Below are 115,078 nucleotides of genomic sequence, written 5' to 3' on the forward strand. Positions count from 1 at the left end.
CCTACGCACACCCGCGAGGGAGAAGGGGACGGTGACGATGTCGTCGTCCTGGCCGAAGAAGTCGCTGCTCTCGGAAATCGGGTTCCTGATGAAGTCGGACACGGACAGGGGGATGGTGATGGAGTTGGGGGTGTAGCCCCTGGCGCGGTCGACCACGGGCCCGCTGCCAAGGGTGAGCAGCTGCTTGCCGGCGGCGGGGGTGGCCAGGTCGCCACCTCCGTACAAGGTGTACCTGCCCTTGATGGTGGCGGGGCTCTTGACCTCGGGCCCCCAGGCCGGGTCTGGGGGCTTCTGGAAGAAGCAAACGCCCAGGTCACAGGCCTCACAGCGCTCGCCAAAGCAGATCTCAGGGCACTGGTCTGAGTTGAGGGTCTCCCCATAGCACTTCTGCATGATGAACAGGACCAGCTTGTTGAGGAAGAGCCGGACGTTCAGCAGACTCACCTGGCACTCTCCCTGGGCATCCGGCGGGCACAGCCGGCACCGCTGGCCCCAGAGGCGCATCTTCACCAGCCCCAGGCGGCTGTCCTCATCCAGACACGTGTGGAAGAGGATGTGCACGTGGGCCGAGGACCAGCCCCACTGGCAGCGACCGCACTGGAGCCTGGGGGTGGGGAGGACAGAGGCGGCAGTGAGCGGAGGGGAGGGCACGGCCCTGGCCCCACACAAGCCCCGGAACCCCGAGACCCCTTCTGCAGGCGGACGCCCCTTGCCTGCAGCGCGTGATCTGAAAAGCCAAAAAGCAAATGCCTTCTCCTCGGTTTGGCACCAAAAGCCCGCTCGGGGCTGAAGCCCGGCCTGACACCTGCAGGAGGTCACTGCCCCTGCTGCCGCCTTCTGCTGCCCTTCCATCTTGTGACTCGGGCTTCGTTGTCCTGAGGACATGTCACCAAGAGCCAGACACCGCCCTGTGGATACCCACAAGAGGGGAAGCAGGTGTCTGTCCTCCTGTGCAGAGAAGCCTGGGGAGGCCCTGGAAGAAAGAGCCCCATCCCCACAGAGAGAACGAGAGATAAACTGAGTGGAAGAATCTTGGGACACAGAAGGCAGGGGAGAGCTGGGAGGGGCTTGGGGCTCCCAGGACAATGGCGAATGAGCCCCTTCGACTGGTCCACTCTGGCTCCAGACATGGGCGCAAGATTGCCATGCACCACTGGGGCTGAAGAAGGTGCTGGTCCGGGGCCTCTGCAGCCACGTGCCCCAGGCCAGGCAGGTGGGCCCTCTCTTGGTCACAGACGAGGGACCACATGCACACACACATGGGAAACCCACCCAGCGTCTCCCAGGCAGCACCATCCCATGGAACTTCCCGTGATGTTGAGGGTGGGCTCCATCTGCACGGCCCAGCCAGCAGCCCGCAGCCACAGGTGGCTGGACACGGCTAGTGCCCTGGGGAGCTGAATTTTCAACTTCATTTCAATGTAATCCAAGGCCACGTGTGACCAGTGGCTGCTGTGTTGCAGAACGTGGGACGGTGCCTTGAGACCCGCCCCCCCCAACTCCCTGGTGTCTCTATCTGTATGAAAGCTGAAAGGCACTGGGACAGTGTTTGTGACCCTCCTCTATGCCCTGAAGGCGGTTCTCCAGCTTGGCTGTGGGGACAGGGGCTTCTCAGACACACCGAGGGCTGATTCTCCTAACACCTGGGAAACCCAGCATCCCGCTGAACACCTGGCCCCAGGGGTTTCAGACACTGGGAGTTGTGGCGTCTGTGTCAAAGGGTGGCTACGCACAGAATCCCCGTGGTGACCCGTCCGTGAGGCCCCCTCCCCCACGGTCCCACCTCCCAGCAGGCCCCTGGAGGGCAGAGGATGCCTGGCTGGGTGGGGTCCCTGCAGGCCTGGCCCATCCCTGCTGCTGTCACCATGACAGTGAGGAACGGGGCTCACACGGTGACCCCCATGACACCGGGGCTGCGAGCCTGGCCCCTGCTTGGCCCGCAGCCCAGGCCAGACACAGCTCCCCCCTCTCTGGGCCTCCCTTCCTTCAGGGCCCTCTGCAAGGTGGGGCCTGAGCACAGGCACCTACCCACCCCCTGCTCTGGCCGTCAGTGCTGCCATGGAAACCAGGAGATGCTGCGGTGAGCAAACAAGCCTGTCACGCGCGGGTGGCCGCGTCACCCCCCAGCATCCACCCCCCCCGCTTCTGCAGGGCTCCGACTGGGATGGCCAGCACTGAGGGACTGAACAGAGGGGGCTCCCCCACACCTCCACCTCCCAGGAAGGAGAACGAACACCCGGCCCACCTACCTGTTGGGGGCCAAGAGCCGGCTGGATGCATGGCCCCCCTTCCGCCCCACAAGGGGCTGGACTGCACCCAGCCTGGGCTCCGGACTCAGGGCCGACCGAGCCGGTGGCTAAGCACCTTCAGCAACCCCCGCCCAGCACCCCAGAGGAGCGCCCATAGCACACCTGGAAAGCCCCCTCAGTCGGTACTGAAAACCGCCGCCCTCCATGTGCCCGGAGGCCAGGTTCTCCTCGGGGACCAGCTCCCAGGTGTCCTGGGGTTTCCTCTTGGCCATCAGCTGGGCCAGGGTGCTGGCCCACACGTCCACCCCGTCCATGCTGGCGCCGGGCTCTGCAGTGCAGTCTGACAGCTGCGTCAGCTCCGGCTCCAAGGAAGCCTGGGGTCCCACATCCTGCATCCTCACCAGCCAATCACCGTCTTGACAACCGTCCAGTCTCCATGGCAACCGGGTTCGTCTCCGAGAAATGAGAAACAGACCTTTTTTTTCTTATCCCCTTGAATATTTTTTATTACGCAAGTGATATATTTTCATTTTAGGAAAAACCAGAAACAGATAAACACAAAGGAAAACATACAATAGAAAATAAACTGTACAGAATCATCGTGGTGCTGGCATCCACACGCGTCTCCACGCACATGTGTGTATAAAGTTTTGTATCCATTTTTCACAAGCAGGAAATCACACTAAACATATTATGATACAGCCTGGCCTCTTCAGCACATGGCATGGCGCAGACGGCGTTGCACACCCATCCGCGTGTAAGCGTCTACCGTCTTGGCAGCCCGCAGCTCATCCGTGTGTGCCCTGCCTCTGTCCCTGACCGCTCGGGGCGCCTTCTTTGCCATTGGGAACGAGGCCGGGAGGAAGTGTAGTGAACATGCGTCACTGCAAATTCCCCCATGGGCTTTTTCCAAACTTCATGTTGGCTGGAAACGTAGAACGTTTACGTAAACAACGGCTGAAACACAACACAGGGCGTCACGGTTACTGCACCGGCTAGTTGGGCACCTGAGGGCAGCGCCCCACCACGCTCCGTGGGCTCCTCCCGTGCAGAGGCACCGCCAGCCTGGCCGGGACCCCTCCCAGCTCCACGACCGGAGATGCTTCCCTTTGCTGCTTTGGGCTTTAAGTAAATGGAATCGTGCAGGATACATCTTGTGCATGTGTGTCTGGGCCCCCCGCCCTCCCCCGGGCGGACGGAAACATCACTGCAACCAGCCGCCACCCACGCACGCGAACGGGCTGCTGTGCGCCCCAGGTGAGGGTCCTGGCGCCGGCTGGACAACCACCCTCTGGCTTCAGAACAACCGCTTCACCCCTCCCGGGAGCTGGGCTCCTGGGCCCTTCCCCTGCTCTGGTGGACCGTCCACCTGTCCCCGTGTCCCCGTTCCCCTGCCTCCGGGCGGGTTCACTGTTTCGTCTTTCTCTTCCCTCCTCGAGGGCTTCGGAGGCTGCGCTGTGGTCCTGTGGCTTTGGTGGTGGCCCCCAGAAGCTCCAGTGTGGGAAGCGAGGCCACACCTTCAGAGCCTAGAGCAAATGCTCTGCCCGCGCTGGCCTTACCCCCTGTGGTGCCCCAAACCCCCACTCACCCCCTGTGCCTCCACGACGGTCTCTCTGACCTGCACACGAATGATCCTTCTCCTTTCTCAACCACTGACCAAGTCTCTGCTCACCTTTGTCCAGTCTGCCGCTAACCCTGGCAAGTGAGTGGATGTCCTTTTCCTGTTGCATTTCTGAAACTTCTTGGCTCTCTCCACTATGTGCCATCTGTCAGCCTTGCAGCTAAGCATCCTCACAGCACAGGAGAGGAAGTTATTGGGAGGTGCTCCTGGGAAGGCTCCGTCCTGCGGGACCAGCTAGCTGGGGAAGACCCACGCCCCCGGAACTGTCCCCTGCATCTGTTCATTGATGCAGACGTGATGACTGGCACCCCTGCAGCCCCCTTGGACCATGAGGTGAACTTGCGGAGGGAAGCCATGTGCAGAGGAAGCAGAAAGGCCAGACTCTGGACCCTTGATGACAGTTGAAGTCACTGTACCACCTCAGGATTGCCTACTTCTGGGTTTATTGTTCAAGAGAGAAGTAAACATCCCGCTCCCGATTATCATAAGGCTTATCGTAAGACCCTGTGTTCTGGGTTTTCTGGCTCATCAGACAGCCAGTTCCAGCAATGCTAACTGATATGCTGGAGCTGTGCCTAAGGCCCTGGGTTTTGCTGGTTGGTCGAGGGCCACTGTATGTGGGCGGGCATGCGTGTGGTCCCGGTCACGTGGCCATGCAGGGGTCCGAGGGGAGGGCCTTAGCCTGGTCTGCGGAGGTCTGCAGAGCTCTCCCTCTCCACGTGGGCTCTCTGGGCCCAGCACCATGACTACTCCCACACCGTGCTGGGTGTGGGACCTGCACTCTGCCCAAGCAGTACCACAACTCCGTCTGCCCAGCCCACCCGCAGCCTCCTCTGCTCCAGAGGCCACCACCTGCCTCTGAGTTTAGGGAGGTCATGGTACCATGACTGACCACGACCACCCAAAAATAATCTCCTTGCTCAGGAACTTTCTTACACCTCTCCCAGAAGACCGCTCCAAAGACATGGGTGGCAGACCCCAGAGAAGTCAGCCTCCACATGCCTCTTTCCACACCCCCATTTATCCGTCCCCTCAAACCCACAAACCAAGCTCTCTGCAAAAGCTACGACGCGGTCAGCTAACGGTTGACTTCTTTACCAGAGGGGACGATGGATGAAGCAGAACACGCACATCGCTCGGCCGACGCCCGAGGGGCCTGGCGTGACCCTGAAACTGGTCGGCTGTGTGTGGTCCACCTGTGCGGACACGGGTCCCTCCGACATGGATTCTAGGAATGAGGCTTGCTAGCAACCCCTCCCCCCAACTCCGACCTCCACCCTCTGCCCACCACTCTGTGACCAGCCTCCCCGACGCATCGATGACTCCAGAACGGGCTGGGCTTGGGACGGAGAGTGGTGCCAGGGCACCAGCACTGCTTCAACGCTATTGCCCACCTGACGGAGACAGCGCTCTCCTGTCCCCCATGGACACTCTCCTTTTGGCTCACACCCACCTGCCTGGCACTCACCTTCTTGAGTTCAGCTTTTGGAGAAGGCAGCCGGAAGGCGGGGTCAGCCCTCATCCCTGGGTGGCCTCCAGGTGGAGCGTTTGAAAGCAGACGAAGCAGCCCCGATGAGCCATGAGGACTGTCTCCTGTAGCTGACGATGCTCAGAGCCTCTGTCCCCCTTTGGGCCTGGGCGTGGCCTGGGCTGGTTCCCCCAAAGCTGGTCCATGCCATACTGGACCAGAGAAGTACCAACTTTGGGACAGGACAGCACAGCAAAGGAGCCAAAGCTGGAAGCCAGGCTGGGAAAGGAGGGCATCCCAGGGTCCAGCTCAAGGCCAGCTAGCCGACTGGACCCCACTCTGTGTGTCTGGAAGGAGAGAAGTTGAGAGAGACAAACAGACAAGGAGAGAAAATCAGGTGGAAATAATGGCACTGGGCTCACCCAGCTCCCCCAAACCTCAGCTCCAGGGACTCAGGCCACTGGGCAGACCCCAGGCCCAGTCCCCAGCATGCAGGCAAGGTGTGTGTCTCTGGGCTGCGGGTGGGTGGGTGGGGGCCCTGGAGTCGGCGGCTGAGACGGCAGCGTCTGCACCTCGGCAGACCCTGGTCCAGCGTTCTGCTCCCACAGGCTCTTCCCACCCTCCCACCCCGCCATCCCCCCAAGTTCCTCGCTCTGGCGTCTCTGGCATCAGCCTGGCTGCTGCCCAGCTGAGGGCCAGGCATGTCAGCCAAGCGCTGGTGGGGTGGGGGCTCGCCCTGGAAGGAACAGTGAGAGCCGCAGAGACCGACCTTGGGCCCTGAGGGGAAGGACAGGGATCTCAGGGCTGGCGGTGCCCGGTGGCTGGCACTTGGCCGCACACATCTTTGCCTAAGTGTGTTCGCCACGTAACTAAGCGGCCACATGGCAATTTCACGAAGGATAAAGACATAGCTGTCTAATAACAGCTTGGTTTGACAGTTCAGTGTCCTCCCACTGGTGCAGTTTGTTTTCACGTCTCCACTGAAATAAGCAGGTGTGTGCAGAGCGGGGCAGGGGGACCCGCCCTCGCCCACGTCCACCGTATGGAGCGTGGCCGTCCCAGGGGGCAGGGGGCCGCCTGCGCGCACACCGGGGCAGCCTGGCGGCGTGGCCTCCCAAGCTGCACCTGCACCCCCTCGGTGACCAGCCGGCGAGGAGCCCGGGCAGCGTCCACGGTGCGAGGTGGACCGGACACACATCTCACACACAGAGTAGGCACGTGCACGGGAACACGTCCACGTGAACACCCGTGTACGCACAAACACGTGTGGAAATGTGAACCCCGAGTTCACGTTTAAACAGCGGCGTTCCAGGACGCTGACGACGGGAGGAGGGAAGCTGGGATTCTGCCGGACAAGCCGGCCGTCGCTACCCCTGTGCACAATAAACAGCGTCAGAGTCGGTCAGACCTCTACAACGGGGCGCTTAAATTGGGCAGATAACTGGGGTGCTCTGTTCTAACTTCTGGGAAATGCTTCAAAAACAGGCTAGAACAAAAAGTTTTTATTTGCAAACACTATTAACCATTTCCTGTTCCAACCTCAGAAATCGCAGTGAACCTGCCGCGGCCTCCAGGGCCACACCGGGTCGGGTCGGGCCGGGCCGGGTGACATCACCTCCCTGCCTCTCGGAGGCAGTTTCGGGATGATCCTTCTGCTTCCTGTGTTTTACCATAAATGGAAACTTCCCTGTGACTGGGCTGCTGCCTCGGGAAAGCGCAGGGGGATCCCCCTCTCCCCCACTTTCCATCGTGCTGGCTCATGTTCGGCTCCCCCGCCCGCCCGCGCACCCTTGCCTGGCGTCACCGCTGGGCTGGCACCTTGGAAACTAGACTCCTCTTCTCAGACGGGGAGGGTGGGAGGGCCCAGGCAGGAAGCTTCTCCAGCCCTGAGAACAGACCCTGCTGAGAGAGAGAAAGAGTGGCACCCACCTTGCGAACGACCCTCCACCCTCCAGGCCTCCGGAGCTTCCGGCGGGAAGCAGCTGGGTGGTGGGCTTCACCAGAGAGTGCACACGGCCACAGGAACACGGGCACACGGCACGGAGCACGCGGGACAGAGGCTGCGGCGCCAGACCCCCTGAGAGTCTCAGCCCCATCCCAGGCCTCAGCCCGCCACAAAGCGCGGTACGGGCACAAAAAGGGGTCTGCTGGAGACACGCACACAGGCCGTGCAAGAAAGGTGGACAGGGTCGTGCCACAGGAAACCCACCCCAACAGGCCACACGCCAGATCACCCCAAGGCGTGGCGGTGTGCGACATGGAGGCCTGCAGTGGCGGGGATGGGTGGACAGGAGGGAGGGCCGGTGACTCCCATGTGATGGAGGGTCGGCTCATCGCAGGGCTGACGCTGGCCACACGACACACACACGAGAACCACCCATGGGAACTCTGAATGTGCTCGGACACGGCACCGGTGTCGGCATCCTGGTTGTGATTTCAGGGCTGGTTGTGCAACATGTTACCGACAGCCTGAGCCACGTGTGAAGGGCTGGCTCTCTGCTATTTCCAAGACTGCAAGAAAACCTACAGTTACCTCAGTGACCACACACAACATCCTTCTTCATCAGAGATCCCATGAACTGGGGGTCCTGGGTGGTCCTTGATGCCTGGTTACAAGTGGGGACAGGGACGGGCAACCCCAGCTGGGACCCCCAAACCCAAAGGGGTGAAAACAGGACACGGCAGGGAGGAGAGGGCCAGACAGCAGGGGACACAGGATGGGGACCCACGGGACCATGACCTTGCCCTTCCCTCCAGCCAGGCAGCCTGTCCTGTCCCTAATGAAAGATGGTGAGGGAAGGGGACAGTGTTGTGTGACAGGGACAGTGTGTGGTTTGAACAGCAAGCTGTGGGGACCGTGTGTCTTGGGGGGACAGTGTGTGTGATGAGGACAGTATGTGGTTTGAATAGTAAGCAGTGGGGACAGTGAGTGTGACAGGGACACTGTGTGATGGGGACAGTGTGTTTGGGGGCACAGTGTGGTAAGAAGAGTATGTGTTTGGGGGAAAGTGTGCTGACAAGTGGTGGGGAGCCCCCGTTGGGAGTACAGTACCCCGACAGTCCCTGGGACTCCTGTCCCCTCTCCCACCTGTTCCAGCCTCCTCCCCAAGCTCTGATGCTATCACCTGCTGGTCCTGCCCACCCCAGGGTGGGGTGTGAGGCTCCTCCAGGCTGTGACCCCTTCCCTCTCCAGCCTGCACAGTCTCTGTGCCCTCCTGTGTCTCCATATCGGCCTGCTGACCCAATCCTCCCAGGGCACAAGTGCCCCTTCCAGCTTTTGAGTGGGCCCTGCACCCAGCCCACCACCCCAAGGGACGTCAGCGGGAGGGAGGGGTAAAAAGCTAGGAGGGAGGAGAAAGGAAGCCACAGAGGGTGGTGGGCAAGGAGGGGCACAGTGCATCCCCATGTTCTCTGGCGACCATCTCTGGACATGCACCCAAGCTCTTGCAGAGGAATCCCAGCTGGTGTGGCTGGGCTGGGGCGGGGGGTTGTCTGCTGTGGTCTCCCATCCTGGAGCACACCCCCCCCCAGACTGCCCCACTGGCCCCTCCAGCCCCAGGCCTCCGAGGGCAGCATGTGACCCCGCACAGAGCCTCAGGCTTCAAAGTGCAGGGCGCCAGGGGCAGGTGCCCACCGGTCCGAGCCTTGCTGGGCGCCCGGCAGCCCCGAGCCTGACGTGACCCACGTCCCCAGCCCCGGGCCCCGCACCAGGAGACACCTGTGCGGAGGGTGCCCGCACTGCGGAGCCCACGCGGCCGCGCCCCGCCCACCAGCCGCCCACGCGGCCGCACCGGCTCGGGGAGTGGCCCTGCGCTCACCGCCGAAGCTTCCTCTGCTCGCCCTCGCCTGCAGACACCATCTTTGATGCTCTTTTTCCACCGTTTCAGTTTTCTTTAATGTTTTCCCTTGGCAGCCGAGCCCCGAGTGTGAATGGGGCCGGGGCGGCGCCAGCTGTCGGGCCGCTCCGGGCTGAGACCCACGCACGGGGCTCGGGGTGCCGGCGTCAGCAGTTTCCTCTCCCACTTTCCATTCATCACCGCGAACCGCTTACAGCACACCCACCGCGGCCGGCGGGGCCCGACGTGTGGAGACCCCGGGCCAGGGCCGCCCCCGCCCCGGGGCTGACCAGCGCTGGGGGAGCGGCTGGCGGGGGGCCGGGGAGCAGCGCGGCAGGTTAAGCCCCCAGCGCTGGATGTCCTACGGGCCGCCAGGAGGCCCCCTGAAGCTGGGGGGAGGGGGGTGCCAGACCTCCTGCAGCAGCCCCTCCCCCCTCCCCCCAACCGCAGGGTCAGGTCCCTCCGAGGCCTGGGGCAGGACCGGAGGGGAGGAGTCTCATGGAGGCCTACGTGGAAATGCCCGGACCCAGCCCCACCCAGCCCCGGGGCTCAGGCAGACCCTCAGCTGCCCCAGTGGGGTGGCCTTGCAGCCCTGGGGGCACGGGCGCACCCTTGGCAGTGGCCATGCCCCCACCCTCCCCAGCAGTGGCAGAGTGTGGTGGGTTCAAGCCCTCAAGAGCGGACAAGGTGGGCATGGGGTTGAGCCCACCCCTCACTGCAGCCCCAGGAGCCTGAACCCAGACAACCAAAATCCCAAGGGCAGGAGGATGGCTGGGGGAGGGGAGGACTGCGGGCCCAGAATCCCTCACCAGCCCCAGCAGAAAGGGGAAGAAGCCACAGCAAATGAGGGCGGGACAAATTGTTCTGATGGAGAGACCCCACAGCGGAGGAGGGGCGGCCGGGCCTCCCCCTCCTCCATCTGCCTCTGCCTCTCTCCCTCCCTCTCTCTATCTCTACCCTCTGTATTTCTATCTCTTGCCCATCCCCCTTCCCCACCCCCTACTCTGTCTCCCCCCCATCTCTCTCCCCCTCTGTCCCCCAGTCTCTCTAGGACGCCCCTCCAATCTCCACCCGCGTGGAGGAAGAGGAGGAGGAAGAGGGGGCGGGGCTGGGGCGTGTCCCTCCGTCCTAACCCGGGACAGTTTCCCTTCCGCTCACACCTCTGTCGGAGCAGGGGAGGAGGAGACTGTCAGGCGAGGCCGGCTGGCGCTCTGGGCATGGGGGCCCCACGGGCGCCCTGGCCGCTGGTCTGGGCCGTGCTGCAGCTAGGCTGGTGGCCAGGATGGCTCCTAGGTACGTGGGTCAGGTCTGGGTGGCATGGGGTCAGGGCAGGGTGGCACGGGGTCAGGTCTCAGGGAAGACCTCTCGCTCTTGGTCCCTGGCAGGTAGAAAGGAAGGGGTCTGTGCTGGCGCCTGCCTGCCTCACTTGGTGCTGAGTCCAGCCCTCGCTGATGAGCAGGCAGGAATGTCCCAGCTGTTCCTCAGCGTCCTGTGGGACAGGCTTACCACTCTGTAGGATGATAGGGCTGGGCTGACCAGAGCCCCAGACCTCAACCCAGATGCCTCATATTTTCCTGGGGATGGGACCAGCCCCCCAGGGGACTCACTGTTTCTGCAAGGCCCCAGGCTGGATGGCCAAGAGACATTTCCCTGATTATATCAGAAGTGTGACCATTCAGGTGGACACTGTTCACCTATCCAACCCACATGCTGGGGGCCTGGGGTCTCTGGACGAGACTCCTGGGTGTATAGTGCCTGGGTATGGCTGTGAGCATCCATGGCGGGTTCCGACAAAGGGGCCCTGGCCCCTAGCCCCCTTGCACAGGTCGTCTACCACCAGGCAGGCCCTGCAGGCCCCTGGTCGAAATCTGATGGTCGGAGAGAGGGGCCTGGCTGCCCTTGTCCTTGGCTACTATGCCTGGCTGGCACTGTACAGATGGGAACACTGGGGAAGGTGTGTCCCTGGGGTGGGCCCAGGGTCTCTCCTGTGGACCTCACTGGGCTGGGAGGTGTCATGGCCCCTGGAAGGACCACGACGAGGTCCCCACTGGGGCTGCCCATCCTGGAGTCTTGGTGCCTCTCCCGGGCCTGCTGGGCAATGGTGTGTACAACCAGCTGCCCTGCATTTCCTCCCCAGCCTGGCCTGGCTCTCCAGGAAGGTCTGTAGGCCACTCTTAGGATCAGCAGAGGAAACTCAGAGCTGAGGTTGGCGGTCCAAGAGCATGTGGCCAAAAGGTGCCCCTGCGGGGGAGCCCAGGCACAGAGGCAGAGGCATGGGGTCACCCCGGGAGGGAGAACCGAGGCATAAAGGGGGGCCCTGACTCACCCCTGGTGGCCCACGACCCACCAGGACCCCTTCCCAAAGCAGGGGAAGATGAGAACGAGATTCTGCAGCTGCTCTCCAGAGTCCAAGGCACCTGCTTGTGACTCAGCATGCCTCAGTTTCCCCATCTCAGCCCTGAGCACTCCACGTTGCCAATACCGTATGTCGGGTCAGCCTCCTCCTCTTCCACCAGACTGGGGCGCTCCTGGCTGCGGGGACGTTAGATTCCGAGCCATCTCTTTCCCTTCCTAATTCATTATTCACTGTACTTATTTTGGTCATTCCCATGGATGTCTCCCCCCATACCTCCCTATGTACACGTTTTTCTTGCATTTTATGGACTATCCCCTATCCTGGTGAACGAGAGTAAGGAAGAGTATAGGCTTTGGAATGGGACAGCCTTGAGTTCAAATGAAAGCATGGTTGCTGCGACCTTTGGCAAGTCATCTCATCTCACTGAGCAGCCGTGGTCTCACCTGCGGCCGGGGACACTGAGGCCTGCCTTGTACTGAGCATTCAGTCTGATCAGTTCTAAAAACTGTGAGCACAGCCCATGATATGTCTTTTGAAGCCAGATTTGTTTTAGTTACTCTTTCAACTTATAATTTTGAAAAATGTCTGAAACATACAGAAAAGTCACAAGAACATAGCAGTGAACACCATTTACCCTCAGTTGCCAGTTGACGATATTGGCACATTTGCTTCTGTTTTAATTTGCTGGGGCTGCCGGAACAAATACCAGCCCTCCGGGGGGCCTAAGACCGGGTGGGAGGTGGGAAGTCTGAGACCAGGTGTGCACGGAGCTGGTTCCCTCTGAGGCCGTGGTTGAGGGTCCCTTCCAGGCTCTCCCAGCATCTGGTGTTTGCTGACAACCCTTGGGGCTTCTTAGTTTGTGGGTGCATCACCCCATCTCTGCTCCAGCGTCACACAGCGCTCTCCCCGTACGTTGGTGTCCAAACTTCCCCCTTGTAAGGACACCAGCCATGTTGCATTAGGGACCCATGGGCTCCGGCTTATCGCAAGTAATTACATCTGCGATGATCCTATTTCTTTTTTTTTTTTTTTAAGTAGTCTCCACGCCCAACGTGGTCCTTGAACTCACGACCCCGAGATAAGAGCCCCAAGCTCTAGCAACGGAGTCAGCCAGGCGCCCCTACCCTATTTCCAAATAAGGTCACATTCCATGCAGAGCTGAAGCTAAGGGCTCCAGCATATGCACTGGGGGGCACGGGTCAGCTCACAGAGGTCAGACCTCTCTGCGAACACTAGCTTTGACCCAGTCCCTTTATTCAGATGCTCGCGAACCCCAGTCCAGCCCTCTAGCTGGATTATCTTTCCCTGACGGGGGAGCTCAGTCAAGGGCCCCCTGCCTCATCGGATGTCACGGTCCTCGTCTCCTGACTCTGACCAGACCCCAGCTCTCTCTGTCGCCACCCCTGGCATTCAGGTCGTTTTTTTCTTTTTAAAATCAAATCCAATTTTATTTTAGATATGGAATACTTAGAATTAGGAATATTTTCATTAACGTATAATTACAGTATTATATCAGTTTTAGGTGTGCGATGAAATGATTCGCTTTCAATAGCCTGTCTTCTAGCTGCTTTCAAATATGTGGTAGAGGGTTATTACCTGCAGTCACCGTGCCGTCCATCGCATCCCCGTGACTTACTCACTTGATAACTGCAGGTTTGTGCCTCCTGACCCCTTCCTTTGTTCCGCCAACACCCCCTCCCCCGCTCGGGCGACTGCTAACCTGTTCCCTGTATCCACGAGCTCGGTTTCTGTTTAACTGGTTATTCTTAGGTTCCAGCACGTGTCCTTCTCTGACTGACTGACTTCACTTAGCCTAACGCCCTCCTTGTCCACTCATGTCGTCACAAATGGCAAGATTTCATTCTTTTTATGGCCGAGTGATGCCCCATCGTGTGTCTACAGCGGGACACCTGCGTTCCTTCCATATCTTGGCTGTTGTAGATAATGTCACAGTAAACATAGGAGTGCACATGGCTTTTTTCGCATTTGCGTTTTTGTTCTCTTTGGGTAAATGCCCGGTAGTGCGATTGCTGGATCCTAGGGCAGCTCTGTGTTTGACTGTGTGAGGACCCTCCACGCTGTTCTCCACGGCGGCTGCACCCGTTGCATTCCCACCGACAGCGCACGAGGGCTCCTCTTCCTGCACACCCTCGCCAGTTTGTCGTTTCTTCTCTGAGTCTCGCCGTCCTCCCAGGTGTGCGGCCGAGTCTCATCGTGGTTCTGATATGTGCTTCCCCGATGATCAGTGATGCTGAGCATCTTTCCACACGTCTGTTGGCCATCAGATGTCTTCTTTGGAAAAACGTCTGTTCATGTCCTCTGTGCATTCTTTAATCAGATTTGGGGTTTTTTGCTGTTGAGTTATATGAGTTCTTTACGTGTTTTGGATATTAACCCTTTATCAGATAAATGATTTACAAATACTTCCTCCCATTCTGTAGGTTGCCGTTCCATTGAGTTGATGGTTTTCCTTGCTGTGCAAAGCTTTTGAGTAGACCCATTTGTCTGTTTCCACTGTTGTGGGCGGCCCTGGCGTTCTTGAGGGGGTCCTAGCCAGGTGTGCAGGTGCGTGCCACCTGGGCGCGACATCTGTGGGAGATCACGGACGTGTGGGTCCTTTTTGCAGCACCCCTCAGGGACCCCACAGCAAGGAGGTGAAGGCATCCTGTCCTCCTCCTGATGAGTAAGAGACTTGCGGGGATTGTTGGAGCCCCAACTGTGCACCGGGTGACACTTCGAGCACCGCGGACGGGTCTTGGGTAAATCTGCTGTCAGCCGGTGGATGTCAAAGGTGTGACCTCTGGGACCGCAGCGGTCGCTGTGGGCGCTGGGCTCGCACCGCCCACCATGCAGCCTGTCCCACCATGCTGGGCTCTACCCTGAGATCTCCCCTCCCGACCCCGCCTGCGCACCGTGCTTCCTCCTCGACCCACTCCCCAAACAAAAGAGGACCCAACGACCTACAGGTGTTCCTGCTGTAAGGACAAAGCCAAGTCCCACCTACCATACTCAGAAGCGGGCTCTGCTACCAGCACTTCTCTGGGAAAGAGTTTGGGTTGACTTAAAGGTGTGTGTTTGCAGGGTCCTAGGTCCCGTCTGGCTGTCATACCTGCTCCCAGAAATCAGAGTTCCCAGTGCCCACCTAGCCCCTCTCTCACCCCAGTGAGGTCTCGGCCCCGTGCTCCCGCTGGCCTGCTTCCCGGAGTATTCCTGAGCTCCCGCTCCAGGGAGCCCATCTTTCTCCATCTGCACAGGCCACTGAGTGCCCAGCTGGGATCCCCCCCACCGTGGCCCTGCACCCCAGCCAAACCACCAGAGCCCTCCACAGCCACGCCCTTGTGACTTCAGGGAGGTGGGTGCTGCCTGGTCAGCTCTGGGGCAGCTGTGGGGGGGAGGGCCTGCCCCTTCCCACACTCCCCACAGGGAACACTACCCTTGACCTGTCTCGGGCCAAACCCACAGCTGCTGCTGCTTCCAGCCCCTGCCCCCGAGCATGCAATGAGGCCTTGGGTGGGTGCAACAGGCACAGAGATAGGGGTGCCCTGGGGAGGGGTCCAAGAGGAAGCAAGGAAGCTGTGATGCCCAGAGGGTGTGGGGTCTCGAGGGCCACCAGCAGGCACCTGGGAGTCAGTGGGGCCTGAGCAGGACCAGGAGGCTGCCATGTAGAGACCCAGGCAGAGAGGCTAGGCTGGGTGGACAGGGGTCCAGGCAACCCAACGTGCCCTGCACACTGAATTCAGCTTCCCTGAGAGGTGCCACAAAGAGCCACCGGACAGACAAGTGCCCCAAATGGTCACAAATCCAAGAGAGAGGTGGGGCAGATGAGGGCCTGAACTGAAGTCCACTCAGGAGCTCCGGGGAGGCCTGCTCAGGGGGCCTGTGCAGGAGGGGAGGGGACGCCACGCACCACATGGACCCCCAAGGGCCACTTCTCCGGGGCCCTGATCCTGGAGGCCTCGGTGAGGGTGTGGGCCTGGGGGTGCTGCCACGCAGACTGGCGGGGCCTGGTGGGCATTTGTGAGGGGCCAGGTGCAGGCACGCTTCGGGTGGGAGCCGGGGAGGCGTGGGTCTGGGTGGGAGACACACAGACCAAGGTGGGCCCCGCAGATGCAGCAGTTCGGGGCCAAGGCTGTCTTCTGCCAAATCTGTGCTCTGCTTGCTGTTACTCACGCGATGCCTTCTTTGTAAACGTGTGTACTTCTCGAATAAACGTCTAAAGAAGACGTGCGTTAGTACCGCCAGGGAAGTCCCACTGTGGTGGGCTGCTTGTGTGTGGGTTGACACGTAATTACAAATAGGAAAGGGGCTGACCGTGGGCCCCCTAGTGTGTGGGTCACCCCTGGGACAGCCGGGGTGGGGGCCATGAGCAGATGCCCGGCTCCACAGGGCAGTGGGCCTCTGGTCATCGCAGTGTTGGGGGAGCCGAGGGGTGTGGGACGTGTTGGGTGGGCCAGGAAATGACCTCATTGGGCGACATCTCGGGTCTGGGTGTTACGTCCCGGGTGAGGAAGCCAAGGCCTGGAGCAGTGTGGCAGAGGTCCGGGAGGAGCCCATGGGTTCCAGGCAAGGCCCCCTGGCAGACAGTCAGGGCAGCTGGCTACAGACCCGGAGCCGGGTCTGGATGGAGCAGCTCGAGGTCTGGCGCGTCCTCCCTCTGAGCCTCAGTTTCCCCATGTGCCGATGAGAGATCACGGCATGGCCTCCCCGGTGAGCCGACTGCAGAGACTGGAAAGCTTGGCACGTGTGGGCTTGACCGTGGCTCCCACCCTGGGATCTTGGGAGCCTCTGACCTGTTCCTGCGTCGCCTTGACTCCATGTGGGGTGCGGCTGACCTGTCACCGGGGCCCAGATGGGAGGGGCTCCTTCCCCTGCCAAGTGTGAGCAGGTGAGGGCACGCACACTCACAGAGGTGTGTGTGTGCACGTGTCAGGGAGTCAGGCCCTTGGTGGAAGGTGCCGGGAGCCCGTCCGACGATGTGGTGATGTCCCCGGGCCAGGGTCTGGCAGCTGGGTGCTCTTGCAGGCCTTGTTTTGTGGAGTGTGAGCCAGAGCCCAGGACCTCAGGGACGATGGCCCAGCTGGCCGAGCTTGAGTGCCCAGAGTCGTGGCAGAAGACAGAGGGCCCCACACTGACCTGGTCCCAGCTCTGAGCTTGTCCTGCGAGGGGCCAAAGGCTGGAGCCTGAGCCTGCCGGATGCTGAGCTCTCCATGGGAGGCCCACACCGGCCGCCCCAGCATCCCGGATGCCCACCCCCCACCCTCACGGTGCACACAGGACCAGGCCAGCCTCCTCTGAGCCAGGGACCCAGGATGGGGGAGCTAGGAGCGTGACGGGTAGGCCTGCGGGGACTAAGGACTTGGAGTCAGCAAGGCAGGGGTGAAGGCCCTAACCACCACTGTTTGGGGGAGAAACCGGGGACCTGGGGGTCAGAGCTGGAGCACAGCCCAGCCCTCAGGTCTTGGCACAGTCAAACCCCAGCATGGAGTTGCCTGGTGAGAAGTAAGCAGCCCGGAGAGTGGAGAGGAGGGGGTCTGGCGGGCGTCCCCACGCCCCTCCATCACGGCTGCTGGTTCTCTCCCCGCCCAGACTCCCCGGACAGGCCCTGGAGCCCCCTCACCTTCTCCCCGGCGCAGCTCGCGGTGCACGAAGGGGAGAATGCCACCTTCACCTGCAGCCTGTCCAGCATCCCTGAGAGCTTTGTGCTCAACTGGTACCGCATGAGCCCCCGTAACCAGACCGACAAACTGGCCGCCTTCCAGGAGGACCGCATCCAGCCCGGCCCCGACAGGCGCTTCCACGTCACGCGGCTGCCCAACGGGCGGGACTTCCACATGAGCATCGTGGCCACCCGGCTCAGCGACAGCGGCACCTACCTCTGCGGGGCCATCTACCTGCCCCCCAACACGCAGATCAACGAGAGTCCCCGTGCGGAGCTCACTGTGAGAGGTGCGGCCCTGGAGCCCGAGACCCGGAGTAGCAGGGTGGGGGTGGGGGCTCCGCGTCCGGCTCCGTCCACACCCGGGCCCACAGTGACCGATGGCCCCGGCTCTCAGGGATGGGAAGCACCCGCAGACCCCTGCTCCTTCAGGGAGGGCAGAGCCTGAGGGAGGGCGGCAGGCGGCCGGAGCTTCTCCGCTTCTCCGGAGAGGGTTAAGCTCAGAAGCTCAGCAGAGGTGCGGCTCCCACGAGACTGGTTAGTGCAGTCTGGACGCCAGGCCCCTCAGGACACGGAGGGGGACAGGAGGGCCCTGAGCCCCCCCCCCCGCATCCCTCCCTGCATTCCCTCCCTGCGTCCCCTCCCTGAGTCCCCCCCCCTGTGTCCCCCCATCCCTCCCTGCATTCCCTCCCTGTGTCCCCTCCCTGCGTCCCCTCCCTGTGTCCCCCCATCCCTCCCTGCATTCCCTCCCTGTGTCCCCTCCCGGCGTCCCCTCCCTGTGTCCCCCCATCCCTCCCTGCATTCCCTCCCTGTGTCCCCTCCCGGCGTCCCCTCCCTGTGTCCCCCCCATCCCTCCCTGCATTCCCTCCCTGTGTCCCCTCCCTGTATCTTCTCCCTGCGTCCCTCCCTGTGTCCCCATTACTAAGGCCCCTCCGTGAGTCTCTGTCCTTTCGCCCCCCCAGAGAGAATCCTGGAGCCCCCCACAGAGAGCCCCAGCCCCCCACCGAGAATCACTAACCAGTTACAGGGGTTGGTCATTGGCATCACGAGCGTGCTGGTGGGTGTCCCGCTGCTGCTGCTGGTGACCTGGGTCCTGGCCGCTGCCTTCCCGAGGGCCGCTCGAGGTAAGGCCCCGCCAAACCCCACTGCTGTCTCCTGCCTGTCAGAGCCCAAGGCACTACCCACAGCCTCACGCACCAGGGATCCCCCTCCTCCAACGTTCTCCCCGCAGCCACACTGCCCTCCCCGTCCAGTCTTGCCCCCAGTGCCCTCCACAGTGAGGACCCCTGGGGGGGCTGGGGCTGGAGTGGGCCTCCCGGGTGTGGGGTCCCCTCCCCCTGGCACCTGCTCTAAGGAGGGGTCTGAGGGACGTGGGGAGGGGGAAGGCAGTGGCCAAGGTCACACAGAAAGGCGAGAAGCACCCCCACAGGCTGAGCCTTCTCTGCTGCTGCACCAAGGCCACTCCCAGCCCTCGGGCCACACCACAGCCCACAAGACACCAAAAATACCTCTCCCAGCTGCTGGGCTCTGCCACGGACAACCACAGCCACCAGGGTGTGAGCCCTCCCAGACACCCCTGCTCACCCCCACTCCGCACACGCCCGACCTCCTGGCCGTCCCAGGCAGCTTGGACTCAGTCAGTCACTCTGGTGACCGAGTCTGGGGCTCAATGAGGAGCCCAGAGGGGACCCAGCCCGGGGTCAGCAACTCTGCAGGTCCGGTCAAGGTATTCTGGGCCAGGCACGTAGAGGGACACATGGCCAGACAACAGGAGGCTCCACAGGGTCCCAGACAAGCCCCCCGGCAGCTGCTGGCCTCCACGATCTCCCCGTGCACAGGGCAGGGAGAGCAGTCGGGGTCTGCAGCCCTGTGGCCGGTCCCCAGCGGGAGTTCACGTGTCCAGTGATTTTCCTCCTTCAGACGGGTTTGAGAATGTCCTGTGCGTCCTGGGTGCTGGCCGTGGTTAGAAGTACACGTGGCATTTCTGTGTGGGGCTTCTGTTGGAGAGATGCTCGCCACAGCTTCTCTGATGAGGCGCCCGCTGTGTGCCGTGGGTTTGCTGCCTGCCGTGGGCAGGTATCTCAGTCGGGGGTTTGCGACCAGAGACGGCAGGTGCCTGGGGCAGGAGCGCGGGGCTGGGAGCCAGCAGTCCTGTGTGGCCGCCCGCCTGGGCAACGCACGGTCCACGTCGGACCTCTGGGTGGTGAGCAGGGACTCAGGGTCCTTGCGTGGGGAGTGGGCTTAGCCAGACCGTCGGGCGGGTGAAAGGACACTCGGCCGCCCCGGGTGGGAGGTGTGGTGCCCTCCCCAAGCCCCTGAGGGGCAGAGACCCCCGCTACAAAGCCCCACTCCCACCACCTCCGTGGCCTGTGGGATGTGCTGGGCTTCTTCACTCCAGATGCGTTTCTTCGTAGGGACCTGTGCCTGTGGAAGCGAGGACGCGCCTCTGGTGAGTTTCCTTCCCTTTGCTGCCCCGGGGTGGCCCAGGAGCAGCCCTGTCCCTGAGTTTGAGCAGCGGGACACCGGGCCCCGGAAAGGCGCATGGAGCACAGGCCCTGTCCTGGCTTTGCTTTGGCCCCACGTACGCACGCGTGCAAGCGTGCCCCTGCCTGTCTGCCACCCGGAGACCACTGACGCCTCCCTCCTTCTCTCCCTGAAGAAGGAAGGACCCTCTGCGGCACCCGTGTTCACCGTGGACTACGGGGAGCTGGACTTCCAGTGGCGAGAGAAGACGCCAGAGCCCTCCGCTCCCTGTGCCCCTGAACAGACAGAGTATGCCACAATTGTCTTCCCGAGCAGACCAGGGTCCCCAGGCCGCAGAGCCTCAGCCCACAGCCCGCAGGGACCCCAGCCTCTGAGCCCTGAGGATGGACCCTGCCCCTGGCCCCTCTGACCGGCTTCCTCGGCCGGCCTGCGTCCTTCAGACCCTCCACCAGGAGCCTGGGCCGGCGCCTTCCCTGAAGGAGTGCATAGTAGGGAGGCAGGGGGGCGGCCCAGGTGCTGAGCCCCGTGACCCGCCCTGCCTGCGCCAGCCCTGCTCCGCTCTCCTCTTGACTCCCACGACCTGGGGGCAGGAGACGTCCCTGTCTGTGTGGCTGTGGTCGGGAAAGGAGATTCGCGCAGGACCCCAGGCCCAGCGCCCTGAGCTGGTCTCTCCCCTGATCTGCTGCTCTGTGCCTCCCACATGTGCCTCCGGGGTGGCGGGGGGGGCTCTAGTGTGGCCTCATGAGGGTCAGGCTGCGGGGTCTCTGTGGCCGCCCACTGCCTCCCAGGGAAGCTAGCTGTCTGGACACGGGGGCACAGGGACACTGGTGGAGACCCTACGTTGGAGTGGCCTGACAATGCGCCCCCAAAGCCAAGAGATTCCTCGCACACCTGGAGGGGCCCACACATGGTCTGGGGGCCTTGTGCTCCTCCAGGCCTGGGAAAGAGCTCCTGGCATGGCAGCGGCGGGGTGCCCATGGGCCGCCCTCATGCACGGCCCGGCCCACCCAGCAGCCCAGCGGGGGAGGGGAACAGGCAGAGCTGGAGTCGCTCCAGCAGAGGCCGTACTAGGGACCCCCGGGAGTTACCCTCCCCTTGATGCCCATGCACGGTGCTATTTAAAGGGGCCTTGGCCCAGTGCACGGCAGGTGTTCCGTGGGGCAGCCTGGCCAGGGGCTCCCCAGGTGTCAGGGACTCGGCAGCGGTATCCTGTCTCGGGTTCCACAAACACTTCAGAGCCCCTCACCTTGTTCTATTATATTATAATTAAATAATGATGAAAGCTCTAAGAGAAGCCGGAGTTCTCTCCTGCTCTTGTGGTTGTAGGGAGGGGGTAAGGTTGTGCCCAAAGATGGAGGACGCAGCCGGCCCTCCCCAGGCCTGGCCCTCACCCTCCAGGCCCTCACCTTCACCGTCCCAGAGACACACAGAGCCTCCGAGGCCTCTCATCTCCCTTCCCCCCACGTGCACACCCCATGGCCTCCGTGGGGTGAGATCCCTACAACTTCAAGGTGCCAGTGGTGTCACCCCCAGGAAGCCCATGCCCAGCCTGCCCCGCCAGAGTCCCTTCCAGTCAGTGCCCTGGGCCGGGCTGCACGGGCTGAGTGAGTGGGCGACAGTGGAGAGACACGGCCCTTCCCACACGCAAAGGGGACGTCTGCTCCATCCTGCAGAAGAAGACTCGGGACCGCCATGAGGGGTCCCCAACTGCAGTGACAGACAGCCCCTCGACCTTGCCCCTTCCCAGTGCGCCTTGTCCAAACCCTCAGGGGCCACACGCACAGCTGCCCCCCCACTCCCCCCCCGCCGCGCGCACACCGTGCCTGCCACACTGGGGTCCTGTCCGGGGCAGCACCGCAGGCAGAAGCCCCATGTCCAGGACGAGGGGAGGACGCCGCTTTGCTCCGGAGACAAGATCACACAGCGAGGGAACAGTGCTGGGCAAGGCTGCGGGCCAGGCTCGTGCGCCTGGAGAACCCAACGGCTTCAGCGCAGAAGCCAGGACGTAACGAGAGAACATTGTCAAGTCGCACATCTAATACTGACACCCAGAAGCGGACGGCTTTCACATATTCCAGCAGCAGCCGGTCAGAAGGAGCGGCAAAGGCTCCCCCACCCGCAACAGCAACAGAAAACATAAAACGCCCGGGCACGGGCTTAGTGAGAAACGCGCACGTCCACAGGCAGCTCGAGCACTGACACCATCGACACCACGCCGGCAGAGGCCAGTTCTCCCCGCATTAACCTGTAGATGCGACACATCTCTGCAGCCGAGAGGCTCGTACGGAGAAATCAACAAGCAGGTGAGAGCCAAGGAAACCGAGAAAAGAAAGTGAAAGACAGCCGCTCTGTCAGATCTGCGACTCGCGATGGACGCGGCTCGCGCGCACCAGAGGGCCACCGTTAGTGGGGAAAGACAGACGCGGTAATCGGTGCTGTGAAGAGCTCTCTGAAAAAGTATTAGGCAGACTCCCTCCTCATGCCGTGGACTTGCACAAATCCCAGATACAAGTACAAAACAGAAACCCCGCGAGACCCAGAAGGCAGGGGTGAGTTCCTTCACCGTGGAGCAGGAAAACCTGCCTAACGCTGGCTCGGAATCATAGCGCCATCAAAGAGAAGACGGAGACATTCAATTCTACAAATTGGGGAAAACACTTTAATGCAGCAAAAACGGTGTCAAAGCAAGCTAAGGGAAAGTATGTGTAGTGTTCCATAAAAGGTTAATACTCCAATGAGATAAAGATCTTCTACAATACAGAAAGGGCAAGGTCAGAGGCACCGTGGAAAAGTGAACAGAAGATATGATGAGGCACTTCCCCCCACACACACGTGCATGTGCACACGCACACAGGTACACGCACATATACACGTGTGCGTGCACATGCGTGTGCACGCGCACACACATGCACACGCACACACGTGCAGGGTACATATGCATGCCCGTGTGTGCGCCTACATGCGTGTGCACATGCACATATACGTGTGTGCCTGTGCAACACAAATGGGCATGCGTGTGCATAGATACATGTGCACATGTGTATGCATACACACGCCAGTGTGCACACGTGCATGCATGCAGATGCAGATGTGCGTGCACAGGCACCACGCAAACCACAAACTCCATACGTCCACACGCATACATATATTCCATGTATGTGTATACATAACACTTCAGCAACAAAAGGAGGTTCCATTTTACTCATAAGAAAAATGCAGGTTACAACTAACCTGTCCACCACGGGCAACACTCGGAACTCATGACTCTGCATTGCTGGAGAGGACGCAAGGACTGGGAGCGTGGCAGGTGGAAAGGCCAGACCGGAGAATTGAGCACTAGCTGGCAGTTAACCAAGCATTTGCCGTCGACCCACAAACCCCACCATGAAATACCTCCCAGGGGTGAGCCATGTGCCAGGGGAGGCCCCAGGGCAGGCGGCCAGAGCAGGAGGGCCTGACTCAGGCTCTGAGGGAAGAGGGTTCCTAGGATCTTGGCCCATGCTGGTCAGTGTGGGGCATGGGCAACTCACTGCCCCTGAAAGAAACCAAGATGAAGTCCTATCAAAAGACAAGGGGGCACTTTGAGCATAAAAAAATGCCAAAATTAAAAGTAAAAATCTGATTAACACATTTTGAGTATGTTTTTTAAAAACTGAGTTCATATTCTAAAAAAAAAAAGACAAAAAGACAAAAATGCACACAGCAGAGAGGGCAGGAAGTGGTGGCCTCACCAAGCCACCGGCCGGGCCACCCACTGGCAGCACCGCGGCTCAGATAAGAAGCCAGGGAGCCGGGCACAGTCAGCACTTTACTGCTCACCTTCCCGGAACACGGCCTCTGCAGCCCGCCTCCACTCATTTTTTCCGTCCCCTGCTCTGCCCCAGCCCCATGTGTCAACGGCCCTGGCTGGGGCATCTCACCCACCCCCACCCACACGCCCACCCCAGCCCCGTGCATCTCACAGAGGGTGGCAGCGGGAGGACCCGGGGTTGAGCCTGGGCTCTTCAAATGAGGCCTGAGACCCTGGCACAGGGAACCCAGAGCATAAGGCATGTGGCCACCCCAACGGCCCAGGGCCACCAGAGCCCCGCACTTGGAGCCCCTCTGCCCAGGAGGACGACCCCTCCCACTACCCGTGCTCACCCTTTCCTGATCTACAGAGCTGAAGGCCAGAGCTGGACACCTCCAGTGAGGAATCCAAGGTCATGCAGGACAGGAAGGACAAGAATCTGAGCCCTACCTGGAAATCCAAGGTGGGGGCCCTGGAGGACCAGGTGGGGGCGGTAACAAAGGTCTCCTCGCAGGAGAAAAGCACAGACCCCAGAGGGAACCTGCCTTGGGATCATGAAGGCAAAGCTGGTGGCCTGGGCCCTGGGGTCTCAGCCCCGGTAGGTTAGTCGTCTGGTGTGGACAGATACCTCTTTGAGTCTGGGTGAGGCTCCTGAGTTTTTGGAGAATTCGGGGGGAAGGGGGGCAATCAAGTGGCAGAGCCAGCAGATGTTGGCCCCAGTCACTGGAGGCCCTCTACTGTGGCTCAACTGCTCCCCTCTGTGGGGGGCGGGGGGGTGGGGGCGTCCTGTGCCCTCTGACTCCAGTCTGGCAGCTCCTCCCCCCACTTGTGCAGTCTGCGTCCGTGGCTCCTGAACTGACTGACTCGTGGTAAGGAAGGCTGTGACATTTTCTCGAGTCCACTGGCCGCTGGACTGTGCTCAGGATCCTACGACCGTCGCTGTGCACTTCCTTCTCTCTCTCCCTACTTTCAGAGATGACAGCTACACTATTGTGACAGTAGCAGGTCTATTTTAAAGCAGGTTCAGGTTTACGGAGCAATTGAGCAGTGATTCTCAGCTTATGTCTACACCCCCACGCCCCTCCACACTCTCCCCTGGGTTAACATCCCCCATGAGTGGGGGACAATTGTAACGGATGAGACAACGACAATACCGTATTATTAACCAAAGCCCACCGTCCACATCCGGGCTCACTCTCGGCGTCACGCACTCTGTGGGTTTGGACAAACGTACAGTGACGCGTCCCCACCATGACAGCATCACACAGGGTCGTCTCACTGCCCTAAGAGGCCTCTGCACCCCACTTGTTCATCCCTCCTCCCCATAACCTCTGGCAACCACTGATCTCTTGACCTTCTTCAAAGGCCTGCCCTTTCCAGAATGTCATGTGGATTCACACGGCTGGTAACCTTTCACGTCGTGATGCACGTTTCAGGGTCCTCCGTGGCTTCTCGGTCTGGATGGACCACAGCTCATCCATTCATCTACTAAAGGACGTCCTGATTTCTTGCAAGGTTTGGCAAGTTCGGCAAGTATGGATAAAGCCACTATAAACACCCATGTGCAGGTGCTCGTGTGGACGTGAGTTCTCAACTCATTTGGATAAATATCACGGAGCACAACTGCTGGGTCCTACGGTAAGAGGTTTTGTTGTAAAAAACCATCCAACTTGCTTCCCAACGTGGCTGCCCCTGACCTCCATCCGCGGCCGCGAGGGAGAGCCCCTGCCGCTCCCACCCTCGCCAGCAGGTGGTGCTGGCAGTGCTCGGGTTCTGGCCCTTCTCATCTGCACAGCAGCGGGATCTTCCCGTGGGCACGCGGCGGGAGCGTCTCTCCATATGCTGTTGCCAAAATACACAACTCCTAAAACTCACCAATGAGAAAACGAGAACCCAATTAAAAAGGCAAAAGCTCTACGCAGACACTCACCAAAAAGATACACAGATGGTGCAGCCACTTTGGAAGACAGGCTTGGCAAGTCCTTGCAAAGGAAACTGCCCGATACACCAGCACGTACCATCCTGCAACGTTGGACAGAATGCTCGGGGAAAGCCGTGTCGCCTGAAGTTTCCCTAGTGTGCAGATTTTAAATTATGGATTCAGAGTCTCTAATAAGATTTTTCAGCTTTTCTATTTCCTCTTCAACAAGTTGCATTTTTCCAGGAATTGTGCATTTCGTCTAAAGTTTTAAGTTTATTGCCATAAAATGCCTCCTAATATCTTCTTGACGTCTTGGAACATCTGTAGGAGCCTCGTGTGCTCTCCCTTATTCGTGTGTTCCCCTTTTTTTATCATCGGTCTCATCAGGGGTTATCCAAAAACCCGCCTGTCTCTATCCATTCCCTCTACCGTGATTTTCCCTCTAGTTTTGCTCTCGAGGGTTCTCTTCCTTCTCCTGTCCTTGGACTCCGTTCCTGTCCCTTTCTAAGGTGGGGCATCAGCGGTGGCAGGTGGTACTCAGTGTTCACATAATTTCAAACTCTTTTCTCACTTTCAATAGAGCTTCTTCTTTGAACCAGAAGTCATTCAGAATCGTGTTTCTCCATTTTCAGACACAAGGAAGATTTTTAAATTTCCTTTCGTTTTTATTTCCAGCTCCATTTCACTGCAATTGTCAATCCTTCGAAGTCTCACTCTGCCTGGATTTCACGATCCTGCGTGACGTCAGTTTCACATCGGGTGTCTCTGGAAAGACCGTAGATTCTGCGGCTGTTTTGTGCTGTGCTCTCCATGTGTCCGTTAAGTCAAGTTTGCCAGGCACGTTGGCCAGGCCTTCTGTGTCCTCTGATTTTGTCTGTTTGCTCAGTTACTGAGAGGTGTGTCTAAAACTTTCTACAACTATGGCTCTGTTTTCTTCTCTAGGTCTGCCCACTTTCGTGTCATATTTTGAAGCATAGTGTTAGGGACATACAAGTGGGTCTGGCCGGAGAGCCCATCAGGAAGGCCGGCAGCGCTCTCGAGGCTTCCCCCCGTGGCTGGGTGGCTCGGGGCCCGCCGGCACATTCTGCAGGACCTCACCGAGAGAGAACATGCAGAAGGAGATCTCCTCATAGGAGACCCTGGCCCCACTCTCATACAGACAAGCAAAGGTCAGGGCTCCCTTGAGGGTGGGCCCGATGGATGCCAGGTCAGAGTAGCCACTGGGGCCCTCGTAGATCACCCAGGGCTCCGTCCAGCTGTGGGGGTCCAGGGGGGACCGGCTTAGATGGATTCCCATGTGGAGCCGAGCCCTGCGCCCCACCGGATGGGAATACAGCAGCCAGGTGGGGCTCCGAGACAGGGTGGCAGGGGGCCCCGGGACCCTCGGGGCCCAGGCGTCCCTGGTCCCATCGAGACCAGGCCCCAGGCCAGGCTCCTCAGAGCTGTCCCTACATCCCTGCATCCCGCCGAGCCCCTGATCCCCTTGGGTGTCTGTAGCACCCTCCTCTGAGGGTTGCTGGACTCCAGGACAAACGCGTGGGGACCGGAGGGGGTTCCTGGCACCCGCTGACCATCTCTCATCCCTTGGCCTGCGGGAGAGTGGGGCAGGGAAGCCCAGGATGCTGCCCTGGCAGCCCCGGGCGGTCTCAGCCAGGGCAGGCACGAGCTCCCCAGGCAGGAAGGAAGCGCCCTCATCCACACTGAGCGCCTGCACGCGGCTGCCCAGGGGGCTCCGGGCATTGCAGTAGAGGACGCTGCCAGCCTGCCCGCTGTCCACCGCGGCCAGCTGGCACTCGCCCGAGCGGAGGTTGGGCACCAGGCCTCCCCGGTGCCAGGTGCGCCCGTCGTCGTCACTGTAGAAGGCAAAGGCATGGGGGCTGGTCCTGCAGATCTTGCCGAAGCACTCCCGCCGGTCCACGCGGTACGTGTACGCTGGCACCAGCAGGCGGCCTGAGCGCAGCTGGATGCCGTGGCCCGGGCCGACAGCGAACGTGGCCCAGTCTGCAGAGGAGAGGGGCTGCTGGTCATCCCAGCAGGGAGACAGCCACGGCCGCAGCTGGGCACCACCGCCCACCCTGGAGGCTGGGGAGGGTCAGCAGCCGGTGCCTCGGATTAGGGGGCAGCTCGTGAGGAAGCCACGACTGACTGTGCCCCCACCGTCCACTCCTGCTGGCCACGCTGGATCCTCCAGGGCCGGACAAGCCTCTCTCCAGCATCAACAGGAGCCGGGAGCCCAGGCAGGCTCCTTGGCCAGGTTCTCAGCTTGAGAGCAGGGAGCTAGTCCCTGAGTGTGGATGGACGGCCACCGACGGTGCTCACACTGGGCAGCCAAGAGCAGAGGGCATATGCGGACCTTCAGGGTGGGGTCAAGCCCTTGGGCCTGAGTCCCACGGAGTAGGGCCCACAGGAGCACATCATTCTTTAGCCCAGCTCTGTGTGTCCTGTCCACGCCCCAGAGCCTGCCACACCCCTCAGCTTAGATCCCACCTACAAGGGCCAGGGTGACCCCTGGGTCAGTGTCTCCACACCAGGGTTGGAGTGGCCTCAGAGGGCAGTGAGTGGTCAGGCCCTTAAGGAGCAAGCAGCAGGAGTGGAGGAAAAGCTTTAGGGTCAGGCCACCTGCCCAGCCCTGGACGTTAGGCTGGACACCCCAGGGTGGGTAAGAAGGCAGTGAGGTTGGGGTGCTGAGAAGGGGGGACCTCAGTGCTCAGACTGAGACAGCCTCAGATAAGCCTGCTTTTCAGGCCCAGTGGGGGTGACCAACACCCGTTTACAGGACTGATGGTTTGGGGGGGTGGCAGCCCCAGGAAACGGGGTGGGTGGCCCTTAGTTTTGGGGGGTGGAGTAGGCAGCCCTGTGACCTGTAGCGGGACCCTCCCCCACCCCCCACCATGCGGACCCCCGACCCAGTGCAGACCCCACCCCGCTGCGAGCCCCACCCCTCCCCTGTGAGTCCCGCCCTGCTCGCAGGCGAATGACCGGCACACCCCCCACCCACACCTCGCCTACCGTGCTCGGCGCCGCCCACCGCCTCCTCCGTGAGGTCTCTGGCCGCGCCCCAGCTGCGCCCAGCGTCCCGGCTGGTCACGCAGCAGAGGCGCGCGGCGTTCCTGCCCGTGGCGATCTGCGTGGCCTCGGGCGTGCGGCCCCGCACCGCGATGAAGAAGAGGAAGATGGTAGCCGTGCGGGCGTCAAGCACCGGGCAGGGGTTCATGGACCGGTGCTCCTCCAAGGCGGCTGTCCCCAGCACGCGCGCGGCGCCCCACTGCCCGGAGGGAGGGGGGAGGGCAGGCGGCCTCAGTTTACCTGTGCGTGCGGCGGTGCCCCGCCCAGGTCCTGCCCGCGGTGCGCGCCAGGCCACTCACCCGCACGGAGCCGCCGGCCAGCGTGCCGCTCCGCTGCACCAGGCGGTGGGCGTGGGCATCGTCGGGGCTGAGCCGCTGCTCCGCGAAGGCCAGCAGGGTGGGCGCAGGGGGCACGGGCAGCAGGGCGGGCACGCGGTACGTCAGGCCGCTCCTCTCGCGCTGGAAGAGCACGGTCCGCTCGGGGACACGCGGGGCCCCCATGGTCAGCGGGGCGGGCCCAGGGCTCCGGCGTCAGCAGACCACAGGGTCAGCGGGTGGGGCGTGCTCGCTCCCCTCCTGTCTGCCTACAATGGGGAGGGGGCTCTGCAGGTTAGGGTTAGGGTTAGCCCGTGCCTCCCTGTGACCACCTCCTCCGAGACCGGGCTATCCCAGGCTCCCCATCCCCAGACCAGGGCAGCCCCTCCCCCCGCCCTCCCTGCCACTGCACCCCGGAATGTCTGCAGTCTCCCCTTCCTCCTCTCAACCCTTCGGAGCAGGAGATGCCTGGCCAGACTCCCCTGACTCTGCCCACCCTATTTCCCAGACACCTGCCAGCAGGATGCTGGCCACATGGACCATGAGAGCCCAAAGTTTTGGATAGGCAGGGGTTCAGTTTCCCCAAATAGGGGCCCCAGGACCACAGGCCCCGCAGAAACACAAACAGACACAGCAGACGCACAACACAGAAAGTGACACAGGGAGAGACTTAGACATGAAACAGGTGCACACAGACGCACGCACACTCCCCACGCAGAAGCCTGGGAGACCAGACACTCGCATTCCGCACACTCAGACACACGCTTCTTGGAAAAGGTGCCCTGGCTGCCGCTGCCACCATCCTTCTCAGACCTGGGGGTTGTGGGATTCTTGGGAGTGGCCAGGAGGGATGGGGACAGGGGCAGGGAGAGTGGCCTGCTGAAACCAAGAGGGGGGTGCCAGTGGGTCTCCTGCAGAGAAGGGGCCTGAAGTCCAGGTCCTAGCAGGACATCTGCGGGCGCCGGGGACCAACCACCCTGCCCCTTGGGCTCCTGAGCAAAGCTGGGGGTCACGGGAGGTCTAGCAGAGCCACCCCACCCACAGGTGCCCCAAATGGCTCCCACATGTGCCTCGAGAGAGCTAAAGGCAGTGGAGGCCAGAGGAGCAGTGAGAGGGACCCCAAGGAGGCCAAAGAGGTCATCCACCCTGCTGTCCTACCCTACCCCCTCCTGGCAGAAAGGGGGGCCAAGCCAGCTCTAATTGGTGCACGGGGGCTGCCCTTGGAAAGCAGCTGCTCCCCACAGTGATGGGAAGAAGACACACACCCCCGTGTCTGAGCCGAGCCATCCCTTGAATGCGCCCCACAAGCTTCTGCACACAGAGGCCAGAAGCCAGGCTGGGGGAGGGTGTGCTGAGCCTGGGGGCTTCCTGGAGCCAAGGCTAAGAGGGGAGGGGGAAGGGCCGAGAGGAGGCGGCATTCCAGGCACCAGGGGAGCCCTGTCTGGAAGGACCCCGGGGGAGATTCAAGCCCTCTGCACTGCAGCCTCTCTTCCACAACCCAGGCCCCACCTTCTCCTGCCCCTGCATCCCGTGCCCCACACAGCCCCACTCCCTGAACCTGGTCGCCCGGCCCCCTTACCGCAAGTCAGGCCTCCTGTAGGGGTGACTGATGGGGAGGGACCTAAGGCGGCTTTTCTGGAGGTAGCCTCACTCCCTGCAGTATGCACAAAGGCAAATGTGGGCTGGGCCAGCCCCCCGAGGGACGTGCATGAGGGAGGCCGTGGTGGTCCAGGGGCCGCAGGCAGTGGAGGGCGAGGGTGCCACGTGCCGGACTTCGAGCGGCAGAGCCGGTGGCCAGGCACTGGACAGTGACTAGCGCACGGCACCGAGGGGAGGAGGAGGCAGGGAGGAGGGGGAGCGCAGGACGCCTCACATCATACTCCGGGGCATCGCTCTCAGGGGTCAACCCCTGCACACGGCACAGCCAGCGCGTGTCTGAGGAGACGGTCGGGATGGGCACCCCTAAACGACAGTGGCCTTGCTCAGACCCACGGGAGGGTGCGCTGGCTGGCTCTGCCTCCACCCCCGACGGCACCGAAACACACAGACACCTCCACCTCAGTCCACTCTGCCCACGGCCACCTGCCGCTGAAGGGCTCTCGTGGCAGCACACTGGCCCACGCCACTGCCGCTGAGTCCAGCAGACCCCCTGCCAACCTCAGGCCTGCCCCCCCCCCCGACAGCCTCTGGGGTTTTGAGAACAGCTTCCTGTGTCTGGAAGCCCTTGGGCCCCACCCGCATCTGCCTCCAAAGGGCAATTGTGCCCCAGAGGGAAGCAGGTGCAGCTGCCACTTGTCGCTCCAGGCTGAATGGACACAAGGGGACATTCTCTGCACTTGGCTTACTCCCCAGGGCTGGAGACCACCTGGATGGGTGTCGGTGAGAGCAGGGGTTCTGGGCCCACCCCAGCCCCAGCCCGCCAAGCTGCACAGACCAGCTGCTCACTCTGCCGGATGCCCCAAGCAGGGCGAGGGCACCCAGCACCATCCTTGCCCAGGCCCCAGGTCTCTGCAGAGCCCCGAAGTCCCGGGGAGACCCCCTCAATCTAAGAGGAAGAGCAGAGCCTCATGGGCAGCTGGCCCAGTTGGGCTAAATCAGCAGGGTCCAGGGGTTTCGCTTGACCAGGGATAGGATGGCTGTGTCCCAGCATCCTGTCCGGGCTCCACCCTGGAGTCCTCCGGACAGCCCAGGTCCCACCTCCAACAAGCACAGCTCCAGTCCTCTGGCCTCCGGACAGCCCAGGTCTCCCCCCCCCCCACTGCCCCCCACACCCTCCGCCGAGCACAGCTCCTGTCCTCTGGCCCGGGATCCCAGCCTGCTGCAGGGCACTTAAAGGCATGCATAGAAAGAGCAAAGGGCTTTGCATACAAGTTGGGCAGAGGGGATCTTGGCTCTTTCGCTTTGGGTAGGGTCTCCAGTCTGACCTGAGCGTCCCGTGCCGTGTCAGGGGCCAGGACTCAGTTACAAAGCTTGGGCCTAGTGGAGCAGTGCCCACATGCCCGTCAGCTCCCACAGGCCCAGCCCAGTGTATATCACCCACCCTCTCAATCTACCCCTGGGGCCCTTTGGCACCCCTGCCCCTTGGACCGGGCAATGATCCCACTGGGGGCATCCATGTGGAGCATCGGGCTGGACGGCCCTCAGTCCACGCATCCCGCCCTGGGCAGCCAGGGAGGACAGAGGAGCTCATTTCTGGCCCTCAGGGTCTGGGGTTCAGGTGAGCAGGGAGGGAACTCACCGGGCACCACAGGGAGGCTGCAGAGCTGGCTATGGGGCAGCGGCAGGAGCGCCTGCTTCTCTGGCCCAGTGAGCAGGGCAGACACAAGGGCCCGCTGTGTGGGCGGGAGCCAGAGCTGGCGGGATCCCAGGGCTGCGTCAGGACCCAGGCCCGGGACCCTCCTGCCAGCTGTGGGGCTGTAGTGTGGCACAGACAGAGGGCGGGGCGGCACGCTGGGGAGGGGCCCAGCACCATGACAGGGCCACACAGGGCTCCTCTCTCCACCCCAGGGTGCTTGGGGTCTGGGGGCTCGCCCTCCCACGAGGCTGTGCTGGGGGAGCCTGCTGCAAGGGGCCACAGCTGACCTCTGAGGGGCACACACATAGGCACTGCCCCAAGCCTCCTCCAGAGACACCCTCCCACGAAACCCAAGTGAGCACTCAGACTCCTGGTGAGGCTCCTTGGCCTTCTCACCACAGCCTTGACGTCCAGCTGCCCCACCCCTGACCCCCAGGATGCCGGCCCCTTTGGCTCTCCCTGGGCTCTAGCCCCATGTCCATGCTAGGCCGCCAGCTCAGACTTGGGGGGCCAGAACCCCACCCCCTTCCTAGCCCCAGCCGCCTTGTCAGTGCTCCTGCCAGCTGGCCCTTTCACCAGTGACCATGTCCCAGTGACCGCTGCCCAGGCCAGGGCCTCAGGGGAGCCCTCAGCATCCCAGCCCTATCAGTGAAAAGGGCTCTCTGAAGGTCCATCCCCCTCAGGGGCTCCCTGGGCCCCACCCGCACCAGCAGGACCCCACACGATAGACCCCAAAACCTGACCTTTACTGCCCACCTGCTTGTACCCACTGGCCTTCATCCCACATTCTTCCTGAAGCTCTTCTTTCCAGCTGATCTCTTAACTCAGGCAAAGACCCGGCAGGTAAAGCATCCCGTGATGGACACTGAAGCGGATCCCCCGGCGCCCCCCGCCCCCGGGCAATGACAACTGCCTGGATCACACGGACCAGTGGAAGCTCAACCCCCGACTCACGGACTCACGCCTGTGCGGATGGACCACGGAGCGGCCGACAGTCGCCCTGACCTCATTATAACACGGAGACCTCTGCCCAAGGAGGAGCACGAGCCTTTCCTTAAGGCACATGCGTGACTTTGTGCCCACCTCTACATACAACAATGAGGCTCCCCTTTCCGAGTATTCACCCTCACCCTAAATAAAAGGAATCCATCCACCCTTGCTTGGGGTCATGGCTTTGGAAGTTATTCCCCCGTGAGGAGGTTGTGGGATATCGGTGAGGTTCAGTGGGGTGGGGTCCAGAGCCGACGACCAAGAAAGAATTCTGGAGATGTCTTTGGTGGTTTACTAAAGCTCGGGGACAGGCCCCGTGGGCAGAAAGAGCTGCTGCCCCGGGTTGGGAGGGGGGCTGATTATACACTACGGGGTTGGGGGAGTATAAGGAAACAGGGAGGTTGAGAAAGTACTTTCATATGTTAAAGAAGACTCACAGGATACAGGAGGCCTGGCCATCTCAGGTTAAGGTTGTTGACCCCTCTAGCAGGGCATTACCCTGAAGGTAGTTGGGAACTTCCTGGAGCCTGCAGATTGTAAGGACATTTAACTGTACCTACATTCCCTTCCGGAAGCTGGGTTACTGATAGAGATACTTTGTTCTTGTACATCCGCTAAGACATTTGTAAACCGAGGGAGGCTCCAGACTTGCAGGACTGTGGTCTCTATGGGTTAACTGTTTCTTTGTCCTTTAGGGCAGCCAGGAGTGCCTGAGGAATGTCCCGTACATCCCATGGGGGGGGGTCAGTTTCTGCTCTGTCCTCAGCAGGCCCTCTGTTCCCTCGTCACTGGGATCTCCTTATTTGCTGCAAATCCAGTTTCCTTTGTGGGACAGCTCACCAGGTGCGGTTTCTGTGTGTGACTCACCGAGGAGGGAACTCAGGTCCGTTCCGTTCCAACAGGACGTAGATGGGAAACAGGGCTCTGGGGAAATGACGACTTCCTATGACGAAACCACCTGTGTCTTCAGGTCCTCGGGGGAGCCAGAGAGGGGATGGATGGGAGCCCGGGGCTCTGCCGCAGAAGGAACGGGGGCGACTGTGGGAAGGAGTCCGCACTGGTGTGGTAAACAAGGGCAAACGAAAAACTGAATGTCCTTACTGCCTACAGCCCATCCACACGTCCTTGAGTCAGGCAGACTGCCTTCCCCTGGGAGCTCAGCGGCCTCCCTGTGGACACTTCGCCGAGGGCAAAAGGCAGATTTAGCCCCCCAGGATCCTGTGAGTCTCCTTTAAAGATGTAGAAATTCCCTTGGAAACCTCCTTTCTCTCTACTCCCTAAGGTACGAGTCGGCAATCATCCCCCAAGCTGTGGGTCCCTGATACACACCTGGAGGGTCTCATGACTCGGGTCTTGTTAGACGGTGATAAATGACCTTTTCCCAACAAGGTCCTGGAAACCTTGCTTCCAAATTCCTTAGAGACGTATGCTCTCCCTAACCCCCTCCCGACGGGAAGTATAGGATGGGCCGCTCCCCGTGACCCCGGGCAGCTCTTTCTGCCCACAGGTCCTGTCCTCCTGCTTTAATCAAATCACCCTTTTGCACCGAAGATGTCTCAGGAATTCTTTCGTAGCTGTTCACTCCAGACCCCAACATTTCCACATCAAACACAATCCCCCCACTTCTCAGGGCCTCACCCAAACCATCTGCCCTCCCCTGTCCCCCACGTCCGGACCCAGTGCAGTCTGATGGGTCCCCTGCTGAGCCTCCAAGCCCCCAAATTACCAGTGCAAAGCCCCCGTGTCCAGGTAGGGCTGTCTAAGCAAGATGCCCACTGGGGCCATGGAAGGAGGCGGCCCACACACGGGCCTCATTCCCTCTGCTTAGGGATTTGGGGGTTGGGTTTGTTTGTTTTTTCATTTTTAACAACACCAAGAAATGCTTAATAAATAATTTATCATTTGAAAAACTTTCATTCATAGAAGCTTTCAACAATATGGTGAAAAAAATTTATAAGTAAGCTATTGATAACCTTTCATGCCTATTAATCTAGGAGCTAGCTGTTTGTCCTGTGTTACAATTACATTTCCTCTACAAACAGGATAAGAGATCTGTGGGTTTTGTTTTGTTTTTTGCTTTCTTGTTGAAGTGTAGCTGACATATGACATGATATTAGTTTCAGGGGAGAACATAGTGACTCAACAGTTAGGTGCATCACGAAATGCCCCCCGCAACGAGTGGTCACCATCTGTCTGCACACAGGACCGCTGCAAAGTGACGGACTACGTTCTCTCCCCTGCTTATCATCAGTATGGATTCATTCCTAGACCAGCAGTTTGTGTGTCTCACCCCCTCCACCTCTTCACCCATCCTCTGGGTCTCCTCTGGGTGGGGGACGACTGATCCTCGGGACGGTGTCCCCGCCACCCCTGGCTCTCCGCCATGCCTGTTCTGTGCTTTACTGTCTCTGTGCAGTGCTCTGGAAGTCATGTTTTCAGGTTCCAATATCCTCTTTTACTTTCAAAATCTCTGCAACCTGTCCTCTAATCTCACTGAAAATTCATTCTTCTTAAATTTCTCTCCATGAAACTGGTGTCCAAGGGGGCTGCTCGTCTTCTGATTGCTGGAAGTCTCCTTGAAAGGCGGATCCCCTGAGAAAGGCGGCCATGCCTGCACATGGAGCCCCTCCCCAGGTACGCCGGCCGGGCTCCCGCGGTCTCCTCTCGCGGAAGGAAGAAGACCTTGGGCTCCGGGCAGACGGGCCAGGCTTCGCCTCTAGGCTTTGCATGCAAGAGCGGCTCTGTTTCTTGGGCGCTCCAGGCCCCCTGCTCTTCTCAGGACACAGGGTCTATGGCACTGGTGTGCTCCCCACTCTAACATCTGGGCCCCCAGGCAGCCGGGATCCCGTCCTGCCAGGCAGGGGCCCTCAGTCCCTCCCCACAATTGACAAACAGGGGTGCCTGGAAGCCCCCTCCTCTGAGACTGCACCCGAGGTGGCTCCAGGACCCCGGGGGACACCGTAAGCTGCGGGAGCTCCTGTAACAGGCCAGACACCGCACGTTCCAGGGGCCGTCCCGACAGGGCGCTGTGGCACCAGTCTTCAGCTTGTGCTCTGGCCAAACCATTCGTCTCGTAAGCAGTGTTAACATTTCTCAACCTAAAGCCATTCCTCAGTTGCAAAGGAGCCTCATACAGCCATAGATGGGAAGCTGAACATTCCGGATCCTTGCTGCCTCATACCAGCTTCCAAGTGCTGCCTGGGGGAGCTGCACCAGCGTCTCTGTGACCAGCACCATGTCCCCCAGCCAGCAACTTCAGGGAGCCACCAGGGCTCCCCCCAGGACTCCCGGCCCTGCTGCCCAAGCCTCTGGACCCCCCCGGGTTCAAGTTCTTCCGATGGTCAATGTGCCAAACATGTGTTCTTTCACGAGACAGTTGGTCAACATGTAGTTTTTTAAAAAAGATTTTATTTATATCACAGAGAGAGAGAATGAGCACAAGCAGGGGGAGCGGCAGAGAGAGGGAAAGCAGACTCCCCACTGAGCAGGGAGCCTGATGCAGGACTCGATCACAGGACCCTGGGATCATGACCTGAGCCGAAGGCAGACGCTTCAGGGACTGAGCCACCCAGGCGTCCCTGTCAACATGTGATTTAATGTCACTCACTTCCCTGCTACGTGGTAAACAGGTCTGTACCCTCCAACCGGGTGTGCCTCCTACCCCAGAGCGGGAACCTCACCAAAATGGCGCCTCGGAGACGATGGAACACGGGCGGGCCCCTTCAGAGGGGTCTTCACCCTGCAGAGCAGCCGCCCCAGGAGCCCCCCCCTTGTGAACTGCTGCCATGGTCTCCCGGGGATGACAGGAGAGGGGCTGGGCGGGGCCCCGTCCGCTACTCCAGGAAGGGGATGCGCTTGGGGCTCTTGTCCGGGAACTGCAGGGCGTACAAGCGGGCCACGTACTGGAGCTCGGGCATGACCAGCCTCAGACACATCTGCTGCGTCTGGTTGTCCAGGCCCGGCCGGAGGTTGTAGCCTAGGATGTCGGCCTGGCCCGACTGGAAGGGGCGCAGCCGCGGGTCGGTGATCTGCGACTTGTTCTTGGCCGCGCCGTCCTGCAGGCACCGCACCGTGAGCTCGCCGCGCCGCGCCCGCAGCCGCGCCACCTCGGAGCGCAGGCGCCGCGGACCCAGCTCGGCGTGCGCCCGGGCCCAGAAGGTGCGGTTGAAGTGCTGGTAGAGCCGCCAGTCCAGGGCGCACCAGCGCTTGGCGCGCGCCCGGCCCTCAGGCGTCAGGCCGGTGACGCTGCGCGTGCTGCGCGAGTTGAGCCGGAAGGCCACCACGTCGTCCAGCTGCCAGCGCAGCAGGTGCCGCAGCAGCACCATAGACTCGTCGAAGTGCTCGGCGATGAGCACCAGCTGGAAGCGCTGCTCCACGTCGGCCAGGCGCGCGCGCACGTACGCCTCGTCGTCCGGCGGCGCATCGTTGTCGAAGCCCAGGTCGAACCACATGTTGTTCCTGGCGTAGGCGTTGTTCAAGCCCGCGCTCCGGTTGTAGTAGGTCCACGGGGAGGCCAGGAAGGCGTCCAGGCTCTTCACGTGCCTGAACGCAGGGACATAGGCCGCGTAGTAGGTGAACGAGGACTCCAGCTGGAAGACGGGGTTTCTGATGATGGTAAAGTAGAAAGTGTCGTTGGGCATGACTTTCTGCACCTGTGCGGAGACACGGCGGGCCGGGCCGGTGACTCTCGGGCCCCTTGGGGCAGCCCCGGAGGCAGACGCCCTCTTCTCCCCGCACAGCCGCCTCCCCGCGGCCAGGCCGCCTGACTCCCAGGTCTGCACCCTCCACCACTCCAGAAGGACCCTAAAACACTTGAAGGGGGCCCCGCCCTTCTCCAACCCCCCCATCCCATTCTCCCCCTGCTAAGCCTTTGGAAGGCAGATCAGGAAACCCCACCCCCAGAGGAAGTGACCTCTAAACTGAGATGTCAATGACCCAGAGGAGGAGCTGTGAAGAGTGTCCCCTCAAAAGGGGACCGTGTGCAAGGGTCCTGAGTAGGAAGACCTCGTGGGTTTGGGAAGCAAAAGCAGGAGTCCAGAGAAGCAGATGGAGAGAGTGGCGGGCCATGAGAGTGCCCTCATCCGATTCCAAGAGCAATGGCAAGCAACAGTCAGCGGGGGAGGGGAGCAGGGTGTGCGGCAGGTCTCCCCCTGCCCCCAGGTGAGGCTCTGACAAGGTCTGCACGTACACACACGCACAGCCTCAGTCTCTCCAGCGTCTAGGTCACGGCCACCCGCCAGGGTCACACCTCCGAAGCACTACCGCAGAGAGCCTGGGGTGTGTCCCACCCCCTGGGCGCTCCCCTCCTTTCTGCACCACCCCCCATGCTCCCCTCCTGTCTGCGTCCTCACCTCAGGCAGGTTGAACCGCAGGTGGTTACACATGATGTTGAACTGCTGCTGCAGGCCGGGGCGCCCCAAGCCCTCCACGTAGCGCGCCAGGAAGAGCCAGGGGTAGCCCAGGTGGAAACCCGAGCCCACAGGCAGCGCCACAGACAGGTTGTGTGTCTCGGCGAAGCGGAAGAGGACGTTGAGCACCGAGCTGCCGGCCGTCTTGTGCGTCTTGAGGAACATGACGTTGGTGACGGGCGGCCCCACGGCCTGGCCCCCGAGCAGGCTGGGCGGAGAGCATGGCCACTGTCAACCAGGGAGGGTCTGCGGACCCCCCCACCCAGAGACCCCAGAGCCTCTTCTGTCACCCACCCCTTCCCTACCACTGCCGCCCAGAGCCTGCACCCCAACCTCAGTCGATCACTGGGCTTCCACTCAGACCCCCAGTGCAGAGGACCCACCAGCATAGACCTGATTGCTCCCTAAGTGGCTGCGTCGTCTGTCACCCCCTGTCACCCCACAGGTTGGGCCCCGGGGCCCTGGCACCCCCTCTCTGGCCCCCAACCTCCTTTCTGGTCCCCAGGGCACCCGGCAAGGCTCTGGCCCTGAGGCCTGGGCCACATATCCAGCGTTTGCCGGGACCAGCCAACCTGACTGCTCAGAGGGGAAGCTGGTGCCTTCTTGTGATTCCGTGACGGCACCCACCCCGCTGTGACTCCGGCCTGGAGCACGGGCACCTTTCCTCCCCAGTGCAAGGCCAGTAAGAATAACCTTGGATAGTAGGGAACAGGTCCAGAGGCCTGTGCCAGCCCTGGGGACAATGGGGGGACCCATGGAGAGACCCAGGGAGCCTTGGTGCCCCCCGGGGAGATCCAACCAGGGAGGCGATGAAGCAGGGAGAGGAAGCCTGGAGCCACAAGCCCTCCCAGCGGCCAGGCCACAGCACTGGGCCTCACAGAGGTTGAACCAGCGGCAGGCAGGGGAGCAGGGGACCTGACCTTCCCTGACCTACCATGGACCCAAGCCCTGTCTCCTAGCACCTGGTCACCCTCTGCACCCAGCCGCTCTGCCCAAGACACGCCCAGCCCGGGGCCCCTCCCACCCTCCCGGAGCCGTGCCCAGAGGCGCCTTGCCCAGAGCCCTGGGCAGCTTGCTGTCCACAGGAGACACTGGAGGGCTCCAGGAGGCTCTTGGATCCCCAAAAGGAAGAGCCTCCCTCACCCCCTCAGAGAGGAGGAAGCTGAGGCCCGGTGGAGAGGCACGAACCACCACGATCACCAGCCGTGCCCGGTGCGACCCAGAGGTGGACAGGCTGGGGTCGCAGGCACTGCCCTGGGAGCGGGCACCCGATGCAGAACTCACGGTGTGAGCAGCCCCACGTCCATGTGCAGGATGCCGGCCAGCAGGAGCATGGTCAGGGCCAGGAGGAGAACGGCCTGGAAGCACCTGTGGGGCAGAGGGAGCCCTCCAGCCCCCAGTCAGGGGCATGGGAGGGACCGGCGCCACCCCCACCCCCAGCCATGACTGTGCGTCCGTTCCTATTGAGTATGTAGCCACACCCATCCCATGGGGGCCCTGGGGTGCGGGCGCTGAGACCCAGGAAGAGCCTGAATCATCCGACTCTAACCCCCCCCCAGCCCCCTGCTGCATCGTTCTCTGTGCAGAACCCAGGAGAAGCTTGGAGGGGGCTTGGAGAGGGCCGAGCTGACAGGCCCCGAGCAGGGTCCCCTGGGAGACTGTGGCCCGACAGAGACCCCTGAGCTCACACACCCCCAGGGGCACATCAGGGGAGGGGGTTCAGAGGTGGGACGTCCTGGAATTCTACCCCTGGGTGAGGGGAGAGGTGCCACGAGAGAGGCCCTTTGGAGGTCTGCCTGCATGCCAGGCGCGCAGCAGGTGGGGTGGAGGCATGGGTCCCTCCCAATCCCCATCACCCGGGGGAGACGCTGTGACCAGATCAGGGAAGCGACAGCACTGGGACAAGGGGAGCCCCACGGAGTCAGGTGGGGACCCCCCTTGTCCTGCCATCCACTGGACAAAGGCACTGCCACAGCAGCACCACCGTCCCACCACGCCCCACCCCTGCCTTCCACCAGCCACGGTGCTCCGTTAGGGCAGGGCACCGCGGAAGCACTGGACGGCAAGCGAACTGGCCATAAGGGGTCCCCCTGCCCTCCCCATCCCGAGGCACCTGGGAGCGCAGGGCTCAGGGCCTGGGAGGGAGAGGAAGCATCTGCTGGTCTCTGTGAGTATTACTGGTGTGCAGGCCACCACAAATTCGCATCCCCAGCCTGAGCTAGCCCCAAAACCCCACTGGGCATCAAAAGGCATCGGAGGCCCCAGGGGCCAGATTGCAGCCCTGATCTCCCCCCACGCCCCTGCTCCTTGGTGGACAGCGGCTCCTTCCACCTGCCCTGGCTTCGTGGCCCCACAAAGTGCCCATCTGTCCCACCTTTAGTCTTGAGCCACAGCTGCTCACCTCGTCCTCCAAGGCTCCCGGGACCGTGGCAGCCTGCCGCCCCAGGGATCCACATGTGTCCCTGCCCACCCACATGTGGCCCACGCTCCCTCAGCAGCCCAAATGACCTTGCATTCTAAAGCCCAGTGTGTGGGGCGCCTGGGTGGCTCGGCCGTTAAGCATTTGCCTTCGGCTCAGGTCATGATCCCAGGGTCCTGGGATGAAGCCCCCCATCGGGCTCCCTGCTCAGCGGGGGCCTGCTTCTCCCTCTCCCACTCCCCCTGCTTTTGTTCCCTCTCTCACTGTCTCTCTCTGTCAAATAAATAAATAAAATCTTAAACAAAACAAACAAAAAAAACCCCCAAAAGCCCAATGTGCTCAAACCCACATTAATTAAAAAGGCAACTCTTCAGTCCCCTCCTCTCTCCAGCCACCCCCTTCCTCTACTTCTCATACATCTGGCCTCAGGGCCTTTGTGCTTCCTGAGGATTCAGCTGATGGATGCCCCACCCCCAGCGCCTCTGGTCTCTGCTCCACCCCCACCTGCCCCAGTGACCTCCCTGACCCTCCCGCAGGAGCGCTCACCACCCTGACCTTCTTCTCCCCCCAGCCTCACTGCCACCTTGAGGGTCCCGTATGCATCTGTCCACTTACGGTCTGTACTGCGCACCAGCGTGTAAGCTGCTCGGTCCCTGGAAGGGCAGCTGGCACGAGCAAGATGCTCAGGTCACGTTTGCCGAGTGAATAAATGATGCCTCCCTCGCTTCAGACTTCCCAGTTTGAGGGGGCACAGGATGAGGAGAGAGAAAGCCATGTGGCAGGGATAGGTTTGGAAGGTGGGGGAGCAAATCTGTGGTACAAAAATGTCCTGAGACCCCCAAGTGGAGATACCAGCCAGTGGCTGGAAAAGGAGTCAGAGCTCAAGGAGTTGCCTGGGCTGTGACACACATTTGCACGTCAGCATAAAAATGCCACATCACCTAGCTCCTTAGTCCCAAGAATCAGAATACAATGGTGGATTTTCCTCGCTGATCTAGAAGTCTGGAGAGGGGAGGCTGCTGGTTCTGGCAGACTCAGTCCCGCCACATTGAGGACGTTGACATCTCTCCCTCTCCAGGCTTGTTGCCTCATGGTCACAAGATGGCTGCCAAGCTCCAGACATCACATCAACATCTGGATCAGCAAGAAGGGAGAAGGGACAGGGCCAGCCATGACAAAGAGTCAAAAAGCCTTCTAGAAGCCCCTAGCAAACTCCACTTCCAACTTGTTGGCCAAAATTCGGTCACATGATCGCCTCCAGCTGCAAGGGGATGCTGAGAAAGCATTATCCAAGTGTTCATAACCTCTGTGGTGGGGGAACAGAGAGAAGGTGGTGGGGGTCTATATAGCTCTATTTCTATACATCTGTCGGAATGGTGGGCTGCAGCCTGGGCCCAAGCTGGGCTTGCTCATGGAGGCAGACACATCTCTGAAAGAAATTCCAGCAGCTGCCTTAGACGTGGCCTGGCTGGTGACCCAGTACCCAAGGGGCCAGGCCAGCAGGAAGGGGCCCCTTGCAGCCCCGGGCTCCCCGACGGTCAGGCCTCTGTTCAGGCCAACACTGGGGTGGCAGGCACGTCCCAGATGCCAGGTTCTGCAGAAAGCACGGGACATGGAGCAGCAGCCCACCACCTACGGGAGAACAGCAGCGCGTTGGGAAAACCCCCGTCTTCGGGGCCTCGGGTGGTCTGCGTCTCCAGTTGTTTTCCTGACATCGGACCGATAAATGCTCATGACGTGGCTGCCTGTTCCTGACTCCAGCCCTCGAGCACTGAAAACATCCATCCGCATCGAGCTATCTTCAGCCGTGATTTCCAGCAAGCTGACCTGCCACGTGGCTGCCTGGCCGAGAACCATGTGGACCTCCTCGCTCGACAGTGGACAGCACCACCCTTGCCTGGCCCTCGAGCAGACGGGAGTTGAGCTGGGGAGAGGCAGGGCTCTCTTCTGCCTGAGTCAGAATGCAGCCAGGAGGGGCTGCAGCCTCTTTGGAGCCCACGGCCCCCATCACGCTCTGCATGTGGCCAGGCCGTCCGACAAGTCACCTACATGGTTTTGTGGACTGTTGACTCGATTCACCTGCAAGCTGACTTTCTGGAGAGAGGAAGCGCTGATACGGACCCAACCTTGCCGATAACGACAGAGCTTGGATTCTGAGCTCTGAGGGGGGGGCCCCGGAGGAGCTGCCCGCCCAGACCCCTGCCTCCAGGACGGGCAGACACGCCCAGGAAGATTCCACAACTGTCCTTCCCAGGTGCTTGCGGGTTTTCACAGCCTCCTCCAGAGCACCTTCCCTGGCCACCTGCTTCCCACGGACACGGATACCACGGAGCTGACTCCCAGGCCTCTCCTTGGACAAGATCTGAGGTCAGAGGGTGAGTTTCAGACTTCCCTGTGTTTGAAGACGTAAAGGACAGAGGGGTCTCTCCAGAAGTCTGACTCTGGGGCCTAAGTCTCCCCAACAGGCTGTGCCTGGCAGGGCAGACTATCTCAGGGGCTCCAGCAACATGGAGGAGCAACTGGTGCCAAAAAGGCCTCTGAGCAGGGGAAATGGGGCCGAGTGGACTCTGCCATGGGGCCCTTGGCCCCGAGAAGATCAGGTCGTAGGTCATGTAGGGCCTGGATGCCACACCTGGACTCTAGAGCTTAGCATCTGGAAAGGACACTGGAAGGAACTTCCTGCTTGGACAGGGGTTTTTACGTAGGGCTTTACAGGGTGCATAGGAGTGTGACAAGCAAATGGAGAAGGAATTCCAACCAAGGGAAAGTAGGACTGAGAAGCTGGCCTAGGAGAACCAGGCAAGAGGTGGGCCCCTCCATCAGGGCGACCCTGGAGCAGCAGGGAGACCAGACTTGGGCCTAACAGGACACCTCTCTTAACTTTCCCATGACGCAAAAATGGATTAGTATGGGCTGACTGCTCAGTGGCCAAATGTCTGTCCACGCACCACCCAGGGGAGTGGTGAGAGGGTCACAGCATGCCTGGTCACAGCCCTCTGGCCCTGAGCCTCAAACAAGGAGCAACAGGAGGCCCTCACCCCTGTAGGGCTGTGGTCAGCACGCCTCCATCCTGGGGGAAAGGAGATGACCAGATTTCTGCAGAAAACACTCTCAAAGTTTAGGGGCACCTGGGTGGCTCAGTCAGTTAAGCATCTGACTTCAGCTCAGGTCACGATATCAGGGTTGTGGGATCGACTCCCACATCGGGCTCCTTGCTGAGTGGGGAGTCTGCTTCTCCCTCCGCCCCTCACCCTGCTCTCATGCTCTCTCCCTCAAATAAATATATACAATCTTTTAGAAAAAAAATGCTCTCGAAATTCAATAAAAAAAAAAAAATGGGGCTCCTGACTGGCTCAGTTGGTAGAGCATGTGACTCTTGATCTTGGGGTTGTGAGTTCAAGCCCCATACTGGGTGTGGAGCCTACTTTAAAAAATAAACAAAATAAAATACAATACAAAACACTCTGGGAGTTTAACATAATGCCCAAAGGAGAATTTTTAACTAGTACGTCAATTTTAAAGTTCAAATGTTAGCAAATCATACAGTAATAGCCAGGGAATTCTAAGCAATTATGAGCAGGAGTGCCCGGTCTATACCACAAGGCCTAGAACAGCGCAGCATCTGAAGCTCCTCAGTGTCCGTGCCGGATGGAAGGAGCCCAGAGGAGGGTGGGTGGTAAGCGGCTCTCCGGGTGGGGGCAGAGGGCAGAGGGCAGAGGGAGGCCCAGCAGACGGCATGAGCTTGCTGGCCAGTTCTGGAAAAGGCTTGGGTTGGATTTCCACCTGACACCATTGATCAGCATATTTCAACGTGGCCGCTGTGGAGAGCCCAAGGCCTCGCTGCCACCGGGGTCCTGATGGGCACCCCCTCTTGGGACCTCTGAATTAAAATGCACAGAGCCTTTGCGCAGGGAGGTTGTGTCCCAGGATTCACCCTATAGTCACCACGGATACCCAGCCTCAGAACCCGACGTGCTCTACCCTGTGGAGTCCCCATGGGTGGCTGTTAGCCATGGGGCAGAGGGAAGTCACGTGCCTGGCCCGAGGCCCCACGCCAGGATGCAGCCAGAGCTGTGTTCCCCGGAGGCCCCCACTGTCCCCGCCTGTACAGCCTTCGCTGCGGCCCCGCTGGGGAACAGGAGAAGTGCATCAGCGTCCTTCCACACGCAGCAGGGCAGGGACTCCAGTGGGTGGCCGTGGTCGAGAGCCCCGACGTGTCCAGTAGAGAGAGCCAGGTCAGAGCAGCGCCGAGCTGGGGAGGGCAGAACCCGGGGGACCCCAGCAGCCCAGGAAGGGAGACGAGGGAGTGTGGGTACAGACGTGGAGGCAGGGACTTTGTTAAAATGTTGCCATCCCACGGGAAGCACTGTGTTCTCTTTCATCAGACTGTCACCCTGGAAGCCTTGTTTTCATGACATAGGTCCTGTGTCTCACATCACATGTACCCTGATTTGCTGGCTGTTGTAAATGGAGTGTTTACCCAGGTCCATTTCTGGGTGCTCACCACAAGAGAAAACCATTCACTACCCATCATGGCTGTCACTTCCACTCATGCCACCATGCTACCGTTAACCACGCATCGCTGTCTCGTTCCAGAATTCCGGCACCCCGACGTGTCACGCCTGCGGTCTGGGATGACAAGATGCTCCGGGCTTGTCTCCTACTCCAGCGGCGTCTCCCAGGAGCCCTGCGTCTACTGGTGGGAATGGTCTTGAGGGACCGTCGTCTGGGGGCCGGGGTGCTCACCGTTTGGGGAAGGTAATAGCTCCAGGGCCCCCAGGCGACAGAGCTAGAAACTGCACATATCCCTCACGAGCTCACCCTGGCATGTCCAGCCCCAATTTCAGCTAAAACCCAAGCCTGCAGCTCTTTGAAGGAACCTCTTCCTACTGCGTCCCATCCCCTTTCCTGCACACCGTGGTCTCGAAGTTATGGGAGATGGTAGAATGGAGTCTCCCGTGATTACTCCACCCACACAAAACCGAAGCGAAGCCACGTCTTGGCATGTCCTGTCCCTCGTCCACAAAGGCAGAAGGAGCCCACACGGCCTGCACAGGAGCGGGGCCTCGGCCGGGGGTCCACAATTCCCAGGGGGCCTGGACACCTGCAGCCAGGGACGCGGGACAGTTTTCCCGAACCCCAAAGGGACGTCCTCTAGAAGGCCACACAGCGTCGCAGGGTCACAGAGTCCCGGGTCCTTGCACTACTGAACCCTTCCCTCCCAGGGAAGGCGGTTTGTGGCCCCCTTGGACCTGGGTGCCGTGGAAGCCACAGAAGTTTTATAGCCCCTCATATAACAATCCCAACTGCGGCAGGATATCGTTTTATAGCCCCTTATATAACTATTCTAACCGCGGCTGGATAGGGCCCACACAGAACGCCAAGCAGGCGGGTGTGTACCCCCGCGACCTGACGCCAACGGCACGCCGTTCCGCCACACCGCACTGCCTGTGCCAACACCGCGTGTTTGCCGGCCCTTGCAGAGGGCTTTCATGGAACCCGGGCACACGCTGACCATCTGTTTGAGATCCCTGCTCGACATTTATAATCACCCCTTTGGCCTTGAGGCAACAGGAATTCGCTGAGCTCTTCACAGCTGTGCAAGCAGAACGAACAGTCCTCAGAGAAATCTGTTTGTTTCGAAAGAGAGGCTCCTCTTTTGCCAAAAGACCCTCCGGTGCAAACACCCCCCAGGTCCGCAGGGTCCTGGGTTTTGGAGCCGTCAGGGCGCCAGGTGGCCAAGCCTCGGGGCCGCGTCCGGGAGCCACTTCCGGGCCCGCAGGTGGGCGGTCTGTTCTGCCAAGCGGCGAGACGGGGCGCCCGGGCCCCTCTTTGGCCTGTACGCGCTTCTCACAGACGTGTGCTCTGTAGGACAGCCCAGCGGGTGTGCAACTTTGAATGGGCGAATTGTGGGCTATGTGAATTACACATCGATAAGACTGTCTAGAACGATAAAAAATAAATCTAAAAATATCCTTAAAGAGCTCAGCTGCCAAAAAAATTGAAAGCCACTAATTGTGGGAATAAATAAATAAATACAGCTGGAAATGATTACCCTGTGATGTTGCTTCCAAGGGGTCTTAGCTGAAAGGGGCTCCGTACAACCCCCGCGGCCTCGCCATTCAAGCACAAGGGGCTCTGCTGAGCTCCCTTTCCTTCGGGGGTCGGCCTGCGAGCTCAGTGCAGAGTCCAGAGACTCTGAAACTTCCTGCATCTGGAATCACCGGGGAGGGGGCTCCGGGCCCAGCGTCCGGGAATGTCTGCAAGGCTGGTTTCCAGCAGTGGCCGGGGGGCGGCAGGCTCTGGGTCAGGCCTTGATGAAAGGGGCCACAGAGTCCCAGCCCGTGACAGCAGAACCCCCACAGCAGAGGCCTGAGAGCCGATGCTGTCTGCCAGACGCTGCGCTGGTCCAGGCTCGGGGGGACCCCCGGAGAGCTCAAGGCCCCCAGGCCCCCGAGCCCCAGGTGGGTCTGCCCTCAGGGCACTCGGGGAGAGTCCCCAGCATCTGCGTAAGAACCACTCAAAGGTCTAAATTCACAGGTGATAGACAGTGTTCGGACATCCCCATCTCCAGCTCAGGGAGCCTCCTGTCCCAGCATCTGCGTAAGAACCACTCAAAGGTCTAAATTCACAGGTGACAGACAGTGTTCGGACACCCCCATCTCCAGCTCAGGGAGCCTCCTGTCCCAGCATCTGCGTAAGAACCACTCAAAGGTCTAAATTCACAGGTGATAGACAGTGTTCGGACACCCCCATCTCCAGCTCAGGGAGCCTCCTGTCTCCTGAGCTCGTTTACCACGAGGGAGACTCACAAGGGTTTTTATGGAAATGGGTTTTTTTTATATCCAGCATCTCTCTCTCACACACACACAGCTCACACAGCTCTGTCTGACCAGCTCCTGAGAGACAAACATGCACCTCAGTGAGACTGTGGACGGACACAGAACCGAATGTCTGACGGTCATTCAGTGGCCAACCAATGTTAGCCAAGACAGAAAAACAATACTAAGCCTCATCTCAGGAGCTGACAAGTCGGACCCACGAAATCCACCTGGCCACCTGCCCAGCCACCCTCCTTCTTCCCATGGCCCCACGGCCTGAGGGAAGCAGAATGCCCTGGAAAGAGCTAGCCCCCCCCCCATGCACATACATACAATGGTCAACTTAGAAAGCCCTCTGTCCATGGGGTGCCTGGGTGGCACAGCGGTTGAGCGTCTGCCTTCGGCTCAGGGCGTGATCCCGGCGTTATGGGATCGAGCCCCACATCAGGCTCCTCTGCTGTGAGCCTGCTTCTTCCTCTCCAACTCCCCCTGCTGTGTTCCCTCTCTCGCTGGCTGTCTCTATCTCTGTCAAATAAATAAATAAAATCTTAAAAAAAAAAAAAAAAGCCCTCTGTCCATCCTCTGGGCCTCTGGACCCAAGCATGGGCTTTCTTAGAACCAGGGCCCAGCCCAGAGCTCATGTGTAGGATCCAAAGCGGTCGTCCCCCCCCCACTGTTCATCCTTCGCCGGGTCCTCATCCACCCCAAGTGCACTGTCAAGCACAAGGACAAGCCAAGGGGGGCAGGCGCAGTGGGAGCCTTTGACTCGTGGGGGCCACGGACAGGACTGAACGTTACTCAGGGGCCCCTCCCCACAGCCCAACACTTGGCTGAAAGGCCGCATCCTCAGGAAACCAGGCCCAGCAGGCACCTCCCCAGCTCCACAGCCCAAGACACAGCAGCGAGGCGCTGGCTGGGGCCCCCGTAGATGGAGCGGTGTGGGGCCAGGGCAGGGCTGCCCAAGGTCTCCCCGAGGCTGGGGACAGTGCCCAGTGCAGAAGACACCGTCAATGCCAGGGGGTCTGGAGCACAGAGCCGTCCATATAAAGGCCAAACCAAAACCAAACAGGATGGGGTGTCAGACAGCCAAACTCAACATCTCCCAAATAGCAGAGGGGAATGTGGCCACCCTCCACCCAGGGGCTCCTTCTAGAAAAAGGAAAGCAGGCCACACTGTTACTGTGCGCTGGGTGTGTCAGAGGAGAGACAGGGCCACAGAGGCCTGTCCCTACACCCCCCGGCTGCCTCCCTCCCCTCCGGAGTGTTGGAGCCCACTGCCCCACACCTGAGTCAGGAACGATGGCCTGGCTTTCACCAGTAGAATGGGCCCAAAGTGATGCTGTGGGAATCTTGCAGCCTCTGCTTCTGCTCCCCACGAACACTCCCAGAAATGGTGCCCCAAGGAGGCCGCTGGACCCCCGAAGGGAAAGGCCACATGAAGCCCTGAGGTGGCCCAGCCAGGAGCCAGTGAGTGAGGCCATGCCGGGCCTTCCAGCCCCACAACCACCAGCTGAACACAGCCACCGGGACCCCGAGAAATGGCATGACGCTGCTTCCAGCAGCTGGGTCTGGGGTGGTTTGTTGCAGACGCTGAAATGAGTGGAGCCGGGACGGCGCATGTCCCCACTGCCTCTCCGCACTTCTCCCAAACAGCACTGCTCCGTGCTCCACAGCTCAGGGAGTGATGGCTCGGCTGTGAGCGGCACCCACTTGCTGTGAAGTCAGCTCAGTGGGTCCTCCTGTCGGGGCAGGGGCGGCACTGCTACAGACTAGAGCAGAGTAAACGCAGAACACAGCAGGACAGGACGGCGCCCAGCCTGGTCCCTGCCCCTGCGCGGCCGCCCTGGCTTCCCCCAGCCCCGCAGGCCCCCTCCCTGCCCGAGGAGGGAGGCTGGGCAGCCACCAGGCGGAGCCCCCGCCCCGCTCGGAGCCTGGCCCAGCCAGCTCTCACTTGCACAGGACAAACACGAGCGTTTTCAGAATAACTATAACCCTCCCTGGTGCAGAAGAAAAAGGGACGCCCTTCCTTTTCTCCGAGCATGGACTTTAACAACTTGTGAGTGAGAATTCTTCCTCTGCACCCTTGAGACGTGTGTAAACTTTCAGAGGGAGCTAGCTCCTTGCCAGCCTTGCGACCCGGGAACGCGTGTATTCTGCTGTGAGGCGGGGTCAGGGCGTCGGGTGAACCCTCATGTGATGGCACGACTCCCAGCTGATTCCACACCCTGTCCGTTTCCCGCTGAGAAGGACACTGCACCCCACGGCCCGGCGACCTGGACAAACAGAGCCTGGTCCCCGAGGCCCTGTCAGCCTGAGCCTCCCGCAGCGAGCCAACGAGCTCCTCGAACCCAGAGCCCAGCAGGCCACCCCAGCAGGCCACCCCCTGTGCCAGAGCCCCTCCCACCCTGGCCTACACCTTCCGTCCTCACTGGCAGCGAGGGAGTCCCCACCCATTCCACAGCACCCCTCTCACTGACCTCCGGGGACCCCAAAGTCTGCCTGATGCCTGCAGGCCCTGCCGCCAGGAGGCTGTGGGTGCGGGGACAACAGGTGCCAGCGTCCTGGGCTCAGGACCCGCACACCCAGGAGACCTGCTGCCTTGGTGGGCCAGGGACAGCGCCACCCATCCCCCACCAGCAGAGCTGAGAGGTTCTGCCAAATGGGCAAGTGGATCCGCTCAGAGTCTGATGGGAGCAGGCGGACGAGGGGGCAGGCAGGGGCTCCTGGTCCCCCCTCGCCCCCGAGCTCCCGGGGTGGCCTCCAGGGGACAGGCAGCATCAGGTCCCGTCAGCACACCCCGTGGACGGTGGCCTCCTGTGTGGGCCACCCCACCCTGCCTCCACTAGAGCCCCGTGAAGGCCGCCGGCTGCAGCCCAGCCCTCTGGACCCCTGCCGCGTGCACGGCCCCCAGGCATGAGTCCAGGAGGGCCAGTGGTCGTGGCCTTTGCTGCAGAGGCCACATGCGAGGCTGGTGCCTGGAGCCTCGTCTCTCCCGGGCTGGCTGCTCCAGCAGGCGCTGGTGGACCTCGATGCTGGGAAAATGGAAGACAATTTGCCAAGCACTTCCTAGTGTCCCTCCCAGAAGCTTCCATGGCTCTGAGAAGCCCCCGGGCAGGCCTGGCCCAGCCCTCAAGGGGTGCCAGGCCAGGAGGCTGAGAGCCAAGCCTCCTCCAGGGCCAGGAGCGGGGAGGACACCACCTCACAGTCTTCAGACCTCCACCCTCCTCCCACCCCACCCCTGCTCAGGACAGACGAGCCCTGCGGGTCCCTAGCCGAGGAGCTCAGGATGGCTGCATCTCAGAGCTGTAGTCAGACGCCAAACACAGCACCTTCTGGAAGGCGTGGGCCTTACTGCTCCTGAGCACGGCAGGAGCTCCCCGTGAGGGTGTCTTCCAGATGGTTCGTTCCTTGGTCCACTGTCCCCAGACCCACACGCCCCCACGGCACGCCCCTTCCTCGAGCAAGAGCCTCCGGGAGACCTGCACCAACCTTCCAGCCTCACCGGGGCGGGGGGACACGGCGTCCCAGCCAGCCAGCTCAGTGGACCCCCGTGCACTGCTCAGGCAGGGACGCCCACACACAGGCCAGCACACTTACTGAGGTGGGGAGGACGGGGGTTGGGCTCCGGAACAGGTTTCAGGCAGGAGCCAGGCTTTTCCCAGGAGCACTGGTGGCTCCTGACAGCACTAACCCCACCGGACCACAGACTGGGGGCAGCGTCCCGGCTCCCGCTCTCAGCACCCTCCCTCCAGGCTCCACTGACTCTCCGTCCAGCCCATTCGTGGCCCCCACAGTCAGGCACCAGCAGACTCTTCCCAGCTACCCCTGCACCGTCCCCCCACTACTCTTAGAACTGGCCCCAAGGCCTGGAGCCACAGCCCCTATGGGTCACATACCTCCCACAGGGTCACCCACAGGGTCACACCTGGGGTCACACAGGCCCCACGGGCAGGACTCCTCAGGGCTCAGCACTCCTAGGGCGGCTCGGTCCCCAGAAACAGAGCTGAGTCTCAAACCAGACACACAGGTTTTCAGGGGGCCCCCAGTGACATTCTCCGGGCCAGGACTTGGAACGTTGATACTTCCGTTCTGCCGTCCAGGGACCCCGCCACCTGGGGCCGGGGTCCCGGCAGCACCAGGAGGGTGCTGGGGATGGCGCCCACGTCCGGGGCTGCCCCCACGCTGGAGGCAGAGGACGGTTTGTGCCTTGATCCGTCCCCATCCAGGGACTCGCTGAGACCACACGCCCCCCTGCTGGCGAAGGTCTCCTCTCTGCTCCAGGCAGCTCCTCGGACCACCCAGGGCCACTGGATAGCCACACGGCCACATCTGCCCAGGGCTGTCCCCTCCCTGTGCCCAGGGCATCTGTGTACCCACCTGGCCAGGCCCGCCTGGAACTGTCTGTCCCCCCTTGTCCTCAGGGCCATGGCTCAGTCCGCCTGTCAACCAGCCAAGCACGCTGGCCTACACGGGAAGAGCCTCCAAACGTTTGCACAATTTGAGGAAAATAAACAAGAGGTTCTGGACAGATCGTGCCTCTTAGGTTGTGGGGATAGTAAGTGAATGGGGCCACAACGACCCAGGCAGCCCCTTTCTTCTGGGGCTTTGAGCCAAACTGGGGAGCCTGGGACCCGTGGAGCAGCTGCAGCCCCAAGCCTGTGTCAGAGCAGTCACCTCTGGTAGGGCTAACCAGGCGACCTGCTTCCTGGGGCTCCCCCTAGGTCCCCTCGCCTTCCATGTCACCAGAGGCCCAGGCAGCCCGTGGGACCCAGGCTTGGACTCCAGCTAACAAAGCGATTCCTCCCCAGCCTCCATGTCTCCTCACAGCGTGGTGAACCCATCCACATCCCCGGAAAGGGGACACTGGACCCTTCCCCTCTGGGCTGGCTCCTGGGTGACCCCGTCCTCGCCCGAGGAAGGCAGGCATGTCTTCAAAAAGGTTGGTCTTGCCCAAGCCCGGGGCCCACAGGGAGGGCACCCAGAGGCCCTGGCTTCTCCCCAAAGCATGTGGGATGAGACAGGGAAGGGAAATGCAAAGCATTGCCAGACACACCCACCTCCCCTCCACACCTGAACTGTGTCCAAAACTCCAATTTCTTGTGTGTATACAAGAGGAAACACAGCACGTATGACCCAGAGCCGGCAGGGCCAGGCACCTGGACCCCGTCAAGGGGCCTTGCTCCAGGTCCTTCGGACCCCCAACGAGCACCCTAACATCACACACACACTCGCAGGTAACCGGCCTGAAGGGTCAGGGGCTCAGGCTGGGGACTCCACCGAGGCCGAGAAGCCCCCGCTGCAAACACGGGGTTGGCCATGGGACGGGAACCACAGGAACACAGCCCGGAGATCCCGGGCCCCCAGCGGCCGCCCACCCAGGCCTTAAGCACAGACACCAAACTGTCGTCCCCTCGGCCCTGAGCCCGCATCCCAGGCTGGGCCTGGGAGGGCAGGGAGGGGTCACTGTCTGAAATGAAGCCCCAGCACGGCAAGTTTCCACCCCAGATCTGGAGACTTCCTTTTAAAGACACAGAACAGATTCTTCCCGCCAGATCCTGGGACTAGCCAGGAATTAAAGACGTGCTTTGTGTCTCTGTGCTGACCCAGCACCCCCCAGCTTACCTCTGTGTGCACTCTGGCAGGGGCGGCATGCTGGCCGGGGCCCACGGCGACGGCGACGGCGCTGGGCAGCTGGTGGTCCAGGCAGAGGGAGCTGGCTCTCGCCCCTGGGCACAAGTGCCTGGCAGAGCATGAACTTTACTCCCAGGGGAGCTGGCCTACGTCTTCAGGTGCCAGGACACACCCTCCCTCCACCCCAGTTGGACAGCTTAGGCTTCGGTTCTCAGGAAGAACCGGACTTTCCCTGGGGCCCGGCTGACACGGAGAGTCTCCCCTCTGGGCTCACCCCCCAGGCTCCCACCTGCTCCCGGGTTCGGCCAGCCCAGGGCGGGCTGCAGAGCCATGGGCAGCTTCAAGGGCCTCTGCTCAGGATGACGTGGGGATATCCGTACGTGAGGTGAGGGCTGAGGGTCAGGCGACCCCTCGGAGGACGGGGGAGGGAAGCGTGGGATCAAATTCAGGACCTGTTCTCCTCCTCTGCTTCCTCAAAGCTTGCTTTAAGCTAGGAGAAAGTTAACCTGTTTTTTACATCTTGGGATGGAAAAGAACTTTAGAAAAAGGACATTGCAATGCAAGAGAGAAATACGAGCAAATCTTACTGCACCAAGCTCATTTCTTTCTTCGGGAAATAAGTAAACACACTTCAAAGACAAAGGACAGACGGGGAAATGTCTGCAGCCCTCACCCAAGTGTTAAGTCCATCAGAAAAGGACAAAAACCCCTGAGAGCAAACGAGGCGGCACTCAGAGGAGGCCCCTCACCACAGCGGGCATCCTGGCCGGCGGCTGGCACGGTGGATGCATTAGAAATAAGCCGGGTGGGCCAGGGGCTTCAAGGAGGAGAGGGGTGTCGTGGGCGGAGGCCGGGCTCGGGACCCTCCATGCATCTGGTGCCGGGACGTCCATCCCCCAGGCCGGCCGGCAGGAGCATCTCGCCACCACACAGCATCACACAAGAGCTCCTGGGTCCAGCTCAGAGGGCAGGGAGTCTGCACCCCCAGGGACCACCCTCAACGACTTGGGGTGGGGGGAAGGATGAGGCCTGTTTCCACCCCCACCGGGTTCAGGAGGGGTCTTTGGGGAGCTGGAGCCAGCGCCTGTCCGCGTGCTCGTGGGTCTGAGGGACTGGGGCTTTGCTCTGGGCCTGAGCAGCCACCGAGACAGCTCTCTTCCACGAGGGCCACAGGGAGGCCAAGAGCACAGCTCATGCCCCCGCTGCAACCCAGACCCTAGATCTCACAAACCGCAAAACCACATGGCCAAGCCCAAGGTCAAGGGGAAGGGTGTGGGGCCACCATGAAGCCACAGCCCACGCAGGGGTGGGGAGCAGCTCCCCCACAGGGGGCCCCTCCTGGGCGGGGGGGTGATCCGTGAGACAACCTGTGCACCACCCCCAGCTCCAACCCCGGTGACAGATGTCACTGGAGACCAGGTGGCCCGTGACCCTCCTGTGGCCCCAGGAAAGGTGCTCATAGATGGAGGGGCCTGGGCCCAGGCCCTGGACAGACTGCGGGCCTTTCTCCCCTCTGTCCCTGAGGGTCCCCATCCAGTCCTGGCCACCCTGTCCGCGGCCCCCTCCCCACATCAGGGAGCCCAGTCCAGAGATGCCCAGTAATTCCTACGGCGCAGGGTCCCCTCTGCTTCCTTGGGGTCACCCCTCTGCGGGCGGGGATGCCTGGCCGCCCAGGAAGGGCCACGGTGGGGCCGATAAACCAGAGCAGACAGCCATCACTAGAGCTTCAAAGTGTCCATGCAGGTCAGCAGGGCCCCGGCCCCCGTCAGGGAAAGAACCCTCTGGCTGGCTGAGGGCAGCCGTCTGTCCACTTAGACATGGAAAGGAGCCCCCAGTGTGGGCACAGGGCCAGGACTCTCCAGCACGGAGACCCCACTTGCCCTACCTGCCAGGGCCTCAGATTGTGTTGTTGCTGTGAACGACTCCCTTCCTCCTAACATGCTGTTTCTGTGTCCCTGACGGTCACCCAGCACACCGGGTGGGCATCGGCTGCCCCTCACGAGGCCAGCTTCTCTGACACGCGGTGATGAGGCCACTGTGCCAAGCCCCATGAGAGACATCGGCTCCGTCCAAGCGACCAGAGAAACCACGAAGCCGCCAGTCCTGAAGGCCTGGCCCAGCCGTGGCCCGGGCACTGACAGGCTGGGCTCAGGGTCCAGCGGCGATGTGGCTGGAGGCACCTGGTGTCTGAAGCCACAAGCCCCGGGAGGGCCCTGCAGGGTGGAGGCCAGGCCTTGGCCACCAGGGACTGGGAGGCCAAAGAGGGGTGGGAAGAGAGTGAGGGATGGGGGGGTGCTGTCAGGTGCGGCTGAGCTTGGGGAGGACAGGGCAAGGACTGACCACAGGGTGGGGAAGGCGGGGGCGGGGGCTCCGGGACAGGAGACGCCCATAGGAGCCACCCTGGGGGCGCGGGCCGGGCAGGACACACTGCCAGGGTGCGACCCCACCCCACAGCAGGAGCACAAGACTCTGAACTTGGGAGACCTGGCTGGATGACCCTTTCTTCGACCCTCCAAGGCCTGGAGGTGGGATGGGGCAGACAAGGGATCTTGGTACCACCCTGGGACACCCTGATCAAGGTGGCAGGCTCAGTGAGAGGACAGTGGGCTTCTTGTCCAGTCCCCACAAAGGCCCCCACGTGGGGCGATATCTCCCTGTGCCCTGTGGCCGGGCAACCCCACAGGCAGGACTGGGGGCAACCCAGCGGCCAGGGCGGGGATGGCCAATCTGAGGGGGTCCTGCTGCCCCCCACCAGTGACACACACACAAGCCCCAGCATCCATTCGAGGAGGGCCCTGGATGGGGGACCGCCACGTTACCCACCACAGGCTGTTCAGGGGTGGCCCAGAGGGCAGCGTGGATGTGGGCCTCCAGAGACGCCCCACTGCCTCCCTTCCCTGCTTACCCATGCCTGTAGCCCAAAGTCATGATTCCGAGGGCAGGTGGCAGACAACTGTCCACCTGGACGCATCGTGCGGCCTCCACATCCCGCCCTCTGGGAAGTCATGGGGGGGGGCCTCCCTGCTCCACCTTTACGGGGGACACTGCCTTTCCACCCAGCCGCCAGCCAGGAGCCAGCCGGGAGTCACTCTCTGATCCCTGCACTTACAGACACTGGGACCCAGGGGCACGGCACGGCAGTGGGGGTCCCTCCCCCCTGAATCCCAGCGGGAAGAGTGGGCTGAGGCTCAGGGCCATTCGCTGCACCCCCCAGGTCAGACTGGGGCCGGGAGCAGAACAGGACAAAGCAACGTGACGTGGAGCCTCGGCGGCCCAGCCCCAGGACGGAGGGAAGGAACCATCGTGGTGAATGGGCCGTGGCCCGGAGTCCCCACGAAAGCAGGGTCCACGGGGCTCTAGCTTACTCACAGGAAGAGGATTCTAGGGGATGCTGGGAGCAGTTGCAGAGCCACACCTGTAGGGCCCAAAGGTCACTTCCATGCTGCCCAGGTACAGGGTCCCTGTCCAAGCTGCCCTGGTCTGCCTCACGGAAGGGGCCATCTAGCACGGGCAGGGTGCCCCCAGCAGCGTGGCCCTGCTCCGGCCCTGCTCCTGTGCTGGGCATGCGGCCCGGTCCTGCAGGGGATGGACGGACGTGGAGACGCACACTTCTTGCTGGCCCAGGGCTCAGGGGAGGCAGTGCCAGGACCTCTGCCAGCTGACTGCCTGCCAGTATCCACTGAGCAGGCCCCTAGGGCCCTGGCTTTGAACCACATACGTGAACTTCTCCCTGGGGCCTGAGTCAGGAGCACGACCAGACCCCGGAGAAGAGGCACTGCCCCCCACTTCTCTGCTTCTGGGGCCAAGGGCGAGCGAAAACTCACGCAGCCAGGTCAGACAGGTCCCAGCCCTCCTGCCTGCGCACCTCCTCGGACCCTCCCTTGCTGTCCAAGGGCCCACGGCCACAGCACCCGGAAGCAGCTCTGGGCCCTGCACGCTCCGCCCCGAAATGAAGGGACATGATCTGACTGGGCTACCGTCCCATGGAGCTCATACTTTGATGCCCATGGACCAGAGCCAGCAGGGAGGGAAGCCAGGAGCCAGACCTAACCTACCCAGGAAGCTCCCTCCTCACACACCCCTGCACGGGAGCTGTTCTAGAAACTTCAGTGACTCTGGTCCCCACAGGGCAGGGGGTAGGATACGCCAACACCCATGGGAGGGCTTGCCCAGAGGCCACTGTGTGTGCAAGGCAGCAGGGCGGTGGGGGGGGCGGTCCACCCAGCACACTCCTCCAGGGAGCAGGCCATGTCCCCACCACCCAGCTGGCGTTTGGAGCATGAACCTTTGGCAGGACAAGACCCAGCCTGCTCTCCCCAACCTCTGAGGTCCAAAGGGCCTCAAGCCTAGGCTGACAGGTGGTATACTAAGCAGGAGCAGGGTGGGGGATGTGTACTGGGGGTACACACTGCTGAGTGTACCCCCAGTCCCCGTGAGGGTCAGGCTTGAGACTATGTCCAGCATGAACATGGTCACTGGTCAGTGGGCACAGTGTCCTGCAGCCTGTCACCTCTTCCCCTCCATGGGCAGCACCCTGATGGACGCCTTCAGGGGCCCTGCGGGGCCACATGACCCCAAACCCTTCATCCGAGCCCTCAGGGTCCTCAATTGTCAGACTCCACAGCTCTGAGCTTCCAGGAAGCCAGCTCCCCCAAGGACTCTGCTCCCTGCAGGCCTGAGGAGGGCTGCCCAGCCCCCAGCCACGTCCCTGGGGTTGAGGGGCGGGCAGCCTCCTGGTTCCCCAGCGTTCCCCAACAATCAGCTCCCTGGGCTGAGACCACCAGGCCCGCTCCCTCCCTCCCTCACCCAGCAGCTCGGGCGCCTGGCTGGGGCTTCTTCCTCGCCATGCCCTGGGCCCCTCCAACCGGGGGCCTGGCGGGCACCGGCCAGGAGTGGTGGGGGCACGGGCCCCTCTATTGTATAACCTCATCTTGCGCTGCGACAGCTTGGAGGTTTTAAAGCGAAGCTCATAAGCTTTTCCTAATCCAGCCACAATAGCCTCCGTCAACTCCTCCAGGAGCTTTCGGAGATTATCCGCCACAGAAGCCCCACCTGGCGCAGAGCTGGTCCCAGGAGGAGCTGGGATCGGGTCTGGAGACAGGCTGTGCGTTGTTGACATTCCTGACAGCCTGGCTTCCTGTCTCTTTTCACATAATGTTTGGTGTGGCCACGTGGCCGTGAGGTGCAGGATGGCCTGGAATTCACTGCTCTTGGACGGACACCCCACCGGGACTCACGATGGCCCACGGCCGCCGGAGAGCCTGTTCTCCGCAGGCATGAAGGCACGGGGCCGGCACTCTGTGGGTCTGGGGCACTGTCTAGACAGAACAGGTCCTTGTCCCTTTGAGTCTGTGTCGACCCACAGACCTGGACACACATCATCCACCTGGACTCAACAGGGCTTCATTAGACTCTCCTGCTAGCTCCTTTCACGGGTTTCCTGGGTGTGTGAAAATTCCAGACCCCTGCCTGGTGGAGCACACGTTTATTGTCATAAATACGAGTGTGACCAGCAAGCCCCCGTCCCACGTTCCGCTTTGCCAGACTGTGCTGTGTTCTGCTGACTCTAAGACACGTGGCCCTTGAGACGGCACAGAGAAAATGTGCAGAGGGGCCCAAGAGACAGACTGTAGGACAGCAGACAGCACGTCTGTCCCTGCTGCTGGAGCCCCAGGAGCAAAGGCCTGGTAGCTGGTGGGGCAAGAGGCCCCACGTTGGTCATGCCCACCATCTTTGGGGTTACACCGGCAGGAAGTGCCTGGCACGTGTCTCTCCTGCAGCCCAGTCACTGTCACCTCCTCTTCCCAGGCTGCCAGGCAGGGCAGCCGCCTCCAACCCAGAAACCGGGAGAAAAACGCCAACTTCTAACCCATCTCAGAGGGTCAGAGGCTGAGCACCAGGGGCCACCTGCTGACCCTGGAAGGATGAGGACAGACAGAGCAGAGAGTTGCCCAGACCTCAGGCAGCTCTGTTGTGCTGTCGAGCACCCACAGGGTCTGTCTTGTGCTGTGGATGCCTTGGGCTGCCCATGGGCACCCAGCCAGGGGCAGTGGAACAGTGACCATGGTCACAGGGACAGAGCTGGCTCTTAGGGCCAGCAAGGCAGGAGGGGCAACCCCACAGCTGGAGTGGCCCAGGGCACCAGGCCTAGTCAGGCTCCAGAACCCACACAAGGCCACCGGTGGGGAAGGGAACCTTTTTAAATCCTGGCGGAGAACAGGAGGGGGCAGCTGGGAACAGAGAAGAGACTGGCCACTCTGTGTGTGCCCGTGTGTATGTGCGTACCAGACGTGTATGTGACATCGATGCACGGACTGCGTGTACTGAGTGTGCACGTGTGTGCACTATATCTATGTAAGAATTGTGTGTACTGTGTGTGTACACGTGTGCACCTTGTGTGCACTAAATCTATGCACGGACCGCGTGTACTGCGTGTGCACATGTGTGTACCATAAGTGTGTGCTACATCCATGCATGGACTGCATGTCCTGCGTGCATACATGTGTGTACCATATGTGTGTGCTACACCTATGCACGGACCGTGTGTACTGCATGTGCACATGTGTGTGTTTACCATATGTGTGTGGTACACGTATGCACGGACCGTGTGTACTGCATGTGCACATGTGTTTACCATATGTGTGTGGTACATGTATGCACGGACCGTGTGTACTGCATGTGCACATGTGTGTGTTTACCATATGTGTGTGGTACATGTATGCACAGACCGTGTGTACTGCATGTGCACATGTGTGTGTACCATATGTGTGTGCTACATGTATGCATGGACCGCATGTACTGCATGTGCATGCGTGTGTACCGTACACATGCGCTACATCTACGCAAGAATTGTGTGTGCTGAGTGTGCACATGTGTGTACCATACGTGTGCGGTACGTGTATGCATGGGTTGCGTGTGCTGCGTGTACATGTGTGTTGTGCATGTGCGCTACGTCTATGTACAATTGCGTACACTGTGTGCGCACACGCGTGTGTGTGTGCAGGTAGGTTCTGCAGGGCGAGCCCCAGGAGTGGGCCACTTCACATTCTGACATTTGGGGGACCAGTTCATCCTCCAGGGAAATGGAGGTTCCTCCTGCCACCTGCTCCCTATGAGCCAGTCACTGGGCCACCTTCTTAAAGCGACACCCCTACTCTAGCAGAAAACACCTAAAATCTTAAGCCTTCCAATACTTCATGCATTGTTTTCATTCTGCACAGTAACCTCGCTGAGTCATCCGACTCTCGCTGACAGTCACCTTGCACCCCCAACGCCCCCACCGCACAACACCAACACGAACCACCTCCCACAGCTCTAAGAAACCCACCGGAGGCCAAGCCCATGGGGTTTTCAGTCACTCGGCAGGGGGTGAGGACAGGGGAAGGGGTCAGGCCTGGGGTCAGTGTGTTGGCCCTCAATATGGGGGAACAAGGCACACGCACGCCCCTCACCACAGGCTTCACAAGATTTTTCTAGTAACAGAAGCAAGGACAGTGTCGTGATTAATTCCCATTTTACTGGAAGTTCATGAAAGCCAGAAAGAGAAAACATGTCCAGCGTGCAGACCCTCTCCACAGCCTCGGGAGCGGGTTAGGGTGCAGCAATGCTCCGAGCCTGTCCCGCGGTCAACACGCACTAGTGTACATCGGGGCTTCTCACCCTGGGCTCGTGGATGCTGGATGCAGAAGCAGAAGTGCAGACACATCTCCGTGGACGCATCACAACACACCACTAGGCTGAACCATTAACGACCAACCTCTGACAACTGTCTTCCCAACGGATGGGTCTTCTAGAAAATGGGGGAACGATGCCTTCCAGGGTGGAGACCATCCCTGTCGCTCTGGCTGAAATGTGGCCCCGGTCATCCACAAAGCCGCCGGTGACCGAGGCTGCTGGTCAGAGCTCCGAGACAGACTCCCACAGAGTCTGTCCCACGGAGCTCGTCACCTCTGCCGGGGACGCGCACTGCACGGGGGACCCCGTGACAGGACCACCCATGCCCCCTCCCACAGCTGCAGCCCACAAGCAGAGCGGAATGTGGCCTGGTCCCCGGAGTGGACAGAACTGCTTGCCCACCCGGACCACCCAGGACGTGCAGCAGGAGGCCCTCTCCCAGCCTGCAGAGCGGTGGACGGTGCCTGCGCACAGGCTGAGAGGGCAGACCGGGCGGCATCGGCAGCTCTCCGCTCTGCCGGCCCAACAGGACTGGCAGAGCAGCCAGGAAGAATCCCGCCCAGGGGCTGGCTCTGGCCCCTCCCACTGGTGGCTGGACCACCCCACCTGGTGCTGTTCCACCGGACGGAGTCCCACCAAGCTCACGCCAACCCTGCAGGCCCACCGCCACAGGCAAAACCAGGGTTGGACCAAGGCCCCTCCTGTGTCTCCCTGTCAGGCCTGGGCAGGCAGCGTCTTGTAGGGGTTCAGGATGCCCTTGGGGTCCAGGAGGGCCTTGAGCTGTTGCATGAGCCTCAGGGCCTCGGGCGGCTTGCTGTAGCCGAGGACGCCCCTCTTCTTGAAGCCCAGGCCGTGCTCGGCGCTGACACTGCCCCGCTGCCTGGCTGTCCACTCATACACATAGGGTTCCAGGGCATCCAGTAGCGACGGGCTGAAAGCCTCTGATGTCACATTGAGGTGCAGGTTACCATCCCCTGCAGGGACAGGGATCCTTGGGTCAGGCTGGGCAAGCTGAGACCCCCTCCCTGACAGCCCCCGGTCCTGCCCTGCCCTCACGGCTGGTTCCGTGCCTCGTACCACTGGTCACTGGCCCGCAGTGACAGAAGAGGCCTGTTGGTGACCACTCCAAGTCCTCCTCCCCTCCACCTGCATGGCCCCCTCTGAGGGCTCCCAGCTCACAGTGACCGACCACCCACCTGGCCAGTGAGAGCCCTGGGCTCAGACCACACCCATGGCTCTCACCAGACCCACACCTCCCAGCAGTGCCAAGGGCAGCCTCTGAAGACAGCTTCACATGCCCTGAGGGGCAGGGAGCCTCCTTAGCCAGCAGGAGGGGCTCCTAGAGGCTGGAACAAACAGAGCCAACCCCAGGGCAACACAGGGGGCAGGCCTGGGGCCTCTGACCTGGTGACCTCGAGCTTCTCCTGCACCACCTTCCTCCAGGTCTGTCAGATGTAGGGAACACAAGAGGGACCCCTCTTCCACCAGGGTGGTCCCACTGCTACCCTGACGGCAGAGGCTCCAAACCCCCACGGAGGGACCTGCACACCGTCGGCCAGCCTGGCACAGCCAGAAACCCTGCTGCCTCGGTGGTCCCACAGACCCCAGCGGAGAATGTGAGGATGGGAGAGGTTCCAGCCGGGGACCCCAGTCCCTGCCCCCACTCACACCCCCGCACAAGCAAACCACCTCCGACCAGGCCTCAAGTCACCCCCACAGACGGACCCCTGAGATATATGAGCCCACACCAAAAACTCCACCACACCAGAGAAGCGGCCACCACGACCAGCAGCCAGCAAACCTGACCCAAAAGGCTTCAGATGCTGTAATTTCCAGAAACAGAACACAGATGTTTCATAGTTTACAGAAACAACAGATGAAGAAGATAAGACACTGATTAAGCGGGCTTCTTAAGCATCTCAACCAACATCCTAGAAACGAAAACTACCCATCACCGAAAGGTCAAAGTCAACAAACAGGTTTTGACGCGCGTTACTCGCAGCAAGAGATGAATGACGAGGAAGAGAAACGAAACAGGTGATCTGAACGCAGCGCGGAGTCAGAGCCCGGCAGCAGAGACGGCGGACAGGGAGCCGCTGGGCTGTGGCTCCAGGAAGATTGGGGCAGGGGGATGGGCAGAGACACTTGGGGACAGAAGGGCAGAGACGTCTCCACCGCGACGCTCCGTCACCTCCTGTCCCTCCACAGGCAACGAGGCTGAGACTCGGGCAGAGGCCGCAACACCAGAACAGAGACGGACAGCAGGCGTGGCTGAGCCTCGGCCAGCACCGGCCACGCAGAACGGGAACACCGGCTCCGCTACGCGGGGCGGGAGAGAGAACTACAATACGCTCCAGGAGGGGCGCCCGGGTGGCTCAGCCGGTGAGCCTCCGCCTTCCGCTCAGGTCATGCCCCCGGGTTCCTGGATCGGGTCCCACGTCCTGTCCCGCATCCAGTCCCGCGTCAAGCTCCCTGCTCAGCAGGGAGCCTGCTTCTCCCTCTGCCCCTCCCCTGGCTCGTGCACGTGCTCTCTCTCTCAAATAACTAAATAAAATATTTTTTTAAATAAATAAAAAATAGGGACAACGGATGACAAACTGCATGACAAAGAAACCCCACCTGCATGCCGGCTACGAAAGACACGTTCAAGCCGTGAGGACGAAAAACGGTTGAAAGTAATGATAGGAAAGCCACATCTCAGGAAAACACTAAACGCAAGGAAGCCGGTGTGACCAGATCCAAGGCCAGAGCAAGTCCGGCGGTCAGAAGAGTCTGTCACGATGAGAGAGTCCAAAACGAAAGGACGGGTGCGACCTGCCGTCCTCAAGGCCGACCGAGCCGCTTCTGACTGCCGCTCCGTAGCCGGGGCCCGCGGGACGCACCGCTCAGACGGCGAGTGCGGGCCGGGGGTCTGTGCGCACGCTGGCGCCCCGGACCACACAGAGCACATTCTCCGCAAGGACTCGTGAACCGCTAGGAAAACCGACCGAGTGGAACACGCAGGTGGGACCAAGACTCGGCTCTCCGGTGACGATGCAAAAGACAAACCAGCAGTTTTAAAAACAGCTAGAAACTCCTGTAAGTTTAGAAAGTCACGTTTCTGCCTAACTGATGGGTCAGAGAGACGAGAGTGGGAGTCAGAAACGGTGGGGTCGCAGCAGGGACGCCGGCGGCAGCGCACACAGCGGGGGCTCTCGGCAGCCGAGGCAGGCTGGCCTTGCCCTCCGCCCCGTCCACTCCCCAGAGCCCAGGGCTAAGGTCAGGGTGGCAGACAGCACAGAAACCAAAGGGCAGCGGACGGCAAGGACAGCCGGCAGCCTGGGGGCCAGGAGCCCAGAAGCCCAGCAGGCGGCGCAAAGCGCCAGACGCCGGCTCCCCCGCGCACCCTCCGGCTGAGTGCACAGACGCGAGGACACCTGGGCCCCTGAGCCAGAGTGACCAGATGGCTGTGCTGGCTTCACGGGGCCCCTCGCAGCTCACGCGGGCTCTGACGAGGTGGCACACAGGGACACTATTTAACAAGAGCCACGGTGGGGTCGGTGAGACTGGTACTGGGGGGAATCTAACCCCCGCGACAGAGCAGAGAGGCTGGAAGCCCTGAGGACTCCCGAGGTTAGAGGCGCTGCAGGACGCAGCTGACCGTGGAGAAGACACGAACACTGAGGACAGCGGTGATAACACAAAACGAGACGGAAAGCAAAGAACAGCCGAGCCGAGCGCCCATTCCTGGGAGGGACTGTAGGATCCACGAGCACACAACAGACTCAACGAGGAAAGACAAGAGGAACAGACCCAGTCAGGACCGAAAGGGGCCGCCCCACAAATGCCGACGCGACGCAGGAACGAGAGCACGAGGGACAACTCCGTGCCAACGCGCGTGAGATTTTACACGAAGTGGACAAACTCCCAGAAAAGACAATGACGGAAACCAACCCAGGCAGCTCGGACCGCCCGCAGCTACGGAAGAAACTGGCCTGTGGTCAGCCCCCTGCTGCCCAACACACAAACCCGTCGGCCCAAATCTTCACCACAGCTGCCCCCAGACGGCCAAGGAGGCAGCAAGGCTAACCAGTCAGACCCCTCGGTGCCCAAGGGAGAGACCGCCGCCACGCAGCTGTGGGGTGATGCTGGCGTCCAGCACGGACACAGGGAAGGAAGGGACTTACAGGACAGTACAGCCCAGGACAAGGCCGGGAAAACCCTGCACAGAACACAGGCACGCAGACCAAACAAGACGCAGAGGACGTGGCCGACCTGCGCAACCCCAGGACCACAGCCCCCCCCCTGCAGAAGGCGGCCTGGCGGGAACGGCCCCGCTGACCCCAGGGAAACTGGCCCGGGTCGCCCCGCCAGATGCCAAAGAAGCTCTCGGCAGGCAGAGTAGGGGCCCTAGCTCCCCCCTGGCCAGGGGGATGCTGCGCTCAGTGCTCCCCGAGGAGGAGGACCGGCCCACGGTCTCCAGCTCCACACCCGCGGCCCTCGGTGAAGATGCCCGTCCTCCACCCCCGCTCAGGTGCCCGCCTCCCAGAGGCCACACCAGGCTTCCTCCCCAACGCTGGGTTCGTGAGCCCCGCATCTCTGCCCGCCAACGTTCCCGTTCAGATTGTCTGACAGTTTTTACTTTAACGTAGTCCAAGTTAGCACCCTCCTCCCAGGGTTCTGCCTCCCGTGTCGTCCTGAAGAAATCTCCCCATCTCAGTCACACACTCTCCTACCCCCTTCTCCAAATTTCAAACGTCGTCCTTCACAAGGGAGAGTCTAATCCGCGTGGATAGCACTATTTGGGGTGCAGACGGTGGGTGCCCCGAGCCACGGACTGTCCTCACCGTCCTCGATGCCGGACAACCTCCCACGTCCCCCCCACCCTGGGGGTCACTGTCACACACCAAGCATCCCAGACGCGCCACTCACGGGAAAACCACCCGTGAAAACTGTCGTGACGACAAGTGTTCACAGATGCCAGGACAGGGTACGCCTGTGCCAAGCCCCTCACCCCATTTCTCCAGATCTTCCCCCATCTGCAGGAGGGAGCACCTGAACCCCCTCATACAGACAGGCTGGAGGAGGCTACGGGCATGGGGTCCTGCACCCCCCTGTACACGCGGCTTTCAGACGCCCATTCCAAGGGCTGCCAAGAATTGAGAGGGAGAAACGTTCTCTTCCAAAGAATTAATCACTTAAAACATAAAGCTTGATTTTTCTGCAAAAAAAGAATGATGTGAAACTAGTTTTCAAATGCTTGCACCTGGCGAGGGGGAGCGGGAGGGAGCCTGTCAGGGTTACCACAGGCCAGGCTGAGCAAGGTGCACCGGGGCAGCCGGCCAAACACAGACTGTTTCCAAAATACCCAAAGAACCATGAAGACGATGAGGGTTCTCCCAACAACCAGGATCCCCCATCACCGCCCGACCCCACAACAGCTCACCCAAGTGGCCATAGCCCACCACGTGCTTGGCCCGCGAGCCAAGGCGGGCGCGCAGGTCGGGCACAAGGTCATAGAGCCTCTCGGTGGGAAGGGAGAGGTCGTATTTGTACACGTAGCCGTCCCGGCTCAGCGCCTCTGAGATCCTCTCCCTCAGGGCCCACAGCGCCTAGGACAGACAGAAAACAGACCAAGTCAAAGGGGGCACCGCGAAGGCTGTCTGTGCTGACGGCAGTTAGAACGCTGGTGGCCTGGGGTGAGCGGGAAGGTCACCGGGGAACTTTCCAGGTGATAGCAATGTTGTGTCGTGACAAGCATGGGTCTCTGATCAGAGAGTCCGTACTGGACGAGGCCCCAGAATGCGGCCATGGCTCGCCCTAGGACACACCGAGGGCCTCTCTCCAGGAGGACGGAGGACACTCCGGGTGGCGCAGTTGGGAAAGGCTGGTCAGGGCTCAGGCAGGGAAAATACTGCAGACAAAGGGGACGGGCCACTGGGCCCTGGACTGCCCGAGACACACGCGGGCTGCGGGGGGACCGGGGAGATGGCAGCTGGTGCAGGAATGTGAGGTGGGGGTGGGACTGAGGGGGCCTGGGGAGTGGGGGGAGCACCACATCACTGCCCTTCCAGACAGAGCCGTCCGTGGCTTACTGGCTTGGCTGCCTGACTGGTCACAGTGGACACTCGCAGTCCTGGTCACGGAGCAGAGGAAATGGTGCCCCATGTGCCACCACTCTGCTGTGGGGCTGGCCCCTGTCCCGCCCTCCACAAGTCCCCTAATTCAGGAACCGTTATGGCAAAATGTCCACGCGGAAAGGACTGGTTCGTCCTGCTTTTCCACATGACCACAGTGCCAGGACCGCCCCCAAAAGAACAGCAACAGCCCCTAACCGCCACGGACAGCAGCCAGTGTCTGGTCTCCCCAGGTCTCTCATCCACTTTTGGGGTCACTGCGAGGTCACTCTGTGCCCACTCCCCGACTCTCTGCACCCAACCTTCAGCAGCTCCCGCCCACCACCTTCCTCACACACCCAGGCCAGCAAGGACCCCGCACAGCTGGCCGACCCCGAGCTGGACCCCGAGCTGGAGCACTGCAGGGCCGTCCTGCCGCCCACGGGCTCCTCGCCGTCCATTCCTATCCGCCACATCCCACCACAGCCAAGACCTGCTCTCCCCTTGCCTGCCACCCACGCTCTCTGCTCATCCCACATCTCCAGAATGTTCTGGAACAGGACAGGCACAAGCGTCTTGGGGCCCCTGTGCTCCTGCAAAGATATCCTTGAGACCTGTTCCTGCTTCCCTCCAACTTTGCTCAAAGGCCCCCTCGGGGATGTCCCCCCGCCCCATGCCACATCCTGCCCACCAGGGCAATGCCCGTCTGGGAGGGAAGCCAGCCCAGCTGCTCTGGTGCTCCGGGGTCGTTTGAGAACGCCACTGTGGAAGCAGCGGTCCAGACCAGGCAGGGACCCGCGTGGGCGCACGTGGTAGCCCCACGCCGCCCCACCGCAGGCAGCCGACTCACAGGACTCACTGTGGCCAACGAGCCTGGAGAGCGGCCTGCCCGCTCTCAGCACAAGTGTGAGCGCCAGCTTTCCTTCTGCCGGGGACGGGGCTGCTGCCCAGGCACGGGCCGGCACGCAGCAGGGGGCCTCTGTCCTCACAGCCCCGAGGCCAAGGGTTGCTCTCACTCTCACTGCTAACACGCAGCGTATTTAGGAAGAAACAGAGACAGACGTGGAGACACGGTTATGGGTCCTGGCAGCAGAGAACAGCACCAAGCCCGTCCCGGAAGTGAAGGACTTACCCACGTCCCTCCGGCTGGCACAGACCGCGCGACACTGCAGGAGATGCACGGGACACCCCTGCCCGGTCCTCCCTCCAGCGGTGAGGTCACCCAGTGGGGACAGTGGAGCGGGGGGCGGGGCAGGGGACAGTCAGGTCCTCAGTCCCCAACAGGACGAGACTGTGGCGTGAGGCCCTTCATCTGGAGGTGGGGTCGGACACACTTCAACAATTGGAACTCCTTACACTTGATATTTACCAAACACGCGAAAGAACCCTGAAGAAGGTTTAATAATGAGGTAGACCAAGAAACCCAACAAGTCCACCATAAAAGCCAGCCTGGGACCCGGCTCCCCACTCAGCCCCAGGGGCGCCCAGATTCACATACAGCCCCACGTCCACCCTTGACCCTGCCCCTGCCGGCCACGCTGCACACCACAGCCCCAGGGACCACGGAACACAAATAGGGGACGGCAGCTCCCACCCCCGGGCCCCCCCGCGATGGTGACGATGGCTCCCAACACCCGGGCCCCCCCGCGATGGTGACGGTGGCTCCCACTGGGTGGCCCAGTCAGCTAAGTGTCCAGCTCTTGATTTCGGCTCAGGTCATGATCTCAGGGTTGTGAGATCGAGCCCCGGGTCAGGCTCACACTCAGTGGGGAGTCTGTTTGACATTCTCTCTCTCCCTCTACCCCTCCCTCCAACTCACGCTCATACAGTCTCTCAAATAAATAAATCTTTTTTAAAAAATAAATTAAAAAGAAAAGAATAAAATAAGATAAAATAACATATAAAACACCACTGATAACGACAAGGACCTAGAAGCACGTTTCCCAAGAGGCAGGACACCTGCTCACGTCCAGACACCACGCGCTCCGAGCTGGACAGGTGGCAGCGTGCAGACATCCTGGACCAGCTGAGCGCGAGGGAAGCAAGGAGGCCCCAGCAGCACACACGCACCTTGAGTTTCATCTGGTCCGTGGCCACGGTCCCATCCGTCACCAGGCCGGAGCTCAGCACCTGGTCCAGGAAGTCACTCAGCTTCTCGGCATCGTGCCCCGCTCTGGAGCCTGAGGTCTCGATTAGGACATAGAAGGGACTTTCTGGAAGGCACAGAAAGCAGGACGAACAGAGGCAGTCGGACAGAGCTAGGACGGGTCTGGGTTAGCCTGGCTGAGTGTCTCTGATGGCCCTTGTGTGGCCAACAGAGCCCAGGCAGCCCACAGAGCAGAAAGACTCTGGGCTTTATCTCCAGCGGCTTAAAAATAGGTCTTTCCTGGGGCGCCTGGCTGGCCCAGTCGGTTGAACGCCCGACTCCTGATTTCAGCTCAGGGCATGTCTCAGGGCTGTGGGATCGAGTCCTGGGTCGGGCCCGTGCTCAGTGGAGAGTCTGCTTATTCCTCTCCTTTGACTCCTGCCCCTGCTCTCCCATGCGCTCGCTCTCTCTCTCTCAAATAAAGACAAATCTAAAAATAAAAATAGGTCCTTCCTGGGGTGCAGGCTGGCTCAGCTGGAGGAGTGTGCGACCTGACCTCAGGGCTGTGACTTCAACCCCCACACTGGCTGTAGAGATTACTAAAAAAATAATCTTGAAAAATAACGAAATAAAATAAGTAAAAATAGGTCTTTCCCTGGAAGAGAAACCACACTCTGCAGAAACACACCAACAGCCTTGGGCAGCCACGGGCACCTGAACGGGGGTGTGGGCAAGGAGGCCCCCTCACAAACCGTGGTGGTGGGGAGGCCACGGGCCGAAAAAGAGACGACCGTGCCCGTGATGGCCTCTGATGCCCACAATGCTTAGCGCTACGTGCAAAAAGGCATGATTTTACCCAAGCTCGCTCTCTTCTAAAGCTTTTTAAAAATGCATTAGGAACTACAGAAAAATTTTAAGCTTGTCTCTTTTTCAAGGCTACTGTGAATTCATTTTCAACTTACTGAAATCAATACATGAAAACTCACCAAACGCACAGCTCTTCCTGTAGCACTACATAAAACGTGACTTCCAGAAAAACACTACAAGCCTGTCCTACTAGAAAGACAACAAGCGTTTCCCAGATATTGGCATTTTTCCAGGCTGAAATGTAAATTCTGCTCTTTAATTTATCATATGTCCTGGAAAACACTGCAGGTGTTTCAATTTCTATTGGCTCCTTTTCCAATTACAAAAGCAAAACACGCTTATAAAAGGGGATTTGGAAAATAAAAACAAGTAAAAATGAAAAAAACGAATTTCCCAGCCTGCCCAGTAAGCGAGTGTGTTTCAACAGCGCTCTTCCCCGTCTTCCATAGTCAAGGAGATCTGCACACTGAAACCTGCCCAGGACAGCGGGGTGGCCTGTCCTTTCCCCTAAACATGGTATTAGGAGCCGTCTTCCCACACACATGCCCAAGGGCCACAGAGTGATCCGCCTGAGGACCCTCTATCCGCCCAAGGACACTGTTCACCCAGGGGCCCTCCGTCCGCCCAGGGAGGCTCTGTTTACCCAGAGACACTCCATCCACCCAGGGACCCTCCATCCGCCCAGGGACCCTCTGCCCGCCCAGGGACCCTCCGTCTGCCCAGGGATGCTCTGTTTACCCAGGGACACTCCATCCACCCAGGGACCCTCTGTCTGCCCAGGGATGCTCTGTTTACCCAGGGACACTGTCCACCCAAGGACCCTCCGTCCGCCCAGGGATGCTCTGTTTACCCAGGGACACTGTCCACCCAAGGACCCTCCGTCCGCCCAGGGATGCTCTGTTTACCCAGGGACACTGTCCACCCAAGGACCCTCCGTCCGCCCAGGGATGCTCTGTTTACCCAGGGACACTGTCCACCCAAGGACCCTCCGTCCGCCCAGGGATGCTCTGTTTACCCAGGGACACTGTCCACCCAAGGACCCTCCGTCCGCCCAGGGATGCTCTGTTTACCCAGGGACACTGTCCACCCAAGGACCCTCCGTCCGCCCAGGGATGCTCTGTTTACCCAGGGACACTGTCCACCCAAGGACCCTCCGTCCGCCCAGGGATGCTCTGTTTACCCAGGGACACTGTCCACCCAAGGACCCTCCGTCCGCCCAGGGATGCTCTGTTTACCCAGGGACACTGTCCACCCAAGGACCCTCCGTCCGCCCAGGGATGCTCTGTTTACCCAGGGACACTGTCCACCCAAGGACCCTCCGTCCGCCCAGGGATGCTCTGTCCACCCAGAGACACTCCATCCACCCAGAGACCCTCCGTCTGCCCAGGGATGCTCTGTTTACCCAGGGACACTGTCCACCCAAGGACCCTCCGTCCGCCCAGGGATGCTCTGTCCACCCAGAGACACTCCATCCACCCAGAGACCCTCCGTCTGCCCAGGGATGCTCTGTTTACCCAGGGACACTGTCCACCCAAGGACCCTCCGTCCGCCCAGGGATGCTCTGTCCACCCAGAGATACTCCATCCACCCAGGGACCCTCTGTCTGCCCAGGGACCCTCTGTCCACCCAGGGACCTCTGTCTGCCCAGGGACCCTCTGTCCACCCAGGGACCTCCATCCACCCAGGGAACCTCCGCCCACCCAGGGATGCTCTGTTTACCCAGGGACATTGTCCACCGAGGGACCCTCTGTCCACCCAGGGATGCTCTGTCCACTCGGGGACCCTCCATCCACCCACGTGCCCCCCATCTTTCCAGTGGTTGTATCACGTCTTCTTTACTACTGGACGTTTAGACTATTTCCTGTTTTATCGTACTAAAAGCAGCACCACCTCAAAAATTTAGAACATAAAGATCTTCCTACATTTATGACTGCTAGGGACTAAGTTGTGTTCCCCCCAAATTCCCACAGTGAAGCCCTAACCCACCCCAATGTGACTGTATTTAGAGCAGGGACCCATAGGGAGGTAATTAAGGTCACATAGGTCATAAGGGTGGGGCCCTGATCCCACAGGACTGGTGCCCTCAAGAAGAGGGAGAGCACCAGGGACCGCCCCCGACACATGAAGGCCACGTGAGCATACGGCAAGAAGGGCGCGGTCGGCCCGCACCAGAAACCGGCCGAGCCGCCCCGCGAAACCACCACCATTCCAGGAGGATCTCAGAAGTGAAAATACCAAGATCCACAGCGGAATGCTTCTCTCCTCTGGGTGCGTGATGCCAAATCGCTTTCTGAAACGCTGAATCTGAGTTCTACCCGCTACGTCGGAGAGAATGTGCTGTGGGCCTCCGCGGGCTGGTGGCTCCTCTTAGCTGAAGAGGAGCATTTCTGACCAGTGCGTTGTGGTTTCTCAAAGACCCTGGAGCTCTGGCCCAACTGGCGGCATCGACGGAACCAGCTCTGGGGGCACGTTTACGACGAGTGTAAGAGAATCACACGCTTGGCCGTTACGGCGACGCTGGAGCAGCGGAGATTCCACAACTCCCTGCCGCTTCCCACTTCGTGGCCAGGACTGACGGCCTGTGAGCACCCCTACGACCCAGGGCATGAAGGCAGAGGAGGCTGCCGGCCGCCCGCTGGGGGTCAGTACCTTGCACTGGGCTGGCGAGGCGCAGGTGGCGCGTGACCAGCCACATGCACTCGGCATCCATGAACTCGTACGCGGACAGGATCTCCCCCAGCAGCCCCTTGCAGGTGGTGAAGGTCTGCAAAACCTCAGCAAAGCCCGGACAACCTGCAAAGGCAACAGGACCTCAGGCACAGGCACCGGAGCCCCAGCCAGACCCACCCGGGTACCCGTAAAGCAGCTGTGCCAACCGGCCCCAGCGGGTGGGGGTGCTGGCAAGCGGGGCGGCCCGCGGAGCAGCAGAGCTCCGCCACAGGGAACACGCACTGCCCAGCACCGCGCACATCACGGGTGGTGACATTAAGAAGGAAATGCCCGTCTGAGAACCCACAGCACTCAGGAAGGTGGCGGGAACCAGAGGGGCTGTGGCGCACACACACGGCCAGAAACGGGGTTGCGCTGGAAACGGCTTCGCTGCATTTCTCTCAGCACAGTGAGCACTCGCGTTTCCAGCAGCCCTGGGTAATTCATTCAACTTAGGCAATAAGGAGAGGGTCTGAGGTACCCAAGGCCCGGGGAGCTGGCCGTCCAGCGGCTGGGGGCAGATGGGAAGGGCCCAGGACACCGACCCTGCGCTGGGGAGGGGGTGGGACGCATGGGGTCTTTCTCGGTGAGAACGGACGCACTGACAGGCCCTGTGGGTGTCAGGGGAGTGTGTTCACAGAGCGCAAGGCCAGAGGCAGACGCCTACTGTGCACACCCGAGGAACACGTGGCGGTCCCACGGCTGCAAGGCGGGGCTGGTCGTGGGGGGCTCGGCCGCGTGGGGCCCACAGTTTACGGGAACACCGGTAAACGGAAAACAGACGGGAAACTACCCAGAATGTGACACGGGTGTAAGAGGGTGGAAACCGTGGGAGAGAGATCAAGAGGACAGACTGCAAAGTTGTGTCGTGGGTCCGATCGCAGTCCCAAAGGGAGAGGAAGACGGCACAGATGCCTCGAGCTGACAGGACACCCAGCCTCAGGTTTCGGAGGCTCAAAAGATCCGCGGTAAGCTGTGCTCTCATAGGCAACAACCCAAACCACAGACGACCAAAGACAAAGAGAAAATCTTTAAAGTGACCAAAGAACAAAGCACCAGAACCATGGAGGGCGGCCACGGAGGGCAGCCATGGAGGGCAGCGGGCCTCCCAAGGATCCACCACGCAAGCGCGGGACGCAGGTGATCTTCAGCAGCCTCACTTGTGAACTAGCGGCAGTGTCTTCACGAGGGAGGGGAGTGAAGGCGTCCCGGACGGGCCAGCAGTGAGACCGAGGCCGCGCTTGCAGGGAGCACGGTCCCAACGCAGAAAGGCACGCCGAGCGGAGGAAACAGCACATTCGTGAGAAAACAATAATTACAGCCAGGGAGATTAAAGAGACCATAAGATCCCGCATCCTGCTGTAGGTACAAACACCGCTGAACGCACCGAACAGACGGCCTGGGGAGGTAAGCCGCCCGTGGTGACTGCGAGGAGACTGGACGTCTCCATGGCTTCTCAACTAGCAGAGGAGACAAGGCAGGAGACGGAGCCACAGGAAGAGACGCAAGCCCATGTTCACAGTCTGCTGGAAGCAGAGGACCCAAGGGGCAGCTGGGGAGCCCTGTGGGGTCAAGGGGGCTCCGCACGCCAGAATGTCACAGGATGCACGGTGCGTCAACAGGGACAGTAGGGGGACAGGGCGGGCATGTGTTCCTACGGCTGTGACCGATTCAGGAATGAACACACCAGAACTGACACCGTTTCCCTCAGAGCCAACGAACGACACGGGGTGGCAGAGCTGAGCCGCCAGTTCCGCCACAGAACAGTGTGTCCTGCCCCCAGACGGGAGACGGGAGAGGTCCATTGCAGGCCTCGCTCTGGGGGCACCATGCCTCCGGAAACAGAGAAGCCAGGAGAGACAGGAACGGCATCCCTCGTGTCAAGGGCAGGGCATCTGGGGGGTCAGGGCGCCAAGTGGTGCACCCGGATGGACTGCCTACCGAGGAAAGCCACGTTCACCGCCCTGGGCTTGGGCGGACACTGGATGGACACAGCCGTGATGACCCCCAGCGTGCCCTCCGACCCGATGAAGAGCTGCTTCAGGTCATAGCCTGTGTTGTCCTTCCGCAGGGAGCTCAGGCAGTTCAGGACGGTGCCGTCGGCCAGTACCTAGCCAAGGAGGAGAGAAACAAGGCCCTACACATGGGCCCTCACGGACGCCCCTCTCCTCCTGCCCCCACGCCCGGGGGGCCCTCAGAAAGCAGAGCCAGCAGGACTCCCACCCCAGTTGCAGGCCCTGGGGTGACCCCAGGCCTGAACGCGCCCAATCGGGCCGAAAGAAGGACTCATGCTCCCACCCCCAGGGAGCTCAGGGCCCAAAGCAGGGCAGCGGGGAGGCTGGGCAGAGGCCGTTGCAGAGAATCACGCTGCGCCAGCCGCACCCTGTAGACTCCTCATCCACAAGGTGTCCGACCTCACCCTGCACCACCCCAGCCATCCCTGAAACCCAGAGGGAGTGCCCGAGGGGGCAGAGACCCCACAGAGCCAAGCCGAGTCGGGGCCCCTGCGGAGACCTCATACGCTGAGCACACTCGGCCCTGGGAAGAGGCTGGGGGAGCCGGGCCCCTCGGACACGGGCACGGGGGACACAGAGGAAGGCGGGCTGGCACCCCTGCTCACCACTTCCAGGCCCAGGACAGTCCCGTGAAGGGAGCCGTAGCGCAGAAACCGCAGGCCGCCTGCGTTGGTTGCCACGTTTCCCCCGATGTGGCAGCTGCCCTTCGCCCCCAGGTCCAGCGGCATGACGAAGCCCCTCTCCTCCACGTACCGGCTGAGCTCCTCCAGGACACAGCCCGCCTGGCACACCAGGGTCCCTGCCGAGCGAAAGCACAGCCGCGGGGGCTCTCAGCTCGGGAGGACCCAGGAGACCCACCACGGTGTCTCTGCGGGGGTCAGCCGCCCGGGACAGGTGTCCCCCTCAGAACCCGGACCAAGGAAAAGGAGCATGTCCCCCAACCCATCCCCCAGAAGTGACCTTCATGATTTACCATGAAAACAGAAGAGAAACTGATGCGGCAAAACTGAAGAAGAAAGTCTGACCCCAACACACACAGTCTTGTGGAGGGAAGGGAAGAGAGCATCGCTAGAAAGCAGTGGCTCCTCGCCTGGGGGCGATCCCACCAGGAGGGCACGTGTGACGACCTGAACACATGTTCGCTTCGGGGCACTGCTGGAACAGAACTACGGTGCCCAGGAGCCCCCAGCACAGAGAATGACCGCCCCAAACGCCCTGCTGGAGAGACAAAGCCCCGTGTTGCTGGGGCCGCTGAGCGGGAAGCACCTCGATACTGTCTCGTACCCCATCCTTGCACCCCATTCACAAGGGCAGAAAGGGCCATCCTGGTCAGAAAATGTCAGAGTCGGGGGGGCTGCAGCAACAGCCCACCCCCTTCACTCAGTCCCGCAGCACAAGCCACCTGAGTGACCAACTGGAGAGCACCCCCAGGGCAGACAGAGCGGGGCCTCTCCTCCCCTGCCCGGGTCCCCCCGCCGCCTGGCCGCAGTGCGGGCTTACCGGACACGCTGTGGAAGCTGATGACCTCGTTCATCAGGGCAGTGGACAAGATGATCTCATCAAAGACGGGCACGCTGCCCCCCACCATGCCCGTGTTTCCCCCCTGCGGGTTCACGGCCAGGTTCCTCTCGTGACAGTACCTGGGACAAGCACAGGACGGACATCGGGGCCCCTTCTCTCCACCCGCACCACCATCCCTGCAGGATATGCTCCAGGCCAACCCCAGCTGCGAGCCCACCGAACCCCGATTCCCCTTTCCTCCTGCCCGTGGCCTCCATGGGGGCATCCTTGGTCCCCGTGCATGGCCGCGAGTCTGAGGAGGCCCCGGTCTACCACCAACCGGCCCTGAGCCCTGAGGCTGCACGTCCTGGCTCACAGACGGGGTGGCACCCAAGGCCAAACGCCCCGAGAGGCCACGCCTCTCCCTGCAGAGTGCCAGGCCCAGCAGCACCCCCTGCTGTTCACCAGGAGCAATGCAGTCCCCCACTCCCGCGTGTCCATCAGAAACGGGCCTGGAAGCGTGAGCAGCACCTAGACGGCCCAAGGCAGAAGGAAGAGAAGCCCCCACATCACAGACACACTGTGACGGCAGCTGACCACACCGGGCAGAGAAGGGGAAGCCGGGCAAGCAAACCTCACTGGGGGCTACCTCTGGAGGGAAGACACTGTTTGCTTTCCCGGTTTGTTTTCTTTACGTTTTCTGTTTTCCAATTTTTCCAAAATCAACGTGAGTTTTACTGACGTAGAACAATGAAAGGGTGCTGTTTGCAAGAAAAGGCCTGTCTCCCTCCTGCTGCGGGCCCTCCCCAGTCGCCCGCCGCTGCTCCCTGGGCCCCGCGGTGCGGGCTCCTCACCTGAGGATGTGAGCCACCTCCTGGGAGGTCCGGGGCCTCAGCAGCACCTTGCTACAACCTGCAACACCAAGGAGCCCGTTACACACACAGAGGGCAGCGCTCAGTCGACCCCCGCAAACCTCACGGACACGGGCCAGCTGTCAAAAACGGGCCCCGCCTCCCGCGGCACAGAGGCCACGGCACGCATGTCCAGGCCCACGTCCACGGTCAGGGGCACCTGCCTGGCTGCTCGCCAGGAGTGACCCTGTTTCCCTCCATTACTGCACATCTCTTGTGGGGAGACACTTGGGCCACGACCTGCCGCGGCTCGAACCTGCACCCACCACAGCGACAGATGACCGGCTTTGCCCGAAGGGGCTCAGGGTGGTTGCCAAATGGCAACGTTCCAAATCCATCCCCCCACCTGTGTTTGGCACTTGACTTTCCACCGTGGGGGTGGGGGGGCTTCCACCCCCCTCCTGTATGTGTTTCATCAAAGCCACGTGTGCTCCCGGCTCGTTGTAAGTGCCAGGGGATGGCTCTCAGCTGCGGCGATTTACGGGACGCCCGCGGGTAGCCGGTGGGAGCCCCTGGACGCCAGCCCGCTGGTGTTCCCGACCACCGCCTCCCCGACACAGGCAGGCTCTCTCTGCCCTTCTGACTCTGTTCCCAGGGAAGAGGCTTCGGGAAGGCAGGAGGCACAGGGCACCCCCACCGCCCCATGTCGGTGACTTCTCATGCGGCTTTGAGCTCTGACTGCAGTTCTTAGCTTACGGTTTTTTTATGAAGGGCTAAGTTCTGAACACTCATAATCCTTGTTTTAAATATAATTTAATCATGCAGCTGCGGAACCTAAGTTTTAATAATGGCTGTGTTTCACGACCGGCTTGATACAAAATTCTAACAGTTTTTCGGTAACCAGCTCTCCCAGCACACCCCTGCGCCTGAGCCTCCGGGAGGCCCTGGGATTCTAGTGTCCGCCTTAGGACACTGGCCGAAGGGAGGCAGCTGCGGACGTGCTGCTGGCTGATGACTGCATTTGCTTCTGGAACGTGTGGGAGGAAGCAGGGAAGGGATCTTCAGGCAGGCTGCCCCCGAGGTTCACTGAACCTCAGCCATGCCCCGGTCTCCTCTCTCATGTGCACGGAGCCGCGGAACCTGAGGGACTGACTGGAAGGAACAGAAGGGAAAACAGAAGCGGGAAAGGCTTCAGTGCAGAAGGAACAGAGCCAGAGCTCTGGAGGGGCCAGGTCAGGGAGGAGCTGAGGCTGCAAGCTTCCACCTCTCTGGCCCTCGGCTCTCGTCCTTCCGCTCGAGAAGGGCAGACTGAGCAGAGGGGGTGGGGGACAGATGCTTTCACTGGTCTCAGCAGCACAGTCCGCGCTGCCCACACCTGCCACCTGCCTCTTCTGCCCTCTTGGCTTCCCAGCAGCCCTCGGAGGGCTTCACTCACGCGGGGTGCCACTGGGCTTGGGGTACGGAAGGGCCCTGCTGGGGCATGGCCTGTCACCCGTTGCAGCACGCACACCCCAGCACTCCCAGCCGGCTGTCCCCCTGTCTTCCTCCCGGTGACCACAGTGCCCAGTTACGTCAGGGTCAGCAGACCCCACGCGCAGGCCAAGCCCAGCCCGGCCTGCGTGTATAAGAGGAGCCGTGTGGAAACAGTTTGAGGCCTGTTTACTTGGTTGTGGCTGCTTTCAGACAACGGGCTGTGGCAGAGACCCAGTGGCCGGCAAGCCCCAAACCTTCCCCATCTGAACCTCTGCAGGACGCTGCTGACCCCGACAGGTGAGACTTTCACCTCAAACTTGTGTCCTGCCTCTTCTCTCCCAGCAGCCTGTCCTCCGCCCTGGGCCAGCTGCTCGGCCCAGGGGCACGACACCCCATCCCTGGAACCTGGGCTGAGGGTCTTGCTCCCCAGGCTCTGGGAACGACTTCTGGCTTGCTTCCTCCCACCCCTGGGCAGCAGTCCCTGGGCCCTCCCTGTCCTGCCTACTGGGGGACAGGCAGCAGTCACACGTCCCCCCTCCCACAGCTCCCACTGCCTCCCCCAGCCTCACATCAGCAGCGCCCACCTGCTTCTGCACGGACCCCACTGCCTTTCCCCGCAAGACTGTGGCCCCTCCCTGGCCCGGGTCCCTCCACGCCTGCCTCCTGGCTGACTTCACGGTGATCCCCGTTTCTCACCAACCTACCAGATCATTCCCTCCCACCTGATTCACCTGCTGCAACGGCAGGCTCGTCCAAAACCAGCCCTGAAAAGGAAAAAAACGTCTTCTCTTGACCCCATCCCAACCTCCCGCCCACCGTCCCCTTGACAGCACATGCAAGACGGGGTCACGTCTGCCTCCCAAGCCCCCATGGACGTCCCTTCCACAGGATGGACAACCTCCTGCCACGGTCCCCAGCACGGCAGCTGCTCCTGACCTGGCGACCCCTGGTGACCCCTGGCGACCCCTTTCTTCACACACGCACCGGGTTCTTCTCAGCCCCGGCCACACCTGCTCACCCCCACGGGCCATAGCGGTCACCAGCCTCCTCAGACACTGGTGCTGCCCGGGCCCTGCCCTGGGCTAGCTGGCTCCACAGCCCAACAGGCCCCTTCATGCGTCCATGTGGACTTGTCCGGACCCGAGTTCTGGTTTCCCCACAGAGCGGCTCCTCCTGCCATTTTACTCAGCAAATGGAAGGCCAGTTCTGCAACTGCTCCGGCCGAGGGTCCCTGCACCCTGGCTCATCTGACACCCTATTTGCCCAACAGCACATCTTGGACACTTCCTTCCGCACGCACAGAACCCAGTACCATTTCACCTGACCACCCCTCGAAGACTCATGCTCTCCTCCCAGCTTCCACGACTGGGGAGTGAAAGCTTCCTCCTGACATGGCAGCCACAGTCAGACCACGGGCCCCTCTCTCCTGGCCTCCTAGGAGCTCTGTTACTAGCACTCACACGGCCCTCGAGGTCTCGATGACCTGGCCCCTCACTCTCTGACCTCCCCCTCATCCATCCACTCCAGCTGTACATGGGTCTCAGGGCTCCCCAAACACGCCAAGCATGGTGTTGCTCAGAGGCTTTGCATTGGGTATTCCGGTCCCAGAACACCCTTCCAGACAGCTTCCCCAGGCTCCAAGGAAACAGCCTGTGCTGGGGGACTCTCCTGGGCGCTCGTGTCCACCTGGCATGCAGCCCACCCCCTGCTCATGCCACTGCCCCTCGGGTGAGCCTCCTGTCCATCTTCACGTTTGGGACCCCCAGCCCTGCACTCAGTGCAGACACACAGAGAGGTGCTCACTGAAGTTTATGGGGTCCGCCCATGAGCAAGTGATCTCATTTTTGGACAGGATACCTATTAACAGTTTCCATTCCAAATAAAATCCATTTTTAAGAAAACTGTAAAATCCGAATCAGCTTTTACTACTATATTTTCTATAGAACTCCAAGATTAAAATGTTAAATGATTGTAAGTTTAGACACACTTTCTCCCCAAAAGAAAGCCACAGAAACAGGTTATTTAGACAAAAAGTGAACAAACTACTTCAACAGACACCCCCTGGGCAGCTGTTGCGCACTCAGTCCCGCGGATTCAGAGAGGAATAAACCCCACTGCCACCCTCCTGAGCTCAGGGTGTCAGCAGCCGGGGGCGGGGGTCGTCCCCACGAGCACACAGACACAGACCCAGCTGCCAGCACACGGCCAACCGCTGTCCAGGGAGGGGAGGAGACAGTGTCGGTCCCAGTTACAGCATGCACTTGCTCTGAAAGCCCCAGCGGAAAGACACCCCAAGCCCTGAGCACCCAGCACACTGGTTCTTACCCCTGAGGTGAGAGCCCCATCCCCAGCTTGTGGGGTTTGGCGCTCAGGCAGCAGCACCGAGCCAGGATTGGGGCCCAGCTTGGCTGAGCCCAGGGTGCACCGCAGGAGTGGGGAGACATCCCCCACCCCCCCACTGTGGGGTCCTGACTTAGCAGGCAGGGTGGGGCTGGAACCCCCCCAGTCTGGGCACTGGGCCATAAAGAACAGTCCGAGGAGGGTGCCTGGGTGGCTGCATCGGTTAAAAGTCTGCCTGGGATCGAGCCCCGCGTCAAGCTCCCTGCTCAGTGGGGAGCCTGCTTCTTCCTCTCCTCCCCACTCCTGCTCTCTCCCACTATCTGTATCACTATCTCTTCGCCATCTCTCTCAAATAAATAAACAAAATCTTACAAAAAAAAAAAAAAAAAAAAAGAACAGTCCGAGGACTTCGAAGGTCTCCGGCCCCTGTCTTCCCTGTGAGTAGTGAGTCTCTGTTATCTGAGCCCACACCCTAACTCCACGTGCTCGAGACGGGCTATACCTCCAGGCTGCAAGCTGGTCTGGACCCTCCCTTGGAGTTTCTCCCACCAACGCCACAACATCCCCTTGACTGCTCCTTCGAGTCCCACGTGCGCTGGCTCCGTTGCTGCCTGTGGACCTGGCTGCCCGGCGTGCCCTGGCATTACATGTTTAATACGGAACTTTGTTGTAAACTGGCTGTCTTCTCCTCTCTTTGACATTCTAGCAAGAAAATCGTATTGGTTTTTTGTAATTGTCTGAATACACAGCTTACGTTATCTCTGAAAACGTTTCAGGACAGAACACAGAGTGTTACAAGATCCTTCTTATGGGAAAGGGTGTGCTGGGTCTGGAAGGCTGAGCATCCCCAGGGGGGCGCACAGGCCTGTGCCACTGCAGACAGGAATGTTGGGAGGAGGGAGGCGTGGGCGGCCAAACCAGCAGCCCTGCATCTTGCCCTAGGGAGCGGCCATGGGTGGACTGGGCCTCCCAAAGTATGTCTACATCCTGTCCCTCGGAGTCTGTGCACATGACCTTATTTGGATAAAGGATCTTTACATACATGATCAAGGTAAGGGTCCTGAGATGAGACGGTCCTGGATTGAGGGAGAGGCCAGGTGTCCTTATAAGAGAAGCAGAGGGAGATCTGAGACACAGACACCCAGGGAGAGGCCACATGGAGACGGAGCCAGACACGGGAGTGAAGCGGTCACAAGCCCGGGGGCGCCTGGAGCCCCCAGGAGCTGGACGAGGCAGGAAGGAGCCTCCCTGAGCCTCTGGAGGGAGCACGGCCCGGCCTGCACCTTCACGTCAGACCTCTGGCACCCAGACCTGGGAGACGGTCGGCTTCTGCTGCCCACAGTGTGTGTTTCTCTGTCACAGCAGCACATCCCTCAGAGTGGCCAGGAGGCCGTTTTATCTTTCAATTTGCAGGCGTCACCCACCACCAATAAACTCCTTCGAATGCAGTTCTCAAAACACTTTAAAACCACAATACAGCTTCTCTTCCGCACAAGAAGGTCTATGTGCCAGCTACCCCGTGCTCCCCCACCCAAAGTCCATCACACGCCCATCTTCCTGACGCGGTGTGGTGTGGACAGACCCTCACTCACCTCGGACCGTTCTCAGCCAGTCCACATTCGAAGCCTCCAACACCTCTGGGTCTGTGATGACCCTGCCGGGGACGATGCGTTCAAAGGCTGCCAGGTCGTCCTCAGACACCACGGAGAACGGCAGCCGCGTCACGGGGTAGCGCTCCTGGGTCAGCACCACCTTGGGGGCACTAGGGGGTGTGGAGGAGCTGCTTCTGCAGACCAGGGGGCTGGTGACTGTGGCCCTCCAAGGGCTGAGAAGGCTGGGGGCCCCCGACACCCCTGCCCATGTCCTGTGCTGCACAGAGGCTCCCCGAGCGCACGCCACCTGCCGCCGGCAGAGCCACACCAGCTGCCTGGGCACCAGATGAGGCACCATCGCTCCTGCCCTAAAAAGCAAGTGAGAGGACCTGTAACTCTGGAACACTACAGAGAGGGAGCCCAGCGCCGCCCAAGTCCAGGTCTGGTCCGGGAACCGAGGTGTCTTCCAGCGTGAGGCACTGAGGTTTTGGCGTGCGGGAGAGGCGTGCTGGAGGGCACGCGGGACAGAGGCCCTGGGCGGGCTGCCCTTGCGCCTGACCCAGGCACGGTTTCCCTGCAGGACTCCCCTCCGGGGAATTCACTGGGCTGCCTCGCTGGCTGGGAGCTGGCTGAGTTAGATTCTAACATTTGCAACAACATAGCTCCCTTTTAACCCCTCCTGCTTCAGGACAAAGCCAGGGTCTAAGGCACTAAAAGGGACGATGCCACTGAATCATACAATTTTAAATGGCTGAAATGGTAAATTCTATGTTTTATGTCCATGTTGTCACAAGTTTTTAAAGTGCAGAAATTAGAAACAAGGGTGGAGAAGGGAAGCTTCCCTGGCTGCCCGCCGCGCTGCAGGCCGGTCCTGCACCTGCACCCGCTGGCCCGCACAGCCTCCCGGGCGAGGGCACAGGGCACAGGGGCGCGCCCCTCCGCCGGCTACTTCGCACCCGGAGCTCGGACCACCCGAGCCGGAACCTGGGGCGGTGCTGCCCGCTGGGTTCGCGCCCGCCCCGTGCGCCCGGAAAGTGAGCGCGCCTCCCCCCGCGCGACGCGGCCGTCGGGGCAGCCCACGGGGCCGAGGGCCGGGACCCGGGCCGCCCACGCCGGGGAAGGGACGCAGCCCTGCGGGCTCGCCCTCAAGGACGGCCTCGACGCGCGCCGCCCCGCCGCCCCGCCGCCCCGCCGCCCCGCCACCCCGCCACCCCGCCACCCCAGCTAGGACCCCTCGCTCCAGGCCCCCGGCGGCCGCGCGCGCGTACACTCACGTCCGCGCCCCCGGCCCGCCGCCGCCGCTAGCGTTGCACGGCCCAAGCCGGGAGCGACTGAGCATGCGCATTGGAGCCCTCCGGCCCCGCCCCCGCGCTCTCTAGTCCCCGCCCCCCGCAGGACAGGCGACTTCCAGGCCTAGTCCCTTGCCCTGCGGGCGGCAGGTGCACCGGGCTCTTACTTCGGTGCACCGCGCACCGCGGGACAGCGGGCCTTGACCCGTGTCCGGCACTGCCCAGCAGGGCTCCCCGCACACTCTCCCGGCCCTTTCCGAGGGCCGGCTCCACCCTGGCCCACCCTGACTGCCCCTTTCCTCGTCCTGCTGCGGGGTTTCCTCCAGCGAACTCTGCCCCCCCCAAGGGTCTCTGGCTACCCCGAGAGAACTGTCCCCGGTCTCCCCAGACCTCTGCCTCCAGCAGGGAACTCTGGCTCCCAAGCACCCAGCACCTTGCCCTGACCCCACGTCCAGCCAGAGGGCAGACACTCCCGCAAGTTGGGTATGCATCGCAGGCAGGACGCACAAAGCTCGGAAAGCTGCCGTGCACACAGCCTGAACCTTCTCCTGAACAGGGCCCAGGGCTGGGACTCCGGGGAGATGTCTCAGGGACCGCACCAGGGCTGGGTGACCCGGACAACACACCCAGGCGGGAAGCAGAGGCAGCCTGGCAGGAACGCTGCCCCTCCGGGTTTCCGCCGCCACCCTCGCTCCGGCACGCCCTTTGCCCTCGGTGTGTGGGGCCTGCTAGGCTCGGGCACCTGAGGGAGACAAAGGCGGGGAAGGCCCGACGGATGTTCCTGCAGCGTCAGCCCTGCAGCGCTGGTGCAGCTCCCGGCCTCAGCACATTCCCCTCAGGGGTGCCGGCCGGAGCCGAGCAGCGCGCTCCCCTCAGACGCGCGTCCCAGCTGCACTGGGCACCCGGTCCCTGAGCTGGCAGCAGTGCAGCCAGCCCTCCTGAGCTCTGAATCCCAACCGGCGCCCAGCTACAAGCTGCCACTGGGCCAACTCCAGACCGCACCCCTGCATCCTGCAGTCATGCCCACCTGGGTGCCCCCTTTCTGCCTTTTCATCCAACACCCTACATTAAACTGTTACCGTGACTACCCTGGTTCTGGAGTGGGGCTCGTCTCCCGCCCTCGGGCTCCCAGCCGTGGTCCTGAGGCATCACCAGCGCTTGCTGGGCTCGTCCAATTACCCAATGACGGATGCCAACAGCGGAGCTGACGGGATGTTAGGATAACATCTGGTCTATGTGACGGAGGCCAGACTGCGAGGTGCACTGCTGGCTTTACCAAACACGACAAACGGCTTCTAGAGGTCTCGCAAATTGGCAGACAGAACGAGCACTTGCCGCATCAATGACTGCATGCCGTGTGCCAGGAGGGCACGGATTTGCTCTGGTAGCGATGCCGGCTCGGGGACAGCAGCTGCAGCTGGACATGTCCTGTGTCTCCGAGAAACTATATTCCTTACAACCTGCCCACCTCCTGTCCACGTGGGGTAAGTACGTCACCACTGCATCTTCCCACGAGGGATGATTTTGCCTTTGCACTACTGTCCTGGCAAGGGGAAGGACATTCCAGACACCTCCCCCTGGCCTTCCTGCCATAACGGCCCTTGCTCCACAGGTCCACATGGGAATCTGCCTGTTGTCAGGTCTGTCACAATGGCACATTTCGGCAGAGGGAAGACCAGCACAGAGGGGTCTGTGGACACACTCAGATGTTACCTGTCACAGGAGGCCCTCCTGGACTAGTCAACCAGGGGCATCGTGGACCTCTGGGACTTAGTAACCACTCGGAGCCAGTGAAGATTACCACACCCACCCCAAAACCACACACTGCTGTTCCCTTTTCCTAGGCAGCCACTGCAAAGGCATCCCTGGGGTGCCCAAAAGGAATGCACGCTCGTGGTGGCATTCCAGGCCCTTCCTCCGAACCTCACCCTCCCTCCAGCAAGGACTCTGGGCCTGTGAATCGGTTTTCATCTGGAAAACAGGTGAGAGGCTGGGCCTCTCCATCATGGTGACCAAGTTGGGTTTCAGGACCCTGACCATTAACACTCCTCAAGGAAAAATGTCCTAAGTACTATTTTGTTCCCAAAGGGGTCTTCACACTTGCACAGCTTGGGAAGGGAGAACTTCTGTTCCCGAGAAAGCGCTTTACGCTTTTATAAAGTATTCTACACGGTCATTTCTTGTGGGCTCAGGGACAGTTCCTGACACCACGGCAGCTGAGCTAGGGCTGGCCCGGTCCGTGGCAGCCAAACACCTCTCCTCCCGTTCACTGCACACCCTTGACAGATCTAAGGGGGGTATACGTACCATCTCGGGCCACAGCACTGAGGTTTCATCGTTTCCTAGAATGACTCCTTCTCAAATGTTTGTTCCAAAAAATACTTTATTTATTAAACAATATATCCATAATCTATAACATGATCCAAAAATACAGATATACATCTTTACATTATTTAATAAAAAGATTTACAATATTATCTTTCCTTTACAAAGGGAACATAGATAATTCCTTGAAAATAAAATGTAACATTCGTGTTAAAGCTGCATCATCTTTTTGGATGAAATGTGGTAAAAGTGAACACCACAAAATACATTTGTAGAAAGAAAGAAACTTCATAGAACTCTCTCCTGAATGAGAACATTTTTCTTAGACTTTGTTTTAAAACTCCTCTCGGCACAGGTAACGAGGACCAGTCACAGCTCACTACACTGAGGAAAACTTTCCATCTCCAAGGCCCATAAGTGTCTGAATTCCGGCTGCGGCCACACAGGGAAGCTGTTCTTCAGACAGTGTTATTGCTCAAAGCAGTCCCTGCCCGGGGCTGCCAGCTACAGGTCAGGAGGCAGAGCGCCGCGTGGCCGCCCGGGACGGGACTGGCACACACCCGGCCGTCGTCCCCACGCATCCCAGCAAACCCATCGTTACTGCGAAGACCGAAGCCCCCAGGATCCCGTGGCCGTGGCCGGTCGCAGCTCACATCGGCCTGCCTGGGGACCCCGGTCACACGGGCCTCAGCTCCGTGTCTGCAGCCCAGCCAGCAGCTCCACTAGCACAGCTACGGACGTGGGGGCTCAGTTTAACAAATGATTTGTGTAAGTGCAGCATGTGTTCTCCTACAGGAAAACGAGAGGCTATTTGTCAAATTGCTGACTGCTGATAGCGCACTGGGAACAAGGAACACGCGGAGTCTCCTCTGACCACGGTGCTCCTTCCCTACAAGTCAACCCCACAGCCATGGAGGGCCCGCACCCTCAGCTCAGACGCAGCTGCAAGAGGGACCTCTGGGCCCAGCCCAGACACCCCTCAACCCAAGGAACAGGGTTCTGCAGCCACTGCCGGCTCAGATCTGGTGCCCGGCAGGCAGAGGGGGTCTGGTGGGAGTCACCCAGGATGTAGGGAGCCAGGCCTACGGGGCTAGCCCCAGGCCAGCTGACGGGACATTGTTCCCCAAGCAAACAGCCGTTGTTGAGCGCCGGTCTGACTCACGGACAGCATTCACAGTCAGGAAGGGGCAGAGGATCCGTGGTGACCCAAATGGCATTGGAGGGAACAAATCTTCCTACTCTGCTCATGTCTTGTTTCCTCCCAAGCTCTACGTATGCTGTTTTGGAGATACTTATGTGACTGCCAAAAGTAAACACTGGCGGCGGCAGGCACAGAAACCCACAAAGAGGAGGCCGGCAGCTGGGCTGTGACACGGCGACGAGCAGAGGACAGCATCACACGCGACAGACAAGCTCCGGACGGGGAAGTCGGCCGTCCCTCCTGCGCAGCCGGTGAGGCCCCGGAACCCAGGCACCCACACCCCCAGACACCAGTTTCCCCATAATGACGGCGGCCGGGAAGTGTTGTAAGATGCAGTGCAAATATTAAACTAGCTTCCAAAGAATCATCACAAACTCGTGTACTTACCTATCCTCTCCACGAAAACTGGTAAAAGAGTGAAGAAAACAATTTTCCACAATTTATTCCCCACAATCTTTAAACACCTGTGTTAACAAAAAGCTAAGTTACTAAATACAAACAAGCCTCGTTCTCGGCTGCAGCAGACTGAGGGGCACGTGCCGGCCGGCGCTCATCCTGAGGCCCCCACCCCTCCTTTCTGAGCAGCAGGGAGGCATCAGTCCTGGACAGCTCATCAGGCCAGCGGCTGACCCCTACCCTAAACCACGCAGCCCGGGACGGAAAGGGTGGCGCTCTCCGACTGACCCCCCCACCCCCGCAGTCACCTGGAAGCTCAGGAAGGACGGCAGGACAGCACGTGTGGTGCAGGCTGACCAGCTGAGAACCACAGACGCAGGCTCCAGCGGGACCCCCTCTGCCCTGTGACGTCTAGCATTCAGCTCTCCTTTACCGCCCAGGAACGGCCTCGGTGAGGAGTGGCCCGTGCGGCACACAGCCCCCAGGTTTCTCTCCGTGTCCTCTCCTGTCCTTGGTGAAAGATTAGAGAACAGGAGGAACATACGGTGAGCAAGGCCACTGGAGGACGCAGGACCGTTCCAGAAGGCCCGCTGATGAAGAAGGCAAGAATCTCTTTTTCAGTTGGGAATTTCACATCTCGACTTGGCCTCCTGGGTGTCTTTGCCTGCCTTGAGGACAGAAACAGGCTTCCCTCTTTCTTCTGGACTCCTCGGACTTCTCTAATTGTATGCTGGAGGGTCTCCGAGTCCACGCATGCTCCCAGAAGTCACACTACGCACCATCACAAATGGATCTCAACATGCCAAATGTATGCAATTTCCCCCAACAATTCCCAAAAACACGGTTCAAGATTGGTTTGGTGAATGCAGATTAAACAGAAAACACACTCTAGTTTCCAAGCTTCATTCCAGAACTGCCGTGGCACAAGAAATTCACAAATCGCATCACATAATCGTCGTCCCTCGGACATAAGCTGCTGACCGGTGTGCGACATAACAGGTTTAAAATCAGCTCTTACTGGACTGGACTCACGTCACAGACACACAGACCCACTATCTTCATGCTAGTACGATAATTTCATCTTCACAGTAAAAACGTCAGGAATTCCCAGAGAAACGGAGCATCAGCTGTCTGTTGCACGTCTCTCGCGGCCGGTCAGGGTAACGACCGCCCATGTGCTAATGAAGGGCCGTTTACTCCAGAAGGTAAAACCCTCAAGGAGGGAACTGGGAGTCCTGACGAGAAAGGCAGTGCACAGCGAAGCAGAGACTCCTCCTCCGGGGAGAGCCCCGCCCTTCCCAGACAGGCCACGGGCTCCGTGCAGAGCTGGGACCGGCGGACGAGCTCCTGCAAGGCCTCGCCAGCTCCCACGCACGCAGGCGCCTCAACGAGGACCGATGTGCTTCCAGTGGTGCTGAGCACAGCCCCAGGAAAGCACAGACGGACCCCGCAGGCTCACGCCTCGGCTCCAGAGTGAGGGCAGTGCACGGGCTGGACGGTCCCCGCCGCAGCCCCCACGGAAGGCTCAGCTGCTCAGCGCAGGGCCAGTACAAAGTCTCCAGAATAAAGTCACTGTGGCAAGTCCCTGTAAGATCGCTCCTCGTGCAAACAGGGCTCAGGTGGATTTTTGTTTGTTTTACGAAGTATCCAGAATTACAACTGGCCACTGAGTTTTTAAATATCATTTGAAACAAGGTAGTTTTAAATGAAGAGAAAATATTGCAACATGAAAAAGGAATATATTAACTTGCTCTTCTCGTCTGGGCACCAGCCTTACTTCTTCTTCCTCCTTTCCTGAACGCACCGTGGACAGAACCTGAGGAGAAAGACACGGTGATCGGCGCCGTGTGTGCAGAGGCCCACAGCCCGCCTCCCAGGGGCCGCCAGGACGGCGGGACAGGCCGCTGAGACAGCGCCAGGAAGAGCGCACGGAGCACGTGGCTCTCCCATCAGGAAACCCCCGGCGACAGGGAACCCCAGCAAGTCACCCTAGCCAGCACGTGCTCTGACGTCGACAGATACGGATCAATGAGCAGGACCGTTTCTACGCATGAGCACTCCTCACGATCAAGTTAACTGGTCCTCCCTGTGGGACGCCGTGGTCGCCAGTGATCAAAGGGAGACGACACCCACGGCCACGCGGGTGCCCAGAGGTGCTGGCGACCAAGCACAGCGGAACATGGCACACGGCACACCCAGCCAGGCGGGCAGGCCGAGAGGGCCCTGGGACCTGCACGGTTAGCCAGTGCTCCCTGCTGACCCCGGGCAAGTGGGGCCAGCGCCTCAGATAGAAGAGGCTGCCCTTGGTCACTCCTGGCCGGGGGAGCTGTTAGTGACACAAGGAGACATTCCAGCTGCTTTCCTAGCTCCCGACGCAGGAGCAGCTGATGTGCACGGGCCACCATTCGCCAGCGTCCAGTCTGTGCCAGCGAGTAAGCACTGAGCACGCCGCTGCCCCGGAGGAAGCAAAGCATGAACACATGTCCGAGCTTCAATCTCACTTAACAGGGAAGAAGCCTCCACACTCTGGGTTTCTGGAAAGACCCCAGAGAAACTCAGAGTTAGACAGCAGGGGTGAGGCCCACCCGGCCTCCCTGACTCTGCTTGTCCTGCCCTGTTCCTAGTACCCGGTGGGTGGACCCCCATCTGCACGGCCCTCCCAGAAGCAAAATGATTCTCCGTCGCCTACTGACTCTTCCAGCAGTTCCACAAACAACTCAAACCCATGTCCAAACTCAAATCAAATGTCCCTCCTTGCATCCCACCCCCGAGCCACACCTGCCCCATGGGTGGGCCAGCAGCCCCCAACCCCGTTCAGGTGCCCATCGGCTGCAGGGCACTGGCAGGGGCGCGTCCCGTGACTGCTCAGACTCCCTGAGGTGACCTGGTGCCAGGACTGCACACGGCTGCCGTCACCCCCTGAAGCCCGGGACACAGACTGTCCATCGGGGGTTTCTCATCTCCTCTGCAGAACAAGATTTCCGAGATTTCATTTTAGGACGTGTGTCCATGTTAAGCACGGGTAGATAAAACCTGGTTTTTATTTACATGAAATCTCAGAACACCACAAAAGCTGCCACTGCCACTGCCACTGAACACAAGGGTCAGGAAGGGAAGGTGCCCAAGTGCTCCGAGCAGCTTCCCAAAAACAGAGGTCCCCTCCACAGGTCCCTGGCCTGCACCCAGGTTGGGATTGGTCTTAACGCTCATGCTCTTTGCCTTTTCCCAAAATTTCTCCAGGGAAAAGAGCTCCTCATTTCACACCTGTATATAAGAGCATCTCTACCTCAATCAAAAGAGTCAAAACAGCCGTTCTCTAAAAGAATCAAGCAAACACCACAAACACGTGGCCCAGGTGACGTGGGCAGCAGCTGTCCCTCTACCAGCTCAGCCCCAGGAACCAGGAGCGCTGCACCGGAGTGCCCGAGGCCGCAGCCCGGTTCTGCAGGGGAGCAGTGCACAGGATGCCCTGCAGACAGGGAAGGACAGAGCAGCGCCCCATACTGACCATTTTCCTTTTGGTTTCGTGGTCAGATCCACGCAGGCGAAGTGAAACCACTCAATGGGACACTGCAAGGCAGAGAGGAGGCCATAGTCAGGACTCTGTGTGCTCTGTGGGCCAGACACCAAAGACAGCAGCCCCCACCCCATCACCACGGGTGCAGGGCCCTGCTCTAGACCTGTGCCCAGCGCCCACACCCCCCACCCCGCCACCGTGGGTGCAGGACCCCACCCTAGACGTGTACCCAGTGCCCACCCCCCCACCCCGCCACTGTGGGTGCAGGACCTCGCCCTAGACGTGTGCCCAGTGCCCACGACCCCCGCCCCGCCCTAGACCTGTGCCCAACGCCCACCCCCCCACCACGGGTGCAGGGCCCTGCCCACAGCCTGCCCACACTCACGTCCGGGTTGTCACAGCCTATCATCTCCCCGTAGGACACCTGGTGGCACAGGCAGTAGGTGGGCTCATTGGGGTCCACAGGCATGTCCAGCACGTCGGAGGGGTGCACAGACAGGATGGTGTCAGTGAACTCAGACCTGCAGGGAAACCCAGCAGTTGAGCAGCAGGTGGGTGGGGATGGAGCGCCCCCTTGGTACAAGACAACTCGGGCACAAAAGCACCCCAGAGGGCATGAGCAGAAGCACTCACCACCCAGCACTGGGGCTTGGTCCCACTCTGGAAACATGAACCCATGCCCATCTTGTCCCTCCATCTGGACAGGCCCTACTTCCTGGGCTCCCTGCCCACCCCACCCCACCCCAGGACCACCCTCTCCAGCCTCGTAGGGACCCTCTCTCTTGGGGAAGGCACATACCCCCACTCACCAGCCACCAGTTGATGCCATCTGAGAACCCTGGACCCCAACCCAGACTGATCCAGCCGCCTTCACCCACACACCCAGTACCACACCTCCACCCCACACATGCCCACAGCACCTTCACCCCAAAACCCAGAAACCTCCAGATGCCCTCCCCATTCCTGGAACTGTAAGTCTTGGGAGCCCCCTCCCACCCCCCAGCTGCCCACCCGCCAGCAGGCCATTTCTGACCACATGGCGTCATCACCCACCCACCCCCATGAAGCACATCTATTGCCCCCCACTCCCCACAGCCCTCCTAGGTCACTAACCAGTGGCCCAGCCAGAATCCAGCCTGCCCATGCCTCCCTCCCTGTCGGCTGCCCACAGCTCTGCAGCCAAACAGGTGGGAGAGCTGGAGGGAGCGTCTGCCTGCATTAGAGCGGGGAGGGGCTGGCTGTTCACTCTTTCGTGTGATTCAGCAGCTTTCAAATAGACCTGCCAGCTACAGGGTCACGTAGACCGTATGCTCCACTTAGCAAAGAAAGAAAATCTTCCCTACCTCACCCTCCAGAATCAGGAACACAGACATAATTCGAATACACAGCTGCTGTGGAGACACAGCCAGTTCGCACCAGGAACTCGAGGGGAAGCTAAAAACTGCAGCAGACCGCAACAACCGAAACACACGGAAGTCTGGTCCCAGAAGCAATCCCGCCCCCTCTCTCCCATACAGCCTGTCTAGAAACACTCCGTGCCTCTGCACGCAGACACCCAGGCTCAGCCATGCACCTCCATGCCACACTGCCCCCCCCAGACAGCGCCATCCTCTGTTCCAGCACCCCCCACCCAGAGAGGGCCATCCTGTCCCAGCGCCCCCTCCAGAGTGCTGTCCTGTCCAAGTACCCCCCTGGAGAGCACCGTCCTCTGTCTCAGCACCACCCCCACCCAGAGAGTGCCATCCTGTCCAAGCAGCACCCCCAGAGAGCGCCGTCCTCTGTCCCAGCGCCCCCTCCAGAGAGCGCTGTCCTGTCCAAGCAGCACCCCCTGGAGAGCACCGTCCTCTGTCCCAGCGCCCCCACCCAGAAAGCGCCATCCTGTCCAAGCAGCACCCCCAGAGAGCGCCATCCTCTGTCCCAGCGCCCCCACCCAGAGAGCGCCATCCTGTCCAAGCAGCACCCCCAGAGAGCGCCATCCTCTGTCCCAGCGCCCCCTCCAGAGAGCGCTGTCCTGTCCCAGCGCCCCCCCACCCCCAAGAGCGCTGCCCCTGGGGTGAGTGCTGCCCGCTGGAGTAAGGCCCCAGAGCCCGTCTGAGCCTCTTCCCTCTTATCAGTGAGCAGTCTCTGTCTCTGGGAACCGACAGGACTTTCCTGGTCTTTCTCTGAAATCTGTGTGCGTCACAAAGTGGACCCTGCTTCACGTGCTCTCCAAATGCTTCAGGCAGTCGTCAGACCAGGTGTGCCTCCCTGCGTTCTGCCACACACACGTCTCGGCTCGACCTGACACTGCATCTCAGCCCCCACTGCGCCTGCGTCGTCCCATCAGCGGGCTCCCTCCCTGGGCACTCACCTGGACAATCGGTGCCAACCCGCCCGGGGTCACGCACAGACGCACTCAGGGCGCGCACCTTCCGTGCGCCGACTGTGCTTCGGCGGCTCTGCGTGCTCTGCTGGCAAAGCTTGACTGAACTCACACCGCGAGCTGACACGTGACCTGAGCCCCCGTCCCCCAGGTTCCAGGGCACCACCCAATCAGGGCGGAGGCCTGGGGGTGGCCCTCGGGCACCTCCTCTCCAGTCTCACCTGGCGGGACTCTGGGACAGGAGGGTGAAGGGGAGGGGCCTTTCCTGCTCGCCGGGCAGTCTGGAGACCCCATGTCGGCCATGTTGGCCCCCTCACTCCGGCCCTGCTGGGCACAAGAGGTGTCCTCTGAGCTCATTTCCCTGGACACTGCGGGAATCCCTCACCAGGCAGTGCCAGGGATCCCCCTCCCATGCCTGACCCTCCTGATGTGGTTCTCAAGCACAAGCCGGAGCCAGACTTCAGGGCAGGCCCAGCACGGCTCACACACCCCTCACCCACCCCTCACCTCAGCGAGGCCCTCTGGCCTGTCCCAACATCTGTACAGTAGGACAGAACAGCATGGCCACTCTGGGCGCCACGGAGAAGGAATTCACGCAAAAGGGCCAAGTCCAGCCCGACCTGCCTGTCAAGGTGCCCTGTAAACCTCCCCACCCGACGTTCCCCTTCGCAGCTGCAGCCAGCCCAGAAGAAAGGCTGGGGAAGCAGCGGCGAAGCGACGTGCTTCCTCAGCGCCATCAGACAGCGGTCAGCAACGCGCACACCATCACGGCTGTCGAGGGAACCGCCACACGCCCGTTCATCTCAAGTGTCTCCACACTTGAGCCTCTTCCCTCTTCCACAGATGGCAGCAAGACATGTGGATCACCGTGAGGTCTGAGCACAGCCAGGTGCACGCCCCACCAGGGAGCCTCCAACCACGTCGGAGAGCTGGGGCCTCATTCCCTGCAAGGGACCCCTGGTGAGGAGGAGGCCGAGGAGAGCGCCCGCTGCATCCAAAAAAGGCCACTGTGCCTTTGGGTTCTGACCAGCAAGGAGCAGGAAGACTCGGAACCCTGTGGCCACAAGTCAAATAAACAAGCCCAGTAAGCTGCCAAGACCACGTTTTAAAGACACTGGCAAGAGTGGAGTGACACGGGCCAGATGCGCTCGGGCCGAGGGAGGGGCCGCGGCCAAGCTGGCAGGCCGCCCCGCTCTGCGGCTTAGCCAAGGACCGGCTGGCCTTTGGAGGACACACTGAGCCAGCATGGCCAGACACTGCCGAACCAGACACTCAGGGCAGCAATGACCCCACAGCCTGTTTCCTGAGCCCGGGGCATGCAGACGCTGCGGAGTGGCAGAAAGGCACAGCAAAGAGCCGTGTCGTGTTCTCGGGGAAGGGGCCCGCCTCTTCCTCCTGACCTCCGCCAACCGTAGCAACAGGGGAGGCAGGACACAAGAGAGGAAAACTGAGCATCGCCAGGGCGCTGCCCAGCCACACAGGCAGCCTTTCGGGAAGGAGAAATAAACCGCGGGTTCTCCATCAAGAACTGGGGAGGGCTGGGGAGGGGACTGGGCCCAGGTAAAGAGCCCCCCCCACCCCGGCCTCCACCCAGCTCCGTGTGCCTGGACCAAAAGCAAAATAAAGTCCCGGGGAACAGCACGAATTTCACCCTGCACGCTCCTCTCCCACCTGAAGTCAGATAGACACTAAAATCTACAGGATGTGAAAACGTGGCCGAAACCCCAGGGGAGGCTGGCCAACAGGAGCAGAGGCACCAATGAGCCGAAGCGAAAACCAGCACACAAGTGCTTGAAGTGGCTATCGCAAAGAAAATATGAGTGAGAAGAATGCAAATATGGACACTTTTCAGAAAGGAACTAAAATCTACAAAAGGAGGAATCCAATGGATGTTCTGGAACAGAAAACGACAATGTACGAAACACCCCACATCGGTGGTCTCCTCCCTCTGTAACTGACGCAGCCAGACTGCGCCCAGAGAGGCCACCGTGGCGTGGGCCCATCAACCCTGCCAGACCCACGAGCACCAGCCCCAGCAAGGGCACACAGGAAACCAGGCATCCCCAAAGATCAAACAAACCCAACGAGCAGAAGAGGAGAAGCAGAATCTACATGTTCACTGCAGACGTGCTCTCCAGGCTTCATGTGTTGTCAGCAAAATCAAAACTCTGGGCAACACTAGCAGTCAAACAGTTCAGGTTCCTCCGAAGGAAAATTGTGGAGAAAAGAAAGGGATGGAGAAAAACTCACACGTGAAAGAGACTGACAGGGCTTCTCTACACGAGAAATAAAAAGGCTTCCGCTTCTGAGCAGGAGACAATAACAGGCACCGAACTTGCCCTCCTGCTGTGAGCAGGTAGAAAATGGGACACAACCTGTGAAGCGGCCGTTTCCAGACGCTGACAAGAGGCAGCTGAGGACGGAACCCTAAGATCAACCCTGCAATCATCTCAGCTTCCTACTGGAAGCACTGCCCACGCCTCAGTCCACCAACAGGAACACCCGACGCAACATGCGTGTCTAGAACTGAGGAAAAAAACCAAAGTTCGAGGAGGGTAAGGCTGCTGGAATCTGGTGGCAAGGAGCTGGAAAGGAGGAAGGTAGAGAGAATGTGCTCCAGAGCTCTGCAAAGGGATCCCTTTGAGTTTTTCACCAAAACCTAAGCTGTGCACAGGGTGAGAATCCATGAGTCCAGGCGGAGGGTACAGGGGAGCTGTGAGCTGAACAGTGGCCGCCGCTCGCACAGAGGCTCAGCGACGTGTCAGCTCCACCCAGCCAGCGTGGACGGGCCTCACTAAATCCAGAAGGCATTCAGAAGAGAACCCAGAAGGGTTATGCCTCAGCAGTATGACTTAACCAACCCAAGAATAAAGGCTACCCTAACCTAGGGGCTGGCAAAATATGGCCGGCAGTTAGCTGTTTCTGTAAATAAAGTTTTATTGAAACACACCCACATCACACAGCTACATATTTTTTGTGGATGCTTTTGATATAAAACAGCAGAACTGAGTGGTCACACAACAAAGACAACATGCCCTGCAAGCCTAAAATATTTACTATCTGGCCCTTTAAGAAAAAAGTTTTTTTTTTGTTTTTGTTTTTTTTTTTACAAAGGTTAAAAACGAGCCCACAAGGGCACCTGGGTGACTCAGTTGGTTAAGTATCTGCCTTCGGCTCAGGTCATGATCTCAGGGTCCTGGGACCGAGTCCTGCATCGGCATCGGGCTCCGTGCTCAGCGCTCAGCAGGGAGTGTGCTCCTCCCTCTCGCTCTGCTCCTCGCCCGGCTTGTGTTCTCTCTCAAATAAAAAAAAAAAAAAAAAAGGCTGCGAAGGATCAAGTTGATCCACAGGTGATTAAACCACTGAACAAAAATTAGAAAATAAAAATAAAAAAAAAAATTCAACACCCATTAAGTGAAGACAACAAAATCCAGACACTCAACAACATAACATTCACACTGTCTAACATCCCATAAGAAATTACAAGACGTGTGAAGAAGCAGAAAAATGTGACTTGAACCATGAGAAAAAACAGTCAATAGAAACAGACCTGCCAAACTATTCCAACTGTGTATGTTAAATATGTAAAGGTTTTTGTATGGCAGTCATACCTTAAAAAATTGGTTTTTAGAAAAAAAAGATATATACTTGGAAGTAACAAATAGATTCAGAAAAAAAGATCTTTCAAAAAGCTATTATAAATACTTATGTTCGAAGACAAAAAAAATATAAATGTAATAAGAAAAACAAAGTATGAAATATAAATAAATAGAACTTCTTTACAAGAGAATCTCTTAAGTGGAAGATTCACTAAAGGAAACTAAGATTAAATTAGACACCAAGGAAAAAAAGACTTGAAGATAAAGTAACAGAAACATCCAAATAGAAAGAAAAACACTGGCCAAAAAAATAAGCAGAGCCTCAGTGAACTGTGGGAAAATATCAAGAAACATACACGTAATTGGAGTCCCATAAAAAGACAAAAGAAGAGCAGAAAAAAATATTTGAATAATGAATGTCCAAAAATTTTCCAAATTTGATACAAACTATAAACTAGCAGGTCCAAAGAGCTCAACAGCCTCAAGCAGAATACACACGAAAAAATCCACACCAGGACAGACCGTAATTCAGTTACTAAAATTCAAACTGCTGAGTGGAAATCTTAAAAGCAGCAAAAATAAATAAAGCCACTTACATATAAAAAAAATCAAAGATAAGAATTATCACTAATTTCTCATCAGAATCCAAGATTGAAGACAATGGGACATCTTTAGTGCTAGAAAAAAAAGTCAACCTAAAATTCTATATCCATCAAAAATATCCTTCAAAAAAGGAGATAAAATAGACATTTTCAGAGAAAAGAATTTGAGGAAATTCATCACCATCAGCAGCCCTACATGCAAAACACGCTGAAGGGAGTTCCACAGGCAGGAGAAATGGAAATCTGCATCTACGTAAAGAAATAAAAGCAGTGGAAATCGTACGTGCATTGAGTGACAACTAAATTCCTTCTCATGTTTGAAAATCTGTTTAATATAATCAATGGTTTAGACCTAAAACAACACCAACAATATGTTGTGAAGTAAAACTTTTGACAACAGCACAAAAGACAGGAGGGAAAAACACTTGTGTCGGTCCTTACATTAAACACAAAATAGCGTAACATTGTTGGAAGGTCACCGTGGTAAGTTAACGAACAGGGTGTACACGCTAGAACAGTCCTTAAAATAGAATACAAAAAAATAAAACCACTAAAAACGACTTGATTAATCTAAAAGAAGACACTAAAAGAAGGGATGGTGCAGACAACTAGCAGCAAGAGGGTAAATTTAAATCCAATTATATCAGTCATTAGGTTAAATCGGAGTACTCTAAATACTGCAGTGAAAAGGCAGAGATTGTCAGACTAGATTAAGAAAAAAGCAAGACTCTACTTTGGTGACTTCAAGAAACCCACTCTAAATACAAACACAAAAATATGTTGAAAGTAAAAGAAAAAGGAAAAAAGATCCACCATGCAAAAATTCATCGTAAGAAAACTGGAGTGACTATCATAATATCAGACCAAGTAGACTTCAAAACAAAGAATATTATAAGAAATTTTAAAAAGGGAGACATTTCATAACAATGAAGGAGTCAGCTATTTTTAGGAAAATCTAAATGTGTATGTACCAACAAATAATAGAGCTTTAAAATATGTGAAGCAAAAAATGACAGAAAGGAGAAACAGACAAATCCAAAGCTAGAGTTGGGAGATTTCAACACTTCCCTTAGTAACTTATCAAATGGATAAACAGAGTATCAGTAAGGGTACAGAAGACCAACAACACTACCAACCAAGCTCTCTGACTGACGTTTACAGACCACTCCACCCAAAACAGAAAAACGGGACATTCTTTCCAAGGGTGTCTGGAACATACGGCAGGACAGGACCGTAAATCATAACGCAAGACTTAATCGACTTCAGAGAATTTCTATTATATGATATTCTCCAATCATAGCAGAATTAATTTAAAAATTGAAATCAGAGGGGCGCCTGGGTGGCACAGCGGTTAAGCGTCTGCCTTCAGCTCAGGGCGTGATCCCGGCGTTATGGGATCGAGCCCCACATCAGGCTCCTCCGCTAGGAGCCTGCTTCTTCCTCTCCCACTCCCCCTGCTTGTGTTCCCTCTCTCGCTGGCTGTCTCTATCTCTGTCAAATAAATAAATAAAAAATCTTAAAAAAAAAATTGAAATCAGAAAGTTACCTGGAAAATACCAAATTATTTGGAAGCTGAGAACATACTTCTACATAAGTTATGAGTCAAAGAAAAACCACAAAGGAAATTTTAAAATATTTTGAACGAAATAAAAATAAAAAGACAACATATCCAAATTTGTGGGATATGCTAAAACAGTAATTAAACAGTAATTAGAAGAAAATTTACAGTTTTAAATAAATACTTACATGAGAAAAGAAGGAAAGTATGAAAATCACTGATCTAAGCTACTTTCACCTTAAAAAGCCAGAAAAAGAAAAGCAACGTAAATCCAAGTAGTGGGAAGGAAAAAACACAAATATGAGCAGAAATAGGGGCACCTGAGTGGCTCAGTAGGTTAAGCATCTGACGCTTGATTTGGGCTCAGGTCATGACCTCGAGGTCGTGAGATCGAGCCTCACATCCAGCTCCACACTGGGCGCGGAGCCCAAGAGTCTCTCCCTCCCACTCCTCTGCCCCTCCCTCCCTCTAAAAAATATATGAGCAGAAATCAATGAAATAGAAAACAAACAAGAGAGAAAATACAAAAACCAATGAAACCAAAATCTAATTCTGTAAAGATCAAGACAAGATGAGAGAAGACATAAATTATCAACATCAGGTCTGACACAGGAATCGTCAGTACAGATCCCACAACAGAAAGACAATCATGTAATATTACGAACAATCTGATGAGAATAAATCTGACGACTTGTATGAAACAACCAATTCCTTGACACAGATTACCAAAACTGACTCAAGAAGAAACAGAAAGGCTGAATACTTCCATAACTTTAAAGAAACCGAATACAGCATTAAACTGTAAACTTAAGAACATTTTATTGTATGTAAATTATTCCTTAATAAAGTTAACTTTAAAGGTTAAAAAAAAAAGAGCAAGATTAAACTGTAGTGTCCAGGAATGCGCATGTTGGGGACAAAACTACAGAGAATGGAAATAAACAGCACATAAGTCTGGGTCGTGTTTACTTGGAGCAGAGAGAGGAGGTGATGTTTTCGACAGGGTACGTGAAGGTGCTTCTGGCAGCAGTCAGTGACCGACAAGGACGCGCCCCACAGTAATTCATTAAACACACGTTTGTTCTGCATATGTATACCGCAAAATGGTATTTGGAGTTTTTCTTAAAAGTTCAAACAGCAGGTTTAAGAACCAAAACTTCTCCCTTTTTTTTGGTCAAGAGCAGACTCTCTGAGATCTCCCCCTAACGGTCAAAACCACCTCCACAGACGCCATGGGGCGCTCTACTATTTTCTCTCTACTCTAAAAATCACTTCTGTGAAGCAACACAACAGCTTGGGGGATGGGGGAGCGGGTGGGAGAAAGCTTTAAATGAAATATTCTGAAGTTCAAGGTAAATGACACACATATTTAATAAATGCAGTTGTGCAACTTAATAACAAATATATCCAAAATATGTATTTATACATAAAACAATGCACAGCTATGTATTTAGCTGCTAAAGCGTGGCTTAGCCTGAACTGTCAATAAAGAGGATGTCACTCAAGAGGCAGGACACAGAGGGGCTGAGAGCGTGAGTTGTGCAGTCAGACCGCCCAGTGCAAGCCCAGCTCTCCCGCGCAGGAGCTGTAACGCTAGGGCCGGTCACTCCCCTGGGAACCCGTCGGGCTGCCGAGCACAGCCGGAGCCGGAGCCGGAGCCGGCACGGGGACAGCATGCGGAACCACACCCACCGCGGGCACACGGGAAGCACTTCCTCGCTGTTAGCTGCCACTGCTGTTTCTAGATGCTAAGGAAATACTAATGCTAAGTAATCTTTGGGGAGAAAGAGACAAGGAAAAGAGCCTCTCACCCTCCTTTATGCTTCTTTTTCTTTGGAGTATCTTCCTCTGAGGTCCTCCTGCCACGACCCCGGGAGCCTCTTTTTTCTTTCTGACCTCGACCTTCTGAAAGACAATAAACATCCCAATTACCTTCACAGAACTCACTAAAGCCAGACCAGAGTTACTCAAATACATTTACCATAATGTTCCTCGCATATTTATCACCAAAATTCTTCAAAACTCCATAGATAACAGTAACAAAATCAAGAAAACTTAAGACTTGCTTTTTAACCCTCGTCCTCCAGAGCTTTCAAAGTCACTGCCCTCCATCTTGTCCTTCAGATCCGCTTCGAAGCGTGCCAGGTCTGCATCGAGCCTTCGAATGTGTTTATCCACCTACGGAAAAGGACGCGCACTAGTCTTACTTAAAAATGAAAACGAAACACCTCAGGAATCACAAACACACTGGAAGTCAACCAGGAAGTATTCCTGCCCTCTGAGTTTTTCAATTAAGAAAGCTCCTAAAACAAGGTCCACTATCTCAGGTTATGAAGGATCTTTGTCGCCATGTTTTGACACCCCGACAGAATACATCCTGCTCAGGAAAACCATGAAGGTAGCCAATAATGAGAGACGGGGCTGTGAAGTGCAATGGAACGGGGACAAGGACCCTAACTTAACCCTCATTAAAAATCTGAAGAGCGTACAGGTTCTCAGAGAAAAGGGCTCTAACACTGTATGCAGGACAAGATAGAAGAAGGAAGAAAGAGAAGGCAATGGGGGTCAAAGGGTGCGGATAAGACAGTCACCACACCGCCCCTGGCAGAGGCCGCGGTCTCACAACAGTCAACCCACACCACACGTCACTGTCCAAAAGGAGGGTTTCTCTATCCATCCTTGTCTGGAAACAAACTACAGTCTCAAACTCTGTGATGCATCAGAGAAAATCTGACTGTCTCTCACAACTTTGATCAAACCTAACTTTTAAAAAGCAAGCTGCTTACTGTAAAGATCCAGCGCTCTGGAGGGGTGCCTGGGGGGCTCAGTCGGTCAAGCGCTCAGGTCATGATCTCACAGTCTTAGGCTTAAGCCCCGGGTCAGGCTCAGCAAGGCGTATGCTTGAGATTCTCCCTCTCCTTCTCCCTCTGCCCCCCCATCCCTGTGCGTGTATATATGCGAGCGCTCTCTCGCGCACTCTCGCTCTCCAAAATAAATAAATCATAAAAAGAAAAAAGATTCAGCACTCTGGGGCATCAAAACCCCAAACAAGCATCACGTCCTCCTTTCAGAGTATTCTTCCTCGAATACACTTAATTCAGCTTTTAAAAAGATAATTGTTTTTTACCAGGGGAGGCAGGGCACGGAGTTAGGTGACAGTGTGTGAGGTCGGCAGAGCCTCCTTCACTATACAACCTGATGTGCGTCACGTGACAACAGCTCTGTGCCACGACGTGAGCCCCACACGAGCCTACCTGAGAGAAAACTGGACACAACAAATTCTAGGACTTTACCTGGGGCTGACAAAAATAAGCAGTAAGAAAATATACAAAAACTGAGAACAAATAAGCATCCAAATACACGAGCACAAAGGGCGTGGAAACCAGACTGCAGGACGGTCCCCGGGGAAGCACACCCTCCAGAAGCCCCTCTCTGTCCAAGCCGGCCCCCGCCCTGCCTCCTCACCATCTCATAGGTCTGCATGGCCAGCTGCACCTTGTCATCGCTATACTCCTTGCACTTGCTGTAGGCGGTCTGGATCTTCTGCAGGCGCTCCACACGCTGCTCCGGGGACAGCGTCTTCACCGTGGAGATATACTCCGCAGCCAGGATGTCAATCTCTGCCTTCTTATCTGACAGAGAAATGGGGGGAAAGCTAGTCCCTGCAACAGAGTCCACGATAACGAGTACAGAACAACGCCAAGTTGCAGGGAGCCTGGGGGGCTCGGTCGGCTGAGCGTCTGCCTTCAGCTCAGGTCACAATCTCAGGGTCCTAGGATTGAGTCCCACGTCGGGCAGAGGGAGAAGCAGACTCCCTGCCCCCCACTCTGCTTGTGCGTGTTCTCTCTCTCCATCAAATAACAAAATCTTGAAAAAAAAACCAAAGCCAAGTTGCAGCAACAAAGCGGCTGACTAAACACGGAGGCTCCGCTGGTGGGAGCCTGGCGGGCACAGCCTTCGGCAGACGGCCTGGCGCCGGGGCCGTGTGGTTGCCACAGCCGGAGCAGCACGCCCAGGACGTTACAGTGTGTAACTGCCCTCCCAGAACATACGCGTTCCAGCCTGACTCCCAACAGTCCCTGTTCGGATAACAAATTATGCGCTCCCCTTAGCTACAACCTGGCATTCTACTCCTAAGTACACACCCCCAGATTTAGGGTACATATGGGAAAACATTCATCAATGCAGAAAACAGGAAACAAGCCAAATGTGCAATCCACAGTAAAACAGACCGATAAGCTGTGGTCCATTCACACAGCAAAACACTACCCAGCACCAAACAGCACAACAACTATCACACACAGCAACGTGGATTAATCCCACAGAAAGTGGCACTGAGCCAGAAAAGCAAGACATAAAGGACAACATACGGTGAGATCCCACTGATACGAAGGACCGACACGTACAACTGTGAACTCTTTGGTTTAGGGAGGTGAGAAAACTTGTTGCAGGTGCAAACGGAAGGTGGGAGCTCCTTGCGGGGAGGGGCCGCATGCTCAGGAGGGTTACACGGGCCCCAGGCGCCAGACTCCCTCTCTCCACCCAGGGAGAGGTTTGCAAGGTGCTATTTGGTAGACAGTGTATAAACACTTCTGCTTATTCCTGAACGTAAATGCGGTACTTCACAAAAACAGAATTCTCTGTCTCTGCTAGTCAGGAGACTGTACTCAGTGAAAAACCACAGCTATTCTGATCTTACAAAATATGTGGCAGGCACAGAGAATGAAAACTCACCCGCGCCCAAGCACATCGCCACCAAACATAAAACCTCAGGGACAAAGACAGCAGCCCAGAAGCTGCTACACAGGAAAGGCAAGAAGATCACAGGTATAAAGGAGGAGGAATCCAAACAGCATCGGATCTCTCTAGGGCAACGGGGATGCTGGGAGACAAAGCAGCAGTGCCTTCCACATGCTGAGGGAAAAGGACTGGCAAGCTGGAATTCTATACCCAGCCAAACTGCTCACCAATTAGGAGACCAGAACAAGGACATTCTCGGACACAGAGCATTTTAAGAAACTACCTTCCCATGTACTGTTTTGCAGGAAACTACTGGAGGATAGGCTCCAGTAAAACAAGGGAGCAGATCAAGAGAAAGGACGTTTACAACACAGGAATCAGGGTCCTGCACCAAAGATGAGCAGAGACCGTGCCTGTGTCGCAGGCCTAGACACAACCAGCCCAGACAAGACCCACAAGACAGGACGCTCCAGGGGCAAGGTCTGAGTGTGGACAGCACACTCGGGACTGGCAGATCGCCTGGCTCGGCAGACACAGTAGAAATGTGGAATGTATATGGAATGTAGAAAACAAAGCAATTATGAACTCTAAAAAAACACAGTTATTCAAAACAGGTCACATAAGCATAGCATGAGATGTGGCCCAGTGGCAAACCACGTCCACAAGAGTCCTGGAAACGCCGTCCCTGGTCGACCGCACGCTCCGATTCTAAGCCACTACGTCAGGGGACAGCAGGGGGAGGGGGAAGCAAACCTGCATATTCCACATGACAGAGTAAAGCCCAAAGCCAAAGTGAAGCAGAGTAAGAAACAGCCACAAAAACACAATGTTTAGAAACAGGGAGCTAAATACCAGACGATCGCCAAGTACCATCGTTTAAACTACAGGTACTCAGTTTGAAACCAGAAAACCTCTTTAAAGGACAGGAAAGGTAATGAGGAATCGGTGATGATTATAAAGATGTTACAGAAAGATGTGCTAGATCCCAAAAAACAAAGTGGAATTTTAAAGTGTGGGCACTGTGTGCATAAGACACCACCACACTGCCCCAGGGCCCTGGGAGACCAGGGCCACCTGTCCTCAGCTGTCAGAGCCCACCACTGGCAGTACTGAGGAGCCTGGACCTACCTTCTGTCCTCTGGTCCAGCTCGCGCATGAGCTGGAAGTTCCTCTGAAGCTCACACGGAAGGTTCTCGATGCCTGAAACACAGAGACGCACACTTCTCAGTAGCAGGACAAAACCGGCCTTCCAGACTTTATACCTAAAGTCTACAAACAATAAGCTCACTTCATTTTCTGTTTCTGTTAGGATTTGGGGAACAGAAAGGTTGAGGTATAGGGGCGCCTGGGTGGCACAGCGGTTAAGCGTCTGCCTTTGGCTCAGGGCGTGATCCCGGCGTTATGGGATCAAGCCCCACGTCAGGCTCCTCTGCTATGAGCCTGCTTCTTCCTCTCCCACTCCCCCTGCTTGTGTTCCCTCTCTCGCTGGCTATCTCTATCTCTGTCAAATAAATAAAATCTTTAAAAAAAAAAAAAGAAAGGTTGAGGTATGTTTTGGGGGGATGGGTATGAAACTCTCCTAAGACTGACAGGCTTCAGAGGGTGTCAGAAGCTGGACGTTATGGGAGGACTTAGCCTCGAGCTGCAAGCAGAGGCAGGGAGGGTGGCCCGTGTGGCTCTTTTACCCCATACCCCCTGCCAGCCCTCCCCTCTCAGTACCCCCCACAGGAGTAAGACCAAAGCCCTGGGGTCTGTCTGATCTCCCCCCGCCTTACTCTGACACCCAGTGTGCGGGTGGTGCAGGCCAGTGCTGTGTGGTAGATGTCATGCAAGGAGGCCTGACCTCCGCAGCACAGCAGGCATTGGCCACGGGGCTGCTGGCACCTGAAGCGGGGCTACTGTGACTCAGGGGCTGAACTTTCCATCGGCTCAAGTTTCACTAATTTCAAGTTAAACAGACTATGCTGGCCAGCACAGGTCGAGGACCCCAGCCCACACTGCTCCCCCCCCCCCCCCCCCCCCCCGGCACTGCTGTGCTCCTACTCCAGGCCAGCTTTCCAGCCTGTGTGCACAACTTACAGCAGCCCAGCTCCTCCAGAGAACGGCACACACTCCCTCCCCAGCCTCCAGGCTCACCACGGCCTCCCCATGGACCTCCCTGTTCTGTCCCATCATGGGCTCTGCAGGACAGTGCCACCCCAGGTCTCTCACAGCCTGCTGGGCTCCTGCATGACCCTTAATCTGCTGCGAACTTCTAAAAGCACCCATTTGCCCCGTTTGAAAGTAAGTTCCAGGACAATGAGGACCGAGGCTGCTTTCCTAGCACACAGCAGGTGCTCAAAAATCAAGCAGGCACCTCTGTCCTGAGCCTGCACACAGGTGCCCCGCGCGTGATGGAGCTCACAGTTCTCAAAGTCCTCATAGGGCTCACTGGGCAGGTACCCGGACTTAGAGGGCAAGCCATAACGCTCCCAGCAGACAGGTCAGCGCAGTAGCGACGACGGCAGGGAAGAGCCTCCCCTCCTCAGTGCTCTCCCACCAGGACCCCCCATGGCTCAGGCTTGGACCGAACCCCACGTCTCCCCCAGGGCAGGGGCTCACCCCCGACCGTCAGCAGCTGCAGGGACCAGCGACCGTGTGTATTCGCACTGCGACACAGCGCTGCTGAGCACTCAGACCGGCACCCCCGCCGCCCCCCCAAGGCCGTCTGCGGCCAGGACCAGATCAGCAGCGTTCAAACTGTGGGCTCTCCGCTGCCCAGTGCATGACCTTGACAAGCGACTTGGCCTCCGCGGCCCGCACTTTCCCATCTGCTCAGGAGTTCCCTCAGGAGGCCCCAACCTGAGCTACGTGTAGACAGAAGGACGGCTGCAGAAGAGTCTCCCAGACGTCTTTCCGTGGGTGACCATCACTGTCCTCAACACCTGAACCAGCGCGGCCAGTCCCCTCCCACCGACGCCACGCGGAAGGACAGGCGCCCGAGGACACTCTCCACGCCAGTATCGTCCCCCCCCAACTCCCAGGTCACCACACGAGCAGGCACAGAACCCCGGCCTGAGCCCCCCACATCCCGGATTCGGAGCCCCCCATGCCCCACCCAGCGTCGAGGAGGTTGGGGCTCGACCACCTGCGCCTAAAGGCGCGGTGGGGGCGGGGCCTGGGCGGGGCCTAGTGAGGGGGCGGGGCCAAGCCAGCGGAGAGGGCCGGGAAGGGCGGAGCGGGGCCGTGAGCGGGGCCTTGCCCGGGAGGGGCCGAGGGCGGGGAGGGCGGGGCGGCCGCTGAGGCCAGGGCCGAGGGCGGGGCCTAGCTGGGGAGGGCGGGGCCGCGGCATGCACCGGCCCCGCCCCTCCGTGACGCACCTGGAATTGGCGCGGCCGTGACGGTGGGACCCCGCGCCGCGCCCCCCGCGCGCACCTCCTTGCGGCCCCGCCCCGCCCCGCGCGCGCCCCCGCCGCCCCCGCCGCCGCCGGACCGCCCCTGTCGCCCCCACGAGCCCTCGGGGTCCGCGCGCGGCGCCTGGTGCCCGCGGGGTGGGTCCATGGGGGGAGACCCTGCGCGGGCGCCCGGCCCGAGGGCCGCGAGGGGCGCTTACTGTCCAGGTAGTGCTCCAAGTACATGGCGGTCGCCATCTTCGTCCGCGGCCGCGCTCTAGGTCTGCGCGGGCGGGCGGTGCCGCGATGGGCGGAGGCGGGGCCGGCGCGCTCACTATTAATGAACCTCGGGCGCTGATTGGTTCGCCGGGTGGGGCGGGGCGCCGCCTAGACATGCCCTCCCGACTTCCGGTCGGCGGGCTGCGCGCGGCGTCGCGCGGGAGCGGGGTCCGGGCCCGGAGGCGGGGTCGGGGGCTCCGCACGTCCTGGGTGTACGCCCCTGGCCGCGAGGCCCCGGGCCCCGGGGCCCCGCCCCCCTCCCCGGCCCCTGCCCTGGCGGCGAGCAGGTGCGGGCGGGGTGTGTGGAGCGTGGTCCCGACAGCGCGCGCGGATTACCCAGCGCCCGGCGGGGCGGCCGGCGGCGCACGTGCAGGTGGAGCGCGGGGCGCGGGAGAAGGGGCCTCAGGCCGCGGAGGCTCGCGGCCGTCCTCCCACAGGTTAACACACCCTGACCAGTGGAGTAGTGGTTTCGTTATTAAGGATGCGTGTTTAAACGTAGAGTCCGTTTCGTGAATTCGCCCCTGAACCTGTCAGATGCGAACAAATGGAAACACTGTTTTTGCCCATCTTAGGTTCACTGAGAAAATTCAGACTGCACAGGAACTTAGTTTCCCCACCTCCTCAGGATCTCGTTCACCTTTGAATCTGAGTGTTAGCAGTTTGGGTGCATCCTTTCTAGCCTCCTTTCAGTGCTTGGGAAAATGCACACACGCACGGGTACCTAATTGAACTCTACCGACCTTTGTGGCTGTGTTGGGTTTTTTTTAACTAAGTAGACTTAATTTTTTAGAGTAGTTTTAAGTTTACGGAAAATTTGAGAAGAAAATAGAGCTCCTATATACCCCTAAACACGTGCGCGGGCACACACACACAGCCCCATTACAAGTACTTTGCACTACTGTGGTACATTATAACTGTTGAAATAATTTTGATACATTATTAAAGTCCATAGTTTACATTAGTACAACATCTGTGTTGTACATTCTATAGGTTTTGACAAATGTATAATAACATCTAACAATATACACAATAGTTTCTCTGCCCCCAAAATCCTGTGCTCCATCCACCTTTTCATTCCTCTCCCCACTCCCCACACCCCTGGCAAAGACTGATCTTTTTGCTGCAGTTTTCCCTTTTCCAGAACGTTGTAGAGTTGGGATCACACAGTGTGCAGACTTTTCAGACGGGCTTCTGTCACTTAGTAAAATGCACTTAAGGTTCCTCCATGCTTTTCTGTGGCTTGATGACTCATTTCTTCTTAATGCTGAGTAATATTTCATTGTCTGGAGGTACCACAGTTTACCCGTTCACCTATTGAAGGACTTCTTGGTTGTTTCCAGTTTTTGCCAATTATGAATAAACCTACCACAATAATTTGTGTACAGGTTTTTGTGTGGACATGTTTTTTAATCCTTTGGTTAAATACAAAGAAGTGTAAGATTGTCTAGGTTTGTAGGAAACCACAAAACTGGCTTCCAAAGTGGCCATATCATTTTGCATTTCCACCAGCAAAGAGGAAGTGTTCCTGTTGCTCCACATCTTCATTTGCATTTGGTGTTGTCAGTGTTCTGGAATTTGACCATTCTGATAGGTGGGCAGAGTTATTTCATTGTTCTATTTGCAATTTCCTAATGACATAATTCCCTAATGAGCACCTTCTTACATGTATACTTGCTATCTGTACATCTTCCTGTGTGAGGTGTCTGTTCATAACTTTTGCCCATTTTTTATTTTTTTAAGTTTTTAAAAAAAGATTTATTTAGAGAAAGTATTGGGGGGGGGCAGAGGAGAAGCAGACTCCCCACCGAACACGGAGCCCAGTTCAGGGCCAAATCCTGAGATACAACCCAAGCTGAAACCAAGAGTCAGATGCTGAACCAACCGAGGCACCCATGCGCCCGGAGAACTTTTGCCCACTTTTTAAATTGGGCTGTTCATTTTCTTACTGGTGAATCATACTATCCACTTTTCTACTATTTACATTTTTAACCTAACCCTCTTCGCAAACATCTGGCCACATTTTACGCAGTTCTACTTCACTTTGTTTCCTAGATGTATTTCATTGCATTGGTGTGCCAAACTTTAACAAGAGATGTACCATGTTTTGTTACCAATTTTCATTAGCATAAATAATGCCCTGATGGACATTTATTCATCTGGCTGTATGTATCCGTGTGTTCCAGTTATTTATCCTGTATAATGAGTTACCTGGAAACAACTGCTTCAAAGAACCATTTTATTATCACTCAGAATTTTTGAGTCATGCATTTCAGCAGAGCTCAGCTGGGTGATTCTTTTGTTCTATGTAATACTGTAGAGGTCACTGGGGTGGCTGGAAGGTAGCATTTAATTGGCATTATGCACCAGGTGCCTACATGGGACCTCTCCAGCGCGGTACTCTGTTCATGGCCATGCAGGGCTTCCAGAATTCCGGGAGGCCTCAGTAGAAGCTGCAATACTTGTGAACACTCCTTGGTAGTCCCAAGACATCTCACTACATTTTATTGACCAAGCAAGTTGTTGGGGACAACCCAAATTTGAGGGGAGGGGAATTAAACCCATCTCTCAATGGGAGGAGTAGCAAGGATTGAGGCCACCTCTAATTTACACCTTGTCCTATTAGTTCTTTGGCATAAATTCTTAGAAGTGGAACTGCTGGGTAGCCTAGGTGGCTCAGTCGGTTAAGCATTGGACTCCTAATTTCAGCTCAGGTCATGATCTCGGGGTCGTGGGTGAGATCAATCTCCATGTAGGGCTTAGGCTGGGTGTGGCACCCGCTCAAGATTCTCTCCAGCTCCCCTACCTCTTAAAAAAAAAAAAAAAAAAAAAAAAGGAGTTCACAAAGTATTATGTGTTCTAAGTGCTGATACTTTTAAATTAATTGCCCAAGGAAAAAATTATACCAACTGACACTCCACTAAGTATGTTTTTACACTTTTGTCAACCCTAGATTTTGTCAGGCTTTTTCTCTTTACTAACTTGATAGAAAAAAAATAACCAAAAAACCAACCTGTGTTTTAATTTGTATTTCTTCGATTTTTTTTTTAAAGATTTTATTTATTTGACAGACAGAGAGACAGCCAGCGAGAGAGGGAACACAAGCAGGGGGAGCGGGAGAGGAAGAAGCAGGCTCCCAGCAGAGAAGCCTGATGTGGGACTTGATCCCAGAACGCCAGGATCACGCCCTGGGCTGAAGGCAGACGCTTAACGACTGAGCCACCCAGGTGCCCCATGTATTTCTTCGATTTTAAGTTAGGCTAAACATATTTTTCCATATCCACTGGCTATTTGCAATTCTATCATTTTATGTCCTTTACCCATTACCTATGAGAAAACTGATCTTCATCTTTAAAAGAAAAAGAAATCAGAGAGAGACAAACCATGAGAGACTTTTGACTCCGGGAAACAAACTGAGGGTTGCTGGAAGGGAGGTGGGTGATGGTAATTAAGGAGGGCACGTGATGTGATGAGCACTGGGTGTTAGACGCAACTGATGAATCATTGAACACTACATCTAAAATTAATGATACACTATATGTTGGCTAATTTAATTAAATTAAAAAAATTAAGACTAATGGCCCTTCATATATCAGATATTGGGAATAACTTCTAGATAGCAGTTTGTCTTCTTTCATTCATGTAAGAAAACTGATGAATTCTCTTACAAAGACCCTGTTCTAGAAACGACCAGAGAGAGGACTCCTTTATGGTTTCCTTTAATTGCAATGTACTTAAGAGCAGGGTTTTGGGGGCGCCTGGGTGGCTCCGTCGGTGAAGCCTCTGCCTTCAGCTCAGGTCATGATCCTGGGATCCTGGGATGGAGCCCCATGTTGGGCTCCCTGCTCAGCGGTGAGCCTGCTTCTCCCTCTGCAACTCACCCCACTCATGCTCTCTCTCAAATAATTAAGTAAAGTCTTAAAAAAAAAAAAAGGCTGGGCTTCTCAACCTCAGCACTGTTGATATTTTGGGCCAGAAAACTCTTTGCTGGGTGGGAGTACTGTCCTTTGCCTTGTAGGATGCTCAATGGCATCCCTGGCTTCTACTCACCGGATACAGTTAGCACCCCCCAAGTTGTGACAATCAAAATGTCCACCAACTCAGAAACAGTGCTTTAGGGGAAGGCTAAGCCAGTCTAACACAAAGAAACCCAACCAAACTCCAGTGGCTTAGAAAAGACAAAATTTTATTTCTTGTGCAACAGTCCCAACGTGAATAGTCCAGGGGGCAGCAACCATGCTTCACCGGGTCACACAGGAGCCCAGATTCCTTCCAGCATGGTGTCTGTCCCCAGGGAGTTTTGTCATCATCAGCACAGTCAAGGCCTGGTTGCAAAGGGCTACCTGCTGTCTGAAGGAGCACACACCACCTCTACTCACACTTCATCGGTGCTCAGCTACGTGGTCACATGTAAGTGCAAGTGGGGTTGGGAAATGAAGCCTAGTCGGGCATTCATGTGCCCAGCAGATTCTTCTGGAAGTAGGCGAGTGCTACAGACCGACTATTCCCCCAGATTCATAGGTTGAACCCTAACCCTCAGTGTGACTGTATCTGGAGAGGGAATTAAGAGGAAGAGACACCAGAGACCTCTCTCCACACCTGTCCAGTGGAAAGACTGGCGCCATTGGAGCCACGCAGTCTATGGTGTTTTGGTATGGTGGCCTGGCTAACACAGTGAGGAAGTGAGGAAGACGCTGCTGACACATCCTGTGAGACGGGAGGTTCAGCACACTTGAGGAACGGGGAACAATAAAAGGGTTTTAGTGTCTTTTTGTTTTTTTTTAATTGACAATCCCAAACACGTAAGAGTAGGGAGGCCCTAATGAGCCCAGTGTGCTCATCAGCCAGCTTTGGCCATCAGCACCTTACAACCCATTTTATGTCACCTCTGTCCCCAAGCACACTCAGACCCAGATCCCCATAATGTCCTCCACCAAGTGGATGTCCTTGTGCCCACCTATGAGAAGGCCTCCGTGGTGCTGTGACGAGATCCTACTCGCCCTGCTCCAGGGCAGACCGTGCTGACAGTCAGGCTTGATTCCTAACTGTCCATGCAGCAAAGCAGAAAGAAGACTGAATGTCCAGATGCAAGGGTGCTCCTCTGCCCATGGCGGGGCCATGAGATCAGCACCGGATACATGGAGATGCTGAAAGCACCCTGTGACCATGAAGGAAAAGCCAGAACTGCTAAAACGTGGACCTGACCTTTGACATCACCCATCAGCGGAAGCCGTTCTTGGCTGCCTAACTCTGGACTTTGCATTATGTGTGATAACAAACTATCCTGATGATTGAGCACAGTTAGGCTGGTGTTCTGGGACCTGCAATTAGCGTCATTCTGATAAAAAGAGGCAGGACGTGCTGGAAGACACAGAAGCAAAACTGCTTGTTATACCTTAATAACAGCGGTCACCAGACCTGTGCTAGTTAAGCGGCTACTGCAATCAAAAGGGCACCCCACCGGGGCGCCTGGGTGGCACAGCGGTTAAGCGTCTGCCTTCGGCTCAGGGCGTGATCCCGGCGTTGTGGGATCGAGTCCCACATCAGGCTCTTCTGCTATGAGCCTGCATCTTCCTCTCCCACTCCCCCTGCTTGTGTTCCCTCTCTCGCTGGCTGTCTCTATCTCTGTCAAATAAATAAATAAAATCTTAAAAAAAAAAAAAAAAAGGGGCACCCCACCACCACCCCGCATACAAGGCTCGGACAGCCAGGTTCCTCCATTTTCACAGGCAACCAGGAAGGCCGTGCGTTCACAGCTGATGCGCCACGTTACTCGTTCTCCCACCGCAGCCCAGGGCGCTCATCCTACGCATGTACAAGGCTGTGCTGGCACGTGCCGAACCCTGGGAAGGCTGTCTTCTCTACTCTAATCCTTTCATCCTTTGAAGGCCCAGGAGATGGCCATTTTAGAACAGGAGACATCAAACCAATGGCTATTGCTTCCCTATCTATAACACTAAGCAGTAGGCTTTGCATCAGTGAGCCTCCCCTAGGTCATGCTGCAGTAACAAGGGGCCCCAGAGTCTCCAGGAGGGACCTGGAATGCCGGTGGCTTACTTCTTGCTGTGCTACCTATCAGTGGCGGAGGCTGCAGCTTGGCCCTGGCTGTATTTCCTTCACTGGAGATCCAGGATGAAAACACAGCCCTGATTGTGCATATGCTCTTCTCATATAGGGCGGGAGGGGGGCAAGGAGGGGACGGGCGAGCCACACAACAGCTTTCAAAGCTCCACCCCAAAGTACGAAGTCAGCTGTGGTTACAACAGCGTTTGGACGTCGCACAGCCAGGATCAATATCAAGGAAGGAAGCAGATACTTCGGAATAATACTATAATCCATCCCCCTCCCAGAACCCAAGGCCACGGCAGGCAAGGTCGGCTGGGGGGACACAAATCCACGCTGGCTACCTCGGGGAGTCACGTTCTCAGGGGCTTGTGCGAACACGAGAGCTGGGGGAGCGAGTTCGGGGGCGCCGCGGCGGAAGGCTGCAGAGCTGCGGGCAGAGGCCCCTGCGGTGCAGCAGGGAGGCAGGCGTCTGGAGCGCTCCCGAGAACGCAGCCTCGAGGGTCAAGCCCACCGCCCTCCCAGCTGCAACCGCCTCCAAACCCGCACGCGGGCCTGCCGTCCGCAAACCCCAGCTACGAGGGAACCTCCGGGAGCCGCGGCCCGCAGCTCCTCACGACCTGAGTGTCGCGCCGTCGCAAACCCCGCAGGTTCGAGTGCGCCCCCCAGGGGGATGGCATCTGGGGCGGCCCTCGGGAGGCCGGCACCGCGCCAGCTCCGGGAGCGCGGGGTCTCACCTGAAAAATGCCCAGGCGGCCCGGACGCCCCTAAAATAGTAACAGCACCCGAGCGACGGTGACCCCCACTTCAGGAGTCGGGCACGAGCGGCGGCACGACAGCCCCCTTCCCCCTCCTGGGAGTCTGTCTCCGTCGTCCCCGGCTCGTAGCTCCCACAGCTCCGCAGCCCCGAGCGTTACAACAGCGACAACGGTCTGTCTTCCCGGGATCGTCCTCGCGGGAGCGGGAATGTCCGCCCGCGGCCAGCGCTGCACGCCCCCGCGCCGCCCCTCAGCGTCCCCGCTCGCAGCCCACCGTCGCAGCCGCCAACTCTCCCTACCGGCCTCTTCCAGAGGACTCCACCGGAAGGGGCGGGGCGACCATGCCGTCTTCGCCCCGCCCCCGGGCCGATACCAGCCAGTCAGAGCACGGCCGGAAAATGGCAGCCAATCCCAGCGTGCGGCCCCCTCTAGTCAATTCCGGAGCGCGGCGTCGACGCGATCTAGTTCAGCCCGTCCCAGCGCGCTCCGCGGAC

At 58.9% G+C, this 115,078-nt stretch overlaps 6 protein-coding genes across 11 annotated transcripts in view; 1 reads left to right on the forward strand and 5 right to left on the reverse strand.

The window, feature by feature from the left end:
* Nucleotides 1-2,563, reverse strand: part of RTP5 (receptor transporter protein 5 (putative)) — a 3,445-nt gene extending 882 nt beyond the window's left edge. Inside the window, exons 1-2 of the mRNA XM_040636293.1 lie at nt 2,412-2,563; nt 16-604 (exon numbers count right to left, since the gene is read on the reverse strand). Coding sequence (XP_040492227.1) covers nt 16-604; nt 2,412-2,563 — 741 coding nt within the window. The remainder of the gene's footprint in view (nt 1-15; nt 605-2,411) is intronic.
* A 7,772-nt stretch (nt 2,564-10,335) lies between these two features.
* PDCD1 (programmed cell death 1) lies at nt 10,336-26,297 on the forward strand. 3 transcript variants are annotated; one of them, XM_008690263.2, is made up of 5 exons: nt 10,336-10,467; nt 17,117-17,476; nt 18,149-18,310; nt 19,601-19,635; nt 26,057-26,297. In XM_008690263.2, the coding sequence occupies exons 1-5, from the start codon at nt 10,392-10,394 to the stop codon at nt 26,159-26,161; spliced, it is 738 nt and encodes a 245-aa protein (XP_008688485.1). In that variant the 5' UTR covers nt 10,336-10,391; the 3' UTR covers nt 26,162-26,297. The 3 variants fall into 3 exon arrangements, with proteins under 3 accessions (XP_008688485.1, XP_008688483.1, XP_008688484.1); XM_008690261.2 differs by lacking the exon at nt 26,057-26,297 and adding an exon at nt 19,846-20,956; XM_008690262.2 differs by lacking the exon at nt 26,057-26,297 and adding an exon at nt 19,849-20,956.
* Nucleotides 26,298-26,396: 99 nt separating this feature from the next.
* NEU4 (neuraminidase 4) lies at nt 26,397-29,183 on the reverse strand. The gene is made up of 3 exons (XM_040636972.1): nt 28,747-29,183; nt 28,391-28,646; nt 26,397-27,382 (listed from the first exon to the last, which is right to left on the reverse strand). The coding sequence occupies exons 1-3, from the start codon at nt 28,945-28,947 to the stop codon at nt 26,397-26,399; spliced, it is 1,443 nt and encodes a 480-aa protein (XP_040492906.1). The 5' UTR covers nt 28,948-29,183.
* A 7,368-nt stretch (nt 29,184-36,551) lies between these two features.
* GAL3ST2 (galactose-3-O-sulfotransferase 2) lies at nt 36,552-44,043 on the reverse strand. Its single transcript, XM_040637886.1, has 4 exons — nt 41,489-44,043; nt 39,739-39,822; nt 38,398-38,662; nt 36,552-37,698 (listed from the first exon to the last, which is right to left on the reverse strand). The coding sequence occupies exons 2-4, from the start codon at nt 39,786-39,788 to the stop codon at nt 36,880-36,882; spliced, it is 1,134 nt and encodes a 377-aa protein (XP_040493820.1). The 5' UTR covers nt 39,789-39,822; nt 41,489-44,043; the 3' UTR covers nt 36,552-36,879.
* A 16,778-nt stretch (nt 44,044-60,821) lies between these two features.
* Nucleotides 60,822-83,864, reverse strand: D2HGDH (D-2-hydroxyglutarate dehydrogenase). 4 transcript variants are annotated; one of them, XM_040637890.1, is made up of 10 exons: nt 83,802-83,864; nt 82,528-82,895; nt 77,126-77,183; nt 76,272-76,411; nt 75,377-75,570; nt 74,698-74,866; nt 72,697-72,840; nt 69,165-69,307; nt 66,425-66,590; nt 60,822-61,973 (listed from the first exon to the last, which is right to left on the reverse strand). In XM_040637890.1, exons 2-10 carry the CDS (start codon nt 82,883-82,885, stop codon nt 61,714-61,716), a joined length of 1,632 nt encoding a protein of 543 aa, XP_040493824.1. In that variant the 5' UTR covers nt 82,886-82,895; nt 83,802-83,864; the 3' UTR covers nt 60,822-61,713. The 4 variants fall into 4 exon arrangements, 2 of the variants coding, with proteins under 2 accessions (XP_040493824.1, XP_040493829.1); XM_040637895.1 differs by having other exon boundaries at nt 83,796-83,850; XR_005836879.1 differs by lacking the exons at nt 60,822-61,973; nt 83,802-83,864 and adding an exon at nt 68,227-68,481 and having other exon boundaries at nt 66,465-66,590; nt 82,528-83,440.
* Nucleotides 83,865-86,181: 2,317 nt separating this feature from the next.
* ING5 (inhibitor of growth family member 5) lies at nt 86,182-107,797 on the reverse strand. The gene is made up of 8 exons (XM_040637918.1): nt 107,709-107,797; nt 105,245-105,316; nt 102,842-103,008; nt 101,443-101,554; nt 101,188-101,281; nt 91,641-91,776; nt 91,247-91,308; nt 86,182-89,554 (listed from the first exon to the last, which is right to left on the reverse strand). Exons 1-8 carry the CDS (start codon nt 107,743-107,745, stop codon nt 89,512-89,514), a joined length of 723 nt encoding a protein of 240 aa, XP_040493852.1. The 5' UTR covers nt 107,746-107,797; the 3' UTR covers nt 86,182-89,511.
* Nucleotides 107,798-115,078: the final 7,281 nt, after the last annotated feature.

The sequence above is a fragment of the Ursus maritimus genome, unplaced genomic scaffold, assembly GCF_017311325.1.
Source record: "Ursus maritimus isolate PB19 unplaced genomic scaffold, ASM1731132v1 scaffold_1, whole genome shotgun sequence".
Taxonomy (NCBI): Eukaryota; Metazoa; Chordata; class Mammalia; order Carnivora; family Ursidae; genus Ursus; species Ursus maritimus.

What these genes read in the sequence shown, in the direction of transcription:
- NEU4 (XM_040636972.1), bottom strand. Translation starts at nt 28,947, where the DNA reads ATGGGGGCCCCGCGTGTCCCCGAGCGGACCGTGCTCTTCCAGCGCGAG. An exon ending in TGGCCGGCGGCTCCGTGCGG is followed by an intron (nt 28,647 to 28,746) that starts GTGAGTGGCCTG and finishes CCCTCCGGGCAG; the next exon opens with TGGGGCGCCGCGCGCGTGCT. An exon ending in GGTGGGCGGCGCCGAGCACG is followed by an intron (nt 27,383 to 28,390) that starts GTAGGCGAGGTG and finishes TCTCCTCTGCAG; the next exon opens with ACTGGGCCACGTTCGCTGTC.
- GAL3ST2 (XM_040637886.1), bottom strand. Translation starts at nt 39,788, where the DNA reads ATGCTCCTGCTGGCCGGCATCCTGCACATGGACGTGGGGCTGCTCACA. An exon ending in GACGTGGGGCTGCTCACACC is followed by an intron (nt 38,663 to 39,738) that starts GTGAGTTCTGCA and finishes CTCTCCGCCCAG; the next exon opens with CCTGCTCGGGGGCCAGGCCG. An exon ending in TGCGGTTCAACCTGCCTGAG is followed by an intron (nt 37,699 to 38,397) that starts GTGAGGACGCAG and finishes GTCTCCGCACAG; the next exon opens with GTGCAGAAAGTCATGCCCAA.
- D2HGDH (XM_040637890.1), bottom strand. Translation starts at nt 82,885, where the DNA reads ATGGTGCCTCATCTGGTGCCCAGGCAGCTGGTGTGGCTCTGCCGGCGG. An exon ending in CCTCGCCAGCCCAGTGCAAG is followed by an intron (nt 69,308 to 72,696) that starts GTACTGACCCCC and finishes TGTGCCTTCCAG; the next exon opens with AAAGTCCCTTCTATGTCCTA. An exon ending in GGTGGGCTATGGCCACTTGG is followed by an intron (nt 61,974 to 66,424) that starts GTGAGCTGTTGT and finishes CTGTCCCTGCAG; the next exon opens with GGGATGGTAACCTGCACCTC.
- PDCD1 (XM_008690261.2), top strand. Translation starts at nt 10,392, where the DNA reads ATGGGGGCCCCACGGGCGCCCTGGCCGCTGGTCTGGGCCGTGCTGCAG. An exon ending in CTTCCCGAGGGCCGCTCGAG is followed by an intron (nt 18,311 to 19,600) that starts GTAAGGCCCCGC and finishes GTTTCTTCGTAG; the next exon opens with GGACCTGTGCCTGTGGAAGC. An exon ending in GAAGCGAGGACGCGCCTCTG is followed by an intron (nt 19,636 to 19,845) that starts GTGAGTTTCCTT and finishes CTCTCCCTGAAG; the next exon opens with AAGGAAGGACCCTCTGCGGC.
- ING5 (XM_040637918.1), bottom strand. Translation starts at nt 107,745, where the DNA reads ATGGCGACCGCCATGTACTTGGAGCACTACCTGGACA. An exon ending in GCTGGACCAGAGGACAGAAG is followed by an intron (nt 103,009 to 105,244) that starts GTAGGTCCAGGC and finishes TTTCTCTGTCAG; the next exon opens with ATAAGAAGGCAGAGATTGAC. An exon ending in AAAAAGAAGCATAAAGGAGG is followed by an intron (nt 91,777 to 101,187) that starts GTGAGAGGCTCT and finishes GTTTCCCTGCAG; the next exon opens with GTCTGAGTTCACTGACACCA.